At 30.8% G+C, this 144,179-nt stretch overlaps 1 protein-coding gene across 1 annotated transcript; it reads right to left on the bottom strand.

Annotated features, from left to right (window-relative positions):
• Positions 1–1,539: 1,539 nt before the first annotated feature.
• On the bottom strand, positions 1,540–73,484 carry knrl (knirps-like). Its single transcript, XM_065505359.1, has 4 exons — positions 73,344–73,484; positions 63,215–63,269; positions 14,244–14,321; positions 1,540–3,228 (listed from the first exon to the last, which is right to left on the bottom strand). Exons 2-4 carry the CDS (start codon positions 63,239–63,241, stop codon positions 1,540–1,542), a joined length of 1,794 nt encoding a protein of 597 aa, XP_065361431.1. The 5' UTR covers positions 63,242–63,269; positions 73,344–73,484.
• Positions 73,485–144,179: the final 70,695 nt, after the last annotated feature.

The following is a 144,179-nucleotide window of genomic DNA, read 5'->3' on the forward strand; positions in this document are numbered from 1 at the left end:
ATCTATCTTTCTTTATTTCAATTTCTTTTGATTTTCTCTCTAGTTCTTCGGCTACTCTTACTTTCGTTTACTGCCCCTTTTTGCTTTTATGTCGCTTACGTTATTTTTGCGGTAAAGCAAAAAGGTGAGTGTCGCTTACGATATAATTGAAATTAATAATTTCATTATTTCGGGTGTTGTTGCGCACGAAAGTTTTCCATAGATTTTCATTAAAAAGTCAATTTTGAAAAAATGTCGCTTACGTTATTTTTGCGGTTAGGGCTCGATATATTCTGGATCCTTGTAGATAGCGGAGCTCTGTCTGTCTGTTGAAATCAATTTTCTGAAGACCCCAGATATCTTCGGGATCTAAATCTTCAATAATTCTATCAGACATGCTTTCGAGAAGTTTCCTATTTAAAATCAGTCCACAAATGGCTGAGATATGAGGAAAAATCCAGGACAACCTCGATTTTTGACCTATAACTGGATTACTAAGTCATTAATATAGACAATATGGATACCTAATGATAGATATTTCAAAGACCTTTGCAACGACGTATATAAGAATTTTTTTTTCATAAAAAAAAAAAATTTTAAATTTAAAAAATTTTTGAAAAAAAAATTTTAAAAGATTCGAAAAATTTTTTTTTCCAAAAATTAAAAAAAAAACTTTGGAAAAAAAAATAAATTTTGTTTACCTAAGAATATTTAAAACTTTTATTTTGAAGTATAATTTGGTGAAGGGTATATAAGAATCGGCACAGCCGAATATAGCTCTCTTACTTGTTAAGGATACATTGATTATTTGATTAACTGTTGGTTATATTAGGATTTTAACTAATAACATTGCACTGTAGGTTTTTGCTAGGTTTGTTTCTCAGTTTCATTTACTCTAGAATGATGCCTGTTAAAAACAATTTTGAGTATTTAAACTGTGAGAAAAATTCAACTTACTTCAGATGATCCTTATAATTGAAAAAACCACAATTTTCATTTACATTTTTTCTGCTTTATTTTCATTTTATAAAAAGTAATATAAATATTTAAATAATTTATTTATTTTATTATTGTTTATATTATTTATTTTAGGATATATATAAATAAGTTCATAAAAAAATACATTTTCTATAAACATTTGCTAATTGACTAATAAAAAATAATTGAAGCTAACAATTTTTTTAAAAAAAGTTTTATTAAATTATATAATACAATTTTTATTAAAAGATTTAAATAAAAGAGGCTAAAATTTTTTATGTTATAAATTATAAATTCTTCTGCTTCTTCCACAATACCTTCAGATTAATTTCTAGTTGTCTGGAAAAATGTTTAACAATTTCTTATTTAGCTGTGAAAGTAATCTTTAAATTTATAACAATTTCATTTAGTTTTAAACACTTATAATTTAGAAGAAATTTCTTAATTATAAACAAAATAATTTCTTTAATAATTTCAATACAGCTCTATAATTTACAATCAAATTTAGTCTAAATATTTTACAAACTGCCACTATCATGTTACAAAACTAAGCCTTGCAATTATAGGCTAGGAATCTAAGATTTACAACTTGTTGGTTAAATCCAAAGCCGAGCCTGTCTTTTTTGCCACCTTAACTGTTACTTCATCCTGTTCTTCTGCTGAGTTTTGAGAATTACACTCCTCAAATTTTCTCTTAACCCCCTTACCCTTGACTTTGATTTCCTCTTCACTGTCATTGTTGTTATTATTCAAACAATTTCTGGTAAACTCATGGCTTCTCCAAACCTCCTTTTCCTCCAACTCCTCACTATTATCGTTTGCTTCATTGCCTTCATTTTCCTGATCAGAAGATGAATCACAACGATTGCTAAGGCTTAAACAGCTGGACACAGAACTGGCGGTTTTCATACTCAAATCTATGGGATTATCTTGACCTCTGGGTGAGGATGAATCTTGATTTAGCGATTTGCTACTTTGATCATCCTCTATGTCTATGGGTGATCTGGGAGGAGTCATGGATACTACCAAATCTTCCTCCTCTTCCTCATCATGCGGCTCACTATCCTGGCCATTTGAATGGGAATCGTTTAGGGATTTAGTTTGATGTTCTGTTAGATCTTCGTCCACCTCCTCCTCATTACTTTGCCGGGAAGTATTGCTGTGATTGCGGCCACTTTCTGAGTTGGGTGTGACCAGGGCGGAGATGGAGTGATCGTGTTTGGTAAGATTGGGTATTTTGGTGACCATGGGTGGAGGTGATTGTTGTTGGGACTTGAGCACAGCATCCAAATAGAAACGTTTGGTTAATTCTTCGGCTGCCTTGCTGCCATTTGGTATGTGATTATTGTTTAAGGCATCCGAGCGTGGTGTAATTAGTGATGAATCCTGCTTGTGATCCTCTAATTTACGCTCTTCCGTTGAGGTGGTTATAGTTGTGGGATGAAATCTGGGAGCATTATTGAATAGCTGATGGACAGCAGCTGCAGCAGCCTGTTGCTCGGGGGAGGGTTTCAGCAAGCCAGCATGGGCATGTTGATAAAGGGCAGGATGATAGCCAGGAAACAGCAGATGAGAGGGAGGTAGAAAACTGGGTGGTGGCATGACGGGCATGGAGGAGAGGGCAGGAAAAGGCAATGGTAAAAAGGGAGGTAGATCTTTTCTTAAATGGGAGGAATGTGGTGGAGGCGGGGGGCCCACAGAAGATGTTGAGCTGGCAGAGGCGGCATCCAAAGCAGCATGTTTATTAGACAGATGCATAAGACCAGCATTAGTTCTACCATTTATCTCCACCGAGCCATCGGAGTTATGGGAGTCGGGGGAACTAACAGAGGGTGAGGCAGCAGGATGTTTGGCATATTCCTCCAAACTCAGCATCATGAGTTCTTCTTTAGTTCGTGGAGGATATAAGCCGGAATAGGCGCCCGCATGACCCAGCATACCCAAGGCAGCTGCTGCGGCTGAAGGTGGTGGTATGCCCGGAGGCTTGGCATGCATAGCAGCAGCCGCATTATGAGCCTGTTGTTGGTTGTTTTGATGGGCTGCCATGGCGGCTGCCGCCTGCTGTTGTTGCTCCTGCAGCAGGCAATGAATCTTAAACCAATTGGATCTTCTGCCATAACGTGAACCGCTCTTGGACATGCCCACCATTAAACACTTGCGTAAGCGACAAGCTTTGCAGGCCGTGCGATTCTTTTTATTGATGATGCACTCTCCATTGTTCTTGCAATCCGATATGGAGGATAGATTATTATAGGAGCGGCCAAAGAATGACTGAAAATCAGAGTAAGAAAAATAAATTATTTAAAACTAATTAATTTTTTTGTTTAAATCATATTCTAAAATAAATTATGGCGTTAACCTTTTTTTGTGTGTTCAACAGCTCAGTTCTATATTTCTTATGTTAAACGAAATAATTTAAAAATAAATTTGTTTAAACTAAATGGCCCTCTTTTGTCATTATTAAATCATGTTACATGCCACAATATTACGACTTTTAAAATGATTTGCTTGTCTTATTGTTCGTGGTGTAGGTGTTTTTTTTAGGTTTAGTTTGAGTCAAGGAGTTTTTTTTTTGTCTGCAAACTATGTGGGTTCTTGCCAAATACATTTGTTCGTTTATACTTATTTTGAGTCATTAAGATTTATATGACAGTCCAAAAGCAATTTGTTGGTTTCTTTGCTTTAAAAGTGATTAATTTGTCAACAAAATGTTTTAACATTATTTTGTTTGATTTTTTTTTGTTGTTGTTGTTCTGCATTCAAATTAGTTTTTGTTAAATTGCTGAAATAAAATGCAGCTAATTGAGAAAATATGACAAATGCCGTTTAAGTTTTAGTTGTGGGGTTTTAGTATTAATTTGTCAACATAATGTTAAGACAATTTATTTTAAAGTTATAAAATTTTGCTCGATTTTATAGTTTAGTTTGTAAACTATAAACTGAAATTTTGTATTTTGTTTGTAGTTTAATATTTATTGTTTGCATTTTGTTTGGTATTTGTTTAGAAGTTAAATTGTGGGAATTTGTTGGAAATATTTCATAAATTTTTGAGAATTTTTTTTTTGTTTAAATTAAAGATGACTAGACATTTTCCCATAGAATTTTTGTTTGGTTGCAATAAGAATTGATAAATTAGTGATGGAAATAACATTCTAATAGAAACTTGCTTAGACTATTTGAATCTTCGCTGGTAAGACCAAAGCCGTCACACACAAATTTTGTACGAAGTACATCATATTGTTATTTCGGATTTAAGCTAGCGACTTTGGAATTCGGGTTTTCACCCTCCAATTGTGTCTCCAAGAAGAGCCGAGTGGTTTGGATCTCGACAGCTGTTTGAAGAAGGTTCAGTTTTCATTGATGGGTCCAAGAGAGAATCTTACACTGGAGCAGAAGTTTATGTAGTAGCTGGGGACATGAAAGTGTCATACAGACTCCCAGACGAATGCAGCGTCTTCCAGGCAGAGATCCTAGCAATGTATAAGGACACGAAGTAGGTCAGGCTAGTATCCCTATTGGGATTTCGGATTTAAGCTAACGAGTTTGGAATTCGGGTTTTCACCCTCCAATTTTGTTTCCAAGTAGAGCCGAGTGGTTGGAATCTCGACAGATCTTTGAAAGGGGTTAAGTTTTCATTGATGGGTTCAAGATGGAATCTGCCACTTAAGCCGGAGTTTATGTAGTAGCTGAGGACATCAAGGTGTCATATAGACTCCCAGACGAATGCAGCGTCTTCCAGGCAGACATTCTAGCGATGTATAAGGAAACGATTTTTCACCCCCAATTGTGTTTCCAAATAGAGCCGAGTGGTTGGAATCTTGACAGCTCTTTGAAGGGGGTTAAGTTTTCATTGATGGGTCCAAGTTTATGTAGTAGACGAGGACATCAAAGTATCATACAGAGTCCCAGACGAATGCAGCGTCTAGGGTAATGACTTTAGACTTCGGTAGTTTACCCCAATTGTGTCTCCAAGTAGAGTCGAGTGATTTGAATATCGACAGCTCTTTAAAGGGGGTTAAGTTTTCACAGATGAAATGTGGCACTGAAGCCGGAGTTTATGTAGTAGGCGAGGACATCAAAGTATCATACAGAGTTCCAGACGAATGCAGCGTCTAGAGTAACGACTTTAGAATTCTGTATTTAAACTCCAATTGTGTTTCCAAGTTGGGGCGAGTGGTTTGGATCTGGACAGCTGTTTGTAGAGGGTACAGTTTTCACTGATGTTTCCAAAATGGAATCTGGCACTGAAGCCTGAGTGTATGTAGTAGGCGAGGACATAAAAGTATCATACAGACTCCCAGACGAATGCAGCGTCTTCCAGGCAGATATTCTAGCGATGTGTTTCCAAATAGAGCCGAGTGGTTGGAATCTCAACAGCTCTTTCAAGGGGTTTTAGTTTTTACTGATGGGTCCAAGATGGAATCTGGCACTGAAGCCGGAGTTTATGTAGTAGAAGAGGACATCAAAGTGTCTTACAGAGTCCCAGACGAATGCAACGTCTAGGGTAACGACTTTAGACTTCGGTTTTTCACCCCCCAATTGTGTTTCGTAGTAGGGACGAGTGGGTTGGATCTGGACAGCTGTTTGAATTCAGTTCACTTTTTACTAGAGCTGATGTTTATGTAATAGCTGAAGACATCAAAGTGTCAGACAGACTCCCAACCGAATGCAACATCTTCCAGGAAGAGATCCTAGCGATGTATAAAGCAACGGTTTTACAGTGGAACATATTCTGTGTAATCTGTTCTAGATAAGATGGTCTCAGGGGAAATATTACATGATGAACTGGGGGATAAAGCTAGATATGCTTTAGGTAGTCTGTAAAGCCTTCCCCAGAAACCCATGGTACAACCAGGAGTGTCACAATGCAACCGTACAGAACAATTCTTCATAACTGGCAACACTGCAGTCCGCTGTAACGCGAAAAGTACGGGAGGGGGTCAGGGAGAAAAGGAGAGAGGAGTAACTCCTGTTCTGCGCAAGAAAACATAAAGGAAACGCGCGAGTAGAGAGAGGAGATGGAGATGTACCAAAAAGTAGAACACCAAACAGAGAACATTGGTACTGGTAGTTTCTTCTGTAAAGATAAACATGGACCCTAATGACAGATACTGAAAGTGTACTGAGGATATGGAATGAATATTTTTACACGCTGTTGGTATCAGATGATAGTAGCGACGAAGATATCCTTGTCAAAATTAAATATCCCGGCTTAAAAAGAATAAAGCTGTAGATGCCGACCAGGAGTGTCGCGATGCAGGGAAATACGATGCATACCTGGCAACATTACAGTCCACTGTAACTCGAGGAGTACGGGTGAGACATTGGGAGAAAAAGGAGAGGAGAGAAACGCCAGTTCAACTGCAAGAACAAAATAAAAAAAGGCGCGAATGTGTAAAGATCGAGATGTACCAAAAGTTTATCCTTTAAAGATAAAGACGGAAACCTAGTGACCGATACTGAAAGTAATACTGAGGACATGGAAACAAAATGTTTTCATGCTGTTGGTATCAGATGATAGTAGCGGTGAAGATGCCCTTGCCTCGAGATGAGCCAAAATGTAGAACACCAGGTAGAGGGCATTGGTACTGGTAGTTTCTCCTGTAAAGTTAAAGATGGAAACCTAGTGACAGATACTGAAATTATACTGAGGATATGGAAACAACATTTCTACATGCTGTTGGTATCAGATGATAGTAGCGACGAAGATACCTTTGCCAAAATGAGGTTGAAAAATAAATTTCCCGGCTGAAGAACAATAAAGCTGCAGCTGCCGATGATTTGCCGCAAAACTGTTTAAAGCCGGAGACGACGAGTTGTTAATTAGTATCCACCGACTTGTATGAAACATTTGACTAGAGTAACGCATACCCGATATCTGGAACTTCAGCATGTTATGACCTGTGCATAAGAAAGGAGACAAAACCGTATGCGCCAACTATAGAGGCATAAGTATCCTTCCTTTTAATAGCCAATTCTATCGATCAGACTATGTGAACGATTGAAAACTAAAGTCAGTGAAATAATAGGATCATATCAATGTGGCTGGTAAATCGAATACCTACCAGATATTTACATTACGACAGACTCTGAGAAGACTCAAGAAAAACAAATCGACACCTATCACCTGTATAGAGGTATATGTCTCCTTCCTATTGCATAACAAATTCTATCGATCGTACTATGTGAACGATTGTAAACTAAAGTCGGTAAAATAATAGGATCATATCAATGTGACTTTGGAACTGGTAAATCCATCATCGACCAGATATTTACACTACAATAGATGCACCTATCACCTGTTCGTCGAATACAAAGCTGCTTTTGACAGTCAAATACGAGCAAAGGTATTTAAAGCTATGTCTGAGTTTGGTATAACTGCAAAGTTACTACTCTTCTACAGAATTACTTAAACTGATACAAGATCATCGGTTAAAATTGATAAATTCCTCTTCGAGAGACCTCTCTGAGATCTCTTTAACATTTTGTTTGAAGAAATCCTAAGTGCTTCTGCACTTAATAGAGCAGGCACAATTTATTTCAATGCTACTCGCTTATGCCGATGATATTGATATCATGGGTCGGACTGTGCGAGAGGTAACTGCAACATTTTCCAGCATCGAAAAGGAGTCGGCAAAAGTGGGTCTGGTAGTAAATGAAAATAAAACAAAGTTAATGGTATCAAACGAACAAGAAAGCTACCAGTTGGTGACTATAACTTTGGCATAAACCAAACAAATAACATAAGTTTGGAGATAAAACGAAGAACTATTATTGTTAATAGATGCTATTTTGGTCTAAGCAAGTAGTTTTGAAACAAGGTCCTCTCTCGACGAACCAAAATTATACTCTATAGAACGCTTGTATTACCCGTGATGTAATACGCCGCTGAACTTGGGTTCTTAGGCATACAGATGAAGCTGTTTGAGACATTTTTCGGCGAGAAAGTCATTCAAATTCGATCTAGTATGAAGACATAGAAAGGGAAAACTAAAGTCCGGTGGAAGGATCAAGCTTAGGAGGATCTCGCAAAACTTGGCGCTAGAAAATGGAGTCGAAAAGTAGGTCTGGGTTGATTAACAACTCGCGCGGCATTGTAACTATTTTTTAAGAGCAATCAGGCCCGTTTTAGTTTTTTTGCCTTCGACACTTTAGCGTTTCACTCTGGCACGTGTGTGATGTAAGGCACCAACCGCGTGTTTTTAATTTATGTCGATACTGGTGGAGTCCATTTTAAACTCATATTGTTAATCTGGTGGAGTAACATTCAAAACTCTGGGCATCAACTGGTGGAGTACCATTATCACTCTTAATTTTAATAACAGGGTTTAAGCGTTTCAGCTTCCTATATAGGACGACTAGGCACTAACTTAATTCGATGTAGGACAACCTGACAATTTGAGAGTCTTGTGACTAACTTTTAAATGAAAAAATATGAAAATTGTGTCGACGAACATTAGCTCGACAATCATGGAAAACTATTCTGAATCAGTTTGTTTCTAGCCATCTAAGTAAGTGAGTAATCTGTTAGGCTTTATCAGGGGAATAGGCTGGCTATTTTAGGTTACTGGATTTCAGTCTATACTTATTTCCTGCACTTTTTGGAAAGTCAAAATTTGAATATTAGCTTTGTGAGCCCCAAGATACTATATCAGCTCAGGACAGTTAGCCTTATGGATCAATAGGACAAAATACAGAATTATTCTATAATATTTTGTATTTCTCAAATACAAAACCTACAATACAACAGATTAGCAATTGTTTAAGTGCAACTACATTACATGCCCCCTTAGTAACTAACGAATTAACTAACTCACTAACATACCACCTCAATGCCATTAACAACAATTGCATTTACCAGTTAAAACAAATAAACAATTTAATTCAATGGGGGCAAAAATAAACAACTTAACCAAAATATATAATAAAAAACAAAAATAAATAAATAAAAAAAAACTACAAACTGGCAAAAGAGCACTTCCACCATACATAGAAATAACACATAGTCTATGGAAGGGGCTGCACTTTGGCAACACAAAAGGTTAAACAATAAACTACTCTAAAAACAATCAGCTCCAAGAAGTTAGAACACTTATGCCAACAAAAACATGATGGCAGTAAATCACAATTGCCGCTTCAAATGAATGAATGAATGAATGAATGGCAATAGAACAAAACTAAACACTGACAAAAACTGAACAAAAATTGCCAAAATCAAAAAAAAAAAACCAGCAAACAAACAAACTTACAATGCAAACAAGCACTTTTAAGGTTAATTGGGCATCAAGATTACTGGGTCGGAAATGGGATTTACGGTTACATTTGAAAGAGCAACCAGCCTTCTTAGTAAATTTTGCTATGACTGTAGGTCTGTCTGTCTGTCTGTCAGTTGTTCATGCATAGACTAACACCATCATTTGCAAAAAAAAAAAAAATTAAAAAAAATACTACTGATTTGCTCTTTTGATGAGTTGAGTTTGATTTGTTTGCCATACAAAACTAAAGTAATTTAACTGGAAACTAAGCAAAACAAAAGTCTTAAGCAACAAACTTTTTTCCCTACTGATTTTTTTTAATACTCACCATCAACAAAGATGGGAGGTGTAATGATTTTGTCATAACGTTTGTAACACATAAAAGTATTCATTGCAGAGCCACAAAAATAAAGTATTCTGGATCCTCGTAAAACTCTAAGATGATCTAGTTATGTCCGTCCGTCTGTCTCTCCGTTTGTCCTTTGTCCGTCTGTATGTTTGTTGAAAACACGATAGGGCCTTAATGAAAGGAGCTAGATGGATGATATTCCCCACAAATACCCTCTGTTGATAAGGTTTGTTAGCTGTTGAAAATGAGCAATATAGCTCAAAGATTTCACCTATTTCCCATACAAATTCCTTCTGGAATACTGTTTGAACAGTCATTAATACGTAGATTATGCGGAAATCCTGATAATGTGTTGCACAAATTAGTTCTAAAACCTCTGAAATTATAATGGAAAGTATGGCGAAAATCCCCATACAAGGTCCCCCACAGAAAATGACTTCAACATTCATTATTATCTTACTGGATGTATGACTTAAAAATGCGGGATTTCCAATAGATGGCGTAAATTTTGAACACGGTGTTTGTTTTTAATATTTTATATGTCATTTTGAAGGATACATATCTGTCATTTATTCCCACTTAGTTATTAAACATAGTGTAAGTAACAACGATTTTTTTGCTTCGAAAATGTCGAATCTTATGCCAACAAATCGTCATATCCGGGAAGTTTTGCTTTACTTCTTTAATTTGAAAAGACGTTTCGCTGAAGTCCACCGATTGCTCACCAAAGCTTATGATGAATGTATTCCATAGGTTTCAATGAGCGAGAGATGGTTTGTGCATTTAAGAAGTGGTGATTTATATACGGAAGACAAACATTATCACCCAGGCCAGCCAAAAAAGTTTGCAGACCAAGAATTGGTGGCATTACTAAACGAAGATTGTTGTAAAACTCAACAAGAGCTTGCTTAATCATTGGGAGCTACTCAAGCAGCAATTTCAAAAAGTTTGCGAGCAGCAGGTTTGATCCAAAAGCAGGGAATTTGGGTACCATACGAATTGAGGACGAGAGACCTCGATAGAAGATTTTGCATGGCCGAAATGCTGCTTAAACGCTTAAAAGAAAGCATTTTTAAACCGAATCATTACTTGCGATGACAAATGGATCTATTACGATAAGCTGAAGAGTAAGAGATCGTATGTGAAGCCCAGCCAACCAGCCGAACCGACACCAAAGCCAAATATCCATGGCTCTGAGGTAATTATCTGTATTTGAAAGCAGGGAAATTAGGTAGAATACGAACTGAAGCTGAGAGATCCTCACGGATCACCGAGACAAGCGAAATAAGTTTAGAGATCAAGAATTGGAGGCATTACTCCATGAAAATTGTAGTCAAACTCAACAAGAGCTTGCAAAATCATTGGGAGCTACTCAAGCAGCAGTTTCAAAATATTTCCGAGTAGCAGGATTCATCCAAAAGCAGAGAAATTGGGTACCATACAAATTGAAGACGAGAGATCTTGAAAGACGATTTTGAGAGAGCTAATGTAATGCTCTGAACTTGGTGAGAGCGAAAGGGTCCTATCTATTATTTTAAAATGTTTGCGATCAGCTGGAAACGATTTTGTATGTCCGAAATGCTGATGAAACGCTATAAAAAGAAATAAGTTTTGCACCAAATCATTACGTGCTATGCAAAACTGTTCTATTACGATAACCCGAAGTGTAAGAGATCGTATATGAAGCCCGGTCAACCAGCCGAATCGACATCAAAGCCAAATATCCATGCAACAAAGCTAATAGCAAACGGATCCTATCCATTATGAGCTGCAGTGGAAAGCAGGTAAATTGGGTAGACTACGAACTGAAGCTGAGATATCCTCACGGATCACCGAGACAAGCGAAGGAAGTTTAAAGATCAAGAATTGGAGGCAATAATCCATGAAAATTGTAGTCAAACTCAACAAGAGCTTGCAAAATCATTAGAAGCTACTCAAGCAGCAATTTCAAAATATTTGCTAGCAGCCGGATTCATCCAAAATCAGGGAATTTGGGTACCTTACGAATTGAGGACGAGAGACCTTGAAAGACGAGTTTGCATGTCCGAAATGAAGCTTGAAGGCTGTAAAAGAAAACCAGTTTTGCATTGAATCATTACTTGCGATGCAAAATGGAGCTATTACGATAAACCTAGCGTAAGAGATCGTATGTGAAGCCCGGCCAACAAGCCGAATCCACACCAAAGCCAAATATCCATGGAGCTAAGGTAATTCTCTGTATTTAATGGGAGCAAAAGCGTTATATCTATTATGAGCTGCTGAAATCTGGCCAGACAATCAAAGGGAACTTTTCACAAACGCAACCGGTTCAGTTTAAAGCAGGGTAGAATACGAACTGAAGTTCAGAGATCCTCACGGAAGACAAAGATCACTCAGACTAGCGAAAGAAGCTTAAAGATCAAGAATTGAAGATATTACTCCATGAAGATTGTTGTCAAACTCAACAAGATATTGCACAATGATTGGGAGTTACTCAAGCAGCAATTTCAAAATACTTGCAAGCAGCAGGATTCATCCAAAAGCAGGGAAGTTGGATACCATACGAATTGAGGACGAGAGACCTTAAAAGACGAGTTTGCATGTCCGAAATGAAGCTTGAAAGCTGTAAAAGAAAACCAGTTTTGCGCCGAATCGTAAGAGATCGTCTGTGAAGCCCGCCCAACCAGGCGAATCGATACCAAAGCCAGATATCCATAGTGCTAAGGTAATTCTCTGCATTTGGTGGGAGCAATAGGTTCCTATTTATTATGAGATTCTGAAATCTGACCATACCACCACCTGCAACCTGTACCAAATGCAACTGATTCATTTGAAGCGAACATTGTCAGAAAATGCGAAAATATTCGGCCAGACCTGAAACCTTAATATTCAATCATGACAACGCACGGCCATATAGATATTGCAATAACTATTAAAAGCTATTTAGAAAGCAATGGTTGGGAAGTTTTGCCTCAGCCACTTTATAGTCCAGACCTTGCCCCGTCTGAATACTATTGTTTCGATCGATGTAGAATGCTCTCTCTGGGATACGCTTCACTTTGACACATAGTATCCAAAATTGGCTTGATTCCTTTTTAGCCTCAAAAGATGCGAGAATTGGCGGAAAAAATCTCCGAATATGCTGCCAGACATGGAACCATAATATTCCATGATGAAAACTATTTATAATTGAAGGGATTGGGAGGGTAGCGTGTCCCGTCCAACCACTATTTGTTTCGATCGAAGCACAATGCTCTCTCTCTCTGGGATAAGCTTCACTTTAGAACAGAGTATCCTATATTGGCTTGATTCGTTCTAGGCCTCAATATATGCGAAAATTTGGCTCAAAACCCCTAGAATATGCCGTCAGATATGAAACTGTAATATTCCATCATGACAATTATCGACCACATGTTGCAATACCTGTTAAAAAGTACTTAGAATAAAGTGGCTGGGAAGTTTTGTCTCATCCGCTTTATAGTTCAGACCTTGCCTCGTTCGACTACTAGATATTTGTTTCGATCGATGCAGAATGATCTCTCTGGGATACGCTTCACTTTGGATTTGAGTATACGATATTGGCTTGATTCGTTCTAGGCCTCAAACGATGAGCAAATCTTTTGGCTTGGAATCCATATGTTACCAGAAAGATGGGAAAAGATCATAGCTGACAACAGCCAACATTAATGAGGATCGGTCCATAATTAACCCTAGCCCCTATATATCCCCTATATCTGAAAAATATTTTATTGTCTCCTATTGATGATGGGTGTACAAGATTCGTTACAGCCGATTATATTATTGTTACTGTATTTTTTTTTTTGGTTTTCACTAAATTGCAATTAAAGTCTTAGCATTTTTTTCGCGCTTAATTTTAAGCCCTCCCCTTAATAGTTAAAGGGGAGCAAGGGGTTTAAAGCAGCTCAAAAATAAAAAAATGATGAAGGTATTTTTGTTTTATGTTGTTTTAAAAGTTTGTTTTAGGGTTTGTTGCTAATGTTTTTGTAGAAACAAAAAAGAAAAAAAAAACGTTTCTGATTGAAATAAATTAACGTGTAAAAATAACAAATTAGTTTGACCGACAAATTGTTTAAAAGGTTTTACAAGATATTAAATAAAATTGTTTAGTGATGGTTAATGCTTTTGATTTTTTTCTTTGGTTTTTCTGTAAAACAAATATTTACTAGATATTTAACATTTGTTTCTGTTTTGCGGTAAGTTTTTCTTTACATTTAGCTTAACCTTTTAACCTTGAGGTAGTTAATTTGTTTAAGAACGGTAAAAAGTTCTATTTTACAAAGACACATTTAAATCAATTAAATTTGTTTAGTTGTTATTTAGCTGTAAGCTATTTAAACTTTAACTTTATGCTTAGGTTTGTTAGATTTTAATAAGCTCTAGAGAATAGCAGAGAATTGTTGTTTTATTTTTTTATGGATTTTTAATTTAATTATAAATTGTTGCATCATTTTTGTTTTAAAGTTTTTGGAACTCTAAACAGCCTTGTTCAGTCAAGTTTAGGGCTATCATGAATGTTATGGTGATGTAAAAGGTTTTTGTTAAATAAAACGTGAGTTATGGTTTTGGAAGTTGAATTAAAAATTCTGATTGTGTCAGAAATATTAGCAATTGGAGTTTTTTTTAAAGGAAATTAAGGAAAATATGTTTGTTTTTGTTCTATTTTTGTTTTAATTTAAACTTACCTTACATCCCTCACATGTAAATGCTCCAAAATGAAATCCAGCTGCAGGTTCCCCACAAACCTTGCAAGTTTGGTTCATCTGTAATTAAACAAAAAAAAAACACTATATTAAAATCATAAAGAATTTCAAAATGCCAAATACTTAAAATTCAATTATTTTTAATAAATCTATAAAACTCAGCTGAATCTCAGCTAATATTTTAATAAAATAAACAAAAAATCAATTAAAAAGCCACAAATCTTAAGAAATATACAACAGTCTTAAACAGCCAGCAGCTAAATTCACACGCATGATGATAATGGATGAGTTTTATGCAACATGGAATTGAAAGCAACTATAATAAAAAAAATAATGCCTGAATAACCAGACCTGAATTTCTACACTGCACAATGGCCCACTAAAATACTAACAGCTTAAAAATCCTAACACTAAAATGAAGAAGCGTTACTGGATTTTACTTATGTCTTTCCTCCATTTCTTTCCTGTTTTTATTTATTTTTCCCATTCTTCCCATAATTTTTGTGTGTGGAAGTTGTAACATTGAAAGTTGATTTTTTTATGTTGCACACTATAGATTAAAAATTAACCCTTTCGCTACATTGTATCCATATGGATACATTTTAGATTTTTGCACATAACTTCGACATTTATGAATATTTTTAAAAAATTGTTTTTGAGTCTATTTTTGGAATATATTTAGAGATGTTTACAATTTATTTCATTGCATTATCGCTATGCGTGTTCGATTGATAGCAATTTGAAAATGTGTGAAAATAGATTTTTGAATCCAATTTTTTTTTTTTCAAAAAAGTGCCTTCGATTTTTTGCATATAAAATTTTTAAAAACTATAATTTTGTAATAAAAATGATTTAGAATGCTTAGAAACATATTAGGGAAATACAAATATAAAAAATATTAAAATAAAAATCACTGGGGGCTTCAGGATAAGCTTCCAGGACTAAAAATTTAATTTGGAATAACGGATGAACCAGGACACGTAGGACCTTAATATTAATATCAGTCAATATTGACATCAATACCAACCATATAATATACTTAAAACATCTATTAACACCTCCAGTTAAAACTTGTAGCGAAAGGGTTAAAATAAATAAATGAAAAAAAAAAAGAAAAATAATGCAAAACTTATTGAGTGGTGAGTGAGCATTTTATAACATTTAATATATATGGATTTATTTGTTTTGTTATTTTAAAGCTTAAGGCTAAGAAAAATATAAAAAAAACATATTTGCATATTGTAAAAATACACAAGACTGCTACAGTAAAGTAAACAATTATAGCAGAGAAAGGAATTTTACAAAAAACTTTAACAAAAAAAGACAAATAGAAACTAGACCATAGAGCTACCAATTGGTAAAACACCCCTCAACCTTCTTGGTAAATACTTCAGCTCTTCCCCTTTTTGAAATCCCATATTTTGTTTAGCTTTGTTATTATTATTTATTTATATTTATTACTTATTTTTTATTGCCGAAAAACTAAAAAAATGATTATCATGACATTTTCAATTTCTTGTATTTGGACAACCAATAAATCCTTGGGAAATCTTCATTTTAAAATCAAACTAAATTGCTTAGACTGTTTGTTGCACGCACCACAAATAAAAGTTTTATTTTTTGACAAACAAAAAAAAAGGAAAACAAAACAGTAACCAGCAAGGAAGAATTATGAACACCTTTCACATAAAAATAAAAAAAATTAATTGAAAATAACAAACACATGAACGAGATAAGAATTATATTTAAATCAGAACTGAGCTTGAATCTGAACTAGAACCTGAAATAGAACTGATCTAAAACTGAACTAGAACCTGAACTAGAACCTGAATTAGAACTTGAACTAGAACCTGAACTAGAACCTGAACTAGAGCCTGAACTAGAACCTGAACCAGAACCTGAACTAGAACCTGAACTAAAACCTGAATTAGAACTTGAACTAGAACTGAACTAGAACTGAACTAGAACTGAACTAGAACTGAACTAGAACTGAACTAGAACTGAACTAGAACTGAACTAGAACTGAACTAGAACTGAACTAGAACTGAACTAGAACTGAACTAGAACTGAACTAGAACTGAACTAGAACTGAACTAGAACTGAACTAGAACTGAACTAGAACTGAACTAGAACTGAACTAGAACTGAACTAGAACTGAACTAGAACTGAACTAGAACTGAACTAGAACTGAACTAGAACTGAACTAGAACTGAACTAGAACTGAACTAGAACTGAACTAGAACTGAACTAGAACTGAACTAGAACTGAACTAGAACTGAACTAGAACTGAACTAGAACTGAACTAGAACTGAACTAGAACTGAACTAGAACTGAACTAGAACTGAACTAGAACTGAACTAGAACTGAACTAGAACTGAACTAGAACTGAACTAGAACTGAACTAGAACTGAACTAGAACTGAACTAGAACTGAACTAGAACTGAACTAGAACTGAACTAGAACTGAACTAGAACTGAACTAGAACTGAACTAGAACTGAACTAGAACTGAACTAGAACTGAACTAGAACTGAACTAGAACTGAACTAGAACTGAACTAGAACTGAACTCCATTAAACCACCTCAGTAAATTGACTTACTATAGGGTCCCCCGTCCAAAAATTTAAATAAAATCTATGAATGTAAACACGCATGACTTTGCTTAGACAAAACAATGTTTACGCTTGTTACTCATAAATATTCAAATTAAATATTGTTTGACTACAACCAGCGAGAAACACAAAAAATCTCCCCAAAAAAAACAACAACCTAAACACAAAATGCAAACAAATCATCTAGATGCCATAAATAAAGAGCAGTTAAACAAAACAGAGCGGGCTTACAGCGCAATATTGTACAATTGCTAAATTGCATGAGAAATTTACATTGACATCTTGTTTGCTTGCAACATACAATAGCAACAACAACAGCAAATGGCAACATGCATAAAATTCAAATTGGTTATATGTTTCGTTGTTTGTTTTGGCTGCATTTTAAAGATGGTAAAGGTGATGGTGGTTGCAGTTGCTATGAGTACTGGCAGTTAGCAGCCAAAAAAAAAGAGCCAACAATAACTTTTTTTTTTGCCACAAAAAAAAGGTGATGATGCTCCATTTTTTTGTTGTTGCCGTTTTTTTTTACATGTGAATGTGTTTTTTAACGAATTGTTGCCTAAACCTACAAGTATATTACGAGTACAAATATTTTATTTTTTATTATTTCGTTTGTTTGTTGCTAGATTTAGCAGACCCATAAAGTCGTATGTGGAAATATAGTTATACATAGTAGAGGAGACCTTGGCCTTTTTTAACGATTGCAATTTGTTGATAAACATTTGCAAGGTAATAAATATTTTTTACTACTAGTTACATTTATTTCAGATGAACTTTTTTCCAACTTCCTATGATTTTTTTTTTCACTTCATAAGATTTTATATGCAGGATTTGTTTTTAGTGTTTGGCTTCCATGTGGTACATTAAAAAGCAGAAAAGGGTAAAAAGAGAGCAGGCAGATTTAACAGATAGTTCAGCTTTGTTAGATTCTAGTTCAGTTCTGGTTCAGTTCTAGTTCAGTTCTAGTTCAGTTCTAGTTCAGTTCTAGTTCAGTTCTAGTTCAGTTCTAGTTCAGTTCTAGTTCAGTTCTAGTTCAGTTCTAGTTCAGTTCTAGTTCAGTTCTAGTTCAGTTCTAGTTCAGTTCTAGTTCAGTTCTAGTTCAGTTCTAGTTCAGTTCTAGTTCAGTTCTAGTTCAGTTCTAGTTCAGTTCTAGTTCAGTTCTAGTTCAGTTCTAGTTCAGTTCTAGTTCAGTTCTAGTTCAGTTCTAGTTCAGTTCTAGTTCAGTTCTAGTTCAGTTCTAGTTCAGTTCTAGTTCAGTTCTAGTTCAGTTCTAGTTCAGTTCTAGTTCAGTTCTAGTTCAGTTCTAGTTCAGTTCTAGTTCAGTTCTAGTTCAGTTCTAGTTCAGTTCTAGTTCAGTTCTAGTTCAGTTCTAGTTCAGTTCTAGTTCAGTTCTAGTTCAGTTCTAGTTCAGTTCTAGTTCAGTTCTAGTTCAGTTCTAGTTCAGTTCTAGTTCAGTTCTAGTTCAGTTCTAGTTCAGTTCTAGTTCAGTTCTAGTTCAGTTCTAGTTCAGTTCTAGTTCAGTTCTAGTTCAGTTCTAGTTCAGTTCTAGTTCAGTTCTAGTTCAGTTCTAGTTCAGTTCTAGTTCAGTTCTAGTTCAGTTCTAGTTCAGTTCTAGTTCAGTTCTAGTTCAGTTCTAGTTCAGTTCTAGTTCAGTTCTAGTTCAGTTCTAGTTCAGTTCTAGTTCAGTTCTAGTTCAGTTCTAGTTCAGTTCTAGTTCAGTTCTAGTTCAGTTCTAGTTCAGTTCTAGTTCAGTTCTAGTTCAGTTCTAGTTCAGTTCTAGTTCAGTTCTAGTTCAGTTCTAGTTCAGTTCTAGTTCAGTTCTAGTTCAGTTCTAGTTCAGTTCTAGTTCAGTTCTAGTTCAGTTCTAGTTCAGTTCTAGTTCAGTTCTAGTTCAGTTCTAGTTCAGTTCTAGTTCAGTTCTAGTTCAGTTCTAGTTCAGTTCTAGTTCAGTTCTAGTTCAGTTCTAGTTCAGTTCTAGTTCAGTTCTAGTTCAGTTCTAGTTCAGTTCTAGTTCAGTTCTAGTTCAGTTCTAGTTCAGTTCTAGTTCAGTTCTAGTTCAGTTCTAGTTCAGTTCTAGTTCAGTTCTAGTTCTAGTTCAGTTCTAGTTCAGTTCTAGTTCAGTTCTAGTTCAGTTCTAGTTCAGTTCTAGTTCAGTTCTAGTTCAGTTCTAGTTCAGTTCTAGTTCAGTTCTAGTTCAGTTCTAGTTCAGTTCTAGTTCAGTTCTAGTTCAGTTCTAGTTCAGTTCTAGTTCAGTTCTAGTTCAGTTCTAGTTCAGTTCTAGTTCAGTTCTAGTTCAGTTCTAGTTCAGTTCTAGTTCAGTTCTAGTTCAGTTCTAGTTCAGTTCTAGTTCAGTTCTAGTTCAGTTCTAGTTCAGTTCTAGTTCAGTTCTAGTTCAGTTCTAGTTCAGTTCTAGTTCAGTTCTAGTTCAGTTCTAGTTCAGTTCTAGTTCAGTTCTAGTTCAGTTCTAGTTCAGTTCTAGTTCAGTTCTAGTTCAGTTCTAGTTCAGTTCTAGTTCAGTTCTAGTTCAGTTCTAGTTCAGTTCTAGTTCAGTTCTAGTTCAGTTCTAGTTCAGTTCTAGTTCAGTTCTAGTTCAGGTTCTAGTTCAGGTTCTAGTTCAGGTTCTAGTTCAGGTTCTAGTTCAGGTTCTAGTTCAGGTTCTAGTTCAGGTTCTAGTTCAGGTTCTAGTTCAGGTTCAGGTTCCAGTTCAGGTTCTAGTTCAGATTCTATTTCAGTTCTTAATCAGTTGTCTTTTCTTTATTTTATTAATAGTAATTTCAATTTAATTTTGCACAAACTGTTTACTTTTGCTTTTATATTTTTAGTGCCTCATTTATAATCATATTTTTTTATCGCCCATAATCATAATTTTTGTTTAGTTTCCTAGTCTAACAAATTAACTTGGTTATTATTTTTTTTGCTCCATTATTTATTAAAGTGCATAAATATTTATAAGTTTTTAATTTCAGTTTGAAATTTGCAAGATTTATAAGTCAAAAGACAAAAAAATACAGCCTTTCGCTCCCCGAAAAAATTAAATTGTGGTCATAAACTAAAATCTATTAAAAACTATAACTTTATTAACCACTAAATAATTAGTAATGGACAGAAAATTGAATGATCAAAATTGAGTGGGTCAAATGTGGGCATTCAGAACAACTTTAAGTAGCTGTACAACAAAATCTATGGATGTTGTAGACATTTTCAAGTTGCTGATGGGTTGACACTTTATGAAATATTTAAGAAAGTTTTCATTAGGTTTTCACAGCGAATAACAGGTCTATATCAGTTTGTTAACTTTAAAATCTGTGTTATTTTAAAATTATTTTAGATTATTTAAGAACTTTAATGTCCCTTTTTTAGAGTAGGGTGTTCAAAAATCTTAATATAAAATTATTACTTTATTTTACAACTTTTGCTGTTTGAAAAGCTGGCACTAGAGATCTGTCTATTTCTGTATGACTGAGTGTTTGTATAAACTCATAATTTTTAATTTATTTTTATGTGATTTTCATTTGGCGATTACATGCAACATAAAACTATTAAAACTAAGTTTAGTTAAAGAAAACTTTGGTTTCCAATAGACAAGGAGTTGAAGGCACAAAGTAAACTGGGCACTTCCTAAAGCCCACAAAATCCCCCAAATGAATAAAACCATGAATTTTACATTACCAATGTTCAGCCACAAAAACACACATGAAATCTGATTAGAACAAGTAAACAACTGCAACATGTGAATTCGAATTCGAATTCAGATTTAGATTTTTGTGGCAATTTAAGCTGTTTTTTTTTGTTTGTAGGTTTTCTAACTAACAAGTGAATGTGTTTTGTTAGTTTATGTTAAAAGATGGTTGGGAAACTAACTAAACAAGGTATAAATCCTGGTCTTCTTGTCTTTCGGTTTATTTGTGTTGTGAACTACAAAAACGATTTGTTATGAAAACATATTGAAATGATGATTTCTATGTTATTTTTTGGGTAAAGAGAAGTGTTAAAATGTTATTAATTTTTTTCAATTAATTTGTTTAGATCTTTTTCCTAGTAGTAGTTTGTTTTCTGGTTTCTTGCACAAACTTTATTTGTTGTTAAATTGTGTTGTTTGTATTTATTGTTTATGTTTGGTTTTTTGTTTAAGTTTTTTTCGTCTTGTTTTATTTTTTTTTTTTATCAAGTTTTGTGATGTGTACAATTCATTAGTTTTTATGTTTGTTTCTTTTTTGAATACCCTGCACCAAGAGTGGTAAGGGTGTTTGTCATACCGTTTGTAATTTCTATAGTTTTGATTTAAGACCCCATAAATGTAGCGGAGTGGATATAACTTTGTCCGTCTGTTCGTCTGTATGTCCGTCTGTATGTTGAAATCAACTTTCTGCAGGCCCTAAATAACTTACATACACTATTCGTACAGCCATATATCCTTTATAGTCCCCATTTGGTCGCTTTTTAAAAATCGAGAAAATCGGCCCACAAATGGCTGAGATATGAGCTAGAAACCACGACTCCATATTTAATCTATTTCTGATCTATATATGTATTACTAAGTCATTTATGTAATACATATCATTACATATCCATAGGCAATATGGATATGTAATGATAGATATTTTAAAGACCTTTGCAAAGATGTATATAAACCCATGGTCAGTCGGACATACAATGGCTAAAAATCGGTAAAAATGTTTTTTAACCCGAATTTTTTTCACCAAAAAAATTTTTTTTAACACAAAAATTTTTTTTTAAGAGCTTATTAAATTTCGCTTTTTTCGCTTTTGACTTTTAACAGAAATTTTTACTAATAAATTTAAAAAATTTTTTTAAGCAAAATTTTCCCATAAAATTTTGTTTTCTAAAAAATTTAAAAAAAAATTTCGAAATTTTTTTTACCTAAAAATATTTCAACTTTTTATTTTAAAGTATAATTTGGTGAAGTGTATATAAGATTCGGCACAGCCGTATATAGCTCTCTTACTTGTTTTTTGGTTTAATTTGAAATGTAGTGGAAAAATTTGTTGTTATGATTGAATATTGCTCAGCTGTAATAAATTATAAATTTTGACAGGTTTATAACACTTGTAAGAAAGAATTCATAGGAGATCGGTAATACAGGTTGTTTTATTCCCAGGAATATAAAATTGGCAGGTATTTTTTTAAAGTGTTGAATACTCGTATTCAAAACAAAGAAGAATTTACTAAATTATAACTTTGAAAACAACTACTAAAGTAATTATAGAAAATATTGAAAATATTCTATTTAGACATAGGCAGTTTTTATATAACAGTTTATAAACTTAAAGAAATATTATTTTGGTTCGAATGAATCAAATTTCAGGAAAAAAAAATCGAAAAATTTCTATAAGAAAAAAATCGAAAAATGTCTATGGAAAACTCATCCAAAATCGTCTATGAGGAAAAAATTTTTTAAAAATTGTCTACGAAAATATCATCGAAAATTGTATACCAAAAAAAATATTCAAAAAAATCCAAAATTTTCTATGAAAATGAAACATTGACAATTATTTATGAAAAAGAAAAAAAATTACTTTAAACAAATTAAAAATTGTCTATGAAATAAATCACAATGAATTGAATGTCAAGAATTGTTTTAAAACATCATGGAAAATTTACTATGAAATCTAAACATCAAAAACATTTTGTACAAATTTGTTTTTTATGAAAAAAAAAACATCGAAAATTATCGATCAGAAAAATAAATATAAAAATTTTCGCAAAAAAAAAATTATAGAAAAAACATAAAAAAATTTCAAAAGCGAAAAACATACAAAATTTTCTATGAAAAAGAAACATCAAAATTTGTCTATAAAAAAAGTGGAAAATGAAAAGTGGAATATGAAAAAGAAACATGACATTGTCTATGAGAAACAAAATCGAACATATTATAGTACATTTTTTTAAGAAAATGAAACATTTTCAATGAAAACGAAAATATTTACTATGAATAAATCTAAAATTGTTTACAAAATATATAAAAATGAAATGAATGAAATCAAACATTTTCTATGAAAAAAATAATCAAGAAATTGTCATCGAAAATATTTTTGAAACATTTCAAAAATTTTCTATGAAAAAGAAACATCGAAAATTGTCTATGAAAATAAACTTCGAAAATTGTCTATGAAAAGAAACGTTGAAAATTTTATATAAAAAAAAACATCGAATATTTTCTATGAGAAAAAAATCGACGAAAAAAGTTATTGAAAAAGAAAAAAACATCGAAAATTTGCTATGAAATAAAACATCGAACATTTTCTTTACCAAAAATCATCGACAGTTATCTATAAAATCATCGAACATTTTTTATAAAAAAAATTTCGAAAATTTTCAATAAAAAAAATTTAAAATTGTCTATATAAAAAATTTAACATTGACAAATCGACGAAAAATTTTCATGAAAAAAGTTATTGAAAAATTTCTAAGAAAAAAACATCGAAAATTTGCTTGAAATAAAACACCAAACATTTTCTTCAACAAAAATCATCGACATTTTCTATAAAAAATTATCGAAAATAAAAAAAACAAAAAAAGTTGCTATGAAAAAAATCATCAATCATTTTCAAATAAAAAAAAATATAAAAAATTTAACATTTTTCATGATAAGAAACATTTTCTAACAAAAAAAATTATAAAACTTTATTTACAAAAATTCATCAAAATTTGTCTATGAAAAAAAACATCAAAAAATTTCTATGAAAAACAATTTTTTTCAAAAAAAAAAAAAACCTGCAAAATTTTCTATAAAAAAATCTTTAATTTTGTGAAAAAAATTATATAAAATTATAAAAATTTGCTATGAAAAAATCATCGAAAATTTGCAAAAAAAAAAAAAAATAATATTTTCCATGATAAACAGATATTTTCTAAAAAAAAAAACAATTTTTTCAAAAAAAAACTTCGGAATTTTCTATAAAAAAATCTAAACTTTTGTAAAAAAATTATCGAAAACAAAAAATCAAAAACCGAAAATAGCAAATTTTAAAAAATTTGAAATCAAAAATTTGAATAAAACATCGAAAATTGTCATAGAAAAAAATCACCATCAAAACATTGAAAATTTTCTACAAAAAAAATTTTTTTTTAAAAAATTATCGAAAATAAAAAATCAAAAATTTGCTATGAAAAAGAAATATTCCATAAAAATATCAAAAATTTTTAATAAAAAAAATCATCAAAAAAAATTTCAATAAAAAAAACGTAACAAAATTTTCTTAAAACTCGAAAATTTTTTTAAAAAATAACAGAAAATTTTCTATAGAAAAATCTAAACTTTATAAAAAAAAAATATCGAAAACCAAACTCGAAAATATAAAATTTTACAAAAAATTTAAATCATCAAACTTTTTTCTAAAAGAAAACATCGAAAATTTGACTATGAAATAAAACATCGAAAAAATCACCGTCATTTTCATATAAAAATCATCGAAAATTTTGTATAAAATATCGAAAATTTTGTATAAAAAAAATATCGAAAATCAAAGATCAAAAGTTTGCTATGAAAAAAAATCATCAAAAATTTTCCATAAAAAATTTTTCAAAAATTTTTTATAAAAAAAAAAATAATCGAAAATTGTCTAAATAACCTAATAAAAATTATCAAATATTGTCTATAAATAAAAATCATCAAAAATTTTCTATGAGAAAATTATGAAAAACATCGATTATTCTAAAAGTCGTTTATTTTACCCAAAAATTACACCTTTTATTAATGAGTTTATTAAAATAGTTAAGTTAAGCCTGGACTATAAAGTCACCCTATATAAAATCATTTTAAAACCAATTTGGACATATGGAATCCAATTGTGTCGGAAAGTCTTAGTGACGGGTGCACCATGGTACATAAGAAATGAAAACATCCACAGGGACTTGGAAGTGCCACTAGTGAAGGATGAGTTTAAGAAAGTCCGCGATAAATATATACTGAAACTGCAATCCCATCCAAATCCGCTTGCTCGGCTTCTCGCACAGAGCCAAACCAGATCAAGGCTTTGTAGAGGAGATCTAACACCCAGCTAAGATGAGGTCCATGCATCAAGCAATGCTCTCTTTTAGAGCAATTAGTTTTAATTTGAGTTATAAGATTTAATAACTTATTGTTAGGCCTAATGATATAGGCAGATTCAATAAATAAATAAAAAAAATTAAAATAGTTTAACACATTAAACTGCTCTAGTTATTTCTATTACTTTATTTTTTTTAAAACCAAACACAAGCCACTTTTTATAACCACTTATAAATCTAACTGCAGTGTTCTAATAAAATACTAAATGAGCAGATTTAAATTCAGTTTTTTTGTTTTTTTTTTTGTAAGCGACCTCAAGTCTTGAATCTTTAAAATATTTAGTTTAAATATGTATAACAAATTTGTTAAACAAAATCTATTTGTGGCCATCTAAAACCCCATCACGCACTTATGGCACGCGTGTCAATCTTGGCTTAAAAGACTACAACAACAAAAAAAAGACATAATAATAAAACCAAAAACAAAATTGAAATTGTAACAAATGCTAACAATACGTGTGGCCTAAAGCCAAAATCATCATAACAAAAGTTTAAGAAAAATAAACAAACAACTAACTAACAAATACTAAATAAAACAAAAACAACAACAGCAACATTTGTAGAAAAATTGTTAACATTTTCACAAAAAACATAACATTTGCATAAGTCAATTGCACAATGAAATTAAATGTAAAAGACACTGACAACGATGAACGGGCCTCAACAAGAAATGGTCAGACAATAGTTTTAGAGAGACACACTTTGAAATTACAAAAAAAAAATAAATGTAAAAAAAAGATCCAAAAGATTCTTTCAAATTGTAACACACATGTGTCTGTTTAACCAAACAAGCGGGGCAAAAACACAGTGTTTAACAAGGTTAATATACAAGCAGACAATAACAAGAAAAATACTGGCCAATGGAACTATAATAACATAAATGAAAAGAGGAAAATATTCTAGAGGTAACCAAAACGAATTGGAAATACACTTCTGCAATAACTTAAAAATTTCTAAGAAAATCTTAAAAAAATATCACGAAATGCCCCCCTCAGGAGGATTCGTAGTGAAAATATATATTTTTCGTTATTATATTGTTTATCCTTCAACTTCTTTAGTTGGAGTTGAATTCCCCTAAGTTCGAAATATGATTTATATTGCTCTTCGGCTTTAAAAGCGACCTCTAGAAATAACCCCTTTGGGGTCTCAAGCTCAGTTTTCAAAATCTTAATTTTTTTTGATTCCACGCTTTGCTAAACTCATTACACTCCCGCTCTTAACTGTAGCTCCACCAACAAAACAAATAAATCTCAAAACACACGCATAAAATTTGCATTTCCAATTTAATTTATACAACTTGAAAAAAAGCAAAAAAACAAAAACTACTACTTTACAATGACTCACTTTAAATGTGAACTACTTTTTCTTTCAGAAAATATTCATGCACTAAACTACAGCACATATAAGAAAATTTTCCACGTAATTCTCATTATTGGTATAATTTTATTAAGAATTGTAAGAGTGCTACTTGCTACCGATAGATTTATTTAAATTAAAAACACAAACTAGAAAAATATCATTTTGAAAACCAACTGAAGATGCTAAATACACAAATGTATATAATAAGAAAAGAAAAAAAAAACTTGCTATAAACATGACTTCCTTGAAGTTATTAAATAATTTATAGAAAAAAAATTATTTACTACAGCAACAGATTAAAAAAAAAAAACTTAAATGGTTTTCATAGACACTGGGTATGAAGCTGAAATAATTCATACAGAGTAGAGTAGCAACACAAAAAAAATAAAATAAAAAATTGTATATAAATGTTTACAAGTGAGCATCGCTAATTTGCAAATTGCAACCTTGAGCAAAATATTGCACTTCACTTAAACAAAAATAAATGAATATTGATTAATAATGTATGTATGCATACATATGTACTCTACATAGGGTAAAGGTGGCACGAAAAGAGGTATCAACTGAGGCAAAGGAGGATAAGAGGCATTGGACTACATAAAGACCTATGATTGAGGATCAAATTGGACTAAATAAAGACCCACAATTAAGGATCAAATTAGACTAAATAAAGACTCACGATTGGGGCCCAAATTGGACCCAGGATTGAGGCTAGAATTGGACTACATAAAGACCCACGATTGGCGCCCAAATTGGACCCACGATTGAGGCTAGAATTGGACTACATAAAGAACCACAATTGGCGCCCAAATTGGACGATTGGCGCCCAAATTGGACCCACGATTGAGGCTAGAATTGGACTACATAAAGACCCACAATTGGCGCCCAAATTGGACCCACGATTGAGGCTAGAAATGGACACATAAAGACCCACGATTGAGGCTAGAATTGGACACGTAAAGACCCACGATTGAGGCTAGAATTGGACTACATAAAGACCCACAATTGGCGCCCAAATTGGACCCACGATTGGCGCCCAAATTGGACCCACGATTGAGGCTAGAATTGGACTACATAAAGACCCACAATTGGCGCCCAAATTGGACCCACGATTGAGGCTAGAATTGGACTACATAAAGACCCACAATTGGCGCCCAAATTGGACCCACGATTGAGGCTAGAAATGGACACATAAAGACCCACGATTGAGGCTAGAATTGGACACGTAAAGACCCACGATTGAGGCTAGAATTGGACTACATAAAGACCCACAATTGGCGCCCAAATTGGACCCACGATTGGCGCCCAAATTGGACCCACGATTGGCGCCCAAATTGGACCCACGATTGAGGCTAGAATTGGACTACATAAAGACCCACAATTGGCGCCCAAATTGGACCCACGATTGAGGCTAGAATTGGACTACATAAAGACCCACGATTGAGGCTAGAATTGGACTACATAAAGACCCACGATTGAGGCTAGAATTGGACTACATAAAGACCCACGATTGAGGCTAGAATTGGACTACATAAAGACCCACGATTGAGGCTAGAATTGGACTACATAAAGACCCACGATTGAGGCTAGAATTGGACTACATAAAGACCCACGATTGAGGCTAGAATTGGACTACATAAAGACCCACGATTGAGGCTAGAATTGGACTACATAAAGACCCACGATTGAGGCTAGAATTGGACTACATAAAGACCCACGATTGAGGCTAGAATTGGACTACATAAAGACCCACGATTGAGGCTAGAATTGGACTACATAAAGACCCACGATTGAGGCTAGAATTGGACTACATAAAGACCCACGATTGAGGCTAGAATTGGACTACATAAAGACCCACGATTGAGGCTAGAATTGGACTACATAAAGACCCACGATTGAGGCTAGAATTGGACTACATAAAGACCCACGATTGAGGCTAGAATTGGACTACATAAAGACCCACGATTGAGGCTAGAATTGGACTACATAAAGACCCACGATTGAGGCTAGAATTGGACTACATAAAGACCCACGATTGAGGCTAGAATTGGACTACATAAAGACCCACGATTGAGGCTAGAATTGGACTACATAAAGACCCACGATTGAGGCTAGAATTGGACTACATAAAGACCCACGATTGGGGCTCAAATTGGACCCACGATTGGGTCCTAAATTGGACTACATAAAGACCCATGATTGAGGATTAAATTGGACTATTTAAAGACCCATGATTGATGCTAAAATTTGAATATTTAAAGAACCATGATTGAGGCTCAATTTTGGTGGCATGTACTGGATAAAATGTTCCAATGAGATGGCTTTATATTTTCACAATTGGACCTTCCAGTTTGACTTCGTATTCTTTGCCCCAATAGAGTTGACTTTAGTGTGCTGGGCTATCATTCGTTGCGAGTTCGATTCCCGCCAGAGACTTTGGTTGCTCATATCTGCAGACAAGCTAAATGCTTTGCAGTTTGTGTTTGTTTAAAAAAAAAAACTAAGTAAACAATGTGTTTTACTTTAAATTGCAGATGGTTGTTAGATTTTATTATTTAAATCTAATTTCTATAGTAAACCCCCTGGGGGTTCAGTGTAAATGCATGATTTCTTATGGCTCATTAAAGTGAAATTTAAATTTATATATTTCCATAGGCTACTTTAAGTTTTCTTTTATTAGAATTTTGTACATTTGGCTAAATCTCTCAAGTTAACACCCCTGGGGTCTAAGAGCTTATGATGTCTGTGAATATTTGGTATGTGATTGAATTCTGTTCAGGTATGTGATTGAATTCTGTCAAAAATGTGTTGCTTTATTGTTTATTTTTTGGCCATTTGGTAGTGATTTTATATAGTAACCCCCCTGGGGTTTAAGAACCAATAGAGGATAAAGACCTGCTTTAAATGGTCTTACCTTTAAATACCTGAAATATATCTCATTGAGTTCTTATACTTTTTTGAATAGTTATTTTAGATCTTTTGAACTTTGAACTTTGGGTAAAAGCTAGTAAGATACCCCTGTGGGGTTTCGAGGTTTAGGATGAAAAAATTGCAAAATGGAGAGTTATATTAAATTCTGTTGTACTGCCAGTTTTCACAATTGTTATATTTCTGTACTTTGCAAGAAATTTTCCTTAGTAGCACCTCGGGGGGTTTCATAATTAATGCTTGATATAGCGAACATTTAGTGCCCCTAAACTTTATGGAATGCTTTTTTTTTTGTTCTAACTTGGATCATTTATTTGTTTAGTTTATTACTTTCTACTGATCTGAGGCCTTTGTTTCTAAGTACATAAATAATAATAAAAATTCTACTACAATATTTAATTAGCTCATTGCACAAACCACACATCATCTTTATAATAATGTTAATAATAATTTAATAAGCACACATAACTCACATTATTAAATAATGTTTAAAAATTAATTTAAAATAGATTTCCTGTTTTGTTATGCAAACTTAAACAGTTTTCAAAGAAACAAAAAAAATAGATTTCAAAAGTAGAATTTGCTTTAATAAATGCAAGGTTTTGCTCAATTAGCTAAATAAACAATTAATTTTAAATGTCTTTATTTTAAAGCACATGCTGTAGTGTAGTTGTTTTGAGTTTTTCATTTGCGTACTTGTTTAATTAAAAAAAATTTGAGAAAAAAATACTAGATAAATATTAACAAAATAATAATACATCATTGTTTTATGATCTTTACATGTTTTTTTGTTTTTGTCAAAATGATATGTTATGCTAATTTACTAACAAATTAAAATGGTTTAAGATAAAAAAAAGTCAAGGCTTTTATGTTTGGGGAGGTAATAAAACAATTATTAAACAAATTATGGATAGACTTAGAGATAGATTTCTATAAATTAAACAAAAGATTTAAAACACAAATTTTGTAAGATCATTGATCAGAGACACAACATATTAATTGATAATTAAATGTTAGATTTATGGAATTTATTGTTTACTTTTCAATGTTTCATGATATTTAATAAATTAAAAAGTATTTGTAATAACACTGTCCAACAAATTGAGACTACTTATACAAAAGCTTATATTTATTCATCAGGAGCTTCATAAACCTTGCTCCCTTTTGACAAAATTTTAACTTTGTTTTTATATATTCCATGTAAAATGTGTTTTTGAAAAAAACGTAAAAAATACGGCCATTTTTACATGTTCCAACTTTGAATGCGTATAACTTTTTAGAGGGACGACATAACTGTTAGCAAGTTATTTTTATAGTATTCGAAATTTTAGCGCAAATATTGGTGATATTTTAAACAAGTAGTAAAAAGGTAAAAATCTAACTAAAAGTTGTGATCCCGCTGTAGTGAAACAAATCGAAAATAAAATTAATTTAAAAATGGTTTATGTTTACATTATAACGTTTTTTAAATATTCAAATAAAATTTTAAGAAAATATATTCCAAAATTTTGTTTTCTATTTCAGAATCTCTGCATAGAAATCAATTTCAAGGTAAGTCTAAAAGTTTTCTTAATAACTTTACACCGGAAAAGGTTTTATATTAGTATAAAACCATTAAGAGAGCTATATTTGGCTGTGCCGAGTCTTATATACCCTTCACCAAATTATAATTCAAAATAAAAATTTTAAATATTTTCAGGTAAACAAAATTTATTTTTTTTTTCCAAAGTTGTTTTTTTAATTTTTTTTTAAATTTAAAATTTTTTTTTTGATTTTTCAATTTCTTGGTGAAAAAAAAAATTCGGGTTAAAAAATATTTTTTCCGATTTTGACCCATTGTAGGTCCAACATGCTATGGTCTTATATAAGTCGTTGCAATTTCTTTGAAATATCTATTTTAGATATCCATATTGTCTATATTAATGATTTAGTAATCCAGATATGGGTCAAAAATAGGTCAAAAATCGGGGTTGTCCTGTTTTTTTCCTTATATCTCAGCCATTTGTGAAGATGAAATTTAACAACAGAATGACCTACAATTGAAGATGAAATTTAACAACAGAATGATCTGCGATTGAAGCTGAAACTGATCTACAAATAAAGTTGAAATTTAACAACAGAAAGACCTGCGATTGAAGCTGAAACTGATCTACGATTGAAGTTAAGATTGAACTATATATAGACCTGCGACTGAAGCTGAAGTTGAACTATATAAATACTTCCGATTGAGGCTGAGACTGATCTACAACTGAAGCTGAAATTAAACTACAGAGTGATCTGCGATTGAAGCTGAAATTGGTCTACAATTGAAGTTGATATTGAACTTTATTAAGACCAACGATTAAGGCTAAAACTAACCTACAATTGAAGCTGAAATTGAACTACATAAAGACCTACGATTGAAGTTGAAATTGAAATTTATTAAGACCTACGATTGAAGCTTAAACTAATCTACAACTGTAGTTGATATTGAACTTTATTAAGACCTACAATTGAAGCTGAGATTGGTCTACATAAATACCTTCGATTGATACTGAAATTTAACTACAAAATGACCTGCGATATAAGCTGAAATTGACCTTCATAAAAACCTTTGATTCAAGCTAAAATTGAGCTTTATTAAGACCTACGATTGAAGCTGAAACTAATCTACAATTGAAGTTGATATTAAACTTTACAAAGACCTGCGATTGAAGTGGAAATTGAACAACATAAAAACCTACGATTGAAGCTGAAACTGAGCTACATAAAGATCTTAAATTTGACTACATAAAGACCTGCAATTGAAGCTGAAAATGAACTTTACTATGACCTACGATTGAAGCTGAAATGGAGCTGCTGAAAGTCCTACTGTTGAAGCTTAAATTTAACATTATGAATACCTACGATGGAAGCTGAAATTGAGCTACATAATGACCTATGACTGAAGTTGAAATTGAACTTTTTAAGACCTACGATTGCAGCTGAAACTGATCTACAATTTAAGTTGATATTGAGCTTTACTAAGGCCTGTGATTGAAGCTGAAACTGGTCTACGAGGGAAGCTGAGATTGAACTACATTAAGACCTTTGATTGAAGCTAAAATTGAACTTTATTGCGACCTACGATTGAAGCTGAAATTAATCTGAATTGAAGTTGATATTGAACTTTATTAAGACCTACGATTGAAGTTGAAAATGAGCTACATAAGGACCTACGATTGAAGTTCAAATTTAACTTTATTATGACCTACGATTAAACCTGAAAATAACCTACGATATAAGCTGATATTGAACTATATTAAGACCAACAATTGAAGATGAAACTGTGCTACAATTGAAGCTGAAATTGAACAATAGAAAGACCTGCGATTGAAGCTGAAATTTAACTATATTAAGACATACGATTCATGCTGATATTTAACTACAAAAGGTCCTATGATTGGATCTGAAATTGAACAACATGAAGATCTACAATAGAAGCTGAAACTGTTCGACAATTAAAGCTGAAATTGAACTACATAAAGACATTCGATTGAGACCGAAATTGAGCAACAAAAAGATCTACGATTGAAGCTAAAACTTATCAACAATTGAAGCTGAAATTGAACAACAAAAAGATCTACGATTGAAGCTAAAAATGATCAACAATTGAAGCTGTAATTGAACTACATAAGGACATTTGATTGAGGCTGAAACTGAACAACAAAAAGATCTACGATTGAAGCTGAAACTGATATACAATTGAAGCTGAAATTGAACTACAAAAATATCTACGATTTAAGCCGAAACTGATCTGCAATTGAAGCTGAAATTTAACAACGAAATGATCTGCGATTGAAGCTGAAATTGATCTACGAAATGATCTGCGATTGAAGCTGAAATTGATCTACAATTGAAGCTGAAATTGAACTACAAAAAGATTTACGATTGAAGCTGAAACTGATCTACAATTGAAACTGAAATTGAACTACAAAAAGACCTATGATTGAAGCTGAATTTCGGCTACATAAAGACCTACGATTGAGGTTGAAATTTAACTTTATTATGACCTACAATTGAACCTGAAACTGACCTACGATTCAATCTGAAATTAATCCACATAAAGACCTGCATTTAATGCTAAAATTTAACTACATAAGGACCTACCTCGGAATCTTGGGATGACATTTGATTGAAACTAATAGTAAACTGCATAAGGATCTTTATCACTCAACAAAATTGTAACAACCTGTGCTTTATGTTTAATTAAAATCTTGAGTAAATAGCTTTGGTAGACCCATTAACTTTTAATTTCTTCTCAAGATATTTTTCAATTCCCATAAGCTTTGTTTTTTATTTTTAAAAACACATCTAGTTTTAATTTCACTTTCTTAACTTTAACCTTTCAAGACTTCTTTCGTTTTGTAAACTAAATTTAAGTTTTGCCAGGAAACAACTGTTAGCAAAAAACAACTGTTAGCAAAAAAATAAATAAATAAAGCCCCCAAGCGTTATTTGGGGGCTTCGATTCAGAATATATATACTTTGTGGGGTCGCAAATGAAAAATGTAGAAATTACAAACGGAATGACAAACTTATATATTCCCTTGCCTCTCATGGTGAAGGGTATAAAAATAAACCTAAATAACTCTTGACCTAAAAGTGATAATCTACAAATGTATATATATTTTTTGTAGGTCTTCTCTGGGAATATTTATATTCTAAATATCAGCTCATTCGGAACATAAATAGATTTTTTGTGATTTTTTAAAAAATGCGAGATCTGCAATTGGCGTGTAATTTTGCTAATTAAGCGTAATGAGCTTTATGTACAACTTTGGTATCTTTGGTGACACCAACTGAAATTTTCCGGCAAAATTTTTGTAGAATATTTGAATCCTTAAATGTACTTTTTGAAGGGCTTTTTTTGATTTTCTCGAAAAAAGGGTCAAATTGACCCCTAAAAATAGGAGATAGAGGGTTAAGATCTTCCACAAAAATGATCCCCATAAAATTCCACAATATAACTCTGACCATAAGAATTCTCTCAGATATTAACTTACAACATTTTTTTTCAATTAGTTAATGCTCTCTTCGATCAAAAAATTAAAACTTTGATGCAGTGTAAAAAATAATTCAGACCAACTGGATTATAAGTTTATTCTACAAAAATTATCTACTCAACATGTCCAACATTCAGAATTATAGGGTCGCTATTCTGTTCCAAAAATGCTGTTGGACAGTGTAATTATAAAATTGATTTTCTAAATAATTTTTTTCATCAAAAAATATTTTTCAATATTTATCTTAAAGTACATTTGGTGAAAGGTGTTTAGGATTCGATACAGCCGAATATAGCTCCCTTACTTGCTTTTATTTAAGAATTTGATAAATATTTAAATAAATTTTCAATTTCCAAATTTTTCCCTTAACACTTTCAATTCTACTTGTGATATTTTGAGTAATTTATTTTCAATTTACATTATTTTAATTAACTTATACTTCACTTTTAATTAATAATCATGTCAAATTTTTGACAAAAAACATTTCCAGTACAAAAACCATTTTTTGTGCATAATGAATGCTGGCTGGCTTGTGTTCTTTAATAAATTAAAAATTTATTTCTTTAAATTTTTTGTTTCCAACCATATTATTTAACAAAAAAAAACAGATGATCTCAAAAGTAAAATAAAATAAAAAAATCAACATCAAAAACAACAAGTATGAGAGCTATAAGCGGCCATAATGAATCTGTTATACCCTTCATTAAGGCATTTTTTATGCAAAATGCTAAAACAAAATTTGGGTGAATCGAGATAGTCGCGGTTTTTTGCTTATATCACTGCTATTTGTATTGATTTCAACATCCAGACAGACAGACCGACGGACATGGCTATCTATAACACTTCACTATATATCTCTTGTATATAAAAATGAAATGGTCCATGTATGTAATGGCATCACGTGAGAACGGCTGGAGCGATATGGCTGATTTTTTTCTTATTCGATTCAAACTTTTCAGGAGATGGTTTGTAAAGAAAAAAAATTAAAAAATTCCGGATAAAACTCGGATTTTTTTTTGAGTCCAGTCAACTGTAATAAAAAAGCACCCTAAAGTATGCAGTAGAAATTTAGATATTTTATTTGCAAATAAATAAGAACAGACAGGTGTATGTGGCTTGGAGAAACTTGAAGAACTAACATTAGTAAATGCTACCGGCCGAAATTAAATATTGTGGAAATTACAAACGTAATGACAAACCAATATATACCCTTAACACTCATGTTGAAGTTTATAAAAATATAAATAATTATTTTGCATTCAAATATTTAATATTGTATAATGATGTGCGAAATTTAGCTCACTAATTATTAACATTTAGCAAAAAATATTAAAAAAATATTAATAAAAAAACATTAAACTTAAGTCGAGTTATTTTTCTTTATTGATATTAGGGGTTTTGGGGACTGGGGACGTATGCATTCAGACATTCTAAAGAAATTTATGGCTTGTGCTAAAATGTAATTAATATTAAGACAAATAACACATTTAGAAACAATCATTTAAATAAAGATAATAAATTTTTTTGAAAAAAAAAAAAACAAAAAAAAAACGATAATAAATAAAATGATTTTTATCGTATTTCAATAATAATAATGTTTTTCGGGTTAAATTAATGAAGTTGTGCCAAATTTTGATATAAGTGGCTTAACCCTAGGATGTTCAACTGGGCTTATCGAGAACCATTTTGATTTTGAGTAGTCGCCAAGTTGCTCTGAGCGAAGAAATATTTGATGTCAACTACCGCTAATGCCTTCTGAACATAATGAATTCAGTAAAATATTGTTACTATTTTTTTCGTAGAACAACCTTGCTTGTAATGCAGGTATTATTTCCATGTTTAATATGCTTCTTCAGTCTATGTTCTTGAATGAACTGCTTGCTGTCTTAGTAATGCAATTGGATTGTTACTGGGGCCATACTTCGAAAACAGTTATAAAGCTCTGAACTTTGAGTTGTGAACTAGTAGGGATATGTTTTCTATTGACAAGCTACATTTAATTAGCCATGAGCGATCATCTTGATGACATTGCTAATTCCAAAATAACCTAAGTTGGGGTTCAGAGAAACAACATGTTATGTTCGTGAAAAAAATAGATCCAAAACGTGTCGCTGTTTGTTGCGCACTTTAAGTAGGCAGCATAGGAACTTAAGTCTTCGATCGCGTGGTTGGTCAAGCAGTGACTGTTACTGGTAATCGGAATAGATGCGATAATATAATAGTTTCTGTCGAAATTGTTGCCCACAAGTGGTGAAAGCAGCTGGTGAAACCATTTAGCTACAGCACGATATAATTCCTATTTGCGTACTCTACATATGACCTACGATTAAAGCTGAAACTGACCTACGATTGAAGCCGTAATTGAAGTACATACAGACTTACGACTGATGCTGAAGTTGAGCTACATAAAGACCTGCGATCGAAGCTGAAACTGATCTACGATTGAAGTTGAAATTAAACTGTACAAAGACCTACGATTGAAGCTGATATTTAGCTACATAAAGACCTGCGCTTGTAGCTGAAACTGATCTACGATTGAAGTTGAAATTAAACTACATAAAGACCTGCGATTGAAGCTGAAGTTGAACTATATAAATACTTCCGATTGAGGCTGAAACTGACCTACGATTCAAGCTGAAATTAAACAACTTAAAGACCTGTGATTGAAGCTGAAGTTGAACTATATAAATACTTCCGATTGAGGCTGAAACTTACCTACAATTGAAGTTGAAATTTAACTACAGAATGATCTGCGATTGAAGATGAAACTGACCTACGATTGAAGCTGAAATTAAACTACATAAAGACCTGCGATTGAATCTCAAGCTGATCTACAATTAAAGTTGAAATTTAACTACAGAAAGACCTGCGATTGAATCTGAAACTGACCGACGACTGAAGCTAAAATTGAACTACAGAAAGACCTCCGGTTGAAGCTGAAACTGACCTACAATTTATGCTGAGATTGATCTATATAGAGACCTGCGATTGAAGCTGAAGTTGAACTATATAAATACTTGCCATTGAGGCTGAAACTGACTTATGATTGAAGCTGAAATGGAACAACAGAAAGATCTGGGAGTGAAGCTGAAACTGACCTACAATTTATGCTGAGATTGATCTGTGATTGATGCTGAATTTGAACTGTATAAAGACCTATTATTGAAGCTGAAATAGAACTACATAAAAATCTACAACTGAACCTGAATTAGACTACATAAAGACCAGCGATTGAAGTTGAAATTGATCTGCAATTGAAGATGATATTGAACTTTATTAAGATCAACGACTGAAGCTAAAACTAACCTACAATTGAAGCTGAAATTGAGCTACATAAAGCCCTGTGATTGAAGTTGAAATTTAAATTTATTAGGACCTACGATTGAAGCTGAAACTAATCTACAACTGAAGTTGATATTGAACTTTATTAAGACCTACAATTGAAGCTGAGATTGGTCTACATAAATACCTTCGATTGATACTGAAATTTAACTACAAAATGACCTGCGATATTAGCTGAAATTGAGCTTCATAAAAACCTTTGATTCAAGCTGAAATTGAGCTTTATTAAGACCTTCGATTGAGGCTAAAACTGATCTACAATTGAAGTTGATATTGAACTTTACATAGACCTACAATTGAAGTGGAAATTGAACAACATAAAAACCTACGATTGAAGCTGAAACTGAGCTACATAAAGATCTTAGATTTGACTACATAAAGACCTACCATTTGACGCTGAAAATGAACTTTACTATGACCTACCATTGAAGTTGAAATGGAGCTGCTGAAAGTCCTACTGTTGAAGCTTAAATTTAACATTATGAATACCTACGATGGAAGCTGAAATTGAGCTACATAATGACCTATGACTGATGTTGAAATTGAACTTTTTAAGACCTACGATTGCATCTGAAACTGATCTACAATTTAAGTTGATATTGAGCTTTACTAAGGCCTGTGATTGAAGCTGAAACTGGTCTACGATGAAAGCTGAGATTGAACTACATTAAGACCTTTGATTGAAGCTAAAATTGAACTTTATTGCGACCTACGATTGAAGCTGAAATTAATCTGAATTGAAGTTGATATTGAACTTTATTAAGACCTACGATTGAAGTAGAAATTGAACAACATAAAGACTTACGATTGAAGCTGAAAATGAGCTACATAAGGACCTACGATTGAAGTTCAAATTTAACTTTATTATGACCTACGATTAAACCTGAAACTAACCTACGATATAAGCTGATATTGAACTTTATTAAGACCTACAATTGAAGATGAAACTATTCTACAATTGAAGCTGAAATTGAACAATAGAAAGACCTGCGATTGAAGCTGAAATTTAACTATATTAAGACATACGATTCATGCTGATATTTAACTACAAAAGGTCCTATGATTGGATCTGAAATTGAACTATATGAAGATCTACAATAGAAGCTAAAAATGATCAACAATTGAAGCTGTAATTGAACTACATAAGGACCTTCGGTTGAGGCTGAAATTGAACAACCAAAAGATCTACGATTGAAGCTGAAACTGATCTAGAATTGAAGCTGAAATTGAACTGCAAAAAGATCTACGATTGAAGCCGAACAACAAAAAGATCTACGATTGAAGCCGACACTGATCTGCAATTGAAGCTGAAATTTAGCAACTGCAAAAAGATCTACGATTGAAGCCGAACAACAAAAAGATCTACGATTGAAGCCGACACTGATCTGCAATTGAAGCTGAAATTTAGCAACAAAAAGATCTATGATTGAAGCTGAAACTGATCTACAATTGAAGCTAAAATTGAACAAAAAAAAGATCTACGATTGAAATCGAAACTGATCTGCAATTGAAGCTGAAATTTAACAACAAAAAGATCTACGATTGAAGCTGAAACTGATCTACAATTGAAGCTGAAATTGAACTACAAAAAGACCTATGATTGAAGCTGAATTTCAGCTGCATAAAGACCTACGATTGAGGTTGAAATTTAACTTTATTATGACCTACGATTGAACCTGAAACTGACCAACAATTCAAGCTGAAATTAAACTACATAAAGACCTGCATTTAATGCTAAAATTTAACTACATAAGGATCTACCTCGGAATCTTGGGATGACATTTGATTGAAACTAATAGTAAACTGCATAAGGATCTTTATCATTCAACAAAATTGTAACAACCTGTGCTTTCTTTTTAATTAAAACTTTGAGTAAATAGCTTTGGTATACCCATTAACTTTTAATTTCTTCTCAAGATATTTTTCAATTCCCATAAGCTTTGTTTTTTATTTTTAAAAACACATCTAGTTCTAATTTCACTTTCTTAACTTTAACCTTTCAAGGCTTCTTTTTTTTGTAAACTAAATTTAAGTTTTGCCATTTACATGCATGCAGTAGGCAGGTTCTCACATGAAATTGAAAATCTTAACTAAAAACACTTGACTTAAAGTCTAGCTTATATATAAGGAAAAAAAACATTACTCCTGTAGAGTTAAGCAGGGAACAACTGTTAGCAAAAAATAAATAAACGAATAAAATCAAATAAACAATTTAAAAATGTCTCGCCTGTAAGCAGACTTAGAAAAACTCCAAAAAAAAAACTTAAATAAACTTTGAAAGTTGTTAAGCAGGCTGTTTTGTTAATGTTGCTGATTTCACAGCAACTTTGGAGGTGGTGGAGCAGTTGCTGTTGCCAGTTGGTTGAGCTAGCTGCCACACCACCTTCACTTTAGCCTGCTTTAAAGATTTTTCTCTTGTCTCTGCAAACTAAATGCTGTTGTAAAGCTACTCCTGCTTTCAAATTGGTGGTCGTTTTTCGATGTTTTTTTTTTGCTATTTTTTTGTTGTTGTTCGTGGGAATTGGTTCATTAGAATTTTCTTCTTTTAAAGTTAGTTTTTTTCAATATTATGCACGGCCTTTTACCCGCTTGTTGCAATATTGGTCATCATTTCTTTTCTAAATAATGCCAAGATTTAAACAATTTTCCAAGCTAAGATTATTTTTGTTTGGGATTCTTACATTTACTCTCTTTGGCTCCTGCAATTGTTGCTTATTTTAGATCTCTAGAGGTAAAGAAATCTTGAACATTTTGCATGTGTTTTAAGGCCTCAAATGTTTGTTGGTTGTTAGTAGTGGTAGCTGTTGCAAGCGCGTTAAGTAAATGTGTCGTTTTCTTTCATTTTAACATGGCACTTGCAACACACTTTTTTTAATAGTTTTTTTTTCCTTTTTTTGCCAAATATTGCTGCTGTTAAGGCAAGTTTTTTTTTGGTTTTTGCTGCCTGTGTTAAGTTGTGAGATTTATTTGTAGTTTTTTCGTTGGTTAGTTGCTCTAGAGATGGGTTAGGTTGTTTTGTTATCTTGAGTTATATTTAGAGTTTGTTTCTGGGTTTTTTTCCAGCTTTTTTTTCTGCTTTATTTTGTTTAATGTTGTTAAACACAAAGTCAAAAGTCAATTAAATAAGAGCACTGATTTGGTTAGTTGTTTTTTGTTGGCTGTTTGTTTTATTTTTACTTTTTTTAAATTTTATTGTTGTGTTTTTATGGAGGTGGTGGTATTTGCTAAACAAACATTGATTTTAATTTGGTGTTTTCATTGATTTTAATGGTGGGAATTTTCTGTTTTCGTTTTTTGTGCAGGGGAATTATTTTGAAAATCTAAAGCTTTTGGGAATAAAATTTTAAGGCGAAAGTGAATTTGTTGGGTGAATTTTGTTGGAAACTAAAGAAATAGAGAGGTGGTGGAAAAAAGAAGTATTTTTTAACAGCAATGTTAGTTAGATAGAGAGAGACTCTAACTAAAACTGGCAAAACTAAATGATACATAATTTTTAAACTGCATAGAGGCCTAGAACTCAAGCAGAAATTGAACTACATAAGGCCTAAGTTTGAAGCTGAAATTCCACTTTATTCAGACATATGATGAAAGCTGAAATTGAGCTACAGAAGCAGAAATTCAAATACATAAAGACCTACGATTGAAGCTGAAATTGAACTGCATAAAGTGCTATAATTGAAACTGAAATCGAGCAACATAAAGATATATAATTTTAGATGAAATTGAACTTCACATAGACTTATAATTGAATCTGAAATTGAACTACATAAAGACTTATGATTGATGCTGGAATTGAACTTTATTAAGACCTAAAATTGAATCTGAAATTAAACTTTACTAAGATCTACGATTGAAACTAAAATTGGACAACATACAGACCTTCGATTCAGGCTGAAATTGATCTACATAAAGTCTTGCGATTGAAGCTGAAAGTAAACTACGATCTAAGCTGAGATTGAACTTTATTAAGACCTACGATTGAAGCTGAATTGATCTAAATAAAGACCAACGAATAAAGTTGAAATTGAACTACATAAAGACCTGCGATTGAAGCTGAAATTGTTCGTTATTAAGACCTAAGATTTAAGCAGATATTAATCTTTATTAAGAGCTAAGATTGAAGCTGAAATTGAACTACAACTGAAGCTGAAATTGATCCATATAAAGACTTGCGATTGAAGCTGAAACCAAACTACGATTGAAGCTAAAATCGAACTTTATTAAGACCTATGATTGAAGCTGAAATGATATAAATAAAAACCAACGAATAAAGTTGAAATTGAACTACATAAAGACCTGCGATTGAAGCTGAAATTGTTCGTTATTAAGACCTAAGATTTAAGCAGAAATTAAACTTTATTAAGAGCTAAGATTGAAGCTGAAATTGAACTACAACTGAAGCTGAAATTGATCCATATAAAGACTTGCTATTGAAGCTGAAACCAAACTACGATTGAAGCTAAAATCGAACTTTATTAAGACCTACGATTGAAGCTGAATTGATCTAAATAAAGACCAACAAATAAAGTTGAAATTTAACTACATAAAGACCTGCGATCGGTGCTGAGATTGTTCAAAGATTTAAGCAGAAATTAAACTTTATTAAGAGCTAAGATTGAAGCTAAAATTGAACTACGATTGAAGCTGAAATTGGACAACATAAAGAACTGTAATTGAAGCTTAAATTCAACTACATAAAGACCTACGATTTAAGCTGAAGTTGAACTACGATTGAAGCTGGAATCGAGTTTTATTAAGACCAGCGATTGAAGCTGATATTGAACTACGATTGAAGCTGGAATTGAGTTCTATTAAGACCAACGATTGAAGCTGAAATTGAGCAACATAAAGACCTACAATTGCAGCTGGAATTGCATTTTATTAAGACCTACGATTGAACTACACAGAGACCTACCATTGAATCTGAAATGGAGCTGCTTAAAGTCCTGCTATTGAAGCTGAAATTAAACTACGAATGAGGCTGAGATTGAACTTTGTTAAGACCAGCGATTGAAGCTGAAATTGATTTACATAAAGACCTGCGATTGAAGCTGGAATTGAACAACACAAATACCTATAATTGAAGCTGAAGATCAACTACATAAAGACCTTCGATTGATGCTGAAATTGAGCTTCATAAAGACCTACGACTGAAGCTGAAATTGAGCTACATAAAGATCTTAAATGTGTCTACATAAAGATCTACAATTGAAGCTGAAAATGAACTTTACTAAGACCTACCATTAAAGCTGAAATGGAGCTGCTTATAGTCGTACAATTGAAGCATAAATTAAACTTTATAAAGACCATCGATAGAAGCTGAAATTAAACTTTATTAAGACCTATGGTTGAGCCTGAAATTTAACAAAATTAAGTCTGCGAATATAGCTGAAATTGAGCTACATAAAGACCTATTATTCAGACTGACACTAAACCTTATTAAGACCTACAATTGAAGCCGATTTTGTACTGCACAAAAGCCTACGATTGAAGCTGTAATTTTACTATAGAAAGACCTGGGACTGAAGCTGAAGTTTAACTCTATTAAGTCCTGCGATTGCAGCTGAAATTGAGCTACATAAAGAGCTATGATTGAGGCTGAAATTTTACTCCATTAAGAATCATGATCGAAGCTGAAATTGAACTACAGAAAGACCTATAATTGAAGTTGAAATTGAACTACATAATGACCTACGATTGAAGCCGAAATTAAAGTTTATTAAGACCTACGATCGAAGCAGAATTTGAGTTACATGAAGACCTACAATTGTTGTCATCCTTATTTTTCGAAAAAATATGGTTCAATGATTGCTCCATCTCAAAATCAATACCAAACTGTAACACGTTGTAGATTCGTTTTCTCCGATAACTACACTTGGGTACTCTGTGCCAAAATGCACCGATAACACATTTGATTTTCGTTTGTGATTGTTTTGAGGCAGCTTTTTAATTTTATAATTTTTCAATGACCTTTATGGGTTCTACTTAATTTTAGTATAAATCTTTTAAAAATATAATTGATGACTGATTGAAATTAATTAAAACTTGTTGGTATACATGCATATTTCACACATTTACAGGGTTTCTTTTCATTTATAATTTCACCCCAATAACTTTGAGTTTTTTTTCCATAAACATACTTCAACCACTTGATCGATGGCTCATCATTCCCCGAGAACACTCCCTTTAATGGTGATGCTACTCATGTCAATAAAAAAAAACATTATTGTTAACAATTTAAACAATTTTTTTGTTTTGCTTTCAATAATTACAAATCAGATTGCTATATTAATATAAAAAAAAACCATAAAAACTGCAATGTCAAAATTGTAATCATTTGTCATAACAGCAGCAGCAAAACATTCAGCTAAAAATAACAGATATGAATTGTAACAATATTAATAAGAGCCCAAAACACGTTAACAATGAAATAAAACTGTAACAAATCATAAAAATATTTTTACGCATCATCAGCATACACAAGAGATCATCATCAGTTAACCATGATCATCGTCTGCCCTAGAATCCAAAAGTAACACAAAAAAGTGGTGGCTGGTGGTGTTGAAGTCAAGCAGAAGATGTAACTCAGCAGTAGCCATAAAACAAAACAACAATTGTTGTTAAGTAATAAAATGTTTCAGCAAAAAACGCTTAATAAAACAAGTAAGAAAGTATGGTCGGTCAAGCCCGACCATATAATACCCTACACCAAGTGAATGAGTAAAAATATTTTTCTTTTAAAATTTTAATAATTTTTATTTTTGAGTGATTTTCGGAAGTGGGCCTTATATGGGAGCTATGACCAATTATGGACCGATCACCATAAAATTAGGTCGTGTGATTTATGTCTATATTAAAGTTAACTATGTTGAATTTTGTGAGTATACCAACATTTTTAAGCGATTTATGCACGTTAAAGTGATTTTCGGAAGCGGGTCTATATGGGAGCTATGACTAATTATGGACCGATCGTAACAAAATTTGGTGACATGAATTTTGTATATATAAAACTTATTTGGAGCGAAATTTGTGTAGATACATAGATAAATTAAACATTTATGACCGATAAAGTCCAATTTCGAGGGGACATTTGTATGGGGGCTAGGTGAAATAATGGACCGATTTCAGCCAGTTTCAATAGGCTTGGTCCTTGTGCCGAAAAAGTAATATGTACCAAATTTGATCTAAATATCTTCAAAATTGCGACCTGTACTCTGCGCACAAGGTTTACATGGACAGCCAGCCAGCCAGCCAACCAGACGGACGGACGGACGGACGGACGGACGGACATCGTTTAATCGACTCAGAAAGTGATTCTAAGTCGATCGGTATACTTTAAGGTGGGTGTTAGACTAATATTTTTGGGCGTTACAAACATCTGCACAAACGCATTATACCCTCCCCACTATGGTGGTGTAGGGTATAAAAAGAGCAAACGTGATAAAATTTCACATTGATGATTGATCACTCCCTAAGGGGCGTAAGGCAACAAAAGAAATAAACCAAATTATTATTTGGCTTGATTTAAAACAAACAAACAAATCGGGACTGTGTTAACAAACAGAACGAAAGAACAATAAACATAAACCCAGATAAAAATTATAAATTTTTATTATTATTTTAATACAATTGATGAAAATCATTATGAATTGTTTTAAAATGACAAATTGCCATGAGTCAGTAGTCACTACAAACTGAACTGAAGTAGTGCAGAATTTTTTTTTTAGATCTTTAAGCAAATTTTTTAGATTTGTTAAAAATACATAAAAAATAATTATGTAAAAATAATGTTTTGTTTTCAAAAAAAAAAAAAAAAATGGGAACCTAGAAGGCTGAGTCATGTTTGGAGTTTAACTAAAGCACGCTATGGATATTTAAAGAAGTTGTATGATTAGTTACAAGATTTGTTCTTAAAATATCTTCAAGCTGATATTGAACTTTTTTAGTTCTTTATGTAGTTGAATTTCAGCTTCAACCATGGGTCTTAAAAAAGCTAAATTTCAGCTTCAATAGCAGGTCTTTGTGAAGTTCAATTTCAGCTGCAGTAGTACGTCTCCATCTAGTTAAATTTAAATGTAGGTCTGCATCAAATCCAATTTCATTTTCGAACGTAGGTCTTCATCAAGTCCAATTTCAGCCGCAATCGTAGGTCTTTCTATAGCCCAATTTCAGCTTCAATCTTGGATCTTCACCAAGTTAAATGTTAGCTTCAATTGTAGGTCTTTATCTGGTAAATTTCAACTTCAATCTTGGATCTTCACCATTTAAATTTCAGTTTCAATCGTAGGTCTTTATGTAGTTCAATTGCAGCTTCAATCTTAGGTCTTCGTCAAGTTCAATTTTTGCTTCAATCTTAGGCATTCATCAAGTTCAATTTTAGCTTCAATCGTAGGTCTTGACCTGGTTAAAGTTTAGCGTCAATCGTAGGTCTACATCTAGTTAAATTTCAGCTTGAATCGTAGGTCTTTATTTAGTTAAATTTTAGCTCCAATCTTAGGCATTCATCAAGTTCAATTTTAGCTTCAATCGTAGGTCTTGACCTGGTTAAAGTTTAGCGTCAATCGTAGGTCTTCATCTAGCTAAATTTCGGCTTCAATCGTAAAACTTTCTGCAGCTCTATGCCAGCTTCAATCTGAGGTCTTCACCAAGCTCAATTTCAGCTTCAATTGTAGGCCTTTATCTATCTAAATTTCAGCTTCAACCGTCGGTCTTTATGTGGTTCTATTCCAGCTTCAATCTGTGGTCTTCAGCTCAATTTCAGCTTCAATCGTAGGTATTGATCTAGTTAAATTTCAGCTTCATTCGTATTTCTTTCTGTAGAATTATGTCAGCATCAATCTAAGGGCTTCATCAAGTTCAATTTAAGCTCCAATCGTAGTTCTACATCTATTTAAATTTCAGCTTCAATCTTAGGTCTTCATCAAGTTAGTTTTTAGCTTCAATCGTAGGTCTTCTTTTAGTTAAATTTCACTTTCAATCGAAGGCCATCATCAAGTTCAATTTTAGCTTCAATCGTAGGCCTTGATCAGGTTAAATTTCAGCGTCAATCCTAGGTCTACATCTAGTTAAATTTCGGCTTCAATCGTAGGTCTTCATCTAGTTAAATTTCGGCTTCAATCGTAAGACTTTCTGTAGCTCTATGCAAACTTCAATCTTAGGTCTTCATCAAGTTCAATTTCAGCTTCAATCGTCGGTTTTTATGTAGTTCAATTCCAGCTTCAATATCAGGTCTTCATCTGGTTTAATTTCAGCTTCAATCATAGGTCTACATCTAGTTAACTTTTAGCTTCATCTAGTTAAATTTCAGCTCCAATCGTAAGACTTTCTGTAGCTCTATGCAAACTTCAATCCTAGGACTTCATCAAGTTCAATTTCAGCTTCAATCGCATGTCTTTATGTAGCTCAATTCCAGCTTCAATCTTAGGTCTTCATCTGGTTTAATTTCAGCTTCAATCGTAGTTAAATTTCAGCTTCAATCGTCTTCTTCTGAAGACTGTTTCCTATATGAGAAAACTGTCTTCTTCTGATGAAAACTGTCTTCTGTAGACTGTTTTCTATATGAGAAAACTGTTTTCTTCTGGAGATTGTTTTCTATATGAGAAAACTGTCTTCTTCTGAAGACTATTTTCTATATGAGAAAACTGTCTTTTGAAGCATGTTTTCTATACGAGAAAACTGTCTTCTGAAGACTGTTTTCTATATGAGAAAACTATCTTCTGAAGACTGTTTTCTATATGAGAAAACTGTCTTCTGAAGCATGTTTTCTATATGAGAAAACTGTCTTCTGAAGCATGTTTTCTATATGAGAAAACTGTCTTCTGAAGACTGTTTTCTATATGAGAAAGCTGTCTTCTGAAGACTGTTTCCTATATGAGAAAACTGTCTTTTGAAGACTGTTTTCTATATGAGAAAACTGTCTTTTGCATGTTTTCTATATGAGAAAACTATCTTCTGAAGACTGTTTTCTATATGAGAAAACTGTCTTCTGAAGCATGTTTTCTATATGAGAAAACTGTCTTCTGAAGCATGTTTTCTATATGAGAAAACTGTCTTCTGAAGACTGTTTTCTATATGAGAAAACTGTCTTCTGAAGACTGTTTTCTATATGAGAAAACTGTCTTTTGCATGTTTTCTATATGAGAAAACTATCTTCTGAAGACTGTTTTCTATATGAGAAAACTGTCTTTTGAAGACTGTATTCTAAAGACTGTTTTCTATATGAGAAAACTGTCTTCTGAAGACTGTTTTCTATATGAGAAAACTATCTTCTGAAGACTGTTTTCTATATGAGAAAACTATATTTTGAAGACTGTCTTCTGAAGACTGTTTTCTATATGCGAAAACTGTCTTCTGAAGACTGTTTTCTATATGAGAAAACTGCCTTCTGAAGACTGTCTTCTAAAGACTGTTTTCGATATGAGAAAACTGTCTTCTGAAGACTGTTTTCTATATGAGAAAACTATCTTCTGAAGACTGTTTTCTATATGAGAAAACTGTCTTTTGAAGACTGTCTTCTAAAGACTGTTTTCTATATGAGAAAACTGTCTTCTGAAGACTGTTTTCTATATGAGAAAACTATCTTCTGAAGACTGTTTTCTATATGAGAAAGCTGTCTTCTGAAGCATATTTTCTATATGAGAAAACTGTCTTCTGAAGACTGTTTCCTATATGAGAAAACTGACTTTTGAAGACTGTCTTCTGAAGACTGTTTTCTATATGAGAAAACTATCTTCTGAAGACTGTTTTCTATATGAAAACTAGCTACTGAAAACAGTTTTCTATATGAGAAAACTGTCTTCTGAAAACAGTCTTGGAAAACCGTAGGGTATTTGGTGTGTTGGCATGTGCTGGGGCCTTTTATTGTGTTTGATGCAATCTTTAATATTACAACTTATTTATTTTGTTTTCCTACCAGCTTCAACATTGTCATGACTATTCCATTTTAATCTTAACCAAAATCTAGAACACTTTGTTTGAAAATGGTATTGTGTGTTGGCATTTTTTTTTCATATACAGTTGCTCTCTTCTAATTAAATTAAATTTATTTTTTTTCAGTTTTTATATGTTTTTTTTTTTTTGTATATTTATGACCATAAATTGCATGATTGCCATCATTGTAGTATAATTTTTAAGTTTAACTCTAACTGGTTGTCTTCACTCTAAAGTGAAGTAAACTAAACTAAACTGAAGTAAAGTAAATTATAATAACATTTTGTTTGTTTTTTTTGTATTTGCCAAGGTCATAAGCAATTATTTTAATTTTGTTTAAAAGCAACATGCTTTTGTTTTTTGCATTATTTTAAGTTACGAGTCACAATATTCTTGAAATAACAAACATACATATCTACAAATATTTGCTACAAATTAAATCTACTTATATATACTCTTCAATTTTTGTGTAAATTTTTTAATGCTTATAACTATTTTGTTTAAATTGGCTTAATGCCATTAGTTTTTAAATTTATTTTAACATACGGCAATAATAAAAATATAATAATTATTTTAAAAAACACATTTGTTATAAGTTGTATTGTTTCTTGCTAAGTATTTGCTCTATAGTTTTCATTCAAGTGGAGAAACTAGAGTAAAACGTGTTTAAAATTAGTAATAATTTATTTATTGTTTGTATTTATTTATTTTGTTGTTAATTTTACATATGTTTAAGTGCTTAAATACATAAGTTTTGAATTCATAACTCATATAATGTGGAAATTTAAAGTAGATCAAGTTTAAAGTTAATGTAAAATAATGTGCAAACAAGTACAATTTGTAATTGAGTTTCGGTTATAGTAATTTGTATGTAAGAAAATGTAATTAACTAGATTTTATTTGAAAAATTAAGTATTAGGAAAGATTAAGGTGCAATTTACTGCCCTAGAAAATTTTATTAATCAGGATATATCTATTTGATGGAGAATATACTGAAGAGACTGGAGTATTTATATCAAAAAGTCTTCAGAAGACAGTTTTCATATCGAAAACAGTCTTCAGAAGACAGTTTTCATATCGAAAACAGTCTTCAGAAGACAGTTTTCATATCGAAAACAGTCTTTAGAAGACAGTTTTCATATCGAAAACAGTCTTTAGAAGACAGTTTTCATATCGAAAACAGTCTTTAGAAGACAGTTTTCATATCGAAAACAGTCTTTAGAAGACAGTTTTCATATCGAAAACAGTCTTTAGAAGACAGTTTTCATATCGAAAACAGTCTTTAGAAGACAGTTTTTATATCGAAAACAGTCTTTAGAAGACAGTTTTCATATCGAAAACAGTCTTTAGAAGACAGTTTTCATATCGAAAACAGTCTTTAGAAGACAGTTTTCATATCGAAAACAGTCATTAGAAGACAGTTTTCATATCGAAAACAGTCTTTAGAAGACAGTTTTCATATCGAAAACAGTCTTTAGAAGACAGTTTTCATATCGAAAACAGTCATTAGAAGACAGTTTTTATATCGAAAACAGTCTTTAGAAGACAGTTTTCATATCGAAAACAGTCTTTAGAAGACAGTTTTCATATCGAAAACAGTCTTTAGAAGACAGTTTTCATATCGAAAACAGTCTTTAGAAGACAGTTTTCATATATAGAAAACAGTCTTGAGAAGACAGTTTTCATATATAGAAAACAGTCTTGAGAAGACAGTTTTCATATATAGAAAACAGTCTTGAGAAGACAGTTTTCATATATAGAAAACAGTCTTGAGAAGACAGTTTTCATATATAGAAAACAGTCTTGAGAAGACAGTTTTCATATATAGAAAACAGTCTTGAGAAGACAGTTTTCATATATAGAAAACAGTCTTGAGAAGACAGTTTTCATATATAGAAAACAGTCTTGAGAAGACAGTTTTCATATATAAAAAAACAGTTTTCATATAGAAAACAGTCTTCAGAAGACAGTTTTCATATATAGAAAACAGTCTTCAGAAGACAGTTTTCATATATAGAAAACAGTCTTCAGAAGACAGTTTTCATATATAGAAAACAGTCTTCAGAAGACAGTTTTCATATATAGAAAACAGTCTTCAGAAGACAGTTTTCATATATAGAAAACAGTCTCCAGAAGACAGTTTTCATATATAGAAAACAGTCTTCAGAAGACAGTTTTCATATATAGAAAACAGTCTTCAGAAGACAGTTTTCATATATAGAAAACAGTCTTCAGAAGACAGTTTTCATATATAGAAAACAGTCTTCAGAAGACAGTTTTCATATATAGAAAACAGTCTTCAGAAGACAGTTTTCATATATAGAAAACAGTCTTCAGAAGACAGTTTTCATATATAGAAAACAGTCTTCAGAAGACAGTTTTCATATATAGAAAACAGTCTTCAGAAGACAGTTTTCATATATAGAAAACAGTCTTCAGAAGACAGTTTTCATATATAGAAAACAGTCTTCACAAGACAGTTTTCATATATAGAAAACAGTCTTCAGAAGACAGTTTTCATATATAGAAAACAGTCTTCAGAAGACAGTTTTCATATATAGAAAACAGTCTTCACAAGACAGTTTTCATATATAGAAAACAGTCTTCAGAAGACAGTTTTCATATATAGAAAACAGTCTTCAGAAGACAGTTTTCATATATAGAAAACAGTCTTCACAAGACAGTTTTCATATATAGAAAACAGTCTTCAGAAGACAGTTTTCATATATAGAAAACAGTCTTCAGAAGACAGTTTTCATATATAGAAAACAGTCTTCACAAGACAGTTTTCATATATATAAAACAGTCTTCACAAGACAGTTTTCATATAGAAAAGTGTCTTTCCTCTATACATTTAATAAATATTCTTATCTAAAGCACAACATTTCAATTATTTAATAATTTTCTTTTCATTTAACCTTAACCTTGGAATTGAGCAAAAAAAGACTGACTCTAACAAAAAGCCCCATTAAAGAAGGCAAACATTTGGAATCCAAAAAACGTAAAATAACAAAAAACTTTACACAATTAGTTAGAAAAAAAAAATATGTAACGAAATTTCGTTACGCCTGTTTAAAGAAAGTTTTGTACAACAAATAAATTCGAGACATAACCGAATTATCTTCATGCTAGACTTTAAACTCAAGCAACTGGAAATAAATGTTTTGAACTTGAAATAAAATTGAAAGCGTTATAATTGCAAATTACTTAGACAACAAACATAGCTACCGAAATAATAAAAACAACATAAGTATAAAAAAAATAACATATTAAAGAGATTAAATAGGAGGAACAAAGATGAAACGCAAAAGTTATACTAAAAAAAGCGTTAATTTGAAAATAATGTGCTACAATCATAAATAGATTTTTGGTTTAAATAAAGTAAAGCAACAATTTATATTAAACCGCAGAATAAAAATATAAAAAAAAATTGAAATTACTTTAATTATATACCACCCACATTAATAATACTACAACTCAGTTTTATACATTTACTTACACTTTCATGCATTATAACTTTGTTGTCTGTACATTGCATCATTTTAAAGATAATTTGTATGATTTGTTTAAAGTTTTGTTTATGTGTTTTCATCATTATGTGGTTTTATTTTAGAGTTCTGTTTTTGTCTGTTTAATTTTCTTAAAGGGATTTATGCTCTGTTTAAAAAATCATTTTGTTAAGAATATCTAGTTTTTTTGTGTTTTGTTCACTATATGGTTTGTTTGATGATCCATTGTTCTGTTAGTTGGTGTTCTTTTTGATTTGATTTACAATGAACACATATGTAAGAAACTTTGGCTTTGCTGGCTGGTATAATGCTGCATGTTTTTGATGGGGAGTTTCATAGACAGTTTTCATATAGGAAACATACTTCACAAGACAGTTTTCTTATAGAAAACCATCTTTAGAAGAGAGTTTTCATAAAAAACCTTCTTCAGTACACATTTTTCCTATAGAGAACCGCCTTCAGCAGACAGTTTTCATATAGACGAAAGTCTTCAGAAGACTATCTTCGGAAGACAGTTTTCAGAAGACTGTTTTCATATAGAAACCAGTCTTCTTAAGACAGTTTTCGTAGAGAAAACTGTTTTCACATAGAAACCAGTCTTACTAAGACAGTTCTCGTTGAGAAAAGAGTCCTAATAAGACAGCAATGTCTCTCTTTAACAAAGAGAGATTTTCTATAGAAAATGTCTCTCTTTTAGCAAAGAGAGATTTTCTATAGAAAATTTCTCTCTTTTAGCAAAGAGAGAACATTTTCTAAAAATGTCTCTCTTTTAGCAAAGAGAAATTTTCTATAGAAAATGTCTCTCTTTTAGCAAAGAGAAATTTTCTATAGAAAATGTCTCTCTTTTAGCAAAGAGAAATTTTCTATAGAAAATGTCTCTCTTTTAGCAAAGAGAAATTTTCTATAGAAAATGTCTCTCTTTTAGCAAAGAGAAATTTTCTATAGAAAATGTCTCTATTTTAGCAAAGAGAAATTTTCTATAGAAAATGTCTCTCTTTTAGCAAAGAGAAATTTTCTATAGAAAATGTCTCTCTTTTAGCAAAGAGAAATTTTCTATAGAAAATGTCTCTCTTTTAGCAAAGAGAAATTTTCTATAGAAAATGTCTCTCTTTTAGCATAGAGAAATTTTCTATAGAAAATGTCTCTCTTTTAGCATAGAGAAATTTTCTATAGAAAATGTCTCTCTTTTAGCATAGAGAAATTTTCTATAGAAAATGTCTCTCTTTTAGCAAAGAGAAATTTTCTATAGAAAATGTCTCTCTTTTAGCAAAGAGAAATTTTCTATAGAAAATGTCTCTCTTTTAGCAAAGAGAAATTTTCTATAGAAAATGTCTCTCTTTTAGCAAAGAGAAATTTTCTATAGAAAATGTCTCTCTTTTAGCAAAGAGAAATTTTCTATAGAAAATGTCTCTCTTTTAGCAAAGAGAAATTTTCTATAGAAAATATCTCTCTTTTAGCAAAGAGAAATTTTCTATAGAAAATGTCTCTCTTTTAGCAAAGAGAAATTTTCTATAGAAAATGTCTCTCTTTTAGCAAAGAGAAATTTTCTATAGAAAATGTCTCTCTTTTAGCAAAGAGAAATTTTCTATAGAAAATGTCTCTCTTTTAGCAAAGAGAAATTTTCTATAGAAAATGTCTCTCTTTTAGCAAAGAGAAATTTTCTATAGAAAATGTCTCTCTTTTAGCAAAGAGAAATTTTCTATAGAAAATGTCTCTCTTTTAGCAAAGAGAAATTTTCTATAGAAAATGTCTCTCTTTTAGCAAAGAGAAATTTTCTATAGAAAATGTCTCTCTTTTAGCAAAGAGAAATTTTCTATAGAAAATGTCTCTCTTTTAGCAAAGAGAAATTTTCTATAGAAAATGTCTCTCTTTTAGCAAAGAGAAATTTTCTATAGAAAATGTCTCTCTTTTAGCAAAGAGAAATTTTCTATAGAAAATGTCGCTCTTTTAACAAAGAGAAATTGTCTCTCTTTTAACAAAGAGAACTTTTCTATAGAAAATGTCTCTTTTTTAACAAAGAGAAATTTTCTATAGAAAATATCTGTCTTAAGGAAAGAGAATATCTCTTTTTAAGAGAAAGAGAGCGAAGTTTTCGTGTAGAAAACAGAATGAATTTGATATTATCTTCTTCATATGAAACTCCCCCTTTAAGAACTTTTGATTCTTGTTAATGTTGCCTCTTTGTATATTCTTTATTTCTTAACATGTTTATAAATGTTATTATTTGTTTATTTCGTTCATGTATGTATTTAAATATATATTTCTGTGTTAGTAAATCTATATAAGCGTATGTGTGTTAACATTATTACTATTTTACTGCATTTGGCAGTTGAACTATTAAATCACTCATGTGTAAGATTTTTGTCAAGGTTAAAGTTAAGTTGAAGCAACTTCTTTTATAATTTTTTTTTTCTCAAAATTTTTTTTCTCCTACAAATTTTGTTTCATATTGTTTTTCTATTGTTAACCCAGTCAGGGTAAATTTTGTTTAGCTGTAGTTTCAAAATACCTGTGTAGTGTTTTCATGAATTAAATGTTAAATTTGTTTAAATTTTTAACATATAATTTGTTGAGTTTTTGTTCTGCTATAATTGCATTAGAATATTATTATGTATTTGTGACTAAATTGTTTATAGTTTTGTATATGTATAAGTTAGTGTGGGTTGTAATGAGGTTTGATGATTATGTGATTTTAAATTTTAAAAAAAAGATGAAAGAAATAAAAATAATGAATGAAATCAAAAGAACAAAGGTTTTATTATTAAATTTATATAGTATTTATATAGATATAATTAATGTGAATGGAAATCTTTGTTTGAATAAATGTATTCTTTGGATTATTAAATTCAAATAAACTGGAGCCAGAATTTTAAAAATATACATCATATTGGAGTATTTAAAGTACCTTCAACTAATGTACTTTTAGAACTTCATTCAAATAAAGTACCTTTTAAAGAAAGTACATTTTAATGAGAATATCTCTCAAAGGAAGTAACTCCTTATAGTTCTCGCTGTTGAACATGCGATATTTTCTATAGAAAACTTCTCGCTGTTAATGACAGACGATATTTTATATAGAAAATTGATCGCTGTTAAAGACAAATGATATTCTCTATAGAAAATTTCTCGCTAATAAAAGACAGGCGATATTTTGTATAGAAAATCTCTCGCTTCTAATAGCAGACGATATTTGCTATTGGAAATATCTCTATGAAAGTATATCTCACAGAAAGTAACTTCTTATATTTCTCGTTGTTGAACAGACGATATATTCTATAGAAAATTCTCGCAGTTAAAGACAGACTATATTTTCTCCAAAACCTAAATATCCACGCTCTTCATACAAAAATATACAAAAATAAGAAAAATAAAAACTTCATCCAAAAACAAAAGTCTTAAGCTGCAAACCTGTTTAAACATGCCACACAAAAAAAACCCCTAACCAAAACTAAAAATTTCCCAAAAAACTTTAAAGTTAATGTCTTAATTTTGAAGAGTTTTTCAGAGCTCATATTAAACCATGTATTTAGCAATAATTGCATAGACAATTTGTACAAGAAACCCAATAATTATAAACAGCAAATCGCAACCAAACGCAAATCATTCTATTTCCAACTCTAGCGGATAGTTTGATGTATTTTTTGGTTTTATTTGCCATGATTTTTTTGCTGTGCTTTTGGATGCCACCAATTACAAAGCACTTCCCAGCTAATGTTACAACATTTATCATAAGTTTACTAACAAACAAATTAAAACAATTTAGAGGGAAACGCAAAAATGAAAATAATAAAACCAGAAAGTTTAAGTTACCTACCAGCAGTCATATACAGAATGCACTTTTGTGATTGAGTAGGTTACAAGAGAAATAAAATAGAGGGAAGGAATCTCAATTAGAAAAACTCTGATTGAAAATCCGAATAAAAAAAATAAATTTTGCTGAAATTTTCTTCAGAAAATATCGCTCATTACCCGCGATAAATTTTTTCAGAAAATATTTCTAAATTTTTCTCTGGCAAATATCGCTCTTTAATGGAGAGAAAGTTTCTCTAGGAAACATTGTTATCAAACCAAGAAATAAAGTACTTTTAGTATTGAAAGTGCCTTTTAAAGAAAGTACCTTTTAAAGAAAGTACCTTTTAAAGAAAGTACCTTTTAAAGAAAGTACCTTTTAAAGAAAGTACCTTTTAAAGAAAGTACCTTTTAAAGAAAGTACCTTTTAAAGAAAGTACCTTTTAAAGAAAGTACCTTTTAAAGAAAGTACCTTTTAAAGAAAGTACATTTTAAAGAAAGTACCTTTTAAAGAAAGTACCTTTTAAAGAAAGTACCTTTTAAAGAAAGTACCTTTTAAAGAAAGTACCTTTTAAAGAAAGTACCTTTTAAAGAAAGTACCTTTTAAAGAAAGTACCTTTTAAAGAAAGTACCTTTTAAAGAAAGTACCTTTTAAAGAAAGTACCTTTTAAAGAAAGTACCTTTTAAAGAAAGTACCTTTTAAAGAAAGTACCTTTTAAAGAAAGTACCTTTTAAAGAAAGTACCTTTTAAAGAAAGTACCTTTTAAAGAAAGTACATTTTAAAGAAAGTACCTTTTAAAGAAAGTACCTTTTAAAGAAAGTACCTTTTAAAGAAAGTACCTTTTAAAGAAAGTACCTTTTAAAGAAAGTACCTTTTAAAGAAAGTACCTTTTAAAGAAAGTATCTTTTAAAGAAAGTACCTTTTAAAGAAAGTACCTTTTAAAGAAAGTACCTTTTAAAGAAAGTACCTTTTAAAGAAAGAATGTTTTAAATTTTCCTTAAAAACTGGTTTGTTTCTCAACTCTTTTGTTTTCAATTTTCCCACACTATTTGTCTTTAAATTATTTCTAGTAGAGGGAGTTCCTTTTTTACTTCTCAACGAATTTTTATATTTTAATTATATATTTTAACTTAAGCCACAATATCTCTAAATTATGATCCATTTATTACATGATACTGCAACAAATATTGACAAATTTGCCAAAACTGCCCATTCATTCGCCTTAGAATTCATATTATTTTTGTGTTGTAGCAAACAAATAGATGGCTTTCGGACCGGCCCACAAAGCGTCATAGAAAGTACCTTTTAAAGAAAGTACCTTTTAAAGAAAATATCTTGCAATTTGGACATAATTTGTATTTTCCAAGGATATTTACATGCCTATATAGGATTTCCTTCCCTTGTATAATTTTAAACTATTTTGTGTGTTAATTGCTTTAGTGTTAAAGTTAAAGCTTAACTAACACATGTACATACAATACATTTAGAGCTGCTAGAGTATTTCTTTTATACATTTTTTTTAAAGAAATATGTCCTGGTATAAAGCCTGAGTTTGAGCAGCTTGTTTGATGAGTCTATTTGGATTTAAAGGTTTTTTTTTTGCAAGATTGCGTATATTGTTTTCATTTTACTTTAACAGACTGACGTTTGGAAAACTAATGATGATGACGTCGTTCAAAACCAAAAAAAAAATAAAAAAAAACCGAGACTTTAGCTTTAAGTAATATTTGGCTTGGAATGAGGTTGATGTTTTATACAGCTACATAGTTTTAAATGGCAAAAGAAAATAAAGTGTATTGTAAACTTGCACGCATTTGCACTATTTATAATCGCTAACGAACAAACAGAATTACCCAGACAATACACAGTGTCATGTCAGGCACGTTTTTTATCTTAATTTCTGATTTCCTTCTAAACCTTGGTAAAAAATATTTCTTAGTTTTGTTGCCAAAGGAAAGCGAGTAGTGGTAAACCCTGAAAATATACATGGCTTTATTTGGTAAGTGGCAAAAGATCAATGTTTTAGACAGTTAGTCATTGTAGACAAATATGTTCTGCTATATAAGACTATCTCATCTTTGTTACTTTTTGTACACAACAGCTTTATTTTCAACATGTTGTTGTTTGTGGTAAATTTTTTACAAAATTTTTCATAAAACACAAAAAATGAGTTGATTTTTCTGTTAAATAAAATGATATATTTCATTTTGTGTTAGTCCATTCAAACTATAAATGAATCTGTATTGAGTTACAAATGTAAACCCATATTTTGTTTTAATTTTTTTTTCTTTCTTAGTAGTAGCGTAACAAGATTAAGTTGTTAGTATTATGTGAATGAATGATCGCTCTTTACATGTTACATGTATCTTTTTTTTGGGGTACTAACAACTTCATTTGTTTAACGATTTAGTTTTTTGGTTTCATATATATTTCGTTAAATCATGAATATCACTGTTTTGTAAGCTTTCATCACTAAGATCAGCCTTAGCGTCATCATCATCCTGTTGCTCATCAGCTTGGTTTTTAACAACCAGCAGTCATACACAAAAAATTGTAGCTTTTAAATCATGTATGCTTCTAAAATGATTTCTAGAGGATTTCGTGCTTTCGAAACCAACAATAAGAAAAACCTTTAGGCTTTTTTTTCTCTGTTTTGGTTTACACTCAGATTTATTTCCTTAATAAACAACTTTGTAACATTTGAGTTTTTTTTTTTTTTTTTTTTTGGTATTCATTTGTTTGTTCATACATAGCCAAATTCGAATTGTGATCGTTTACTTTTCTTTTTTCAAATGATTTAGTTTTTCTCTGCAATTTGGCTTTTTGTTTAGTGGGCCGGTCCGAAAGCCATCTATTTGTTTGCTACAACACAAAAATAATATGAAGTCTAAGGCGAATGAATGGGCAGTTTTGGGAAATTTGTCAATATTTGTTGCAGTATCATGTAATAAATGGATCATAATTTAGAGATATTGTGGCTTAAGTTAAAATATATAATTAAAATATAAAAATTCGTTGAGAATTAAAAAAGGAACTCCCTCAACTAGAAATAATTTAAAGACAAATAGTGTGGGAAAATTGAAAACAAAAGAGTTGAGAAACAAACCAGTTTTTAAGGAAAATTTAAAACATTCTTTCTTTAAAAGGTACTTTCTTTAAAAGGTACTTTCTTTAAAAGGTACTTTCTTTAAAAGATACTTTCTTTAAAAGGTACTTTCTTTAAAAGGTACTTTCTTTAAAAGGTACTTTCTTTAAAAGGTACTTTCTTTAAAAGGTACTTTCTTTAAAAGGTACTTGCTTTAAAAGGTACTTTCTTTAAAATGTACTTTCTTTAAAAGGTACTTTCTTTAAAATGTACTTTCTTTAAAAGGTACTTTCTTTAAAAGGTACTTTCTTTAAAAGGTACTTTCTTTAAAAGGTACTTTCTTTAAAAGGTACTTTCTTTAAAAGGTACTTTCTTTAAAAGGTACTTTCTTTAAAAGGTACTTTCTTTAAAAGGTACTTTCTTTAAAAGGTACTTTCTTTAAAAGGCACTTTCTTTAAAAGGTACTTTCTTTAAAAGGTACTTTTTTTAAAAGGTACTTTCTTTAAAAGATACTTTCTTTAAAGGGTACTTTCTTTAAAAGGCACTTTCTTTAAAAGATACTTTCTTTAAAAGGTACTTTCTTTAAAAGGTACTTTCTTTAAAAGGTACTTTCTTTAAAAGGTACTTTCTTTAAAAGGTACTTTCTTTAAAAGGTACTTTCTTTAAAAGGTACTTTCTTTAAAAGGTACTTTCTTTAAAAGGTACTTTCTTTAAAAGGTACTTTCTTTAAAAGGTACTTTCTTTAAAAGGTACTTTCTTTAAAAGGCACTTTCTTTAAAAGGTACTTTCTTTAAAAGGTACTTTCTTTAAAAGGTACTTTTTTTAAAGGGTACTTTTTTTAAAAGGTACTTTCTTTAAAAGATACTTTCTTTAAAGGGTACTTTCTTTAAAAGGCACTTTCTTTAAAAGATACTTTCTTTAAAAGGTACTTTCTTTAAAAGCTACTTTCTTTAAAAGGTACTTTCTTTAAAAGGTACTTTCTTTAAAAGCTACTTTCTTTAAAAGGTACTTTCTTAAGAATGTACTTTCTTTAAAAGGTACTTTCTTAAGAATGTACTTTCTTTAAAAGGTACTTTCTTTAAAATGAACTTTATTTAAAAGGTACTTTCTTTAAAAGGTACTTTCTTTAAAAGGTACTTTCTTTAAAAGGTACTTTCTTTAAAAGGTACTTTCTTTAAAAGGTACTTCCTTTAAAAGGTACTTCCTTTAAAAGGTACTTTCTTTAAAAGGTACTTTCTTTAAAAGGTACTTTCTTTAAAAGGTACTTTCTTTAAAAGGTACTTTCTTTAAAAGGTACTTTCCTTAAAAGGTACTTTCTTTAAAAGGTACTTTCTTTAAAAGGTACTTTCTTTAAAAGGTACTTTCTTTAAAAGGTACTTTCTTTAAAAGGTACTTTCTTTAAAAGGTACTTTCTTTAAAAGGTACTTTCTTTAAAAGGTACTTTCTTTAAAAGGTACTTTCTTTAAAAGGTACTTTCTTTAAAATGTACTTTCTTTAAAATATACTTTCTTTAAAAGGTACTTTCATTAGAATGTACTTTCTTTAAAAAGTACTTTCTTTAAACACAATATCTTTATGGAAATTTCGTTAAATATAATTCCTTTAAAGCTAATTTTTATAAAAAATACTTCTTTATAGAAAATTTGGTTAAAAGTTTTTCTCTGTTGCGATAAATCTTCAGTAGAAAATTTTACTTTTTTAGTAGAAATTTCACAGACATTTTCTATAGGAAATATCTTAGTGAAGTTATCGTTAACAACGATTAATTAACTATAGAAAATATCGCCAAAAAATATCGTCAGTCTTTAATAGCGAGAAATTTTCTAAAGATAATATCGCCTGTTTTTTTTAGCGAGAAATTTTCTATAGAAAATATTCTTTGTTTTTGTTATCGAGACATTTTCTATAGAAAATATCGTCTGTTATTTTTTATTAGCGAGAAATTTTCTATAGAAAATATCGTTGAACTTTACTATCGAGAAATTTTCTATAGAAAATATCATCTCTTTTTAATAGCGGAAAATTTTCTATAGAAAATATAGTCCGTCTTAACGGCGAGAATTTCTTATAAAAAATATCGTCTGCCTTTAACAGCGAGAACTTTTCTAGAGAAAATTTGCCTGTTTAACAGAGATATAGTCTCTCAATTATGATTTTTATGCCTTTATTAGCGAGAAATTTTCTATATAAAAAATCGCCTGTCTAGAACAGCGAACAAATATCACCTGTCTTTAACAGCGAGAAATTTCTTATAAAAAATATTGTCTGTCTTTAACAGCAAGAAATTTTTTATAAAAAATATTGTCTGTCTTTAACAGCATGACATTTGCTATAGAAAATATCGTGTGTCATTAACAGCGAGAAATTTTCTATAAAAAATATTGTCTGTCTTTATTAGCGAGAAATTTTCTATTGAAAATTTGCCTATGTAACAGCGTGATTTTTTCTTTGTGTGACCTTGTTTTAGGGGTTTTGGTATAAGTCATTTGTTTTTAAAGTTTTTTTATTATAGTTTAAAGGGCTTTGTACAAAAATTAATAATTTTATGACAAAAATTATAAATTCCCTTTAGTTTCCCTTAAACAATATCAAGTTTGTTGTGTTAATCTTTTGTTTTCAACAAAAAAAACCAGCTCATTTATTATAGAAATTATGACTAGTTGACGTCAAAAATAAGACCATTGTCGCTGTTTTCATTTACCAGTTTCTTAATTTTCTATTTAAACTAATTTGCCTAATCTGTTTAAAACAAACTGTTTTTAATTAATTTAATTTAAGCTGTCAATAAATTCAACTTAATAAAAAAAACCTTTTTTTTCCATCAAATTTTGCTCTTATTAAATGAAATAACAAAATGTTAATTAGTTAGAACAGCCCCTTCTGACAGTGACAAGACAGAAAAAATATAAAAAAATATTGAAAATTTTTAATAAATTTTTGATTTCGATAAAACTGTAACAACAAACAAGCAGCTTAATATTGATTAAAGGCAACAACAAAATTTTAACAAGTTTCTTTTTTGGAGTAATAAAAACTGCCGATATTGTGTCAAAAATCAGCTTAAAAACATAAAATATAAGCTTAAAAAATTAAAATAATTATTAATATTTAACTGATGATATTTAGATGCTTAATAAAACAGAGCAGTGTTTGAAATATAAAAACAATAAATGAAAATATTCAAATTGTTAGTTGAGTATGTATTGCGTTTGAATAACAAAACAGTTTTTGTTTAATGATAAAATAGACCAATTTGTTGAAGAGTTTTTAAAGCCATTAAATGATATAAAAATTGTTATTTGGCTGGTCATAAAAATTAATAGTTCAAGCTGTAACAATATATTCATATTCATTTATAAATATTAAAACAGGTGACATGTAGATGGTTGAATAAAAAATGCTTTTAATATAAAATGTAGTAGTATGGTGGTTTTTGAAGTTTTTGAAGTTTTTTTTTTTTTTAATTTGCATAAATAGTTTAAAGATTTTTGTTATTCTTGATATGATATCATAAAATATAATTATGAATATTTAATTAAATTTTTAGGGTAAAGCTAAAAATAAACTTTTTATAAATATTCAAATTGATGTGAGTTCGTTTAACTAAGAGGTTGCTCAATAAGATTGAGCTTGGTTTAAACAAAGATTAAAGAGAAGATAAAAATTTAATAAATTCGAAACGAAATCTATCTGTCATTTATTCTCACTTAGTTATTGATCATTAAAGTGTAAACAACAATAATTTTTTGTACCATCAAAGCGTCATATGCGGGAATATTCGGGAAGTTTCTACTCAAGCTTAAAGTATACTTCTGTAAGGGGTACATAAGATTCTTCACGGCCGAATACTTGTTTAATTTTGCCTTCTCAACCATAACCTATGAAACCTAGTCTGTAATGTCAACCCCAATTTTATTTATCTCTGATCTTAGCTTTTAATAATTTCAGTTAGAAACAGCGCCATGCCAAACAAATAATAACAAACAAAATCAACCACATTTTTATCTACAAATTTACGACTTTTAAAATATGATAAATTTTATTATATATTTTTTCACAAATTATTGTACCTGTATTGTTTACGCTCGTTAAATTATTAATATAAAAATTTAAATTTTATATCTTAACAATTTGTTGTTGCTTAAACCATAAAAAATATTTGTAGCAAATATTTATTTTGGCTTGTCTCTAAACTAATTGTTAACAAGCCAATTGTTATAATATAATAAATTCAAAGCATTTTTCATTATGTTTTATTACTTTTTGCAAAGTAATAAAAAAAAGACAAGAGAATTCATAACACTTACCGCATATGGATTGTCCTGATTCATCATTGAAGAAGAATGTGGGGTGGAAAAAAAGCTGTAAAAGAGAAATGTTAAAGAAACTTTTATTAGAATAAAATAGAGAAATTATTAAAACAAGTTGGAGTCTAAAAAATAAAAAGTTCTTTACAAAAATACTTCAACTACCTAAAAAGTAACTTAAATAAAAAAATAATCATAAATCGGCATGTGTCTTTGCTCTTTTGTTTTACTGTTATGACAGAAAAAAACACAAAAGTTAAAATTTTTAATAATAAAATCACAATTTCTAAAGATTTGCAAGATTAACGAGATTAATAATAATAATAATAACAAAACAAAAAATTTTGTGATTTATTAATCAACAGAGATGAAACAATGCAATTAAGAAATGCATTAAAAACTGGTCAAATTGTGATGATTTGAGCCTGCTTTGGCCAGTTCACCCGAGATACTATAGCCGAGTACACCAGAGTGACTCGGAATCCAGAATAAATCCAGGTTAGAATGTTTCGTTATCTCGTTAAGATATGACCGGTATTTCTTTACCAGTCTAGATGACGAATAAGTAGACACCAAAAATGGATTTAATAGCAGGTTTACTTTCAATACAAATTCGGATATTCCCTTTGTTAAAGAGAGATATTTTCTATAGAAAATTTCTCTTTGTTAAAGAGTGATATTTTCTATAGAAAATTTCTCTTTGTTAAAGAGTGATATTTTCTATAGAAAATTTCTCTTTGTTAAAGAGAGATATTTTCTATAGAAAATTTCTCTTTGTTAAAGAGTGATATTTTCTATAGAAAATTTCTCTTTGTTAAAGAGTGATATTTTCTATAGAAAATTTCTCTTTGTTAAAGAGTGATGTTTCTATAGAAAATTTCTCTTTGTTAAAGAGTGATTTTTTCTATAGAAAATGTCTTATTGTTAAAGAGAGTTATTATCTATAGAAAATTTCAATTTGTTAAAGAGCGATATTTTCTGTAGAGAATTTCACTTTGTTAAAGAGAGATATTTTCTGTAGAAAATTTCACTTTGTTAAAGAGAGATATTTTCTGTAGAAAATTTCACTTTGTTAAAGAGAGATATTTTCTGTAGAAAATTTCACTTTGTTAAAGAGAGATATTGTCTGTAGAAAAGATATTTTCTGTAGTACTTTGTCTCTCTCTCTCTCTCTATTAAAAAAGAGATTTTCTACAGAAAATTTCTATCTCAATTAAAGAGAGAGATTTTATATAGATCAATTTTGTCTCTCTTTAATAGCGATATTTTCTATAGAAAATTTCGGTCTCTTTAACAAAGAGAAATTTTCTATAGAAAATATCTCTCTTTAACAAAGAGAAATTTCTCTTTGTTAAAGAGAGCAGATGCCTCTCGCTAGTAAATAAAATTATTCAGTGTTAAATAGAGATATTTTCTGTAGAAAATTTCTCTTTTTTAAAGAGAGATATTTTCTATAGAAAATTTTAATCTGTTAAATAGAGATATTTACTGTAGAAATTTTCACTTTGTTAAAGAAAGATATTTTCTGTAGAACTTCGTCTCTCTCTCTATTAAAGAGAGAGATTTTCTGTAGAAAATTTCTGTATCTCGTAAATAGAGATATTTTCTATAGAAAATGTTTGTCTCTCTTTAACAAAGAGAAATTTTTTATAGATAATATCTCTCTTTAATAAAGAGAAATTTTCTATAGAGAATATCTCTCTTTAACAAAGAGAATTTTTCTATAGAAAATATATCTCTTTAACAAAGAGAAATTTTCTATAGAAAATATCTCTCTTTAACAAGGAGAAATTTTCTATAGAAACTATCTCTCTTTAACAAACAGAAATTTTCTATAGAAACTATCTCTCTTTAACAAACAGAAATTTTCTATAGAAACTATCTCTCTTTGACAAAGCGAAATTTTCTATAGAAACTATCTCTCTTTAACAAAGCGAAATTTTCTATAGAAAATATCTCTCTTTAACAAAGCGAAATTTTCAATAGAAAATATCTCTCTTTAACAAAGAGAAATTTTCTATAGAGAATATCTCTCTTTAACAAAGAGAAATTTTCTATAGAAAATATCTCACTTTAACAAAGAGAAATTTTCTATAGAAAATATCTCACTTTAACAAAGAGAAATTTTCTATAGAAAATATCTCACTTTAACAAAGAGAAATTTTCTATAGAAAATATCTCACTTTAACAAAGAGAAATTTTCTATAGAAAATATCTCACTTTAACAAAGAGAAATTTTCTATAGAAAATATCTCACTTTAACAAAGAGAAATTTTCTATAGAAAATATCTCACTTTAACAAAGAGAAATTTTCTATAGAAAATATCTCACTTTAACAAAGAGACATTTTCTTAAAGAAAATTACTCAGTGTTAAATAGAGATATTTTCTGTAGAAAATTTATCTTTGCTAAAGAGAGATATTTTCTACAGAAAATTTTAATCTGTTAAATAGAGATATTTTCTGTAGAAATTTTCACTTTGTTAAAGAAAGATATTTTCTGTAGAACTTCGTCTCTCTCTCTATTAAAGAGAGAGATTTTCTGTAGAAAATTTCTGTATCTCGTAAATAGAGATATTTTCTATAGAAAATGTTTGTCTCTCTTTAACAAAGAGAAATTTTTTATAGATAATATCTCTCTTTAATAAAGAGAAATTTTCTATAGAGAATATCTCTCTTTAACAAAGAGAATTTTTCTATAGAAAATATATCTTTTTAACAAGGAGAAATTTTCTATAGAAACTATCTCTCTTTAACAAACAGAAATTTTCTATAGAAACTATCTCTCTTTAACAAACAGAAATTTTCTATAGAAAATATCTCTCTTTAACAAAGAGAAATTTTCTATAGAAACTATGTCTCTTTAACAAACAGAAATTTTCTATAGAAACTATCTCTCTTTAACAAAGCGAAATTTTCTATAGAAACTCTGCAACAAAGCGAAATTTTCTATAGAAACTTACTCTCTTTAACAAAGCGAAATTTTCTATAGAAACTATCTCTCTTTAACAAAGCGAAATTTTCTATAGAAAATATCTCTCTTTAACAAAGAGAAATTTTCTATAGAGAATATCTCTCTTTAACAAAGAGAAATTTTCTATAGAGAATATCTCTCTTTAACAAAGAGAAATTTTCTATAGAAAATATCTCACTTTAACAAAGAGAAATTTTCTATAGAAAATATCTCACTTTAACAAAGAGAAATTTTCTATAGAAAATATCTCACTTTAACAAAGAGAAATTTTCTATAGAAAATATCTCACTTTAACAAAGAGAAATTTTCTATAGAAAATATCTCACTTTAACAAAGAGAAATTTTCTATAGAAAATATCTCACTTTAACAAAGAGAAATTTTCTATAGAAAATATCTCACTTTAACAAAGAGACATTTTCTTAAAGAAAATTACTCAGTGTTAAATAGAGATATTTTCTGTAGAAAATTTCTCTTTGCTAAAGAGAGATATTTTCTACAGAAAATGTCTCTTTTTCATTGTATAGCTTTGTTTTCATATCCAGGAAGTTTAGTTAATAGATAAATTAAAGCATTTAAATTCTTTTCAAAGATTTACTTTAATAAATCACTGATCTAAGTATAATTTTCATGTAATTTATGACTTTATGACAGTTTATAGCTGTTATTTTTGCTGCAATTAATGTATCAACTCTAAACTAAACTTGTGTCTCAAGTCTTTCGTTTGCATACTCGCCAATAAGTCATTATACAGCTTGTGGCTAAAGTCTTTTGTTTGTTGCAAACTCTAATTGAAAAATTATTATAATTTTGTCATGTTACTAAATATGTAAATCAATTAAAGCATTAAGACGTACTGAGAGTGCAAAATAAAAAATAGTAGAAACAAATAAATTCGTTTTGCAGATCCATGAAGATCCGCCTTAAATTTAATTATTTATAAATAAAACACAAATAAAAAAAAAACAGACAACTTAAATAAGTAAATAATAAATACAACAAGAAACTGAAAAAAAGAACATTAACAACAACAACACCAACAATAATATTAACTACAGCTCAAGTTAATTAACAAGTCAAGGTCGTTGTTAAGACTTTCAGAAAAAAAAAAATGCAAAAAAAACAGAACATCTGCAAATAAACTCTGAGCTGCAGAGATTTGAGAAAAATTCTGCTATTTGTTAAGATGTTTTGTATTTTAAAGAAAATCGTTTTAAAAAACGTTTTTGTTTAACAAACAAAGAAGTGCTAAATGTTATAAATATTAAATGTTAACTAATATAGAACAAAAACAAATATGAAAAACCAGGCAACAAAAAATTTCAAACAAAAAAATAAATAGAGCTTTTTGTATTATAGAAACAACACCTGTTTTCATTTAACACAATGTGTGCAAATTTAAAGTCTATATTAAATATAATTAAAGTTTTTCTAACGTTGTTATTGCTAATGTTGAGTATTTAACTATTTATGTAAACAACAAATGTAAAACAGTTTAAGTCTTCTTTTTTTTTTGGTTTTTTGTTAAAAAACTTTGTTTATGGCAACTTGATGAAAACAATATACATAAATACAATTTTAGATGGGTGCAGTCTTTTTATTTTTATTTTTTTTCTGTTGTTTCCATTATAGCCACTAACAACAACAATAAAACAATATTGTTTAACGTATTTTTTTTATAATTTCAACTTTATTCTAAATTGTAGCTAGATGTATTTGGCGTATATAAACATATAAAAATGGTTAATAATATTAACTAATGATGGTTACATTGTTTTTAGATAGATTTGTTTTTAGCAAACGATTATTTTTGTTTGAAAATGTCATAGCATTGTCTCCAAGGGCGTGTTGCAGAAACCTGAGAGTTGCGAGTTAGACAAAATGTGATTTGAAAACATTTGTCAACACTTGCATATAAATGATATTAAGGTCAGTCAGATAAAATTGGTTAAATGAAAGAAATAATGAAACAAACTTTGAGTCACAAGATTGCAAAAGAACTTAAATTTTCTAAAACTAAGCAGACTTTTGAAAAAATACAGCTGCTCTCTTTTTAACAGAGAGAGAAATTTTCTATAGAAAAGATCTTTTTTTCACAGAGAGAGACATTTCCTATAGGCAATGGTTCTCTTTAAGAGAGAGGGAAACTTTATATAGAAAATGTTTCTCATTAACAAAGAGAGAAATTTTCTATAGAAAATATCTGTATTTAACATCGAGTAATTTCTATAGAAAATATCTCTCTTTATAAAAAATATCTCTCTTTACAGAGATAGAGAAATTTTCTGTGGAAAATATCGCTTTTTAAAGGAGAAATTTCCTATAGAAATTATCTCTCTTTAGCAAAGAGAAAATTTTCTATAGAAATTATCTCTCTTTAGCAAAGAGAAAATTTTCTATAGAAAATATCTCTCTTTAGCAAAGAGAAAATTTTCTATAGAAAATATCTCTCTTTAGCAAAGAGAAAATTTTCTATAGGAAATATCTCTCTTTAGCAAAGAGAAAATTTTCTATAGAAAATATCTCTCTTTAGCAAAGAGAAAATTTTCTATAGAAAATATCTCTCTTTAGCAAAGAGAAAATTTTCTATAGAAAATATCTCTCTTTAGCAAAGAGAAAATTTTCTATAGAAAATATCTCTCTTTAGCAAAGAGAAAATTTTGTATAGAAAATATCTTTCTTTAGCAAAGAGAAAATTTTCTATAGAAAATATCTCTCTTTAGCAAAGAGAAAATTTTGTATAGAAAATATCTCTCTTTAGCAAAGAGAAATTTTGTATGTTATCTTAATTTAAGAGGTTCTTTATGAGATCTAGTTTCTTTATAAGATCTAATTTGAGCTTCCGAGCTGGGCTTGGTCTTCTTAGAGCTTTAAGCCGAAAAAATGCTTAAGCAAATTGCTGTAATTTACAAAACGGAACATATTTTATGGAAAACTTTATTGCCTTTCAGTGAGAGAAACATTTTGTTAAACAAAAATAAAATTTATATGATGATCTTTAGCATAATTCAAATTTCGGTCTCGATCAAAAACTTCCTATTGTTTAACTATTTACGGCAGCTCTTTTTTATTGATTTATATGTTATATATATTTTTGTTTTGTTAAACATTTTCGACTTTGAAAGAAACAAAAAAACCCATAATATTTTTTTTTATAAATATTTCTAACATCATAAAAACAACACCTTTTTGTTAAGATAAAGAATTTCTCTTTGGTAAATTTATGTAAATAATTTCAAATAGCGACATTTTTTTTTGTATTTTTATTTTGTTTTTCGTTTGTGTTACACTTTGTTACGATTTCTTTGATTTTTGATTGTTTTAAATGTATGTATGACTTATGGAAGCAATACAATCAAAGAAGATGCGTGTGCAGGTTTCTTTTCTGATCGTTTGCGTTATAGTTTTAATATTCTTTGATCTTTTTTTTTTTTTTAAAAAAAATTCGTTACATAAATTTCACATTATCATAAAATTTTATTAATTTAATTCAGTTTGAAGCAGCATACAAAAATACTACCAGTTTCCATTTGTGTATAAGTTTGAATGTGTGATTTGTAGGTTAAATAAAATACAAATTGGTTTTAAATTAAAAAAAAATCTAAGCATTTATGGCTGAGGGTTGGTTTTTACTTTCTGGTTAGAAAATAAATCTTGTTAAGTGTCTGCTTCCAAATGTCACATATAGAGGGCTCTGTGTGTTAATTGTTGCTGTTTATCTGTTTTAAATTTCTAACTAGATTTTGAATTATTTTTTGTTTATTGTGTGTTTAATTGGAATTTATTATGATGTGTTTGTTTGTCTAATGAGGTTATTGTTTAAGATGTATCAGATGAAAACCGGAAACTAAGATGTTTTAGTGGCAGCAAAAAAAAGCAAAATGCTAATTTTCGAGTAAAATGGTGAAAAAAAGAAGACAGAAGTTAAAAAATATTAGAATAAATCATTGGAATGGGCAGAAATACAAACTGCATTGAGTTAAACTGGCTCATTATAGAAACCTGCGTCAATTCGATTGAAAATGAATATTGTCTTTATAAAAACATATGATTGAAGCTCAATTTAATAGATATAATTGCGCCATTTCCTCAATCCCTGGTTATTTTTTATCGTGACGATAAACTGACAGTTCTCTTAAAAAAAGTGAATTGGAGGTTTATGAAAAACGATAACCAGATATTGAGAAAATGGGGGTTAGTCTACTTAAGGATTTAAGATTGAAGCTCAATTGATGCTAGGTTCCTGCGCATGAAGCTCATTTTGCACTTTATTTAATCATATGCATGAAGCACGACTTAATATAGTTAAAGGCCAACGATTAAAGCTCGAATTAGTCTACTTAAATACCTAATATTGAAGCTAGACTTACTTAACTAAAAGACCTCCGAATGAAGCTCGATTTAGTCAACTTACATACTTACTTACGACTGAAACTCGACATATGATTGAAGCTCAGCTTGGTCTACTTAAAGCCGTACGATTGAAGCTCGACTTAGCCTTATTAGTCTTATTAAAGACCTATGATTGAAGTTCGACTTAGTCTACTTAAAGACCTAGGATTGAAGCTCAGCTTGATCTTCTTAAAGCTCTACGATTAAAGCTCTGCTTGATCTTCTTAAAGCTCTGCTTAATCTACTTAAAGATAATCGTAGGAAGCTCAGCTTGGTCTAATCAAAGCCCTAAGATTGAAGCTCTCCTTAGTCTACTTATAGACCTACGATTGAAGCTCTTCTTAGTCCTATGTTTGAAGTTCTGCTTCATCTACTTAAAGACGTATGATTGAAGCTCTGTTAAGTCTAATTAAAGACCTACGACTGAAGCTCGACTTAGTCTTGTTAAAGACCTTCGATTGAAGTTCTGCTTCGACTACTTAAAGTCCTACGATTGAAGCTTTGTTTAGTCTACTTAGAGACCTACGATTGAAGCTCTGCCTAGTCTTCTTAAGTACCTACGACTGAAGCTTTGTTTAGTCTACTTAAATACCTATGATTGAAGCTCGGCATAGTCTACTTAAAGACCTACGATTGAAGCTCTGCTTCGTCTACTTAAAGACCTACGATTAAAGCTCTGCTTAGTCTAATTAAATACCTACGACTGAAGCTTTGTTTAGTCTTATTAAAGTCCTTCGATTGAAGTTCTGATTCGTCTACTTAAAGACCTACGATTGAAGCTCTGTTAAGACTACATAAAGACCTACGATTGCAACTCTGCCTTATGTTCTTAAATACCTACGACTGAAGATTTTTTTAGTCTACTTAAAGGCCTATGATTGAAGCTCTGCCTAGTCTTCTTAAATACCTACGATTGAAGCTCTGCCTAGTCTTCATAAATACCTCTGATTGAAGTTCTGCTTAGTCTACTTAAAGACCTACAATTGAAGCTCTGCTTCGTCTACTTAAAGAACTATGATTGAGGCTCTACTTAGCCTACTTAAAGACCTACAATTGAAGATCTGCTTCGTTTATTTAAAGACCTACGATTGAAGCTCTGCTTAGTTTAATTAAAGGCCTGTAATTGAAGCTCTGCTTAGTCTACTTAAATACCTACGATTGAAGCTCGACTTAGTCTTATTAAAGAACTTCGATTGAAGTTCGACCTAGTCCACTTAAAGACCTACGATTGAAGCTCAGCTCAGTCTTCTTAAATTCTTAAAGACCTACGATTGAAGTGCGACTTAGTCTACTTAAATACATATGATTGAAGCTCGACATAGTCCTCTTAATGACATACAATTCAAGCTCGACTTAGTCTACTTAAAAACCTACGATTAAATCTCAATTAGGTCCACTTAAAGACCATTTATTGATACTAATCTGGTAGTTTATCCAACCAAATGAAGCTTGATTTGGTCTGCAATGAGTCATATAATTGACGTTTGATTTAGTGTAGTTTGAAGTATGATTTGGTCTACAAAGGAGCATAAGTCTGAAGTTTGATTTGGTCAACATTGAGTTCCATGATTGAAGCGTGAGTTGGTATAAAATCGTATCTGAGATTGAATTTTGATTGGGTCTACATAGAGTTCCATGATTGAAGCTTAATTTGGTCTAAGTACATAGAGACCCACAATTGTAGACTGATTTGGTTTATACAGAGACCTATGATTGAAGGTTAATGTGGTCTACATAGAGACTTTAGATTGAAGCTTGACTTGGTCCACATATCGACCTCCTGGTGAGGCTTGATTTGGTCTACATAGAGTTCTAAAATTGCAGCTTGATTTGGTCTTTCGATTGAAGTTTAATTGAGACCTCCAATTGAAGATCGATTTTGTCCATATAGAGATCTTCGATTGAAGCTTAATTTGGTCTACATATAGACCTCCAATTAAAGTTTGATTTTGTCTACATAGAAACCTAAAATTGAAGTTTAATTTGGTCTGCATAGAGACTTGCGATTGAAGCTTGAATTGCTATACATTGACCCTTACCATTGAAGTTCGCTTTGGTCTATATAGAGACTTGCGATTGCAGCTTGATTTCATCCATTTGGAGACTTGCAATTGAAGCTTAATGTGGTGTACATATAGACCCACAATTGGAGCCTGATTTGGTCTATACAGAAACCTATGATTGAAGGTTAATGTGGTCTACAAAGAGACTTTAGATTGAAGCTTGACTTGGTCCACATAGAGACCTACGATTGAGGCTTGATTTGGTCTACATAGAGCCCTACAATTGCAGCTTGATTTGGTCTTTCCATTGAAGTTTAATTTGGTCTATATAGAGACGTCCAATTGTAGATCGGTTTTGTGCATATAGAGATCTTCGATTGAAGCTTAATTTGGTCTACATATAGACCTCTAATTGATGTTTGATTTTGTCTACATAGAAACCTAAAATTGAAGTTTAATTTGGTCTGCATAGAGACTTGCGAATGAAGCTTGAATAGTTATATATTGACTTTCGATTGAAGCATGACTTCAAACACATAGAGACTTGCGATTGAAGCTTGATTTGGTATACACAGAGACCTATGATTGAGACATGATTTGCTCTACAAAAATATCAACGATTATATTACAACTGGCTCTTCATACATTTCTTTGATTAAATCACGACTTAGTTTATATAAGTTCATTTCTCACTTTGACTAGATTTCATTCTTAAATTAATTTTATTTTGTTTATTTTATAATTTAATTTTAAAAACACTTACCTATTGCTATGGAAATCCAGCTTAATGCTTTATTATTTACAGTTTTGTGAAAGAAAATTTTATAAAAATGCATAAATTTTTATAATGCTTTTAAAGATTTTAAAGAGCTCTTTAAAATCGTTGCTGCTGCTGCTTCTCTAGTAGAACTTTTTACTTTTACCAGCACTTGTTAAACGCGTTTAATTATTATTTCTGTTTTATTTTTTTTGACTTAATATTATTTGAAATATTTTGTGTGCTCTATAATCTCATTTGTTTATTGTGTGAGTCTGTTTGTTTTATTATAATATGTATAATTTTTATTTGTGTTTTTTTTTATTTTATTTTTTGCTAAACCACACCTTTATTGAATGAATTGTTTGTATTGGCTAAAAAAAATATTACAAAAAAAAGAAATATATAGTTGAGAGATTTTGTTAAATGTAAAAAAAAAATTGTTTAAATATTTGTTTTTTATCTGTAGTAGATAGAGTTTTTGTCTGCTGTTTTTTTTTTGTTTGAGTTTTATGAAAGTGTGAAAAGTTTATATTTGTTTTTGAGACTTTATTACTCTCTTAAACTTTGTAATCTGTAAGTTTGTTTTTTTTTTGCAAGCGTTTTTGTGTGAGTTTTAGTTTTTATGATATTTTGTTAACAAATTTAGAACATTTTTAATAATGCTAATTATTTAAGGAATTTTTAGGTGAGATAAAGATTGTTATTTGTTGCGTGTTTTGTTAACGATTTTAAGCTACATATTTGCTGGTGTTTATAAGTTTTTGAGATGTATTACAATTTTTAAATAGTTGTACATGTTTACCATAAACATTTCAACATTTGTACTAGTTTTTATAACAATATTATGGTCACTGTAATTATTATATGATTGTGGTAACCATAATATGTTTAAGGTAATCATGTACAACTATATTTTTTCTTTGTGGGTACAGAAACACAACGCTAAAACAATATTCAAAGTTGTGTATGAACAACTTGCAGAAATTAGTTGAATACTGAGTGATTTGTTTACCAAAATGGCATGTAAATTACTCTTAAGAAAAAATAAATTTACAGTTAACAGTTACAGGGGTTTTTCGATAGAACTCTAATATTTTGCGTGGGGTTTACTTAATTCTCATTGAGTTTGAAGTAAATTCTGCATAAGATATTTGTAGTTTCCCTAAAACCTTGGAGAAGATTTCCTGGTGAGCTTACTTAAGCATCCAGAGAAATGACCTTCCTATAGTTATTTTCAATAAGTAAACGAAAGCAATATGCAGGGGTACTCATGTAGCAATTCTAGTTTTTTGGAGTTCATTGAATGCGGCAAGACTTTTAGTTTTGCTCGATCGCTTTGTTTTAGTGACATAACGGTAATCTAAAATTTTTAAGATCAAAATGTCATAAATATTGTATTTTAAAACTAATTTGAAAATTGTTAATCTGGTGTGAAGGACATGGTTTTTAGCCTTTAAACAGAGAAAAGGATTTCTAAAAATCTGTAAGAAAATGTTTGAGTTACGATAGTTTGCTGTCCAAGAATTATGTCTTTGAATTTCTAACTTTGAGAATATCGTTTTTACACTACATTTGCTAATGAAAACAACTATGAGTGTTTTATTCGGCTGTACCGAATCTTGTATACCCACCATATACAGGGGACTTGAACCAGTTATGGTCCGAACAGTAAAGAACTTGATAGAGCGAGTAATTTCTTAAAACTTTAAATGACCTATATCGAAATTTCTGTTCATACTCAATAAATAATTTATTGACAATACAAAATTTTTCTGATATAGGAGTTATATTGGGGATAGGCTTAATTATGGAGGATAATTTGTATATGAAGTCATGGACTGATATTATTTATTTTCAATAGCAAACAAACCTTGTGTAACAGAGAGTATATTAAAGAAAGTTTCAACCAGCTAGCTGCTTTCGTTTGGGCACTATCGTTTTTTCAACAGACAGACAAACGGATGGACATAATTAGATCGTCTTTCAATTTTATGAGGTGCCAGAATATATATATTAATGTGAGTTTATGGCAAATATGTTGATTTGTTACAAACAGAATGACAAAATGATCTTTTTTGATGGTGGTTATACAAAAAGAAAAGTACTATTTTTGCAAAAAGTACCAAACAAGTGCACTTCAAATTGTATTCCTAAGTTTAAGCATTTTTAAAAAAGTTAAATAAAAAGATTAAATTATTATTACAAGACATTCACACAAAGAAGGTACTTTTTTAAAGACACTCGCTTTTGAAGTATATACTTTGGGAAGGGCATTTAACTAAATTTCTTATTGCAGTCTATCTATAAGTCCATTTAAAAAGAGGAAGTTCATTTGAAGAAATCCGTTTAAAGAAAATACTTTTAGTAGTACATGTGAAAAAAGTAGTTTTAGGATACCCTTTCTACAAAGCACCTTTGAGATCGATCTCAAGAAAATACTTTTGGAAGTTATTTTAAATAAAGTACTTTTATGCTGTTAGTTTAGAAAAAACTTACGAATGTTAGGTTAATGGACCATTTGGTCCATATTAACTGCTAATGTAAAAAACAAGTGTAGGATTCCACTTCTTCATTTTTTTTTAATCAACATAGTTTAGATATGTAATAGATAATTGTGGGATTCCCCTTTTTTGATTTTTTTGATTGTAAAGAAGCAAAATATTTGCAAATGCTGACGTGTTTTAATTACGACATGACAAACTTGAAAAAAAGATGAAGTACAAGAAATGCTCAATGCAGAAAGTGACTCTGATATTTCGGATTAGTAAGTTGATTATATTTCAGAAGACATATAAAACAAACTAATAAATACTTATTTTTATAAAATAGATGTTAAAAAATCAAAGAAAACCTAAGAAAATATACTATGGACCAAATGGTCCCTTAACCTAAGATTCGTAATTTTTTTTTTCTCAGTCCTAAAAAGACCAGCTGAGCTAAAGAACTAATTCAGTATATATCACCGTTCAAAAATTACAAAGGAAACAATTAAACAATTGCAGCAAATGGGCTTAACCTAACAGCAAGGTTAAAGAAATAAATTTTGGAACTTTATTCAAATAAAGTATATTTTAAATTTATTTACGAGAACTCCTGAATATTTTTTGGGGTAGCAAAGAATTTTTGAAAATCCCACTATGACTTAAAATTGAAGGATTTACAATAGATGCCATATCTTTTGAACGCGATTTTTGTTTTTAATAACTTATATGATATTTTGAAGGGTACATATCTGGCATTTATTCTCATTTAGTTATTCAACATTATTGCGTAAAAACTATGATTTTTTTCTTGCTTCGAGAATGCCAAATTTTGTGCCAACAAAGTGTCATGTGCTGGATGGTTTGCTTTACTTCTTTAATTAAAAACAAGTAAGAAAGTATGATCGGTCAAGCTCGACCATATAATACCCTACACTAAGTAAAAGAGCAAGAACATTTTTCTTTTAAAATTTCAATAATTTATATTTTTGTGTGATTTTCGGAAGTGGGCCTTATATGGGGGCTATGACCAATTATGGACCGATCACCATGAAATTAGGTCGTATTATTTATGTCTATATTAAAGTTAATTATGTTGAATTTTGTGTGTATACCAACATTTTTAAGCGATTTATGCACGTTAAAGTGATTTTCGGAAGCGGGCATATATGGGAGCTATGACTAATTATGGACCGATCTTAACAAAATTTGGTGACATTAATTTTGTGTATATAAAACTTAATTGGAGCGGAATTTGTGGAGATACATATATAAATTAAACATTTATGACCGATAAAGTCCAATTTCGGGAGGACATTTGTATGGGGGCTAGGTGAAATAATGGACCGATTTCAGCCAGTTTTAATGGGCTTTGTCCTTAGGACGAAAAAATAATATGTACCAAATTTCATCGAAATATCTTCGAAATTGCGACCTGTACTCTGCGCACAAGGTTTACATGGACAGCCAGCCAGCCGACCAGACGGACGGACGGACGGACGGACATCGTTTAATCGACTCAGAAAGTGATTCTAAGTCGATCGGTATACTTTAAGGTGGGTGTTAGACTAATATTTTTGGGCGTTACAAACATCTGCACAAACGCATTATACCCTCCCCACTATGCTCACCAAAGCTTATGGTAAATGTGTTCCATCGGTTTCAATGTGCGAGAGATGGTTTGTTCTGTTCATAAGTGGTGATTTTGATACGGAAGACGATAATCGCCCAGGCCAGCCAAAATGGTTTGAAGGCCAAGAATTGGAGGCATTACTCTATGAAGATTGAAAAGCAAGAAAATTGGGTACCATAAGAATTGAAGACGATTTTGTGTGCATGAAATGCTGCTTCAACGCTTTAAAGGAAAATCAGTTTTGCACCGAATCATTACTGGCGATGAAAAATGGATACATTACGATAACACGAAGCATAAGAGATCATATGTGAGCCAACCAGCCGAATCGACAACAAAGTGTTTGCTTAAGAACTTTTTTCAAATTTCACTAAAACTATTGTAATTTAATAAAATAATTTTAACATCTCTGTACAAAAAACACCCTCCATTGGCAAAAATGTATTTAAGTTCTGCAGAAGAGAATGTTTCAATAAAACAAGAAACAAAGAAGTTTACAGGATGGTAATATAATATTCTAATTTCCATTTAAATATTTTAAAATGTTAACTTATTGTTGCAAACTAAAAATAATACAAATCAAATTGTGTTTTAATTTGTTGGAAATCAAAGTTTGAATTCTATTATTTGTTCGTCATGAATTAAACTATATTTCAAAGCATAAATTCAAGTATATTTTCTGTTTATATTTTACTGTAATTCAAAGCTTGAATTCAACTGTATTAACACTGGAACTTGAATTCAAGATTCCTTTTCACAGAAGATTTTTATAGAAATAAAGTTAACAAAGTATATGTGTATTTCAATCCTGGAACTTTGATTTTATGACTGGAATTCAATTTGTTTTACACTTGAATTTCAGAAAAAATGCTTATTGGATTTCATATGCCACCAAAGCCCCAAAAATTTAAGAACTGGAACATTTTATTGGAATTTGACTTGAATGCAAGTGTTGTGCATTATGTTTTAAACTTGAAAAATATTTGCAAAAATTAAATATTTTTCAAACAAAAATTATATGACTTGAATTTATGTTTCCTTTTTACTAGAGAATGCTATTGAATTAAAGGCTTGAATTACACTTGATTTCAGCTTGAATTCCATTAAAAATGCTTATTTGGAGCATTTTAAATTCAAGTCAAATTCCAACAATGTGTTCAAGGGCTTGAATTTAGGGGGCTTTGGTGCTTCTTCGGATATATTTGTTTATAATTGTTTATTAACTGTATTGTTTACGAAATCCAATTATTTTCTTTTGAATTTCATTTAAAAGTTTTAATGTTTTTTTTTTTAATTTGAATATTTTATTTAAAATAAATTTGAATTAAAGTTTTTTTTATACATTTGTTTTAATTTCACACTAATAAATATTTGTTTATTTAATTAATATTTATTTTTATTATTGCGGGAGTTTTTAAATATTTCTTTGTCTTTATTGAAAACTGATTTGAATTTTTTTTATTTAAAAAAAAAAAAATTTTAATTTTATTTTTTTTTTTAAATTTTTATTTATTTGTATCATTTAATTTTATCGTTGATTTTTTAAAATTTATTTTATTTTTTATTAAACTTTTTTTCAAAAAAAAAAAAATAGTTTTTCAAACTTTTTTTTTATAACAACTTTTAGAGATAATTATCAGACGCACGTGCGTAAAGCGATATATACCAGCAGACATATATATAAATGTCTACAGGTATATAACTATTATATACTTTAGCTATGTTGTTGTTATTGTTGTTGTTTGCTGTTGTCAAAATGTAACACCCAAAATCAAATTACGTTGTTGTGTCTTATTTTTTAACCAACTAAATATTTCCATTATTATTGTGGGCTTATTTTTTGTTTTTGATTTTTTTTTTATTATTTGTTCTCTTGTAGTCCAACATTCAACAACATAAAAGCGACGGTCTTTTTTAACACATTATCTTTTTTATATTTATTTTATTTTTTTTCAAAACATTAATCGATCGTATTACGATATTTTTTTCTTACTGTTGTATTTTTCTTTATTTACTACTCAACAAATCGATTGAACGGTTGCTTGTTTATTCGGTTTCTGTTTAAACACGAACGAACGTTACTTTGTTTTTTTGTGATTTTCTGTTTCTTTGCTGTTGTTTGTTTTCTGTTACGGAGTGTGTTTTTCAATAAAAAAAAAAATAATAATAACAATATTGTAGCGAACGTAGGTACGTGCACCAGCAAGAAGCGCGAAGTACCACTAAAGACTGACTGTGATGTTAAACAGTTCTGCAAAATGCCTTCAAAATACAACGAAACACACAAACACACAGACACACAGCTAGACACAGAGATACAGCGTCAGACACACCGTGTACAGAGTCTCAAACGAACAACCAAAAAAACACACGGACAACACCGTCATATATTTTTCATACTACTACTCCCAGTTTAATACTACGAGTATTTTCTGCTGTTTAGGAAGAAAAAAAAAAATCAAAAAAATATTGAAAATAATAACAACAGATGCTTTTTTTTTTGTTTATTTTGTATGTGCAAAATACTAACAACAATTCTGTTTTTTTGTCTGAAACAAAATCTCCACAAAATTGCCACCTTAAGACTTCTTCTTTTTCTAACATAGCAGCAATCAATGGTGGTGATGTTGGTGTTGGTAGTTAACAAAGTAGCTGCCATACCAGAAGTATCTGCATGAATGCTGAAACAAATACATAAAACCGAAATATGTATTTCAAACTGGTCGCTTCAAAAAAAGAAACACCATGTAAACAGCAACAAAAAAATACCATTTTTAAATCATAAACCATAAGATTTGCCTTTATGTTGTTGTTGCTGCTGCTGTTACTGTTGTTTAACATACAAAACTCGCCCAAGATGATAAAGAAGATTATTTTCCAACTTCTTAACACAACATTTGAAGAGTATTTGTCAAATAAATCATGGCATATTTCTGAAATTTATGAAAATTTCAAAGGAAATTAAAGCAAATGTTATTAACAGTGATTGATATTTAACAGCAACAAAAGAGCAGCTCAATACTCTTTTTAGTATTCTAATGTTAAGTTTGTTTTAACAGTAACTTAAATTTAAAGAGTATTTTCTGTTCAAAGCTAACAGTGTTTAAGCGGCTGTTTGAAGGAGAGTGTTAACAGCTTAACAGAAATTATTATTGAAGTAAGCTGTTAATGTTACAGATTTTGTGTCTCAAGTCTTTTGTTTTTAATATCGTTTTGGTATTTTGGTTTTTATTAAGAAACAATGAATTATTATTAAAAAAATATGGAATTCTCTAATATAAAAACAAATGAAAATTCTTTAAAACATTTTTTGATGTTAAAAAAAATTTTATGTTTTTTTTTAAGAAATCATTGTTGTACCATATTTAAACTTTTAATATCATAATGTGATCTAAATTTATGTTATATGGCCTTTTTTTTAAACAAACACCAGCTTTTTGCTTGTCTGCAGATACACCAAGAGGCTCTGGAATCGAACCGCAACCCTCAGATAGATAGTCCAGCATACTATCGTCTAGTCTATCAAGGCATAAAGTTTTATATAAAAAAATATTAAACAACAATATCTTTAGTCAGAAATTAAGTTTCATATGATTGCCTTTAACTCCGAAAACTTGCGTTTAAAATTGTTGAGTCAATTATTTCAAAAATATACAAAAGACAACATCAAATCAATAAATAAAATTTAACTTTTCATTTGGAATAACTTTGTTAATGTTGTGTTTGTTATTGGCTTTGTTGTGATTCCACTAAATTTGTGTTTTTTAATATAAGTCAAAATCTTCACATTATTTTAATCAAGTCTCAAAGTTTTAAAATTTTAAAAACTTTCATACGGATTTCAATGTAATTCTTAAAATTGTTGCTAAGGCATTTATAAGTATTAAACACGGCTCTTAATACTGGGTGTATTACTTAAAAATGCCGTATTTACAATAGATATCGCAACTTTTGAACGCGGTTTTTGTTTTTAATAACTTTTATGTCATTTTTGAAAAAAAAACATTTGTTTCTTCGAAAAAGTCAAATTATGTACCAAAGAGTCATATACGGGAATTTTTGTTTAACTTCTTTAATTTTGAAAAAAGTGCCTCTGAAGCACACCGATTGCTTATCAAAGCTTACGGTGAATGTGTTCCATGGGTTTCAACGTGCAAGAGATGTTTTGTTCGGTTCTAAAGGCAAGAATTGAAGGCATTACTGCATGCAGATTGTTGTCAAACTCAACAGGAGCTTGGAAAATCATTGGGAGCTACTCAAGCAACAATTTCAAAATGTTTGCGAGCAACCGGATTCATCCAAAAGCAGAGACATTGGGTGCCATACGGTAATCGGAAAAGTAAGAGATCATATGTGAAGCTCGACCAACCAACCAAAGCCAAATATCCAAGGCGCTAAGGAAATGCTCTGTATTTGGTGGGAGAAAAATGAGCTACTGAACTCTGGCCAGACCATAACAGGGATGCTGTACCGAATACAACATTAAACCGTAATATTCTTTCCTGAAAACATGTTGCAATTCCTGTAAAAAATTATTTAGAATGAAGTGGTTGGGATGTTTTGTTTCAGTCGGTTTATAGTCTAGAACTTGCCCCGTCCGATTACTATTTGTTTCGATCGATGCAGAACGCTCTCTGTGGGATACGCTTCACTTTGGAACAGAGTATCCAATATTGGCTTGATTCGTTCTAGACCTCAAAAGATGAGCAGTTCTTTTGGCTTGGAATTCATGGCCAATACTTTGAATAAATTTATATTTTTCAAATGTTTCAAAATAAAGACTAAACTTTTTAAAAAATCTCGCATTTTTAGGTCATATATCCAATATATTCTAAAAATTGTATATATACAATTTTATTTAGAAGATCAAGATCATAAAATTGCTCAAATTAAATGAACTAAATACTATATTGAAAGTTTGTTGGACATAAACACATTTTTGTGGATTTCATTTATTTATTAATTTTAAGTACTTAAATTGGTGTCTTATAAAACTTTATGTTAACTGTAATCAGCGTAAGCTGATCTGTTTTAATTTAGTGTAAAAGCTTCCATTACTTCCATTGCAATAAATTAAAATTCGACCACTTTTATGCTTGAAGATTTCATTGGAGGTAAGTACTTAGATTATAAATAAATCATGACTTTGATATTGCTAAAACTACTTATGACTTTGATAACTCATTGATCGTAAAACTGAATAGTAAATAAGCAGTTATATATTAAAGTAGAGGCTCGAAAATGTTAAGATGCGCAAAAGTTAAGAATACAGAAAAGTTAAGCAGCTTTCAGTCACCACACGGAACTCTATAAACCCTAGGGGAACAGGAACTAATACAAAACTTGTCACGTGACTAGTTCCAAAGTGATAGGGACCGGTTTTAGTTCAAACGCTTTATATGAATGGGACCTGTCACTTTAATATGGCGATGTCCCATGAGGGGGTAAATTGACACCATTTAAGCACACTGTGATAGGTCATGGAATTAACCAAAAGCGTTTTTTCTGTTTTTAATATTTTATTAAAATATTTTACCAGATTTGTTTAAAATTCATTGATCAAATTGTTGACAATTTATAAATTGTACAAGTCAAGTGATATGTCCCCTTTTCATATATCACGAGACTAGTTCGTTTAAAACATTTGACACAAATTTCCCGCAGGGATGATAAATGCTTCTTCAGTTTTTTGAGTCATTTTGGTTTTTATTTTATTTTTCTATTTCTAACATCGCTGTACACAAGCGTAATACCGGATCGTATTTATAATCGTATATTCGAAGAGACACAACAGTTGTAAAATAAAATTTTATTTCCTATTATTCAATGCCGCCAGATTCTCTATCTTAATTTTTTTTTTGATTTTAATGCATTTTTTGATGAAAATTTACGAAATTGTTGTGAAAATTTATGAATATTTGTCTCATATTGAAATTCGCGGAATCGAAATTAATTTTTGAGCTATGATTTATTCAGCAAAGTTTCTTGTAATGATCAATAGAGCACGAATCGTGATGCGCCTTTGTACTTTTTTTCAGCCCCCAACAATTTGATGGGAGTAATTTTATGGGAACCTTGAATTGATCGCCATGAAATTAGGCAGCTTAATGTATTTTTATATGAAAATTATTTCTATGAATCGATCCGCACAAAATTTTTAGGTGTAATTTATTTGTATATAGGTCTTATTTGAAAATTGTATGTGGATATCTATATAAATCAAGAATTTATGACCAATAAAGTCATATTTCGGGAGTACATTTGTGAAAAAATATACCGATTTTTACCAGTTTCGATATGGTTTTCCTTAGGCCAAAAGTATTAAACGTGCCAAATTTGATTGAAATGGCTTAAAAATTGCGACCTGTACTTTGCTCACAAGTTTGCATAGCCAGCCAGTCAGACGGACTGACATTTGGACGGACATCTTTAACTCGACTCAGAGAGTGAATATGAGTCTATCGATATACTTTAAGGCTGTTGGCCGTTACAAACATCAGCACAATTGCATAATACCCTGCCCATTATGGTGGTTGTTGACTAAATATTAAATGTCCGCTACTTAAGTCTTTTATTTTACAATATTTGTCTACTACAATAAAAGTTCGAGTCTTAGGTCTTTTGATTTACAAAACAATGGTGGCTGTAAACTAAATACTAAAAGTTCGTTTTTTAAATCTTTTGATTTAGAAAATGCCATAAAGCAATTTGTAGCAAAGCTTTTTTAATCATATTATCATATTAATTTTTCTGAACATTTTCAATGCGAAAATTTTTTGCCACAAACATAAACTGGCAATATGTTTTTATTTAAGTATTTCTCATTAACTTTCTCACAAACAATTGAGATTTCGTATATCACAAATAAAGAATTTGAATGAATACTATTGAAACATCCAGATCATAATTAGTTTTCATTCATCAGTTTAGGTTTTATGTACTTTGCTTTAGAACAATCAAATTTCATAAGACTTAAAAACATTTTCACAATATCTACTTATTTTTTCAAACTAAATTTATAGTTTAAGCCATAGTGTAACACAGAGACGAGACGTAATTATCAGAAACCTAAGTCTGTTGTCAAAAACCTATCACTGGCAACAACAAAATACATGCTAGTCAATGTATTTTGTTTTTGTATCAGACATATGATTTGTTGTATTTTTGTTTGACAAATCGAAGTGTCTCGTCTCTATGTATAATTCTCTATGGTTTAAGCCATATGAATGTTATAAATGTGAACTAACTACCGCTTGCAATATTCTTTGATTCCATATCATTTAACATTTTCTAACAACTAAATTTCAAATAGCTATTTAACACCAAAACCATAAAATGTACTTCATTTTCAATTATCTGTAGAAATAAACTAATGTTAGTTAGCATTATAAAACTTCAACTTATTTTCAACAAGAAAACCAAGCTAATAATTACATATTTAATATGTTAAACAAACAATTCTCTTGCAACTTTACAAATATATACAAAATCCTTTGTAATAGACCTCAAGAATACTCTTAAATTTGTTTAACATTTCAATTTCTCTTCTCTTTTAATTTTCTCTTTCGAAATAAAAATTTAACTCTGTTATAAAGTATTTACTTTAGGTATTTCATTCATTCATTAAATCACCTAAAATTATTGGTACGATCTGCTTATAACAGAGCCACGTTATTAACACCATCCTAGAAAATGCAAACCAACAACAGCATTAAAAGAGAACACAGCCATAACATAAACAGTTAATTTTATTTGTTAACTGTAACAGTTCTCCTAAAAACCCTCAAATACTATTTCTCTCCTTTACTCATTGAGTAAATACTAACAAATTTAAACGAGAATTGTTTTCTATAAACACCGTTAGCCTAAAGCTAAAACGAGACAAAGATTATACATACTGTTTTGCTCTCTCTCCCTTTAGTAAACTTGTTTTTCTGCTTAACCACACTGAGGTAGTTGTTGTTGTTTATTGAATTGCTTTAGTAATCAGGGTATGCGTGTTGTTGTATTTTAACAGATGTTCTCATTTCATTGACCAATGCAGAGCACTCACATTGTTTGTTTTTGTTGTAAATCTATATGAGTGTGGGGATGGCTGTGTGTGTAAGCAAAAACAACAAAATAAAATGATGTTTTCTGTTCATTTGTAGTTGTTGTTGTTTACAGTGTTAGTGTTTACTCTAATACTCTATATTAACAGTGATCTTTAGTTTATTTTTTTATATGAATAACCACGTTATTTTATTGTTGTATTTAATGTGTTGCTGTTATTTTTATATATTTGAAGAGGGTGAGATGGTTAGAAAATTAGGGCGTGGTTTATTTTTGTTTTTCAAACTGCATTTTAACCTAATACCAATGTATTTTTTTGTCCATATTCTTTGGTATTTCATGTTTATAGTGCAGTATGTCTAATGGTTTGTTTGGAACATGATTGCCTTATGTTATAATTACAAGAAATTTTCAATAAAAATTCACCGCTAGGTGGGCAGTCCATAAACCCCGCACACTGCTGTTTTTTCATATGCAATTGCTGCAAGCCGTCGTCATTAAAACAGCGAAACTATACAAGTTATTGACCATTTAATCAAATACAAACAATTTTTTCATTAAAGCTGATTATGTTTATTAAATGTTAAACATTTCTGTTGCCATTGCTTTGTAGATTTTTATGTCTTCAATAAAATAATTTGTATTTTAATGTTCTTGTTTTATGCAATGAATTGCTGGAACAGCTTGAGCTAAATATATTTTAAAGAGAAATTGTTTTCAAGACTTCAAGTGGTTTAATGTTTTAGCTTACTGTTTTATGTTAAAAAAAAAATCATTGATTTTTTCATTGTTGCTCTTCACTGTATGATAAAATTCTGTAATAAGTTCAGGTTAAATGACAAAATTGAGGAAAGGATATGAAAAGTCATAGGAAATAAAATTTTGGTTAAAATTAATTTTAATTAGGTGGCTTAGTGTGAAAATATGACAAGTCACAAAATTAAATTTTAAAATAGATCGATTTATAGGAAGTAAAAATCTGAAAAACTGATTTTCTGATTTTTGACCCACCTTGACTGTAGGGCTTTTTGTGGTTGATACCCTTAAATACATTATTTAGATAGCTTAATCCCTCTTCTACTAATGATCCAAAGAATCCTGAGCTTTGAGCCTGTTGGATTTTCTTATTTCTCAATTTTTTTTTCTGGTAAATTTCTATTTTTAATTGAATGTTCTACATAGACTGAATAACACGTTAAAAATATTTCTTGTTTTGTATTTATTTATAATTTGTTATCGCCTTTCAATAGCTACCCCTACAGTCAACAGTATTACAGTATTTATGTTCAATCTAGAGATTTTGTCCAGCTACAGACTGAAGTTTTTCCCAATTGATTCCAAATATTTCTGCGCATGAGCAGACTTCCAATAAACTTCATAGTAGTTTGTTTAATTTTCCGTTTTTCTAGTTCTAGTTCAATGGATACAATTTCCACATTACAAAATCTTAGAAAATACTCCAAAACCAGTGATATTTCGGTATAGCCCTTGGGCAAGTGTAACGCCATGTTAAGAGATTGACAGAAGTTTCTGGTATTGACACTCGTAAATAAATATCAATGATTCTTTCTAAAGTTTTCAATAGAAGCAAGGATAGTCTATAGTCCTTTGTTGTAATATATATACCTTTCCTTACTTTGTGGAATATTTTGTGTTAACAATTATCATTTATCAGAATCGAAATATTTATAAAGTTCTTGTTAAACACTGGAAGAATAACAGTATATCGTTAGGTGTCTCTGTGCTTTAGATGCTTTCAGTTTGAATATTATCTAAATCATTCAGTTGAAGTGTATTTTCGATTCAAAAACTTCTCGCAAATTATAGAAGTGGGGTACAGTAAAGACAGGCTGTGATTCACATATCAGTCTGCCATAGAATAACCAAGCCTTCACAAAGAAAAAATATTCGTTGTAATAACTAAATATGTTGCTAATCGAATGATTCTTTTTTATTGACAGAATTTCTATATTGTGGCTTAGTCACTAGTAATTTTTCTTTGCCAACTGACTTTCAGCTGCTAAAGGGTATTTTTTTAAGCTCGATAGAACTTACGAAAGGGTTAACTGTCGATGGAGCTGTCATACTGCTCTTACTTTTTGACATTTATGATCAGCACTCTCTCAAATCATTGTTACTGCATTGACGCTTGTACAATGCTACCAACTTATCCAAATTTACTTTGAAAATCAGTCATCGATTCACTTATAGATCTTCGTGATTTTTTCTTTATTTGCCATATTTTCAAAATAAGTTCTTTGCTTATTCCTTTACTTAATGCAAAAATTTCCAGCTGCCCGTTTTTGCCCCATTTTTTTGCTAGAGGTAAAATGAAAAACCAACCAAAAAATTTTATTTTCAAAAAAGTTTTATTTTTTTATCTTTTCTGGAATAATTTTAAATCATAAAAGCCTTTAAAAAAAAACATAAAAAACTAAAAAATTTTAAAAAATATTTCATTTTACTTCCCATAAAATTGGTTTTTCCACAAATTTCAACTTTGCTAACCCATAAGTAGGCAACTGAAAACGTAAAACCATTTTCAAAAACTCATTTCATAGGCTGATCAATTATCTATCATATGCATTTTAAAGTTTTTGATTATCTCATTTGGTTCAAAAGTTATGATATTTGCAACGAAAAAACTCAAATGGCACCACTGTATGAAGGTACGCTGATATTCACCCTTATCGTGGTTGGAGTAAACGTCTTACGCTTACGACAGTTTCGTACTAGATTAAAGAACAAGTTTGCATTTTATCTTTAATCTAGTACGAAAGTGTCGTAGGCGTATGACGTTTACGCCAACCACGATAAGGGTGATTATTATGATTCCTAAGCCTAATGGGCAGGAAAATTTAATTATCTCTTACAGACAAATTGGCTTACTGTCGATACTTTCAAAAATTGTTTAAAAATTACAACTGAAAACAATACTTCCAGTGTTAGAACAAAAAATGTTGTACCTGAACTTTATCTAATGCTTCTAATGCTTTAGAACTGTAGCTTTACTTCTGTGCTGTATTTATGGATATGCAACAGGCCTTTGATAGGATATGACATTCAGGATTATTGTATGAATTAAAAACGTTACTTCTTGCTCCCTTGTATTCTAGCTACACGAAATATCAACTTTGGATCGATTTAGTCTGGTGTTCCACAAGGAAATATTTTGGGGCCTGTATTATACACAATTTTCACTTCATATATGCCAACAACACACGATCTGACTATAGCAAAATATGCATACGACACTTCTAATTTAATACAAACAATACTTTCAAATATCTAATAACTAAATCAGTGATCGGCACTCATATCCACCAGGTGGCGAACAAGAGTGGTAATTTAGCCATAAATAACAGTAATGTCAACGAAGATTACATATATTTGAGGTAGAAAATGCATAACATATTATTATAATTCATATTCAATGTGCTCTTTATGCCGGCCACTAAACTAAATGTAAGCAGTTACTCTCGCCTAATTTTCCTTGAGCTTTTCTGACTATTTTTGACAATAAAACAGGAATATTGAGGAACATTTTCCAATGCAGCAGTATTTTATCTATTTTGCAACAATAAGTATAAAATTTTAAGTTTTAAATATGGACTCAAATTTAATGTTTTTCCAAATTCTAATGGGAAATTTTTTTAAAACAAATTTTAAAATTTGAGCATCATAACAGACATTTTTATTAAGGATATTTTTAAAAAAAAAAATAAAACTAGTAAGTTCTTATTTATTATAAACTTTTTCCCCTTCTTTTTCTTTTCTCTTATTATTCCTGCTGATATCTTACATATCTACAAAAAATTCTTGTCAGATTTCCTTATTTACTTAGAGTCAACAATATAGCGCAAATTGAGTTCTTTTAACTAGAATCATTTGATTCTAAGAAAATTTTACAAAACAGACAAAACCCTTTTCTCCCATCTCTTTGATAATATAACATGACATTTTGACTTTTTGCTGTTTGTGTAGAAGTTAATCCAGTTTTCGTCTTCAACTCTTTAAACTAAAACTATAGAATTGTTATCAATTTCAAAGGGCTTAACCGTAGATAATGTGCTACAAAACTCATAAGCAAAAAACCCGCAAGTCGTTATTAACACAGATTAACCCTTTTTGACTTCTATAGCCTGAAAACATCCAAAAGGAAAAGGATTAATAAAAAGGAAGAAACTATAAATAACAAAAACAAAAAACTACAAGCAAACTAAACTAAACAAGGATGTCAATGAGACAGAGCAACACCTCTTAATATTTAAAGGGTCTGTTAGAAGAAAATGATACCTGCTGGCTCAGAACATGAGAGAGGGAGAAAGAGAGAGAGACAGAAAAAAGGGGTGTTTAAACCCATTAATATGTTACGCTACCGTTATAGTTTTCATTCTCCATTCCTTGTATTGCTCAAACAGTTACTTTTATTTTTACTGTTAACTTTAACCGCACTGTGGTTTTTGAGGTTTCCTGGTGTCTTAGGGAGTTTTTGTGAATTTTTCTTTAGTTTTAAAAGAATTTCTTTTCTCAATATTTTCATGCTTTAATTTTTTGGTTTATGCCAAACAGTTTTGTTAAGAATCTATTGAAATATTTTGCATATCAACGCCTACTGTTTAGTTTTAAACTCGGCTTGGCTAAACAGGATTAGCCTTTACAAATGCTGGTTCTCTTTTGATTTCCACAACAATTTTTTGGGAATTCATTTTACAAATATTACATGCATATGTAGTATGTTGTGCCGTCTACTCCTCCCTTAAAAATTTCTTATGTTTAGTCCTTTTCTAGCTGTGACTTTTTAAAGCCCTCTAATGTATGTGACTTTCTTGTTTAGTATTTGAAATTGTTTTGCATTGTTTTTGCCATGATTTGGCAAATTTCTAGTTTAAATGGTTTATGTGATCTGTAACTAAACTAAATCATTGCCAAAGTATTTGCCCAACAAATAATCAATCATTTTTATAAAATTTTCTTTTTGCAATCCCCTGTGGGTTGAAGTGTTTTTATTGGAAATTTGTCAGTTTGTTAAAAATTTCAAAAAGGAGTCTGCGCATGTTGTTAAACAATAACAGAAATTAATATTTTAGATCAGTTTGTTTGATATTTGGAAATTAGGGGTTAAACAATTGATGATGAATTGTCATAATTTTTGAGGACAATTGTTGTAAACAATTCTTTACCCTTAAATTCAAAATGGCAGCTTAGGGGTCAAATTAGCAGTAAAATTCACGAAGTTAAGATTGGCACAAAAAGGCAAAAAAGTAAATGTAATTTTCTATTCGGAGAAATCAAAAAACAAATGCATTCAATACTGAATGAATTCAGAATGAAAGTTCCTCCTTTCTTATTTTTATGAAATGAATCGAAAGCTAGAGATTTTCCATAGAAAATTTCTCTGTGTTAACAAGAGATTTTCTATAGAAAATTTCTCTGTGTTAACAAGAGATTTTCTATAGAAAATTTCTCTGTGTTAACAAGAGATTTTCTATAGAAAATTTCTCTGTGTTAACAAGAGATTTTCTATAGAAAATTTCTCTGTGTTAACAAGAGATTTTCTATAGAAAATTTCTCTGTGTTAACAAGAGATTTTCTATAGAAAATTTCTCTGTGTTAACAAGAGATTTTCTATAGAAAATTTCTCTGTGTTAACAAGAGATTTTCTATAGAAAATTTCTCTGTGTTAACAAGAGATTTTCTATAGAAAATTTCTCTGTGTTAACAAGAGATTTTCTATAGAAAATTTCTCTGTGTTAACAAGAGATTTTCTATAGAAAATTTCTCTGTGTTAACAAGAGATTTTCTATAGAAAATTTCTCTGTGTTAACAAGAGATTTTCTATAGAAAATTTCTCTGTGTTAACAAGAGATTTTCTATAGAAAATTTCTCTGTGTTAACAAGAGATTTTCTATAGAAAATTTCTCTGTGTTAACATGAGATTTTCTTTAGAAAATTTCTCTGTGTTAACATGAGATTTTCTTTAGAAAATTTCTCTGTGTTAACATGAGATTTTCTTTAGAAAATTTCTCTGTGTTAACATGAGATTTTCTTTAGAAAATTTCTCTGTGTTAATAAGAGAATTTCCATAGAAAATTTCTCTGTGTTAACAAGAGAATTTCCATAGAAAATTTCTCTGTGTTAACAAGAGATTTTCTATAGAAAATTTCTCTGTGTTAACTAGAGACTGTCTATAGAAAATTTCTCTGTGTTAACTAGAGGCTGTCTATAGAAAATTTCTCTGTGTTAACTAGAGATTTTCTATAGAAAATTTCTCTGTAATCTGCAATAATTCGCTGAATTTTAAATGTAAATATGTTTTTTCTGAGAATTAGGAAATGGATTAGTTTGTGTGTTTTCTAAATGTTCGAATCATCGTTCTCCAAAATATTTATTAAACTCGTTTCCCAAATTCAAAATCAAACCTTTCGTTATCTGCATTGTTCAGTCACAATTAAACAATGACAACTACAACAATAAACAAAAAACCTTTAGATTTCTAAATGCATAACACTTTTTCCCCCATTTTCAATAATGATATTGATTGATCGTTTTGTAGTCTTGTTGAAATGATAAGCATACACTTGAGCTAATTTATAACAAACAAAAAAAAACTAAAAAAGCATACAACATTTTTCTACACAGCCATACAACAGACAACAACTAACAAAACATGTAGACAATTTGTTAAAAAGAATGGAAATGAAAAAAACCAACTGACATTATAAATGCATTTTAGTAAAAACATTCATATAAGAGTAAAGAACTGAATGAAGAACATCCTTTTTTTCATCTGACTCTACACAAAAAGATACTCACACTCAGCATTTAGACCCCCAGAGACAGTTACCAAGAGATATAAAACTGAAAAAAAACTTAATCAAAGGCGGAAATTACTTTAAATTGACAACATTTGTAAAAACTAAAAAGCAACACTATCAACAGACATCGCTCTGCAGACACACACAGGAAAACCCATCATGCAACATTTATAGTTCTGTGCAGTTTGAAGGGTATGAAATATATTTCACACTTCTTTTATTTTGTAACTCTTGTTGGCTGTTGCTGTTGTTTGAATTGTTGTCAATCAATATCGACGATTTCGAACTTAACGCTAAAGCCAAACAATAGATTGTTTTGTATTGTATGGCAAAAAAACAGATTTAAAAGAATAAAAATATGATTTTTCAACATTTTAAACATCAATTATTTAATAAATATGATGGATCGTTTTTGGTTTGATTTTGAAAAGATGCCAGAGAGTACCAGAAAATCATGCAACAGACATATATTGAATGAATGTAGAAAATTAGCTCAAAATTCGGCTGGATTTTGACATATTGGAATTTAGGTTTTCTTTAATTTATAATAATTTTGGAGGTTATTGTTATAGCTTGAGTACAATTTTTACTCATGTTTCACTATAAAACTTCAGTTAATTTTATATTCCAATACAAACTGATTTTGCATCAAAGACATGTATTTTTTCACGAATTTGAAATACTACAAATCTTTACAAAAATAACATATAATTATTCCGTCTTGTCATCTATCATTATATCTCTTCCTAAAGATCTTTGAAAAATCTTTAACTTGAAAATCCAAGCAACTGAAATCTATTCCAATTCGCAGTTCATTTCCATACAAATGTCATTAATCTTTAAAACACCCAATTATGAATTAAATATTTAAAATACAAAAACAAAAACTTATCTCCAATATCTTTAATACAAATCAAATAATTAATATTGCTATTCATTCTTGTTTTCTTTTCACGCAAAAAAATAAAACCTAAAACAAATATCTTATACATTTCTATGTTATCAAGCCAATACAAACAGCGACAATATTTTAATATTATACAGCCTCAAGGGAAATTCAAATCATAAACTGAACTCGTCAATTTTTTTCTTAAACAAACTGCTTATTTTTGAAATCTAAGATAGTGAAGCAGAAAAAATATAATAATTGTGGAAGTACAATCAAAAAAATATCTAATGGATTCAATGTTATATACGTCAAATAATACAGACAAATTTTCTATAGAAAATCTCTTGTTAACACAGACAAATCTCTTGTTGTCACAGAGAAATTTTCTCTAGAAAATCTCTTGTTGTCACAGAGAAATTTTCTCTAGAAAATCTCTTGTTGTCACAGAGAAATTTTCTCTAGAAAATCTCTTGTTGTCACAGAGAAATTTTCTCTAGAAAATCTCTTGTTGTCACAGAGAAATTTTCTCTAGAAAATCTCTTGTTGTCACAGAGAAATTTTCTCCAGAAAATCTCTTGTTGTCACAGAGAAATTTTCTCTAGAAAATCTCTTGTTGTTACAGAGAAATTTTCTATAGAAAATCTCTTTCTTGCAGAGAGAAATTTTCTATAGAAAATCTCTTTCTTGCAGAGAGAAATTTTCTATAGAAAATCTCTTTCTTGCAGAGAGAAATTTTCTATAGAAAATCTCTTTCTTGCAGAGAGAAATTTTCTATAGAAAATCTCTTTCTTGCAGAGAGAAATTTTCTATAGACAATCTCTTTCTTGCAGAGAGAAGTTTTCTATAGAAAATCTCTTTCTTGCAGAGAGAAGTTTTCTATAGAAAATCTCTTTCTTGCAGAGAGAAGTTTTCTATAGAAAATCTCTTTCTTGCAGAGAGAAGTTTTCTATAGAAAATCTCTTTCTTGCAGAGAGAAGTTTTCTATAGAAAATCTCTTTCTTGCAGAGAGAAGTTTTCTATAGAAAATCTCTTTCTTGCAGAGAGAAGTTTTCTATAGAAAATCTCTTTCTTGCAGAGAGAAGTTTTCTATAGAAAATCTCTTTCTTGCAGAGAGAAATTTTCTATAGAAAATCTCTTTCTTACAGAGAGAAAATTTCTATAGAAAATCTCTTTCTTGCAGAGAGATATTTTCTATAGAAAATCTCTTTCTTGCAGAGAGATATTTTCTATAGAAAATCTCTTTCTTGGAGAGAGAAATTTTCTATAGAAAATCTCTTTCTTGGAGAGAGAAATTTTCTATAGAAAATCTCTTTCTTGGAGAGAGAAATTTTCTATAGAAAATCTCTTTCTTGGAGAGAGAAATTTTCTATAGAAAATCTCTTTCTTGCAGAGAGAAATTTTCTATAGAAAATCTCTTTCTTGCAGAGAGAAATTTTCTATAGAAAATCTCTTTCTTGCAGAGAGAAATTTTCTATAGAAAATCTCTTTCTTGCAGAGAGAAATTTTCTATAGAAAATCTCTTTCTTGCAGAGAGAAATTTTCTATAGAAAATCTCTTTCTTGCAGAGAGAAATTTTCTATAGAAAATCTCTTTCTTGCAGAGAGAAATTTTCTATAGAAAATCTCTTTCTTGCAGAGAGAAATTTTCTATAGAAAATCTCTTTCTTGCAGAGAGAAATTTTCTATAGAAAATCTCTTTCTTGCAGAGAGAAATTTTCTATAGAAAATCTCTTTCTTGCAGAGAGAAATTTTCTATAGAAAATCTCTTTCTTGCAGAGAGAAATTTTCTATAGAAAATCTCTTTCTTGCAGAGAGAAATTTTCTATAGAAAATCTCTTTCTTGCAGAGAGAAATTTTCTATAGAAAATCTCTTTCTTGCAGAGAGAAATTTTCTATAGAAAATCTCTTTCTTGCAGAGAGATATTTTCTATAGAAAATCTCTTTCTTGCAGAGAGATATTTTCTATAGAAAATCTCTTTCTTGCAGAGAGAAATTTTCTATAGAAAATCTCTTTCTTGCAGAGAGATATTTTCTATAGAAAATCTCTTTCTTGCAGAGAGAAATTTTCTATAGAAAATCTCTTTCTTGCAGAGAGAAATTTTCTATAGAAAATCTCTTTCTTGCAGAGAGAAATTTTCTATAGAAAATCTCTTTCTTGCAAAGAGAAATTTTCTATAGAAAATCTCTTTCTTGCAAAGAGAAATTTTCTATAGAAAATCTCTTTCTTGCAAAGAGAAATTTTCTATAGAAAATCTCTTTCTTGCAAAGAGAACTTTTCTATAGAAAATCTCTTTCTTGCAGAGAGAACTTTTCTATAGAAAATCTCTTTCTTACAGATAGAAATTTTCTATTGAAAATGTCTTTCTTACAGAGAGAAATTTTCTATAGAATATCCCTTGCTTTCAGAGAGAAATTTTCTAGTAAAAGTCTTGCTTTGAGAAAGAAATTTGCTACAGAATATTTCTTGCTTTCAGAGAGAAATATCTGCAGAAATTTCTTGCTCTCAGAGAGAAATTTTCTATAAATAGGATCTTGCTTACACTCAGAAATTTTTTATAGTCTCTATGATTCATTTAGGACTTTTCTATAGAATATCTAATTTTTACAGATTTACGAGGAAATTTATTAGAATTTTAAAACAAGGCAGGGCATTCCTTACTTCGTTTCAACCACTCTTGCCTCTGTCTCATTAATAGTTTAGTCTATGACATTTCGCTATGAAAACAATCGCAACCCAGACAGGGCATGAAAATGCTGATGATATTGAAACTAGTGAACACGCAAAATTGAGATCAATGATCTTTATTTGGTTGAAAATTTCAAACAAATCAAATTTGCATATTCTATGGCTATGTTTTAATAGCCTAAAGATGATGAATAATATGATAGATGAAAAACATAACACAAGAGCAGAAAACACAAAGAAACACACTGACATATTACATTAAAACAGTTCAAACACGCAGATTTTTTTGTTGCTTTTTTTGTGTGTTAAGTTCCAAACCCACAAATTGGCTTTAAGCCATTTTGGACTAAACTAAAATATGTGTAAAAAGAAAATACATACAGACATTTGCATATAGAAGAATTATTTGCTTAAATTATACACACAAAGTGATTAGTATTTGAAAATGAACATGAGTGATATTAGATTTCATCAAAATCCAAAAAAAATATCATCATATTATGTGTATAATTTGAAAAAAATTAAAAAAATTTGATTTTAAAACTGGTTCGTGTTTAAGCAGTATTTGTCATTATTATTGACATTGATTAATTTCATTATAATTAATTTTTTTTTCTGATTTTTTGTTTAAACGTATGTATGTACAACATTTCTAATATATTGTGTTGTTTAAAGAAACCAATTCTTAAGAATAATTTAATAATAAAACAGAATTATGAAATTATCTAATCTATTTTTATAGTCTATGTCATCTTTAATTCTTTATTTATCATTTTAAATCGAACTAAGAGACAAGTTTATTTTTTGCTTTTTGGGAACGACAAAAATCATACTTTTGTTTTACTTAAGAAGCTTTTTAATTTTCCTTAAGAATTCTAGGTTCAGACAATAAGCCAGACATTATTGTTTAAGTATAATAAAGAGGGATTAAAAAAGTAATTAATAAAAGTATGAAATTAATTCCAAATACATGTATTAGAGGAGTTCTGTTATTGTCTACCCTCTAGAATTTATATAGACATTTTTACTGAGACTGTGCAAGATCTTCTATAGAAAATTTCATTGTGACAACAAGAGATTTTCTATAGAAAATTTCATTGTGACAACAAGAGATTTTCTATAGAAAATTTCATTGTGACAACAAGAGATTTTCTATAGAAAATTTCATTGTGACAACAAGAGATTTTCTATAGAAAATTTCATTGTGACAACAAGAGATTTTCTATAGAAAATTTCATTGTGACAACAAGAGATTTTCTATAGAAAATTTCATTGTGACAACAAGAGATTTTCTATAGAAAATTTCATTGTGACAACAAGAGATTTTCTATAGAAAATTTCATTGTGACAACAAGAGATTTTCTATAGAAAATTTCATTGTGACAACAAGAGATTTTCTATAGAAAATTTCATTGTGACAACAAGAGATTTTCTATAGAAAATTTCATTGTGACAACAAGAGATTTTCTATAGAAAATTTCATTGTGACAACAAGAGATTTTCTATAGAAAATTTCATTGTGACAACAAGAGATTTTCTATAGAAAATTTCATTGTGACAACAAGAGATTTTCTATAGAAAATTTCATTGTGACAACAAGAGATTTTCTATAGAAAATTTCATTGTGACAACAAGAGATTTTCTATAGAAAATTTCATTGTGACAACAAGAGATTTTCTATAGAAAATTTCATTGTGACAACAAGAGATTTTCTATAGAAAATTTCATTGTGAAAACAAGAGATTTTTTATAGAAAATTTCATTGTGACAACAAGAGATTTTCTATAGAAAATTTCATTGTGACAACAAGAGATTTTCTATAGAAAATTTCATTGTGACAACAAGAGATTTTCTATAGAAAATTTCATTGTGACAACAAGAGATTTTCTATAGAAAATTTCATTGTGACAACAAGAGATTTTCTATAGAAAATTTCATTGTGACAACAAGAGATTTTCTATAGAAAATTTCATTGTGACAACAAGAGATTTTCTATAGAAAATTTCATTGTGACAACAAGAGATTTTCTATAGAAAATTTCATTGTGACAACAAGAGATTTTCTATAGAAAATTTCATTGTGACAACAAGAGATTTTCTATAGAAAATTTCATTGTGACAACAAGAGATTTTCTATAGAAAATTTCATTGTGACAACAAGAGATTTTCTATAGAAAATTTCATTGTGACAACAAGAGATTTTCTATAGAAAATTTCATTGTGACAACAAGAGATTTTCTATAGAAAATTTCATTGTGACAACAAGAGATTTTCTATAGAAAATTTCATTGTGACAACAAGAGATTTTCTATAGAAAATTTCATTGTGACAACAAGAGATTTTCTATAGAAAATTTCATTGTGACAACAAGAGATTTTCTATAGAAAATTTCATTGTGACAACAAGAGATTTTCTATAGAAAATTTCATTGTGACAACAAGAGATTTTCTATAGAAAATTTCATTGTGACAACAAGAGATTTTCTATAGAAAATTTCATTGTGACAACAAGAGATTTTCTATAGAAAATTTCATTGTGACAACAAGAGATTTTCTATAGAAAATTTCATTGTGACAACAAGAGATTTTCTATAGAAAATTTCATTGTGACAACAAGAGATTTTCTATAGAAAATTTCATTGTGACAACAAGAGATTTTCTATAGAAAATTTCATTGTGACAACAAGAGATTTTCTATAGAAAATTTCATTGTGACAACAAGAGATTTTCTATAGAAAATTTCATTGTGACAACAAGAGATTTTCTATAGAAAATTTCATTGTGACAACAAGAGATTTTCTATAGAAAATTTCATTGTGACAACAAGAGATTTTCTATAGAAAATTTCTCTGTGACAACAAGAGATTTTCTATAGAAAATTTCTCTGTGACAACAAGAGATTTTCTATAGAAAATTTCTCTGTGACAACAAGAGATTTTCTATAGAAAATTTCTCTGTGACAACAAGAGATTTTCTATAGAAAATTTCTCTGTGACAACAAGAGATTTTCTATAGAAAATTTCTCTGTGACAACAAGAGATTTTCTATAGAAAATTTCTCTGTGACAACAAGAGATTTTCTATAGAAAATTTCTCTGTGACAACAAGAGATTTTCTATAGAAAATTTCTCTGTGACAACAAGAGATTTTCTGTAGAAAATTTCTCTGTGACAACAAGAGATTTTCTATAGAAGATTTCTCTGTGACAACTAGAGATTTTCTATAGAAGATTTCTCTGTGACAACAAGAGATTTTCTGTAGAAAATTTCTCTGTGACAACAAGAGATTTTCTATAGAAAATTTCTCTGTGACAACAAGAGATTTTCTATAGAAAATTTCTCTGTGACAACAAGAGATTTTCTATAGAAAATTTCTCTGTGACAACAAGAGATTTTCTATAGAAAATTTCTCTGTGACAACAAGAGATTTTCTATAGAAAATTTCTATATGATTTTCTATAGAAAATTTCTCTGTGACAACAAGAGATTTTCTATAGAAAATTTCTCTGTGACAACAAGAGATTTTCTATAGAAAATTTCTCTGTGACAACAAGAGATTTTCTATAGAAAATTTCTCTGTGACAACAAGAGATTTTCTATAGAAAATTTCTCTGTGACAACAAGAGATTTTCTATAGAAAATTTCTCTGTGACAACAAGAGATTTTCTATAGAAAAAACAGATCGATTTTTTAAAATTATCTTTGCTTTTGTTTCTAAATTCTTTAGATTTCTTCATAATTTGAATATCACTTACTTGATTAAAATCACCCCACGTTTTTGATCTCATTTAACTAACTACATTCACAGTGGGTCTTCGCTTTACTAATAAACATGTTACTAAGGAATGATTTATATCATGACTTTAACAATTTGGCCCTTCTCAATCAATATAATCAATGTTAAACATGCGTGGGAATTTATGAAATAAAAACCATCACAGTTACCTGATTTTATGATAGTGTTTTAGTTTTTTCTTATATTTTTCTTTTATTTGGCTACAGCCATCTATTAAACAATAACAAGTAATCAATTAAAAACAAACAAAAATCAAATGAATTGTTTCTTTTTTTTCTGGTTTTTTGTTTAATGTGTTTTATATTTTATCATTGTAGGGCATTAATATAAAAATTTATTAAAAGTTAAGAAACAAGAAAATCAGTTAGGAAATAAAATTGTATGTTATACATTTTAGAAATGAAATAATATATTGAAATTGAACATAATTTAGAAAGTGATTTGTGGTTGTTAGCAATACAAAATAATTTTTGGGTAGAAATATAAAAATCACGAATTAGTTGTCGAAAAAATTAGTTTAAGATGAGTTCACAAAAATAAATAATACAATAATAATAAGTAATCAATAATTATAAACATTTTGTGAGAATATATAACAAACATAGGAAACATGAGCTTTTTGGGAGGTCAGTTGTGGTCAATAAGAAATAATGTATTTTGTTTGTTATAAAAAGAGACTGTGGGAATTAAATTTGTTTAAAAATTATTTGAAAGAGTTGAAATTTGGAAAAAAAAATTCAGAAATTTTTTATTTTTTTGTTGACAAGTTGTGTGTGTCTTAAATCTTTTGATTTGTTGGTCATTTCATTAAAAAAAATAAAAAAATAAGATTTTCTATAGAAAATTTTGTCTGTGAAAAGAGACTGATTTTCTATACGAAAATTTTGTCTGTGAAAACAGACTGATTTTCTATTTGTCTGTTACACAGAGAGATTTTCTATAGAAAATTTGTCTGTTACACAGAGAGATTTTCTATAGAAAATTTGTCTGTTACACAGAGAGATTTTCTATAGAAAATTTGTCTGTTACACAGAGAGATTTTCTATAGAAAATTTGTCTGTTACACAGAGAGATTTTCTATAGAAAATTTGTCTGTTACACAGAGAGATTTTCTATAGAAAATTTGTCTGTTACACAGAGAGATTTTCTATAGAAAATTTGTCTGTTACACAGAGAGATTTTCTATAGAAAATTTGTCTGTTACACAGAGAGATTTTCTATAGAAAATTTGTCTGTTACACAGAGAGATTTTCTATAGAAAATTTGTCTGTTACACAGAGAGATTTTCTATAGAAAATTTGTCTGTTACACAGAGAGATTTTCTATAGGAAATTTGTCTGTTACACAGAGAGATTTTCTATAGAAAATTTGTCTGTTACACAGAGAGATTTTCTATAGAAAATTTGTCTGTTACACAGAGAGATTTTCTATAGAAAATTTGTCTGTTACACAGAGAGATTTTCTATAGAAAATTTGTCTGTTACACAGAGAGATTTTCTATAGAAAATTTGTCTGTTACACAGAGAGATTTTCTATAGAAAATTTGTCTGTTACACAGTGAGATTTTCTATAGAAAATCGCTCTGTCAAACAGACAAATATTCTACAGAAAATCTCTCTGTTAAACAGACAAATATTCTATAGAAAATTTGTCTGTTACACAGAAAGGTTTTCTATAGGAAATTTGTCTGTTACACAGAGAGATTTTCTATAGAAAATTTGTCTGTTACACAGAGAGATTTTCTATAGAAAGTTTATTTGAGTTTCAGACAAGGTTACTGCACAAAATTTGTCTGAGTCTTAGACAAGTTTTCTAAAGAAAATCTCTCTTGTTGCCAGACGAGATTTTATAATTTCTCTATTATTTTAATAGAACTCATTATGACCTATTTTTTCCACAATTTTTAAGTCTTCTTTAAAATTATAAATGCTCTTGTCATTTATTTTATTATTAAAATATTGATTTTAACTGGCTAACATATAATTTGCCATAATATTTTTTTTAAATTTTCAAAATTTTTATGAATATTCATGAGCTGTAAATAAAAATTAATAAAAAAAAAAATAAATTAAATATAATGTTTAATCACACCTTTTATTTAATATTTTTCACAATATAGATAAATAATTATTACCAGTACATTGTTATGAGCAAAACCTTTTGAAACTGCAGTTGGTAATCGAACAACCTTCAATATGTTTGCAGTGTATTTATGTGTAAAAATTCAAAATAGTTTCATAATTCGCATATGTGTTTAAACTACCGACCATATGCAGTTTATAGAACCTTTTTTTATTATTATATTTTATATTTTTTTTTCTTTCGTTTGCATATTTTGTAATTGCTGCCGCCGTTTGTTGGTAATTTGATTTTGTTGAGTTGTAATAACTTAACAATGTCATTCTAATCTTAATAATTACTTATGGTCTCGACCATTATATGTTGATAGTAAGTTTTTAAATTTACTGGCAGTAGTTGCTAGAATATTACTTATTTATTTTATTAGTTTCTATGGCAAACTTTAACTGTCCGTCCCTCCGTCTGTCTGTATGTCTAACTATATATCCATCTGTCTGCTGAGTACGATGACGTGATAATGATTGCCATTTATTATGTCTTAGGTTTTGTTGCAAAGAAAATTAAATATATTTTATGATGTCATAGGGGGATTGTTTGCTAAGACTGTATTTTGTTAATTACAATTTAATTTAAATTTATGCACTATTTTACATATAAATAATTAAATAAAATGGGAAATAAAAAATAAAGAAGAAAAGAGGTAAATTAATTGAATTATACTTTTGAACTGGTATGATTAAATAATCTATATTTAAGGCCAAACAGGACCGTAAATGAAAACAATGTCTCTCTGTCTTCTTTGACCATCTTGCAGTTTCAGTTCATTTTCCCTTTAATTATTTTCTATACTCCTAGAATTAAAAACAATTTGTTATATATTGATTGATCTTAAATACAGCATATTAAAAAACAAACAAACAACAAAATCGATTGACTACCAAACTTCAACGGCATGTGATGAAAGGATAATTAACTCATCATCTACAAATTTGAAAAAAAAAACTACCAAACGAAACCCTTCATAACTCAATTTACCACACACCAAGAACGCAGGCAACACAGATGTTCAGGAAATGTTATTTTCTTGCCACCACTCAATGTCCTACTAGTAGCCAGTCAATATTGAACATTAAGTTAAAGGTTTTATGTGTATGAAAGACTAAATGTACAACATATTTGAGTCCTCTTTACAAAACGTCAAAATGTTGATTTTTATATGATACTCAACCTTTTGGTAAGCGTGTCGATATTGTTTTAGCCAAAAAAAAAAAAAAAAAAAAAAAACAAATAAAACTGAAATGAAACGCAACATAACGAAAAAATGCAATTAACTTGTGGGCGTTAACAAATTGGGGTGTTACCGTAAAGAGCAAAAAAACAGGAAAGACAAACAAAAAACCGAATGAAAATCTTAAAGTAATAAAAAATTAAGGCAACAAATTGTTACAAAAGAATGGGTTAAAAAATAAATTAAAAAAAAAAAAATAAGAAATTTAATATTTGATCTAGATTTTAGGTGTGTGGTATGGAATAAAATATTTGTGCTTTATGCCGCTACAAGTCGGTCCCATGAGCTATTCACAGAGAAACAAGATTTGCTGAGACAAAATAATTTGTAGCCAACCCAGCAAATCATCCCTAAAGGCCCAATATTTTTAAGAAGCAGACATGTCTCTGTTAAACAGACAAATTTTCTATAGAAAATCAGTATGTTTGACAGACAAATTTTCTATAGAAAATCAGTCAGTTTGACAGACAAATTTTCTATAGCAAATCAGTCAGTTTGACAGACAAATTTTCTATAGAAAATCAGTCAGTTTGACAGACAAATTTTCTATAGAAAATCAGTCAGTTTGACAGACAAATTTTCTATAGAAAATCAGTCAGTTTGACAGACAAATTTTCTATAGAAAATCAGTCAGTTTGACAGACAAATTTTCTATAGAAAATCAGTCAGTTTGACAGACAAATTTTCTATAGAAAATCAGTCAGTTTGACAGACAAATTTTCTATAGAAAATCAGTCAGTTTGACAGACAAATTTTCTATAGAAAATCAGTCAGTTTGACAGACAAATTTTCTATAGAAAATCAGTCAGTTTGACAGACAAATTTTCTGTAGAAAATCAGTCTGTTTTTCAGACAAATTTTCTATAGAAAATCAGTCTGTTTGTCAGACAAATTTTCTATAGAAAATCAGTATGTTTGTCAGACAAATTTTCTATAGAAAATCAGTCTGTTTGTCAGACAAATTTTCTATAGAAAATCAGTCTGTTTGTCAGACAAATTTTCTATAGAAAATCAGTCTGTTTGTCAGACAAATTTTCTATAGAAAATCAGTCTGTTTGTCAGACAAATTTTCTATAGAAAATCAGTCTGTTTATCAGACAAATTTTCTATAGAAAATCAGTCTGTTTGTCAGACAAATTTTCTATAGAAAATCAGTCTGTTTGTCAGACAAATTTTCTATAGAAAATCAGCCTGTTTGTCAGACAAATTTTCTATAGAAAATCAGTCAGTTTGACAGACAAATTTTCTATAGAAAATCAGTCAGTTTGACAGACAAATTTTCTATAGAAAATCAGTCAGTTTGACAGACAAATTTTCTATAGAAAATCAGTCAGTTTGACAGACAAATTTTCTATAGAAAATCAGTCAGTTTGACAGACAAATTTTCTATAGAAAATCAGTCAGTTTGACAGACAAATTTTCTATAGAAAATCAGTCAGTTTGACAGACAAATTTTCTATAGAAAATCAGTCAGTTTGACAGACAAATTTTCTATAGAAAATCAGTCAGTTTGACAGACAAATTTTCTATAGAAAATCAGTTTGTTTGTCAGACAAATTTTCTATAGAAAATCAGTTTGTTTGTCAGACAAATTTTCTATAGAAAATCAGTCTATTTGTCAGACAAATTTTCTATAGAAAATCAGTCTGTTTGTCCGACAAATTTTCTATAGAAAATCAGTCTGTTTGTCAGACAAATTTTCTATAGAAAATCAGTCTGTTTGTCAGACAAATTTTCTATAGAAAATCAGTCTGTTTGTCAGACAAATTTTCTATAGAAAATCAGTCTGTTTGTCAGACAAATTTTCTATAGAAAATCAGTCTGTTTGTCAGACAAATTTTCTATAGAAAATCAGTCTGTTTGTCAGACAAATTTTCTATAGAAAATCAGTCTGTTTGTCAGACAAATTTTCTATAGAAAATCAATCTGTTTGTCAGACAAATTTTCTATAGAAAATCAGTCTGTTTTTCAGACAAATTTTCTATAGAAAATCAATCTGTTTTTCAGACAAATTTTCTATAGAAAATCAGTCTGTTTGTCAGGCATATTTTCTATAGAAAATCAGTCTGTTTGTCAGACAAATTTTGTATGGAAAATCAGTCTGTTTGTCAGACAAATTTTGTATGGAAAATCAGTCTGTTTGCCAGACAAATTTTCTATAGAAAATCAGTTAAGTTCCCTATTTTACTGACCTTTCATTGTAGAAGACTTAAATGAACAATCATTTAGTTAAACGCTCCATAGTCCAGCCTTTTCATTTCCATAATATAAAACTATTTTCTACAATATTTCTATGGCATTCCCTTTGATCTTTTTTATTCTAATTTCTTGTTGAGGCAAACTAATCCATCATTTAAAGCAGCTGATTAGAAAGTTAGAAAGTTAAACATGGAAAAAAGAACTGCAACCAAATGCCTGACAATTATAATGATTTTCTGTGTTATTTTTATTAATCCTTAGAACGTGTGTTGCACGCACTTTGTTTAAACAAAACAAGCAGTTTTTAAGCCTTAATCCTGGACAAACATTTAAAAATAAACAATCAAGGAAAAACGTTTTACACATTTGCTCATTAATTTTTTAACAGTCATTCAAGTATGAAATTATTAAAATATGGCAAAAGTAGCGAAATTATTTGCTCATTCATAGAAAATTAGTTAAAAACAAAGATTTTTTTAGAGTGTGTGTTTTTCGAAAATGTCACAGAGCAGGATTAACATTGTGAGTGTCTGTATTTAAGCAACAAAGGCTTAGTGTAACAAATCCTTCAAAATGTTCATATATTTTTATTAAAAACTAAAATCCTGATCTTACTGCTAATACGAGAAGCGAGTGTGTTAAGTCAGGACACATGTGGAAATGGGAAATTTTTTTGTTTTAATAAGAAATTAAGCCAAGTAAAACTAAACATTTGTGGCTAAGTAAAGTAAGTAAATATGAATGAATATATTTGGCTGGGTAAGTAATGACTTATTGTGTGTGTTTGATATTTATTTAAACCACAAAATTACCGGATAATTTGTTGGGAACATGTTGTCTAAATATACCAACTAACAAATTTTAAAAGTCACTTGGCTAAACATGATTTAGTTATTTTTTTTTCTAGTTTACTCATAATATCCTTTTCCTGTATTACTCGCTGTAATTCTTGGCTGGAAATTTCAAATTCCTAACATATGTTGTCAGTATCGATAAGGAATTTAACCGCCTGTTTAACTTAAATGATTTACAAGTTTCGTTTTTGTCTATAGTTTAAGGGTTTTTCTAATTTAGTTTATAGTTGTTTCGTTTTTTGTTTAGGTAGCCTAATTATAGGGTCATGCTTTATAATTATAGTTTCATCAGCAATTAATATGAAATAAGTTTGAGAGAGAAGTTTAGAACATGTTTTCATTTAATTGATTTGTTAAATGTTTTTTCAATTGTTTTGTAGAGGCTGCTAATTATTACTACGTGGGAGTTTTTTGATAGCCATATGGTTTGGCAGAAAAACAAAAGACTTAAAAAAGAAAACTTGTTTTAATATGGTCTGCGAAATGAGGAGAAACCAAAGTGCAATCGTTACAATGTCTTACATATATTCAATTTTGAGATATTTAAACAATAAAGTACCCACAAGTTCCCACTACTTTTAACAAATTTGTCAAAATTGTTTCTGAAAACAGACAAATTACTTACATTTAAAACAATCTGTAACTCAATAACAATTTCTGCTCTAGTTTTTCCATGACTTTGACATTGTAGCTCCTTTGGTATAACTATTCTATGCAGCCTGCCATTTGTCAATGTTAAGAGCCTGAAATATTTATAACTTTTTTCTTTATAATACTAATAAACCATGACTTATTTGAACTGCTTTAAATCATGCTTGACTTCATAAATAAAATAAAATATTCAATGCAAATTATGATGGTGGGTAATAAACGCTAGCAAAATGAGCTACTCATACTTAAGGCGATCACAGTTTACTTGCAATTCTATTTATTTGATAACAGCAATTGTAGAATTTTATAAAGTCTACGTTGAGTATCGAACACAGGTCCTTATGCAGTCTAAGTTCAGCTCCAATCGAGTTCAATTTTAGTTTCAATCGTAGCCTTTGTTAATCCTCATTCGAAGGGCTTTATGAAGTCCTAGAGGATATTCGTTGTAATCTCAGTTGAACATCAATTGAAGCTCCATATTTACTCTACTCTGATCTTCGATCGTAGGGGTTTATACAGACAAGTTTAAGCCTCAGTAGTCTAAGTTCAGCTTCAAATGTAGGTTTTTAGGTGTTCTAAGTAAAGCTATAATCGTAAGTCTTTTTATTATCCAAGTCGAGCTTTTATGTTATCAAACTTGGGCTCGCCAGAGAGATTTTCTATAGAAAATTTATCTGTTACCCAGAGAGATTTTCTAGGTCTTTATATAGTCAAAGTAGGGTTTAGATCGTAGATTTTTAAGTCCAATTTGAGCTTCAGCCACAAGCCAATACAAAAAAGAACTCGAATATTCTTTAAGAATTCAACAAATTGATGTAATGCTGGTTTCTGAAACTCATTTGACGTCCAAAAATTAATTTCGTATAAATGAATGTATAATATATGATACCAAAGATCTCAGACATGATGAAAAATATCCCTAGAGAAATTATTCAAGTTGAATCCTCACCGGAACTATCTTCAAATCACTCACCCACTATTGTCAGTTTATTGAGCGATGACAGTCATATGAATTAATTGGCTTAAACATAAAGAATATCTCAGTAAATATTCCTCCGAAAACATTCTACTAAGAACACCTGAAAACATCTATCACTCGCATATCAATTTCGATAGAAATCTCCAACTGGCTGCACAACATGATGCCCAAATTCGCCGATAAATTAGATATAATAGAATTAATTTTGCAGATGTCGAACTGTACTTAAATAAAATCGTAGATCTCTATATAGTCCAAGCTGACCTTTAATCGTAAGTTCCTTTGTGGTCTTTAATTGCAGGTCTTTATGTACTCCAAGTTGAGTATCAATCGGAGGTCTTTATTTAGTCTATGTTTAGCTTCAATCATAGGTCTTTATTCAGTCCCAGTTGAGCTTCAGGCGTAGGTATTTATGTTGTCCATGTTGAGCGTCAATCACAGGTTTTTATGTAGTCCAAAGTGAACTTCTATCGTATAGTCCAAGTAAATCTCCAATCGTAGGTCTTTATGTCGTCAAAGTAGAGTGTTAATCGCAGGTCTTTATGTAGTCCAGGTTGAGCTTCTATCGTAGGCCATTATGTAGTCCAGGTTGAGCTTCTATCGTAGGTATTTCTATACACGTAGTTGAGCTTTTATCGTAGGTCCTTATATAGTACAAGATAAGCTTCGAACGTAGGTCCTTATGAAGTCAATTTGAGCTTCAATCACAGGTCTTTATGATGTTACAGTTGAGGTTTAATCGTAGGTCTTTATGCTGTCGAAGTTGAGAGTCAATCGCAGGTCTTTATAGTGGCCGATATGAGCTTCTGTCTTAGGCCCTTATATAGTCTAAGTTAAGCTTCAAACGGAGTTCCCTATGTGGACTAAATTAAGCTTCAACTGTAGGTATTTATGTAGTTCAAGCAGTGCTTTTATGGTTGGTACTTATACAGTCTAAGTTAAGCTTTAATCATAGGTCCTTATGAAGTCAATTTGTGGTCTTTACAATTACAGGTCTTTATAAAGTTCTGGTTGAGCTGCAATCGTAGGTCTTTATGTTGTCCATGTTATGCTCCAATCGCAGGTCTTTATGCAGTCCGAGTTGCGCTACAATCGCAGATCTTTATGCTGACCCAGTAGAGTTTCAATCGAAGGTCCTAATGTTGTCCCAGTTGAGCTTCAATCGTAGGTCATAATCCTGTTCAAGTTAAGCTTCAATTGTAGGTCTTATTGTTCTCCAAGTTGAGCTTCAAACGTAGGTCCTTATATAGTCCAAGTTGAGCTTCAATCGTAGGTCATAATGTTGTCCAAGTTGACCGTCAATCGCACGTCTTTATAAAGTCCAAGTTTAGCTTCAATCGTAAGTCTTTATGTTGTCCAAGTTGAGCGTCAATCGTGGGCCTTATATATTCCAAGTTGAGCTTCAGTCGTAGGTCCTTTATGAAGTCAATTTGAGCTTCAATTGCAGGTCTTTTGCAGTTCCAGTTGACCTTCAATCATAGGTCTTTCTTTTGTCCAAGTTGATGGTCAATCGCAAGTCTTTATGTAGTCCAAGTTAAGCTTCAATCGAAGGTCTTTATGTCGTCTGAGTTGAGCTACAATCGCAGGTCTTTATGCTGACCCAGTAGAGTTTCAATCGAAGGTCTTAATGTTCTACAAGTTGAGCATCAGTCGTAGGTCATAATGTTTTCCAAGTTGAGCTTCAATCGTAGGTCTTAATGCTGTCCAAGTTGAGCTACAATCGCAGGTATTTATGTTGTCCAAGATAAGCTTCAAGCGTGGGTCCTTATATAGTCCAAGTTGAGCTTCAACTGTAGGTCTTAATGTTGCCCAAGTTGATCGTCAATCGCAGGTCTTTATGTTGTCCAAGTTGAGCGTCAATCGTGGGCTCTTATATAGTCCAAGTTGAGCTTCAGTCGTAGGTCCTTATTAAGCTTCAATTGCAGGCCTTTTGCAGTTCCAGTTGACCTTCAATCGTAGGTCTTTATTTTGTTCAAGTTTATCGTCAAGCGCATGTCTTTATGTAGTCCAAGTTAAGCTTCAATCGAAGGTCTTTATGTGGTCTGAGTTGGGCTACAATCGCAGGTCTTTATGCTGACCCAGTAGAGTTTCAATCGAAGGTCTTAATGTTCTCCAAGTTGAGCGTCAATCGTGGGCCCTTATATAGTCCAAGTTGAGCTTCAATCGTAGGTCTTAATGCTGTCCAAGTTGAGCTTCAATCGCAGGTCTTTATGTTGTCCAATATAAGCTTCAAACGTGGGTCCTTATATAGTCCATGTTGAGCTTCAGTCGTAGGTCCTTATGAAGTCAATTTAAGCTTCAATTGTAGATCTTTTTTTGTTCCAGTTGACCTTTAATCATAGGGGTTTATTTTGTCTAAGTTTATCGTCAATCGCATGTCTTTATGTAGTCCAAGTTAAGCTTCAATGTAGTCTGAGTGGGTCCATATGAAGTCAATTTAAGTTTCAATCATAGGTCTTTATGCAGTCCCAGTTGAGCTTCAATTACAGGTCTTTATGTACTTCCAGTTGAGCGTCAACTGTGGCCATTATGTAGTTCAATCTGAGCTTCTATCGCAGGTCCTTGTATAGTCTTATTTAAACTTTAATCTAAGCTACAACTGTTGATCTTTATAAAGGTGAATCGTTGGTCATTTCGTAGACTAAATGCAACCTGAAAGGTATTTCTTTAGGCAGTCCATGGACAGCTTAAGTCGCATGTTTTCATTTGGTTTAAGTCCTGCTTTAATTTTTAGTCTTTCATTTTCAATTGTAGGACTTTACATAAGCCCACATGTACTTGACTCTTTGGCCTTTATGTAGCCTAATTAGTGTTTCAATCATATGTCTGTATGTAGTTTAATTTGAGCTGCATCATAGTTCTTTTTTGAGCCTCAATCGTTGGTGTGATGAGCTCCAATCATTGGGCTTTACCAAATGTTCTTTATATAGTCTAAGTTGATCATCAAGCATTATTCCTTCTTCATCCCCAGTTTAGCTTCACTGGTAGTTCGTTTTATAGTAAGTACAAGTTTACCTTCAATGAAGGATGTTTTTAAAGTCCCAGTTTACCTTCATTCATAGTTCTTACTGCAGCTCCAGGTTATATTCAATACAAGTTCTGTTTTGGACCCAGCTTTTATTTAGTCATAGTTTTTTTTGCCATAAACCAGATATTTTGTTTTGATGCTTTTTCTTAATCATTTTGTAGTTGAAGATAATTATACTCTACACCACTATAGTGGGGAAGGTATTAGACGTTTGAGCTGATATTTATAACTGCCAAATTTATTAGTCTAGCACCATCTTAGAATATACCAATAAAATCAGAATAGCTTTCTGAGTCGAATAAACAATGTCCATCCTTCCGTCTGGCTGCAGTCCAGTTCAAATGCCCAAAGTACAGGTCGGAATTTAGAAGATATTTCAATAATATCTAGCACGTTAATTTGTTTTTCGGCCCAAGGATGAACTCAATTGAAACTGGCTGAAATCAATCCATTATTTCACCTAGTCTCTATACAAATGTTCTCCCAAAATTGGAATTTATTGGTCATAAATGTTGTCTGAGGTATCTACACAAATTTTGCTCCAAATAAGTTTTATATATGTAGAAGTGATGTCACCAAATTTTACTTTGATCGCGGTCCATAATTAGTCATAGCTCTCATAGAATGGCCACTTTCGAAAATCACTTTAGCGAGTATAAATTTCTTAAAAATGTTGATATCCACATAGAATTCAGCAGAAATATGTTTCATATAGAAATTAATCAGGCGACCTAATTTTATGGTGATTGGTCCATAATTGGTCTTTCGAAAATCACTCACGAAAGCAACAACATATTTTTGCTCATTTACTCAGTGTTGGGCTCGAACAGTCATACTTTCTTACTTGTTTTACCTTCTTTTCTATTTTCGCAATATTTTCTGGATTTGCTATCTTTATTGCTGAATCATTTTGAGTCATGTAGGGTACCCCTACTAACTATCTTAGGCCAACATGCCAATGTATATTGCAACACGATTTCAACACCATTCTGACAAGAGGTGGTATTTTCCCATTGTAGTTTTTTGTTTTTTTCTGTTTTTTGACAGTGACATTGTTAATGATTTTCAAACATATTTTTCATACCACAAATAATCACTAACTAAATAAAACAATAAATATTGTTAAACATGATTAAAAGCAAAACTACAAGTAAAATAATAAATAAGCAATATATTTAGAAAAAGGCGTGAGGTACGCTTTTCTCGATAAACAAATAAATCATTTTTGTTTTTATTACAATACGAAAAAAACCAAAGTTATTGGAAATAAAGAATAAGTTATCAATATTATTACTTATTATTATTATAATATGCATATAATTATATAAAATTCTTAATGAATGAATAACTAAGACAAATTTAAACTTGACCTAATGATATTTACACAAAACAAAGTAAGTAAATGAGTAAAAAAGGTTTAACAAAATCCTAGCAAGACTTAGAGGCTCCATTAGAATAAAAATGTCTTCCCTCTTTTTGTTTATTTTTTTTTTTGTATATTTTGCTGAAAACATTCTATATTTACATAAATTCAGTTTTAGTTTGTTTTGTTTTGTTTTTTTTGTTATTAAATTAAAAAATACTTTTTCATACCATGACTAATGTTTAAGGTCGTTTGTTCATTTGTGTGGCTTTAGATGAATTGGAGTTTGGAGGCTGCTTAACTGACGGTTGGAAGGAAGGTGGAGAAAAAGCTCAAAAAAAAATAAAATAAAAAGATGATGCTATAAACGTTTTTCTGAAATGCTTTAAAACACGTACTTGTATTCGTTATAAAATGTAAGTTTGTCTGTTCATCTGCCAGATAGTTTTTTTCTTTATAGTTTGTTGTTGTTTTAAGCCGTGGTTTTTAACTGTTTAGCTGTCGTTTTATTTGACACATTTGAAGCTTTTTTTTCTGCTGGGTTGGCTGTTCAACTGCAGCTGTTAAACAGGTGTTCTAAGGTAATAAAAGTTAGTGGTTTTGGGGTAAAATGTACTAAAGTTATATTAAGGGAATAATAAAAGCAAACATTTTCAATATAATGGACTAAGAAAGAATAAAACTTAGATTTGTCTCGGAAGAGTCTTAGCAAATCCTCCAGATCTAAATTCTAAATATCTTCTAGTAATCGTGGCTTTTTCTCTTCTAAATTTCTGCCAGCAATCGTGGCCTATTCTCTTCTAAATTTCTGCCAGCAATTGAGGCTTTTTTGCTTCCAAATTTCTGCCAGCAATCGTGACATTTTCTCTTCTAAATTTCTGCCAGCAATCGTGGCTTTTTCTCTTCTAAATTTCTGCCAGCAATCGTGGCCTATTCTCTTCTAAATTTCTGCTAGAAATTGAGGCTTTTTTGCTTCCAAATTTCTGCCAACAATTGAGCCTTTTTTTCTTCCAAATTTCTGCCAGCAATCGTGACATTTTCTCTTCTAAATTTCTGCCAGCAATCGTGGCCTTTTCTCTTCTAAATTTCTGCCAGCAATTGAGGCTTTTTTGCTTCCAAATTTCTGCCAGCAATCGTGACATTTTCTCTTCTAAATTTCTTCCAGCAATCGGGGCTTTGCTATTCTAAATTTCTGCCAGCAATCGTGTCTTTTTCTCTTCTAAATTTCTGCCAGCAATCGTGGCTTTTTCTCTTCTAATTTTCTCCTAGCAATCGTAGCTTTTTCTCTTGGAAATTTCTGCCATCAATCGTGGCTTGTTCTCTTCTAAATTTCTGCCATCAATCGTGGCTTGTTCTCTTCTATATTTCTGCCAGCAATCTTGGCTTTTTCTCCTGTAAATTTCTGCCAGAAATCGTGGCTTTATATCTTCTAAATTTCTGCAAGCAATCGTGACATTTTCTCTTCTAAATTCCTGAAAGCAATCGTGGCTTTTTCTCTTCTAAATTTCTGTCAGGAATCGTGACATTTTCTCTTCTAAATTTCTGCCAGCAATCGTGGCCTATTCTCTTCTAAATTTCTGCCAGCAATTGAGGCTTTTTTGCTTCCAAATTTCTGCCAGCAATCGTGACATTTTCTCTTCTAAATTTCTGCCAGCAATCGTGACATTTTCTCTTCTAAATTTCTGCCAGCAATCGTGGCTTTATCTCTTCTAAATTTCTGACAGCAATCGTGGCTTTTTCTCTTCTAAATTTCTGTCAGCAATCGTGGATTTTTCTCTTCTAAATTTCTACCAGCAATCGTGACATTTTCTCTTCTAAATTTCTGCCAGCAATTGAGGCTTTTTTGCTTCCAAATTTCTGCCAGCAATCGTGACATTTACTCTTCTAAATTTCTGAAAGCAATCGGGGCTTTGCTATTCTAAATTTCTGCCAGCAATTGTGGATTTTTCTCTTCTAAATTTCTGCCAGCAATCGTGGCTTTATCTCTTCTAAATTTCTGCCAGCAATCGTGACATTTTCTCTTCTAAATTCCTGACAGCAATCGTGGCTTTTTCTCTTCTAAATTTCTGTCAGCAATCGTGGCTTTTTCTCTTCTAAATTTCTGCCAGCAATCGTGACATTTTCTTTTCTAAATTTCTGCCAGCAATCGTGGCCTATTCTCTTCTAAATTTCTGCCAGCAATTGAGGCTTTTTTGCTTCCAAATTTCTGTCAGCAATCGTGACATTTTCTCTTCTAAATTTCTTCCAGCAATCGGGGCTTTCCTATTCTAAATTTCTGCCAGCAATCTTGGCTTTTTCTCTTCTAAATTTCTGCCAGCAATCGTGGATTTTTCTATTCTAAATTTCTGCCAGCAATCGTGGCTTTTTCTCTTCTAAATTTCTGCTAGAAATTGAGGCTTTTTTGCTTCCAAATTTCTGCCAACAATTGAGCCTTTTTTGCTTCCAAATTCCTGTCAGCACTCGTGACATTTTCTCTTCTAAATTTCTGCCAGCAATCGTGGCCTTTTATCTTTTAAATTTCTGCCAGCAATCGTGGCCTTTTCTCTTCTAATTTTCTCCTAGCAATCGTTCCTATTTCTCTTGGAAATTTCTGCCATCAAGCGTGGCTTGTTCTCTTCTAAATTTCTGCCATCAATCGTGGCATGTTCTCTTCTACATTTCTGCCAGCAATCTTGGCTTTTTCTCCTGTAAATTTCTGACAGCAATCGTGGCTTTTTCTCTTCTAAATTTCTGCCAGCAATCGTGGCTTTTTCTCTTCTAAATTCCTGCCAGCAATCGTGGCTTTTTCTCTTCTAAATTTCTGCCAGCAATCGTGGCTCTTTCTCTTCTCTATTGTTCTTGAACATGAAGGAAAAATAACTGCGATCATGAAAGTTTTTTTGTTTGATTTTTAATTTTCCTTAAAATCCTACTTTCTGACTTAATCTTTTCTTTCCACCACCTCACTTAATAAGCAAATCATGACGTTTTAAGTTTTATTCATAAACATTTTTTTATAGAGATGAGCACGAATTTAGTATTTTTTTGCTATTTTGTTTTCTGTTACTGGCAAAACTACTAGTAAATATATTAAACTTAAGAACGTAGTATTCATTTGTTTTAAATTTAAAGCAGACAACAAAAAAAAAACTAAACAGCAGACCCAACTAAGTAACACCCGTACATAAAAAATAGCATACAAAATCATCTACCTTTAAATAGCAGCAGCTCTAGAAAATATACAAAAAAAATAACAAAATTATATTGCAATTGCTGGGATGTAAAACAGAAAAAAACAACATTACAAATCGTGATTTTAAACTAAATGAAATTGAAATTAAAATAAATTAACAAAAAAAAATAATAGAAATTAAATTAAAAAAATACGTAAATTTTTATAAATAAAAACAAATTGTAATTATTGTAAACAAATTAAGGGTAAAATGGGACTGGCCAGAGAACAGGAACAGTCACAATAAAAAATAAAATTAAAAATTATGTGAGAACTATAAAAAATAATTAAGGGCCTGCGTCAGAAACACTAAAGTAAAACAATTTTCAAATTTTTGTATGAAAAACACTCAAGAATTATTTAAAATCTGAGTGATTTTTTTACAGAAATTTGAAAATTGTTTTCCTTTAGTGTTTCTGAAACAGGCCCTAAGATTGAGGCTAAATTTGGATTATCAAAATAACTACGATTGAGGCTAAAATTGAGACTCTAAAAGGAACTAAGATTATGGCTAAATTAAGAGAATGAGAAGAAATGGAATGAAGTCTTAATTGAGAAAATAAAAAGACCAAGTATTGAAGTTGAATTTATTAGGCAATAAAAAGAAATATGATTGATACTAAATTGATATACTAAACTTAAGTAAAGCAACTCCAAAGACCTATGATGGTGGTTAAACTGAGACTATAAAAGAACCTTCGATAAAGGCTAATTGTACCCATAGAGAAATACTCATAGAAAGGAAACCAGATAAAAACTCACACCAAAAAAATATTCAAAATAATGATACATACATAATACATTTTTAGTACTTGCGATTTCAACAACTGAGTTTGGTTTTTTGACAGCAGATTTTCCGATCTATGTGTATTTATCTATGTAAATAACTCTGTTCGTAGAGAAATATACAGAGAGCGGAAACTCTCCAGTCAATTAAACGGACAGAACTCTAGAGGGTAAAATTACATTCAATGAAGATCATGTCAAGAATTTGGAGCATTAAGGACAGGTGAGACAACTTGATGTGGATAATCTTCTGGGATTGTCGAAAGATTTCTTTGGGGGAACTTATGCCTCTCAGAAGTTGAAGGAGATGTTTCCGTATTCTGACAATGAGCACCCCTCCTCCTCCTGCAGATGAAAACAAGGGAACTAAGAGAGACGATCGATAGAAGGTTGTCTATATGGCGCTAAAGTCAACAATCTTGTTCATCACTAGATATTGATAATACCAGCCGAACAAAAGAGGATAGGACCAAAAATGGCACCAGGAAATCTCTGGCCTTTCGGGCGAAGATAGAACAGAAAGATCCGGGGTCATTTGCTGCAAAGGAGAAGCACGTTCTCAAAAACTACAGCCAGGACGTCACTAGATTCAAAAGAATCTACTGCTCCGTAAGAGTAATATTGGAGAGTCTTCTACTGGGTAGCAGGAGGTGATTGCTGCTGTCAACCTGGCTAATACTCGTAAGGATGTAAGGTCGAAAACAAAAACAACTGAAGTTATAAATGATGTTCAGAGAGACTATCAAATCTGAATAGAATTGAACTGAATAGGGACCAACGATTGAAGTAGAAATTGCTAAACATTAAGACTTTCAAATGTAGCTTAAACTGAACTAAACACCTAAAATTTAAACTAAAACTCAATCAGATAATGATCTGCGGCTGAAGACTTGCGATTGAAGCGAAAATTTAACTACATAAAGACATACGATTGAAGCTAAATCTAAACTAGAAAAAGACCTGCGATTGAAGCTAAAATAGAACACTATAAAGATCACCAAATGAAACTAAAATTGAACAATATAAAGATCTTAAAATTAAGCTTAAACTGAACTACATAAACCCCTACAATTTAAGCTAAAATTGAGCTACAGAAAGACCTACGATTGAAGCTAAAATTTAAGTATATAAAGACCTAAGATTGAAGATAAAATTTAAGTATATAAAGACCTAAGATTGAAGCAAAAATTTAACTAAACGAAGACTAAATTTGATGCTAAATATAAACTGCATAAAGTCCTGCGATTGAAACAGAATTTTAACTACGATTGAAGATAAATTCAAACTACATAAAGGCTCTATATTGAAGCGAAATTTGAACTGCATAAAGACCTGTGATTGAGGCTTAAATTGAACTATATAAAGGCCTAAAATTAAAGCTAAATATGAGCTAGATAAAGACCTACAATTGAAGCTAAAGACCTAAATTTGATACTAAATTTGAACTACATAAAGACCTGCGATTGAAGCTAAAATTGAACACTATAAAGATCATCAAATTAAACTAAAATTGAACAATATAAAGATCTTCAAATGAAGCTTAAACTAAACTACATAGAGACCTACGATTGAAGCTAAAATTGAGCTAGATAAAGACCTATGATTGAATCTAAAGTTTAACTATATAAAGATCTAAGATTGAAGCTAAAATTTAACTACACGAAGACCTAAATTTGATACTAAATTTGAACTACTTAAAGACCTGCGAGTGATGGTAAAATTGAACAATATAAAGATCTTCAAATGAAGCTAAAATTGAACAATATAAAGATCTTCAAATGAAGCTCAAACTAAACTACATAAAGACCTACAATTTAAGCTAAAATTGAGCTACAGAAAGACCTACGATTGAAGCTAAAATTTAAGTATATAAAGACCTAAGATTGAAGCTAAAATTTAACTACACGAAGACCTAAATTTTATGCTAAATTTGAACTACATAAAGACCTGCGATTGAAGCTAAAATTGAACACTATAAGGATCATCAAATTAAACTAAAATTGAGCAATATAAATATCTTCAAATGAAGCTTAAACTAAACTACATAGAGACCTACGATTGAAGCTAAAATTGAGCTACATAAAGACCTACGATTGAATCTAAAATTGAGCTAGATAAAGACCTATGATTGAAGCAAAAATTTAACTATATAAAGATCTAAGATTGAAGCTAAAATTTAACTACACGAAGACCTAAATTTGTAACTAAATTTGAACTACATAAAGACCTGCGATTGAAGCTACATAAAGACCTACGGTTGAAGCTAAAATGTTACTATATAAAGATCTTCAAATGAAGCTTATACTAAACTATATAAAGACCTACGATTGAAGCTAAAATTGAGCTACATAAAGACCTACGGTTGAAGCTAAAATTTTACTATATAAAGACCTACGATTGAAGCTAAAATTTTGCTATATAAAGACCTGAGATTGAAGCTAAAATTTAACTATAAAAAGACCTACGATTTAAGCTAAAATTTAACTACACGAAGACTTAAATTTAATGCTAAATTTGAACTACATAAAGACCTGCGATTGTAACCGAATTTGAACTACATGAAGATAAATTCAAACTACATAAAGGCTCTAGATTGAAGTGAAATTTAAACTACATAAAGACCTGCGATTGAAGCAAAATTTGAACTACATAAAGACCAGAGATTGAGGCTTAGATTGTACTAGATAAAGACTTACAATTAAAGCTAAATTTAAACTAAATAAATACCTTCAATTGAAGCTGAAATTTAGCAACATAAAGACCTACGATTGAAGTTAAAATTGTTTTACATAAAGATCTACATTTAAAGCTAAAATTGAACTGCATAATTGCCTTCAAATTATGCTAATATTTAACTGCATTAAGACCTTCTATTGAAAATGAAATTTGACTACATAAAGACCTGCGATTGAAGCTAAAATTGAACTGAATAAAAACCTTGAAATGAAGCTACAATTGGCCTACATAAGAACTTGCGATTAAAGGTGAAATAGAACTTCATGTAGACCTTCAAATGAAAGGATAATTGAACTACATTAGATCTTCGATTGGAGTTAAAATTCAATTAGATTAAGATTTTAAAATAAAGCCAAAATTCAACTACATAAGAACTTACGATTGATGCTGATTTTGAGCTACATAAAGACCTGCGATTGAAACTGAAATTGGACCACACGAATACCATGAAATGAATCAATAATAGAGCTACAGAAAGACCTTTAAATGATGCTCAAATGACTTACGATTGAAGCTAAAATTAAACAACCTTTAAGTAAAACTAAAATTGAACAACATAAGGACTAACGACAGAAGCTTAAATTTAACTACAGTTCAGATCGACAATTCAGACAAAAATGTATGTTTTAATGAAGATAAAATTAAACTTCCTAAAGACCTATGATTTAAGCTTAAATTGAGCTACATAAAGAGCTTTAATCTAAATTGGGGTAAACAAAGTCCAACTGTTAAATGGGAACATTTAAATTATAACGATTGTTGCTGAATAAAATATCAAAAGGAATAAATCTGATAATTTGAAACTGCCACAATTGAGGCTCAAGTCGGACTACAAATGATTCTGCTATTGAGGCTACATTGGGGCCATACAAATAATTACTCATGTGTTTAACTTGAGCTTAAAAAAACACCAGCATTTGTAGCTAAATTGCGTTAATAAACTTAGGGACTACAAACTAGAAAAAACAATATTATTAAAATAAGTTAAAGGAAAATTTTCAGACAGTTCCAAACTCTTTAAATGATTTTATATTGCCACATTTTCTATTGTTTTCTTTTACAAAAACTTTTCCATTGACAGGGCACGCACTCCAACCTTTATCTACACCACAATTTGTTTCCTAAATCTCTATTTATTTCTGCCATAACTTAGACTTAAAACAACTCTAACAATACCCAATAAATTACAATAAATTACTTATTTGTTTCCGTTTTCTGTTTGTTATGTATTTCAAATAATGTAACAAAATCGTTTTATTTATTTAACCCGAACAATGATAAAATCTCATTTTAATAGTTTATTTACTAATTTTAAGTAGCCGAAACTATAAAATTTTTTAAATAAATACAATAAATGCCTACACACACAATATTGAACAGTAGCTGAGATTAAAATAATAAAAATTAAATAAGAAAATATAAAACTAACAAATAAAAAGAAACCTTGACAATAAACTAACAAAACTACTACAAAAAAATAAACTAAACTATAATACATTTAATAGGTCTTTTGCTTTTACTACCAAATTTTTATTTAATTTTGAATCTAATACTTTTTATTGTCAATTTACTTGTTCAGAAAAAAAACAAGCAACAATGCTAAGCTATTGAAAGATTTAGTTTGAAATAATATCTATGAGAAGAATAAAATAAAAACAGTTTGTAACAAATAGTTAATTTCCATATAAGTACTAATAACTAAAGCTTATTTAAATAAGATTTCCAAGATTTCTTTACAAAGAAAAAAAAAATCAAAAACAAATAATAAAATTAACTTTAATAGCAACAACAAATTGAGAGCATACAAAGCAAATAATTGTGGGAACCAATTGTTCAGTGACATCACATCAAACACATTAAACGATGATTAGAGATGACCATCACTGAGATGGGGTATTGGGTGTGAAGCCAGAGGTTCTCAAATATTCAATCGATTAACTTTATAAAGACACTAGTTATAAGCCAATTAAGATTTAATCGTAGGTCTTTATACAGTTCAAGTTAAGCTTTATTCGTAGGTCCCAATTAAGCTTCAATCATAGGTTTATACAGTCGCAGTTAAGATTTAATTGAAGGTCTGTCTTCACAGGTGTTAGTCTTAAGCCTCTACGGCGTTCCTGCTAAGCTTCAATCGTAGGTGTACGAATTAAAAATGCGGAATTTTTTAAAATTTTTAACTTTAATTTTGAAACACTTGTACAATATAAATTTATTCCAAGTATTGACCATTTTTAGCTATGGACTTTTCCCATCTCTCTGACAACATATGGATTCTGAGCCAAAAAAACTGCTAATTTTTTGAGGCCAAGAGCGAATCAAGCCAATATTGAACTGTTCCAAAGTGAAGCGTATCCCAAAGAGAGCTGTCTGCATCGTTCGAAACAAATAGTAGTCGGACGGGGTACGGTCTGGACTATAAAGCGGGTGAGGCAAAACTTCCCAGCCACTTCATTCTAAATACTTTTTAACAGGTATTGAAACATGTAGCCGAGCGTTGGCATAATGGAAATTACGGTTTCATGTATGGCCGCAGTTTTCCGTGAGTTTTAAGGCCAATGCTGGCTTCAATCGAAACATTTGCATTTCGTACAGATTCTCTATTAGATTTCATCAGCTTATAATAGATAGGACCCTTTTGCTCCCACCAAATACAGAGAAATGCCTTTGCGCCTTGATATTTGGCTTTGGTATCGATTCGGCTGGTTGAACGGCCTTCACATAAGCTCTCTAACGCTTCAGGTTATGGTATGAGATCCAGTTTTCATAGCGTTCGAGCATAGTTTCGGACATGCAAAATTGTCGGATTTAGTTCGTGTGGTACCAAATTTTCCTTCTATTGGATGAATCCTGCTCGTCGCAAACATTTTGAAAATGCTAATGGAGTAGCTCCCAATAATTTTGCAAGCTCCTGTTGAGTTTGACAACAATCTTCATGGAGTAATGTCTCCAATTCTTGGTCTTGAAACTTTTTTTGTCTTCCGTCTTCAAAATCACCAATACTGAGATACACAAAACTGTTGAAACCTATGGAAAAGATACGCCATCCATTGTAAATCCCGCATTTTTAAGTCATACACCCAATACATAGTTCAATTGAAGCTCTCCACAATGTCCAATTTTATCTTCAATCGAAGGTCTCTATAGAAGCCAATCTTAACATCAACTGAATGTTTCAATTATTAGATTTCATATTTAATCTTTGTTTCTCATATAGTCCAATTTTATGTTCAACCTAAGGTCAAATTTTAACTTCAATCTTCAGTTCCCAAATAATGAAAATTTAGCGTCAATCAAATCTCATTTTAACCTGAAGCGTAGGTCATTAAAACGTCCTGTTTATGACTCAATAGTAGATTTATACAGAGTCTGATTTCAGTCTAAGCAGTAGGTCTATATATAGCTTAGATTTAGCTTCTATCCTGACTTCAAAAATATTCCAATTCTAACGTCAATCGTAGATGTCTACATAGACTATTTTCAGCATCAATCGTTGGTCTTCAAATAGTCTAATTTTAGCTTCAATCGTAAGTCCCTACATAGTCAAATTTGTTCGTCTATCGTAGGTTTCCAAATAGTCTAACCTCAGCTCAAATCTTAGCTATCCAAATATTCCAAATTTAGCTCCAATCATAGCTCTCCAAATATTCTAATCTTTGCCTAAATTGTTGTTCCTTAAATAGTCAAAGTTAAGCCGCAATCATAGGTATCTACATAGTTCAGTTTTAACTTCAATCGTAGGTCTCTATATAGTCCAATTTTTGCCTCACTTGTAGCTCTCCACATAGTCTATTTTATGTCTTAATCGTGGGAGTCTGGATAGTTTAATTTAAGCCTTAATCGAAGATCTCTTCATAGTCCATTTTTGGACTCAATTGTATCTCTTTACATAGTCTACTTTATGCCTTAATCGTGGGAGTCTGGATAGTTTAATTTAAGCCTTAATCGAAGGTCTCTTCATAGTCCATTTTTAGCCTCAATTGTATCTCTCTACATAGTCTACTTTATATCTTAATCATGGGAGTCTGGATAGTTCAATTTAATCCTTAATCAAAGGTCTCTTCATAGTCCATTTTTAGCCTGAATTATATCTCTCTACATAGTCTATTTTATGTCTTAATCATGGGAGTCTGGGTAGTTCAATTTAAGCCTTAACCGAAGGTCTCTTCATATTCCATTTTTGGACTCAATTGTGTCTCCCTACATAGTCTATTTTATGTCTTAATCATGGAAGTCTGGAGAGTCCAATTTAAGACTTAATCGAAGGTCTCTTCATAGTTCATTTTTAGCCTCAAATGTATCTCTCTACATAGTCTATTTTATGCCTTAATCATGGGAGTCTGGATAGTCCAATTTAAGCCTTAATCGAAGGTCTCTTCATAGTCCATTTTTGGACTCAATTGTATCTCTCTACATAGTCTATTTTATGCCTTAATCGTGGGAGTCTGGATAGTCCAATTTAAGCCTTAATCGAAGGTCTCTTTATAGTCCATTTTTGGACTCAATTGTATCTCTCTACATAGTCTATTTTATGCCTTAATCGTGGGAGTCTGAATAGTCCAATTTAAGCCTTAATCGAAGATCTCTTTATAGTCCATTTTTGGACACAAGTGTAGGTTACTATATAGACCAATTTTAGACTCAATAGTAGTTCTCTTAAAAGTCCTCAATCGAAGGTCTATTCAGAGTGTAATTTTAGCAATAAACTCAGAACTCTATGTTCTCAAAATTTAGCCTCAGTCATAGATCTCGATATAGTCCAATTTATATCCAATCGAAGGTCTCTTCATAGTTCACTTTCGGCCTCAGTCATTAATCTCTATATATTCAAAATTTATCCTCAATCGTAGATCTCTTCATAGTGTAATTTTAGCATTGAATGTAGTCAAATTTATATCCAATCGAAGGTCTATTCATAGTTCACTTTTGGCCCCAGTAATAGATCTCTATATATTCCAAATTAAGCCTCATTCGTAGATCTCTAGATAGTCCTATTTATCTCCAATCGAAGGTCTATTCATAGTTCACTTTTGGGCTCAGTCTTAGATCTCTATAAGTTCCAATTTTAGCCTCAATCAAAGTTCTCTTCATATTCTAATTTTAACCTAACTTGAATTCTCTTAAAATTCAACTTATAAAATATTGTGAATCCCTGTCTTCTATCTCTAGTCATAAAGACAAATTATCTCTTTCATAGCCAAAAAAAAAAAACACAAAATCCGCCTTAGAAATGGGAAACAAAATCAAGTAATTGTAACGTTTTTTTTAACGATTGTTATTATTGTTTGTTTAGATGATTAACACTGACTGCTTTTATGGGATGTTATGATTTTCAAACACTAAATATTATAACAAATGGACCATAAATACCGTCAAATATAGTACATGGGATTTTTGTTGAAAGAATAAAACACACTGTTTTGGTGTATGGAGCTACAGATAGTCTGCTTTATAGGTTTGTTAACCTCCTTTGCTTGGAGTACATAAAATTTGACCAAAACAATGCTTTGATTTATATTTGATGTTTGGGAAGATTTTTTTGTGAGTACTACCGTCACAGCTTTAAATTGTATTATATTACTGGGTGTTTGTTTTGTGGTTTAGTTTTGTTATTTTTTTCTTTTTTGAGGAATTTCGTGAATTTATGCATAATGTTTGGAGCATTAAATTCATAACATTATGTTAAAAGCTTAATAAAGGTATTAATGATTTACACCGCAAAGAAAGAAGTGTACGTAAGAAATTATTTGAAATTAAAGAGGTATGAATAAATAAGGTAATTGAAATGGGGGGGTATAGAAGACCAACTAAGAGCACTACAATGAATAAATATTGCTACTTAAAAAATAGAGCACAATACAGAAACCTAAAGGCCAGTTATAGGGAAATAGACTAGAATATTTTACGAAAATAGAACTGGATGATAATCGGTTATAAGATTTTGTGGTAAAAATATTTTGTATAAAACAAAATTCGCGCAAAAAACTTAGTTCCAACATGCCTTCAATAGGGTACAAAAATGTGTAAAATTCAAAAACGTGTTAAATTCAAAAACTGTGTAAAGAGTTCAATTTGAGCAGGTCATAAATTTCAACAATTTGATTTTTCACAGCCATTTAATATAAAGAAACAATTTTGTTTAAAGCATTTCTTTTTTCTTACTTTAGGTTTTATGTTACAAATACAGCTTAATTAAGGTGAGAAATTGATTTGTGTAAGCTTGCTTAATTTTCAAAACTTCAATACAATAAATGAAATGAGTCATTTAAATACGCTTTAATAGATATAATAAAGTTTACAGAAAAAGGTGTTAAAAAGCAAAAAAAAATGTTAATCAAGTTTGAAATTTCTTTAGCTAATTGTATAAAGAATGCTTAAAGATGTGGGAAATTTGATGGGGAAAAAGGAAAAACTAAATATTTGGGCTACTTAAGAATTGTTGTAAAAGTTTTTGGGGAAGTAATAAACATTTTAATGCAAATATTCGAACAATAAATGAAGCTCTAATTAGACTATCTACAGACCAAAGATTGAAGCTATCAGACTATATGCAGATCTTCCATTGAAGCTAAAATTAGACTAGAAACAGATCTATGATTGAGACTCAAATTAAACCGCAAACAGACTTATGATTGTGGCTGATGCTTGAGTGATGAAATAATCCTACAAGCCGACCTATAACTTTAGCTCAAATTACACCATTTACAGCTCAAATTTTACTTCAAGTAAAACCAGGATTAATGTCCAAATCGATTGAAACTATAATCAGGCTAAATATTGCTTAAATTTTACTTTATTCAGACCTATGATTGTTGCTGAAATAAGCCTACATGCAGGCCTACGATTCAAGCTCAAATTAAGCTACAAAAAGAGGTATGATTTAGGCTTAAAGTAGATAACAAATTGAGCTGCGATTAAATCTCGACTTAGGGTTTATATACACCTTTCATTTAAGCTCCAATGTGTTTATATACAGTATACTGAAGCTCAAGCTGGACTTTATACAGTTTTACGATTGACGCACAAATTATATTACAAATAGACCTACGATTAAAGTTCAAATATGACCACAATCGAGCACAAACTAGACTTTATAAAGGCCTGCACTTGATGCTCAAAGTAGACTACACACAGACCTACAAGTGTAGCTCGAATTGGACTACAATTGAGGAGCGAATTAGAATTTATACATGCCTAACATTGATGCTTAGGTTAGGTTTCACGGGTTGCTCTCAATTTAGCGAGTTCACTCGGTGAAACCCTTAGAAAAACCTTTTCCTCGTATGCTGAAAATCATGCATGAAAAGAGAAGGGTTTCCTTCACTAATTCTGATGACTTTGTGGTCCCTGTGATAAGCAATCACTACATCTAATAAATTTGATTGGGATTACTAATGACACATCTCTGAAGCAGTCCAGATCATGAATAAGAGCTCCACCAAGATGTAATAGTCTACGCACTTGTAAGGCCGATCATTCAACTAGAAGGTGTTGTATCGATTCCTAATCATCAAAAAAACTTCTACAATAGCCTTATCGTTTGTAACTAGGGTTTTTAATTTCCCGACCTTTTTTGATTCCCGGGAATCGGGAAATTTTTTTTTACATTCTCGGGTACCCGGCTATTCCCGATAAATATAATGATACTGTAAATTAGGAATAGTATAGCCAAATTTCGTATAAAAACTTAGTGTTATAATTATTATATATCAGAGCTTTGAATTAGTTAATACAATTTGAGCTTAATTCACTAAAATCTTAATCCGTAATTAAAAAATGTCAGCCTTTCATTCCATAAATCCATTCCAAAATATTTATTTTTTTAGATTCATTCAAAAGCCTTTGTTTAAATTAAATTAATTTTGAAGTTAATTAATAACAGAATTTATTCAAACTTTGAATGATTAGTTTTTGTTAATTCAAATTGAGTTAACATTTTTTCTTGATTCAGTTTTGTTTTTATCATATACAAAATTAATTGAAAAAATTGACTTAAGCCTTTTTGTAATAGATTTGAATTGAAGAAAAATTTAATCATTTAATACATTTTTAAAGCTATTTTGTTACGGTTATGAAAAAGAAATTTGTAGAAATTAGAATGATCAAATAAGAAATAAATTCTATAAATAATGAATTCTCTTTTTAAATTTTCATACGAAAAACTAGAGTTGGGTTGTTCATGAACGAACAAGTTCAATTGAACAATACAGTAAAATGAACAATGAGATGTTGTTCAATCATTTTGTACTTTTTATTCACTTTATTCTTTTTGGTCGTCTGATATTACTGTAGATGTTTGAATCGTATATTTAAAACGCGTTTCAGTGGGATTTATGTTGTTTGAATTTTATATAATTCCTTCTTCTTTTCTTTATTATTAAAATCATGTTATAATATGCCAAATTCTTTTTCCAAAAGCAACTGACCTGTTCGTTTTGTTCACTGCAAAAACATTAAGCGAGCAATTGTTCATTCACTTAGTTCAGACAAGCACCACAGAATAGAAGTGAATAACTGAACAAAAATAACGAACTTGTTTATCTATTTCTTCTGAACAAAAACGACCAATCAGTAATAAGAATCGGGTATTGAAAAATTGGCAAAATTCCCGTGAAATTTGTACCGGGAATTCCCGGGATAAAAACCCTATTTGTAACCCATACGTTCCGACATGTGTCCAATCATACAGTGCACAGTAATTATACCCGTAAGAAGTCTAATTGAATTCCTACCAAGGGATAGAAGATTCCTGGTTCTATTCATTGTCAGAGTGGGCCAGAGCATTTTGGATATACTAAAAGTGATGAGATTTGACCACCTCAGTCTTTCTCAAGGCCCGTTCATATATCAATACGGTCACCAAGGGAGTGCGAATATCAATTTGCGCCAGAGTTACGACCAGGAATGACCCGTTGATTGCGGATTCATCAGATACTTCATTTTCACGGATGTCCTCATGACCTGGAACACATATTAACTCGTCGTCATGTTGTCTTAGTTGTGACAGTGAATGAATACAATTGAGAAGATATTTCGACCTAATTACGTTGAACTTAAGAGCCTTAATTGATGCAAGGCTGTCCAAATTGATATGTATAGTTAATTTTTGAGATTCAGTTAACGGATTCTTCTAGCGCACAGATATCTGCCTCGAAAACCGTGTAGGTGTCTGCTAATCGAAGATATATCAAAAGGTCCAGTTCATGGGAGAAAATTTCCGAGAACGTGCCCGTTTCTGCCTTTGACCCATCAGTATAGATTGAGATCACGTCGTCACGAAAGACAGAGCTCAGATTATACTATATATTGGCCTACGATTGGAGATCAAATTAGAAAAGAAATAGTCCAACGATTGGAACTCAAATTATACTACAAACACAAATACTACTGAACATCGAATTAGATTTTATATAGACCTACGATTGATGCTCAACTTAGACTTTACTTACACTGATTAAAGACCTACGATTAATGCTTTACTTAGATTTTTTAAAAACCTACGATTAAAACTTTACTTAGACTACTTTAAGACCTACGACGAAAGCTTTACTTAGACTTTTTAAAGACCTACAACTAAGCTTTATTTAGACTACTTAAATAGACTACTTAAAGACCTACAATTGAAGCTTTTCTTAGATTACTTAAAGGCCTACGATTAAAGCTTTACTTAGACTTTTTAAAGACCTGCAAATAAAGTTTTTACTTAGACTACTTAAAGTCCTACGACTGACTTTGTAAAGATTTGAGATTTTAGCTTAACTAAGACTCCCTACAGACCAGCCATTAAAGCTTTATGTTATTGCAAATTAAGTTCAAATTCAATTTAAACTTAAACTTACTACAGGACTCTTGTCTATTATTAAACAAACCTCCACCCTGCTTTGTGGTCATCCACAAGTAATATGAAAATCTGTCAATTATTATTTTTTTTTTTTTAATCACAAAACAACAAAATTTTCCCAAAAAATAATACTTTTCAATAGAGTTTCCACATAAAACAAAAAATATGACTATAACTGTTAAACAAAGTTCAAAGTGTAGAGTTTTGTTTAACGAAAAGAAAAAATAATACAAAAAAAAGACAAACGCTATGGAGTATATTTCAAACTTCAGGCTTTAATTTCTAAACTCTAGCAAACGAATAAAAAAAAATAACAAGGAATGAGTTGGAAAAAAGTAGAGAATCGCAATATATGACAATATGAAATGTTGGCAACAAAATAGATGTGATGTGATATAAAACGAGATGCCATACGATAATGCGTTTGAACAGCAACGAAAAAACTACTTAACAAAATTGACCTTAAAACTAAAGAAACATTTGAACACCAACAACAAAACTAACGAGGCATAACTTTTCTTTCAAATGTATTTTTGAGAAGATTAAACTTTATGTTGTTCATTCTTTGCTGGTGAACAGTATTTTTTCGTTTGGATTGGATTTTTTTTTCACAATTTTTCTATTTCTATGTTTAATGCCATACAACAAGCATCCTTCTTCTACTATATTGAGCTGATGATATTGGTCGTTTTTTTGGCCATTTACTACAATACGAGCCACACCTGTTTCATGTTAGGTTTTTTGTTTTTTTTTTGGTTACAATGGTGGCGCAACCAAACGACATGAATGTCTACGCAGCATATTCATACATACCACATACATTTATACATACATGACGAGAAATGAAGAAACCAAATTGTTAGAATGCTATGAGAAAATGTTCTAGAGGTTATTTGGCAATATGGTTAGATGAACAACAAAAAAATAACAGAAATATCTAAACATTGTACCAAAAATTATATACGAAACGCATTTGTAGCTGTGATAATGATGAGAGGAACCTAAAAACCACCGTTAGAAAACACAAACATTTACACTTTTGTTGAATTTCAGAGGAATACCAGCACATCATGGAACACTCTGCTTTAATGATTAACAACAAAAACACTTTTTCCTAATCAGTGGACACTTTTTTTCATTCCAGCTCACTCACTCCCAAAGAAGAAATATTTAACGTTCATGGGAATTTGTTGGCAAACATATTTTAATTAACAAATACAATAAATCTATAACAAGAAATTAATAGAATAGAAACTAAGTTTTGGTATTTGAAGAGACAAATTCTGAGTTAAATAGAGGTCTGGGAAATGTTCGTATTTATAACTAGTTGAGTTAAATTTAGTTTTCTTAATTACCCCTCTTCCACAAAACATCACCTTCTTACTCGGTTTGCTGTTGTTGTTTTCGCGCCTTCTCACATAAGATTGCATTGTCTCAGTTCTTGGAGTATCTAGGTGTTCTTGGGTCGACCACGGCTTCTTGAACCTTGAGGATTCGAGGCTAGCGCCATTCCCAGACCTATATGTAATTCAGAGACTAATTCTGTATTTGATGGAGGTCTTGGAAATGTTAGTAGTTGTAACTAGTTGAGTTTAATTTTGTTTCACAAAACATCTCCATCTTATTTGATGCGGTTATTTTCGAACCTTCCTTCGTGCTTTTTCAAGTGTTCTTGGAGCAATCACGGATTCTCGAGCTTGAGGATGGCACTCTCATAGCTTAGGAAGCCGTGCCATTCCCAGATCTCTATCTAAATCAGAGATAAATTCTGAGTTATACAGAAGTCTGGGAAATGTTGATATTTATAACAAGTTGAGTTAAATTTTGTTTTTCCATTATCTCTCTTGGGAGCATATGGCTTCCACAAACCATCTCCATTTTACTGGGTTTCCTGCTGTTGTTTTCGCATCATCTCACTTAAGATTGCATTGTCTTAGTTATTGGAGTATTTTAGGTTTCCAGGTGATTTTGGCCTCCACAACGTATTTCCATCTTACTCGGTTTTCTGCTCTGGTTTTCGCGCCTTTCCACGTAAGATTGCATTGTCTTAGTTGTTGGAGTATCGTTGGTATCCTTGAGAGCATATTTTTTCCACAAAGCATCTCCAACTTACTCGGTTTGCTGCTGTTATTTTCGACCCTTCCCACGTTAGATTACGTTGTCTTAGTTCTTGGAGTATCGTGCTTTTTCAAGTATTCTTCGATCAATCACGGATTCTCGAGCCTTGAGGATTGCACTCTCATAGCTTAGGAAGCCGTGCCATTCCCATATCTCTATCTAAATTCTGAGTTAGACAGAAGTCTGGGAAATGTTGGTATTTATAACAAGTTGAATTAAATTTTGGTTCTCCATTACCCCTCTTGGGAGCATATGGCTTCCACAAACCATCTCCATCTTACTCGGTTTGCTGCTGTTATTTTCGAACCTTCCCACGTTAGATTACATTGTCTTAGTTATTGGAGTATTGTAGGTTTCCAGGTGCTTTTGGGAGCATACAGCTTTCACATACGATCTCCATCTTACTCGGTTTTCTGCTCTGGTTTTCTCGCCTTCCCACGTAATATTGCATTGTCTTAGTTATTGGAGTATTTTAGGTTTCAAGGTACTTTTGGCTTGCACAAAGCATTTCCATCTTACTCGATTTGCTGCGGTTGTTTTCGCGTCTTCCAACGTAAGATTGCATTGTCTTAGTTATTGGAGTATCGTTGGTATCCTTGAGAGCATATTTTTTCCACAAAGCATCTCCAACTTACTCGGTTTGCTGCTGTTATTTTCGAACCTCCCACGTTAGATTACGTTGTCTTAGTTCTTGGAGTATCGTGCTTTTTCAAGTATTCTTCGATCTATCACGGATTCTCGAGCCTTGAGGATTGCACTCTCATAGCTTAGGAAGCCGTGCAATTCCCAGATCTCTATCTAAATCAGAGATAAATTCTGAGTTAGACAGAAGTCTGGGAAATGTTGGTATTTATAACAAGTTGAGTTAAATTTTGTTTCTCCATTACCCCTCTTGGGAGCATATGGCTTCCACAAAGCATCTCCATCTTATTAGGTTTGCTGCTGGTATTCTCGCCTTCCTACATAATTTAGCATTGTCTTAGTTATTGGAGTATTGTAAGTTTCCAGGTGCTTTTGGCTTCCACAATGCATTTAAATTTTACTCGGTTTGATGCTGTTGTTTTAGCACCTTCCCAAGTAAGATTGCATTGTCTTAGATCATGGAGTTTCGTACGTTTCCAGATATGCTTGCTTCAGTATGGGTTCCTCTTTTCGTAAGTTCTAGATATCCGTGTTGTTGATGCTTTTGGGCCAGAATATCCTGCATAGGATACTGAGATACTTATTGATGAATACCTGTTTTTTTTTGTGCGATTATGCTCGTTAATATCCAGGTTTCACTTCCCTACAATAGAATAGACTTTACACATGCATTGAATATTCTGAGCTTGGTTCGCCTGAATATTTTCGAGTTTCTCCCAACTGAATGCAGTAGCCCGAATTCCGCTCTGTTAAGCCTGTTGCTGGCGACTGTTTTTGCGCCGCCAGATAGCAGAAGCTATCAACTTATTCAAGTGTCTTGTAGCATGATGTTCTCTGTGCTAACATTGTTAATTCTCATGGCTTTGGTTGGCTTGATAGTTATCTCAAGTATAACATCTTTCCAGATCTTGTAGTTTCGTTTGCATGTTGCAGTTTTGTACGAGAGTTATAATTCAAATCTTGGAGTTGGCGTGAGAGATTCCATATAATTTCTATCATTTAAATACATAATCCCCTACCACAGAAACTAAAATTTAACTACATAAAGGCTTTCGATTGAAGTCAATATTTAACTAAAGGGTCTTCCAATACGGACTTCCGAATTTTGACAGTTGATAGTGACCATTATTGTTGAAGCTACAGCAGTTAAATTGGCTGTAATTTATTCAGTTTGTTTTGCCAAATCACCATGCACGAATACAGCATTCAACTACACATGTAAATGATAAAAATGTTCTATGGGTTTGGAAACTAACCCTAATGTTCATTTAAATAATCATCTTCAGCGATGAGGCCCATTTCTGGCGGAATAGGTACGTCAATCAAACAAAATTGTCGAATTTGAGAAGACAGCAATCCACATGAGATCCAAGAGCATCCAGTGCATCCGAAAAAAGTTACTGATGGGTGTGGATTTTGGGCTGGCGGCTTCGTCAGTTCATATTTCTTTGATAACTTCACAATGTTGGACAGGCCATCACCGTCATGGTATGGACATCAATGACATGTGGACACTTTGCTCGAGTGTATTAAGGTCATCTCACGTTGAGGTGATTTGGTCTATGAAACTTTAATGAGATACCATTTATAAAATTAATTTATAGAAAAATATTTCAAAATTTCGTGTTCAATATATGACATGGAAGCAACTCATCAAGCAGCACACTTGGGTCCATTCGAAACTGATTCCTTTGTGATGTATTCCAAGATGTATTCGACATCCGTTGTTTCCAAGTTGAACCAACCAGCTTATCTGAAGATTCATCCTTGATAACTCATCTAAACACGAGAGGAATCCACGAATATCTTCCTTCAATTTTGTTAGAGCCAGGTAATTTCTAAATATTTGGGACACAGTCTCCTTCTCTTCTTCATTTCGACAGCTTCTTCAGTAGTCGCTAAACCTATACAGAGAAAACAGATTCGTGATAGCAACCGAATTTGTTGCCAATCGAATGATTCGGTTGCACACATAGAATTTGTCAGTTATAACCACAGAAAGTCAGTTGATAAAGAAGAATTTTAGTTGAAGCCACCAAACTTTAGTTACCCGTTCCAAAATATTGTAGCCATAACTGTAAAATTCGGTCACTAAGATAGAACCATTCGATTGGCAACAAATTCGGTTGCTAGAACGAATCTGTTTTCTCTGTGTAACTAAGGTGTTCAGTATTAAAACAAACAATTAGCTTTATTTGCTCACGACAGAATTCTATAAGTAGATTCGTTCTGCCGACAACGTGTACGGGCCAGTACGACTTCTCGATAACACAGCTGGATTCATTAGTCAATATATGTTCTGTACAGTCTCAGTTTATGCTGTACTTACATTTTGGAGGGGAAATATCAGCCTTCAGCGTTCCTCATCTGGTCAATATTATTTAGATATTATGAAACAACAATTAAAAAGAGTTTAAAAACAAAAATTTAAAAACCAAAGCATTAGATTTCTGTTTCACGAAATATTATTTTTTAATATTTCCCAAACTAACCAAAATGTTACACAGGAATCAATTTTCTGCTTATATAAAATACTAGCTCCAGATTACATGGCATTTAAACTAGAAAATATATGTAAATTGCTTTTAACACATGCCTCGATTTAAAACGAAAAGACCTGCTTTGAAGAAAAAACCCCAAATCCCTATACATACCTGTAATCTAAATGATTTTTAATTATAAATCCAAATTTGAAACGTTTCTTTTCTTCATGATACACTTAATTCGATTATAACCTCTGATAAACAAAAAAGGTTACACTTTTACCTGTTGCCATAATTTTAATCATGTTCATTAACATTTTTCTCTTTTTCTTATTTACTAGTGTCGTTTTTAATATATAACCTGGTTTCTAAAATAACGCTACCGATTTTCATTAGTTTAGCATTTAAATCATAAAATTAACATTTTAGTTTTGAGTGTATTCAACAGTTACAACAATGAGTGTTTGATTGAAGGGAAACCAATGAAATTCATAAATGGGATTTTGTAAACAAGTTGAGTTCATATTTTACGCTCATTTTCAATTTTAATAAGATTAAATTTGTTGTTTCTTTCAGCATTAATGAAAGAAAGAAAAATAAAATTAACATTTCCAAAGATAACAGAAGCTTAATATTAATAATAAATGGTTTTAAAACAAAACTTTTTTAGGAATTTTTATTATTAAAATGTAGTTTTCTTTTGATACAAACTGGGTTATATTTAACGATTTGTTATGCTTGATTTAATTGAGTTTTTTTTTTATTGTAAATGAAAAGATGAGAAAAGGTTTAGTATTGTAAGGTATTTTTGAAAATGTGTGATATTTGGGTTGGTTTTAACAGGCAAATAAACTTGAAATATGAGTAAAAGATATTGGTATATATTTAAATAAAGTAAAGTGAATATTTTTTCTACTATAAAATAATTAAAAATTGTATTGTTAAATAAGGCCAGTTCTATATTTTGTTGTTCAAATAATCAAGTCACCAAAGCTACTTTAAGAAAGATATTAAAAAAAATATTATGGTTAAAAAAAATGTTTGAGAAAAAAAATTTAATGAAAAATTTTTCCCGTATGACTTCTTGAAAAAAATGTTGGTAAAAAAAATTTTAAAAATTGTGAGCAAAATTTTTCATTCAATAATAAAATAAAATTTTGGTAAAAAAAACAATTTGGTTGAAATATGTCACAAAAAATTGGTGAATTTTAAAAAAATTTTTGATGAAAAAAAATTTGGTGAAAAATGTGGTGAAAAAAATTTGTTGATAAATGTTTGAAAAAAATTGTTCAAATTGTGGAGTTATTTGGTAGAAAAAAATGTTTGATGAAAAAAAAAATTCCTGATAAACAAATAAAGGATTACACGGAAATTTAAAAAAAAAAATTGGTTGAAATTGTAGATGAAAAATGTAGTGAAAAAAATTAGCAGATAAATGGGTGAATAAATCAAAGTAGTCACAATATTTTGCGGAAATTCAACAAAAACAAATTTGGTTCAAAAATATTGAGTGCTTTGAAGGTTACATATCTGTCATTTATTTTCAATTAGTTATTGAACATAATAATGTAAACAACAACGATTTTTTTGCAAAGAAAACGTTGAATTTTGTACCAACAAAGCGTCATGTGCAGGAAGTTTTGCGTGACAACTTTAATTTGAAAACAAGTAAGAAAATATGGTCGGTCAAGCCCGACCATATAATACCCTACACTAATTAAAAGAGCAAAAACATTTTTCTTTTAAAATTTCAATAATTTATATTTTTGAGTGATTTTGGGAAGTGGGCCTTATATGGGGGCTATGAGCAATTATGGACCGATCACCATGAAATGTTTACTATGTTGAATTTTGTGAGTATACCAACATTTTTGAGCAATTTATGCACGTTAAAGTGATTTTCGGGAGCGGGTCTATATGGCAGCTATGACTAATAATTACACAGTGCAATACTCAGTTTGCCCATTTTGGTGACCGATTTTTTTTTATGGGCCCCCAAAGTTTCTGAAAATCAGTGGGGCCTCTAAAAAAGGTGCCATCAGGTTTTGGTTAACAGCTAATTCAGACTTTGTGCTACGGCTTAACTTTATATGGCAATAATATAGCTAAGAGTCCGCCAAATAAAATTTGTTAAAATTTGTTTCCAAAAAATAGCTTTTTCGTGCACTTTTGTTGAAAAAATATAGGAAGAAAATTTTTTTTTTTTACTTTTTTTAGAATAACTTCCAGGGACTCCTAATTTTTCAATAACAATATCTCGCAAAGTTGTAGCTACGGTAAATTTGAATAACTCTCGTGAACATATCAAAGCAATCCGAACATACCTAGGTATTCTAAATAGCTGTCAAAAATCACTTTGTAGCTTAAAATTTTTAGTTTTTTACTAATTTTTGACTCTAAAACAATAATTTTTTGTTAAAAATGTATGTTCGAGTGTATACTTCTCTATTGTGCTGGAATAATGAAGAATGGGCAAATCATTATCGGTATGATCCAGGCGCATAACTTTATCCAATCTTGATCATGCAAGACCGGCTTGATGCAAGATATGAAAAAACTTTAAAATTTTTGAAAGTGGGCAAGGTTTGTGGAACTTCTGAAGTGTAAATATAAGCTTTTTATATAAGTTTTTGATATCGGTGGAAACCTTATGACTTAAAGATTGACATTTTAGTGAAATGAATAATTTTGTGACGTCATTTACCTTAAAAACTAATAATATTTTAAAATGGTGATTTTCCATCAAGAAAAATAAAAACTTTGAATTAATGTAAAATTTGAACAATTACAGACATCACAATAAAATTTGGAAGTAATATAGACCTAAATATTCGTAAGTCAATGGCATCACTAATGTTGTCATCCTTTGTTTTTAAACACCGAAATTCCTAAAACGGCGAAAATTTGTTCCAAAAACTAAGTTTTTTTTAGAAAATAGCCCACTTTGACGTTATTTACTGCATGATAGTAAAAACGTTCTGTATGTATATAAACAACATATGGGGCTATATAAATGTGATGAGCTTTTGAGGTTCGGTGTTTTGCGTTTTTAGAATTTTTTACTCAAACCTAATTTTTTTTTTTCAAAATTGCCCAAGTTTGGATAAGGCTGGGGGGTACAATGTCCGCTTCAGTTAGTCAAATTTTACCTTATATGTTTTTGCATTAAGTTCTCTTACCAGATCATAAAAAAATTTATATAGTCCCGAAGAAAATTAGTTTTTTATAAAAGAAAAAATATGGGGACTTTTTTGGGAAAAAACTTAAAAAACACACGCATACAAAGTTGAAATATATAAAAACTTTGGATGCGTGTAACTTTTTATAGGGACGAAATAATTGTTATCAGATTTGTTTTATTTTCTTTAGAATTTTATCGCAAATATACGTCATATATAAAAAAACAAATTTCGACCTTTCGTAGGCCCATCAAATTTAAAATACGAAAAAAAGATCGGGCAAAATTTAAAAAAATATTAAACCCAAATATCTCTTGAACTAAAAGAGATAACTACAGATAAAATCATATTTTTTGTAGACCTTCTCAAGGTCTATCTATATTTGAAATTGCAGCTCATTCGGATCATAAATGACTTTTTGGCAATTTTTTTATAAATGTGTGACATTGAAGGTCCACCCACTGATCCCCATTCCGAACACCTCAGCCGAGTAAATAATACAGCACAACATAGAAGTGTGGACTTGATAATACTATTTTTACAAAAAAATCTTTGTTTTAGCGTCAAAAAATAGGAAAAACGAAAATTGTTAAGGTACAAAGTGATCTTTATGTGCTATGTAGAGTGACTAGACACATTCAGAATGCATTGATATGTTCACAAGAGTTATTCAAATTTACCGTATCTACAACTTTGCGAGATATTGTTATTGAAAAATTAGGAGTCCCTGGAAGTTATTCTAAAAAAAGTAAAAAAAAAAAATTTTCTTCCTATATTTTTTCAACAAAAGTGCACGAAAAAGCTATTTTTTGGAAACAAATTTTAACAAAATTTATTTGGCGGACTCTTAGCTATATTATTGCCATATAAAGTTAAGCCGTAGCACAAAGTCTGAATTAGCTGTTAACCAAAACCTGATGACACCTTTTTTAGAGGCCCCACTGATTTTCAGAAACTTTGGGGGCCCATAAAAAAAAATCGGTCACCAAAATGGGCAAACTGAGTATAGGGTTGTACTACCCTTTGGTAGTAGAGTCGAACCTATACTGTCATGATCTTGTGTTTTTCCAAAAGTCTCCATTTGTTGCATAGTGTTATGGACCGATTGTAACAAAATTTGGTGGCATTAATTTTGTATATATAAAACTTATTTGGAGTGCAATTTGTGGAGATACATTTATAAATTAAACATTTATGACCGATAAAGTCCAATTTCGAAAGGACATTTCTATGGGGGCTAGGTGAAATAATGGACTGATTTCTGCCAATTTCAATAGGCTTGGTCCTTGGGCCAAAAAAATAATATGTAACAAATTTGATCGAAATATCTTCAAAATTACGACCTGTACTCTGCGCACAAGGTTTACATATACAGCCAGCCAGCCAAGCAGACGGACGGACGGACGGACTCGTTTAATCGACTCAGAAAGTGATTCTAAGTCGATCGGTATACTTTAAGGTGGGTGTTGGACTAATATTTTTGGGCGTTACAAACATCTGCACAAACGCATTATATCCTCCCCACTATGGTGGTGTAGGGTATAAAAAGTGCCGCTGAAGCACACCGATTGCTCACCAAAGCTTATGGTGAATGTATTATATCGGTTTCAACGAGCGAGACATGGTTAGTGCGGTTCAGAAGTGGTAATTTTGACACGGAAGACAAAGACCGCCCAGACCAGACAAAAAAGTTTGAAAACCAAGAATTGAAGGCATTACTCCATTAAGATTGCTGTAAAACTCAACCAGAGCTTGCAAAATCAAGCAGCATTTTCAAAACGTTTGCGAGCAGCAGCATTCATCCAAAAGCAGGGAAATTGGGTACCATACGAATTGAAGCCGAGAGATCTGGAAAGACGATTTTGCATGTCCGAAATGATGCTGGAACGCTATAAAGGAAAATAATTTTTGACCGAATCATTATTTGCGATGAAAAATGGATCTCTTACGATAACCAGAAGCTTAAGATAACGTATATGTAGCCCGATCAACCAGCCGCATCGACATGAAAGCCAAATATCCACGGTGCTAAGAATGGTCTGTATTTGGTGGAAGCAAAGCTGCTGAAAACTGACCAGGCTATCACATGGAAACTGTACAGAACGCAACTGATTCGTTTGAAGCGAGATTTGGTCGAAAAACAAACAGAATATACGTCCAGTCATGTAACCGTAAAATTCCATCATGACAACGTTCGACACATTTTTCAATTTAGAATGAAGTTGTTGGGAAGTTTTGCCTTAGCCGCTTTATAGACCACACCGTGTCTCGTCCGAATACTATTAGTTTTGATAGACGCAGAACGCTCTCTCTGGGATTTTCTTCACTTTGGAACAGAGTATCCGATATTGGCTTGATTTGTTCTTGGCTTCAAAAGATGAGCAGTTCTTTTGGCTCGAAAGCCATATGTTGCCAGAAAAAGGGAAAAATTTATATTGTACAAATGTTTCAAAATAAAAAAAATCACGCATTTGATGTCACCCAATAATATTGGTTGTAAAAAAAATTGTTTAAAAAATATGTTTGAAAATAACTAAAGTAGTCGCTGTTTTTGGAGGAAATTTAGTGAAAATTGTCGTAAACATTTTTTTTTGAAAACAGGGTGAACAAATCGATGTAGTCACGGTTTTTTCGGTCTAAAAATTCTGATTAATAGGTGAAAAAAAAATTTGTTAAAAAAAAATTTTAAAAAACTTGGTGAGAAACAAAATTTTTGTGAAAAAATGTTTATACCCTACACCACCATAGTGGGGAGGTTATTATGCGTTTGTGCAGATGTTTGTAACGCCCAAAAATACTAGTCCAACACCCACGTTAAAGTATACCGATCGACTTAGAATCACTTTCTGAGTCGATTAAACGATGTCCGTCCGTCCGTCTGGTCGGCTGGCTGACTGGCTGTCCATGTAAACCTTGTGCGCAGAGTACAGGTCGCAGTTTCGAAGGTATTTCGATGAAATTTGGCACATATTATTTTTTCGGCTCAAGGACCAAGCCTATTGAAACTGGCTGAAATCGGTCCATTATTTCACCTAGCCCCCATACAAATGTCCTTCCGAAATTGGACTTTATCGGTCATAAATGTGTAATTATACCCTACACCACCATAGTGGGGAGGGTATTATGCGTTTGTGCAGATGTTTGTAACGCCCAAAAATATTAGTCTAACAACCACCTTAAAGTATACCGATCGACTTAGAATCACTTTCTGAGTCGATTAAACGATGTCCGTCCGTCCGTCTGGTTAGCTGGTAGTCACAAGATTTTGCGGAAATTTAACAAAAACAAATTTGGTTCAAAAATATTGCGTGCTTTGAAGGTTACATATCTATCATTTATTTTCAATTAGTTATTGAAGATAATAATGTAAACAACAACGATTTTTTTGCAAAGAAAACGTTGAATTTTGTACCAACAAAGCGTCATGTGCGGGAAGTTTTGCGTGACAACTTTAATTTGAAAACAAGTAAGAAAATATGGTCTGTCAAGCCCGACCATATAATACCCTACACTAATTAAAAGAGCAAAAACATTTTTCTTTTAAAATTTCAATAATTTATATTTTTGAGTGATTTTCGGAAGTGGGGGCTATGACCAATTATGGACCGATCACCATGAAATTAGGTCGTGTGATTTATGTCTATATGAAAGTTTACTATGTTGAATTTTGTGAGTATACCAAAATTTTTAAGCGATTTATGCACGTTAAAGTGATTTTAAAAATTTAAAAATTTTCGTTATTTGACTCAGAATCAAAAAATTGAATAACGGTGAAATTTTGGAAGTGATAGGAAATGTTGCTAAACCCGACTTAAGTGATATTGTTTTAATTTGTTTTAGTGTGAATTTATTTTTTTAACAAATATATTTCACTACTTTTAACTTACAAATACAGCTTTCAACGAAAGAAATTTAATTTGAATTCCTGTATGTAGACTTTATTGGGCTACTGTACATATATAAATTAAACGTTTATGACCGATAAAGTCCAATTTCGAAAGACATTTGTATGGGGGCTAGGTGAAATAATGGACCGACTTCTGTCAGTTTCAATAGGCTTGGTCCTTGGGCCGAAAAAATAATATGTACCAAATTTGATCGAAATATCTTCAAAATTACGACCTTTACATTAATCGACAGTGATTCTAAGTCGATTGATACACAAACATCTGCACAAACGCATAATACCCTCCCCACTATGGTAGTGTAGGGTATAAATAGGCCAAAAATCGAGGACCGATTGTGTCGATTTTAAGTAGCCGGGAGAATTCTCCAGCCGGGAGAATTCCCGTTATATTGATTTATCAATCATGTTTGTATGTTATGTAGAAGCTACTGAAAGTTGATTTCAACATACAGACGGACAGACGGACATGGATATGTCGACATCGATTTCATATCAAGTGCACCATCTTTTCAAATCGATGTCTTTCGATTGGTATGAAATTTGCACCAATGTTAGTCCTATTGGATAGTAAGTTAGACACAATTTTTCAACAAGATCGGTCGATAACTTGACATTTTGGCCAAACAGGTGTCCTTAGCAAAATGTGTCCAAAATAGTTTAGATAGCTATTTCTTCAGTCTTTCGAAAGAAAAAATTAAAAATTATTGACATTTTTTTTCCGAATCCAAAAACATTTTGGACATTTTTTTTTCAAAATGAGTCCATTTTTTTTCTTAATAGAAAGCTTAGATATTTTTCTTGAAGACCAATTTGGTCGCTTGGTGGGATGCGAATGGGATATCTATCAAAATAAATGCTTTGTAACTCAAAATATTAAATTTTTGACTTTTTTTAAAAATCTAACTTTTTTTAAAATGGCCCTTTGTTTGTCATTCCGTTTGTAATTTCTACATTTTTCATTTCCGACCCTATAAAGTATGTATATTCTGGATCCTTATAGATAGCGGAGTCGATTAAGCCATGTCCATCTGTCTGTCCGTCTGTCTGTTGAAATCAATTTTCTGAAGACCCCAGATATCTTCGGGATCCAAATCTTCAATAATTCTGTCAGGCATGCTTTCGAGAAGTTTGCTATTTAAAATCAGCAAAATCGGTCCACAAATGGCTGAGATATGAGGAAAAAACCAGGACAACCTCGATTTTTGACCTATTTTTTTCACCAAAAATAATTGAAAAAACAAAACAAAAAAAATTAAATTTAAAAAAAAAATTTTAAATTTAAAAAAAAAAGTTTTAAATTTAAAAAAAAAAAAAAAAAATTTAAATTACAATTAAATTTTTTTTTTTACAAAAAATGAAAAAAACAACTTTGGAAAAAAGTTGTATGTCTTGAATTACAAAATATTTATTTTGATAGAGAGACCACTTGCATCCCACTAAGCGACTAAATAGGTCTTCAAGGAAAATATCTGAGCTTTCTATTGAGCGAAAAAAAAAATAAATTAAAAACGAAAAAAAGTCAACAAAGTTTTTGATTTTGCAAAAAAAGTCAAAAATTGCATGTTTTGAGTTACAAAACATTTTTTTTTATAGATATCAAACTCGCATCCCACTAAGCGACCAAAGAGGTCCCCAAGGAAAATATCTAAGCATTATTTTAAGAAAAAAATAAAACGGGCCCATTTTGAAAAAAAGGCAAAAAACTTTTTGATTTCGGGAAAAAAATATTAAACATTTTTTATTTTTATATAAGTTTGTCATTCCGTTTGTAATTTCTACATTTTTCATTTCCGACCCTATAAAGTATATATATTCTGGATCCTTATAGATAGCGGAGTCGATTAAGCCATGTCCGTCTGTCTGTATGTCTGTCAATTTTCTGAAGACCCCAGATATCTTCGGGATCTAAGTCTTCAATAATTCTGTCAGAGAAATTTGCTATTTAAAATCAGCAAAATCGGTGCACAAATGGCTGAGATATGAGGAAAAAACCAAGACAACCTCGATTTTTGACCTATATCTGGATTACTAAGACATTAATATAGGCAATATGGATATCTAATGATAGATATTTTAAAGACATTTGCAACGACGTATATAAGACCATAGTAAGTTGGACCTACAATGGGTCAAAATCGGAAAAAAAAATTTGTAACCCGAATTTTTATTTTTTTATGAGGTGGCACATGAAAAATGTGGAAATTACAAAACTCATTTTGAAGGTTTATACTCTCAACTACTTTTCAAGCGTAAAATACTGTGTAAATGTAAAAGTGTTTTGTGAAGTGCTTTTGGTGTCATTGCGTTTTCTACATTGGTCTTATAACACCCCAGGGAGGCAAAAGTTTATTTTCTTTGGCTTACGTTTTTGGTATAAAATGGTTTTCGCTTGTTTTGTATTTTGTATTTTCTAAACACTGTTGTAAATGTTTAACACAAAACATCTACACAATCTTATAACAAGCATCTTTTAAAACCTAATAAAAGCTACAAAACCAACAAAACAAAAAAAAAAGAAAAGAAAATGCTTTGACAGTTTGCAACATGTTCTTTGTTGTTAAAACAAACTTCTGTTGTGGCAGCTTATGGTTTTCAAGTTTCTCTGTTGTTGCTTTGTGTTTTTTGCACAAATGTTATGTTGCAAGTGTTACTATTACAACATCTAATAATGTTGACGGTAAACGTTTGAAATTTAAAAATTTTGTGTTTTTTTTTTTTCATTACAATTTTTGGTGGACATTTTTGATACTAGAAAAAGAAAAACAGCGGCTTGATGTAAAACAAAGCTTAAGTTTAAGGCTGGTACAAAATTTTTTTTATATAAAAAGGTTTCCAGCTTGAAATATTACTTTGACATAACAGGAATCTTAAAAACTACTTAAACAATTTTTGGTTTTCTAACTCAATTAAAATATAAATCAAGTGTTTTATTTGTATCTCAAAATATTCATTCATGATTTCTTTACTCTAGCAATTTACAAAATCATTTTTTTAAAGTATTACTTGATCTGTCTGTAAAATCTTTATAACAAAATCAAAAATTCAACTTGAAAACTCGTTCAAGTTTAAAACAAACCTATAATTAAATACTTGACCAGAAAATCATGATCATATTGTTTATAAAGGGTCTTTCATTAAGCGGTTTCTAT

The sequence above is a fragment of the Calliphora vicina genome, chromosome 3, assembly GCF_958450345.1.
Source record: "Calliphora vicina chromosome 3, idCalVici1.1, whole genome shotgun sequence".
NCBI classification, from domain to species: Eukaryota; Metazoa; Arthropoda; class Insecta; order Diptera; family Calliphoridae; genus Calliphora; species Calliphora vicina.

What these genes read in the sequence shown, in the direction of transcription:
- knrl (XM_065505359.1), bottom strand. Translation starts at nt 63,241, where the DNA reads ATGATGAATCAGGACAATCCATATGCG. An exon ending in ATCAGGACAATCCATATGCG is followed by an intron (nt 14,322 to 63,214) that starts GTAAGTGTTATG and finishes GTTTAATTACAG; the next exon opens with ATGAACCAAACTTGCAAGGT. An exon ending in TTACATGTGAGGGATGTAAG is followed by an intron (nt 3,229 to 14,243) that starts GTAAGTTTAAAT and finishes TCTGATTTTCAG; the next exon opens with TCATTCTTTGGCCGCTCCTA.